The sequence below is a fragment of the Tursiops truncatus genome, chromosome 7 (genome assembly GCF_011762595.2).
Source record: "Tursiops truncatus isolate mTurTru1 chromosome 7, mTurTru1.mat.Y, whole genome shotgun sequence".
Classification (NCBI taxonomy): Eukaryota; Metazoa; Chordata; class Mammalia; order Artiodactyla; family Delphinidae; genus Tursiops; species Tursiops truncatus.
In genome coordinates this window covers 21,815,416-21,959,594 of record NC_047040.1, presented here as the reverse complement: position 1 = coordinate 21,959,594, position 144,179 = coordinate 21,815,416, and the positions used below count along the sequence as shown (strand labels likewise).

At 39.2% G+C, this 144,179-nt stretch overlaps 2 protein-coding genes and 1 long non-coding RNA gene across 11 annotated transcripts; 2 read left to right on the top strand and 1 right to left on the bottom strand.

Moving 5' to 3' along the window:
- Positions 1-9,671: 9,671 nt before the first annotated feature.
- Positions 9,672-40,579, top strand: ATIC (5-aminoimidazole-4-carboxamide ribonucleotide formyltransferase/IMP cyclohydrolase). Of its 2 annotated transcripts, XM_019938970.3 has the most exons (16): positions 9,672-9,811; positions 10,109-10,235; positions 11,393-11,469; positions 12,328-12,394; positions 15,997-16,085; positions 16,389-16,540; positions 16,873-17,029; positions 25,299-25,424; positions 26,265-26,372; positions 27,200-27,285; positions 28,294-28,383; positions 30,917-31,045; positions 36,502-36,594; positions 37,769-37,951; positions 39,867-40,022; positions 40,348-40,579. In XM_019938970.3, exons 1-16 carry the CDS (start codon positions 9,793-9,795, stop codon positions 40,465-40,467), a joined length of 1,779 nt encoding a protein of 592 aa, XP_019794529.2. In that variant the 5' UTR covers positions 9,672-9,792; the 3' UTR covers positions 40,468-40,579. The 2 variants fall into 2 exon arrangements, with proteins under 2 accessions (XP_019794529.2, XP_073663401.1); XM_073807300.1 differs by lacking the exon at positions 9,672-9,811 and having other exon boundaries at positions 11,296-11,469.
- A 9,678-nt stretch (positions 40,580-50,257) lies between these two features.
- On the bottom strand, positions 50,258-119,777 carry FN1 (fibronectin 1). Of its 8 annotated transcripts, none has more exons than XM_019938963.3 (46): positions 119,411-119,777; positions 118,380-118,508; positions 117,272-117,409; positions 115,783-115,914; positions 114,677-114,814; positions 112,061-112,219; positions 109,645-109,836; positions 108,455-108,634; positions 107,622-107,798; positions 106,438-106,590; positions 104,839-104,967; positions 103,674-103,817; positions 97,923-98,044; positions 95,342-95,522; positions 94,971-95,147; positions 94,013-94,141; positions 93,821-93,910; positions 92,797-92,991; positions 91,564-91,836; positions 89,979-90,245; positions 83,869-83,963; positions 82,275-82,443; positions 81,750-81,836; positions 79,277-79,468; positions 77,760-78,032; positions 76,462-76,644; positions 74,232-74,321; positions 71,885-72,154; positions 70,833-70,949; positions 69,997-70,161; positions 69,313-69,468; positions 68,518-68,631; positions 67,423-67,692; positions 66,070-66,257; positions 65,132-65,219; positions 64,101-64,277; positions 63,237-63,326; positions 62,815-62,994; positions 61,598-61,687; positions 60,174-60,640; positions 59,035-59,173; positions 56,662-56,826; positions 54,661-54,786; positions 54,031-54,137; positions 51,338-51,448; positions 50,258-51,017 (listed from the first exon to the last, which is right to left on the bottom strand). In XM_019938963.3, the coding sequence occupies exons 1-46, from the start codon at positions 119,559-119,561 to the stop codon at positions 50,946-50,948; spliced, it is 7,437 nt and encodes a 2,478-aa protein (XP_019794522.1). In that variant the 5' UTR covers positions 119,562-119,777; the 3' UTR covers positions 50,258-50,945. The 8 variants fall into 8 exon arrangements, with proteins under 8 accessions (XP_019794522.1, XP_033715693.1, XP_033715692.1 ...); XM_033859802.2 differs by having other exon boundaries at positions 60,174-60,280; XM_033859801.2 differs by lacking the exon at positions 67,423-67,692.
- An 8,086-nt stretch (positions 119,778-127,863) lies between these two features.
- Positions 127,864-134,325, top strand: LOC141279059 (uncharacterized). Its single transcript, XR_012332809.1, has 3 exons — positions 127,864-128,156; positions 132,676-132,774; positions 133,994-134,325. It is a non-coding gene; the product is annotated as an uncharacterized lncRNA (long non-coding RNA).
- Positions 134,326-144,179: the final 9,854 nt, after the last annotated feature.

The following is a 144,179-nucleotide window of genomic DNA, read 5'->3' as shown; positions in this document are numbered from 1 at the left end:
CAGTTAGGACATATTCAAAGTACTTAAAGAAAAAAAAGTTGCCAAGCAAGAATCCTACATGTAGGAAAACTACCATCTGAAAATGAAGACAGAAAGAAAGATATTCCCAGATAAACAGACTGAAAAAATTTGCTGCTAGCAGACCCACCTTGCAAAAAATACGAAATGAATTTCTTTAGACAGAAAGGAAGTAACATCAGAGTGTAATCCGAATGCACATGAAAAAACAAAGAGTACCAGTAAAAGCAATTATGTAGTAACTACAAAAGATAGTATAATTTAATTTGTCTTCTCCTAATTGACTTTTTTTTTAAATAGCATAAAATAATTCCTAAAAAATTGAATTTGGGGGCTGATAGCATATAAAGATATAGTATATTTAACAATAACAAGACAAAGAAGTGAGGAAGAAGGAAGCTATAGTGAGGAAAGGAAGTGAAATCAGACAGTGACTCAAATCCACAAAAAGAAATAAAAGTACTGGAAATGGCTAATAAGATTGTTAACATAAAAACTTGGTAAATATATTTTTTCTTAATTTCTTCAAAGGTCATATGATTACATAAAACCATGATTATTACACTGCATTGTTGGATTTGTAACAAGAAAAGGAACTATAATGGAGCAAGTCTTCTATATCTCATTGGAATTAACTTAGTATAAATCTGAAGTAATTTCTGATAAATTAAGAGGTGCGTCATAATCCCTAGAGCAAGCACTGAGGAAAATGACTTTAAAATATAACTAAAAGTCAATAAAGGAATTAAAATTGTACATTAGAAAATATCCACTTAATCCAAAAGAACACAGTAATGAAAGAGCAGAGGAACAAAACAAGACATGAGACATAGAAAACAAATATCAAAATGGCAGACATAAATTCAAACATATCAATAATAACATTAAATGTGAATGGGCTAAACAATCCAATTCAAAAGGCAGAGATTGTCAGGTCTGTGCTGATTTGGGCAGTAAGCTATGATTCACCTAAGAATATTTTTCACTTGGCTCCAATGCCATTAGTAAGTAGAATTCACGTTGGTATACCAGTTTTAATAATATCTTGTTAGGAGTTAATCCAGGAAAATTCCAAGGAATTTTACCCAGAAAATTTTGCCCACAAAATTAGTATTGATTTAGAGTTTTTAAAATATCTTTTTTTTAATTTATTTTTATTTTTGGCTGCATTGGGTCTTCGTTGCTGCATGAAGGCTTTCTCTAGTTGCAGCGAGCGGGGGGCTACTCTTTCTTGCAGTGTGCAGGCTTCTCGTTGTGGCTTCTCTTGTTGCAGAGCATGGCCCCTAGGTGCACAGGCTTCAGTAGCTGTGGCAAGGGGGCTCAGTAGCTCACAGGCTCAGTAGTTGTGGCACACAGGCTTAGTTGCTCCATGGCATGTGGGATCTTCCTGGACCGGGGTCAAACCTGTGTCCCCTGCATTGGCAGGCGGATTCTTAACCACTGAGCCACCAGGGAAGCCCAAGATATCTTTTTTATACTTAGAGTCAAGGACCTCAAAGACCAGGACATTGAATGGGTCATTGATGGGGATATTGATGTCACCAAGATAATCATAGGAGTTGAGGTAGAAAGACTGTAAGCCTGGTGCCAAGATCTCTGTGAATGAGTGATGGTGTCTATGAATTTGAGATGACAAAGATTAAGCATAGAGGGTCATAGAGCCCCATCTTTTAAACTCGATGGTTAATGCCTATTGTTTACTATTTATTTTATTAGGCATTCAGGTAAAGACAGAAAAATAAAACATAGTCCCTGTCTATCAAATGTAATGAGGTAGACAGTTTTACAAAGAAATTAATGCAGTATAATGTTAAAGGTGTTATAATTAAAGTAAGCTCCAGGATCAGAGAAGAAAGAATTAAACTACGTGGGAAAGGGAGTGATCAAGAAAGCCTTTAGAAGAAAAAAATAACATAAAAACTATTTGTTTTATCTTGGGATTAATTCATTATTGATATCTTATTTTTGAAAACATAGGATAGCAGCAGTTCAGGTACTGAGAAAACTGTATAAAATCTACAAAAACTGATGGTGACTATTTAGCCAAGGGTAAAATATCATGGAGGCTGAGGTTAAGTGGTAATCTTCAGCCCCAGTTCTGACAAATGTGTGACACCAGTAATCAAAGATAAGTGGCAGAGGAACTCAGTAGTTGGATGGGATGACCAGAAAGACCCAGGGCATTAGCAGACACCTGAAAATCCAGGCAGTTATATCTGGGAGGAATAAGATAGGAAGACTGACAAGGAAAAGGCCAATTCCAACTGTGGACTGGTCTACTCAGCAGGTGATTGGAAAAGGAACTTCGATCATCAAAACTAAATAAAAACTAGAGGACTTTTTTGTAAATCTTAGCCCAGAATGTCCATTATCTAAAAAGGCACTGCATAGTAGCTGGAGCCCTGTTTTTGCTGTTGATTCTTGTCTGAATCAATTCTTAGTATCAATATTGAAAATAATAATTTGACTTCAATTTTAAATTCCTTAAATATCTAGAGGAGCTAAAGTAACTGCCAAAATGAAAAAAGATACCTGAAAATGTTAAATGTAATACGAATTTATGAACATAATCGATTATAACTGCCTTTAAGAAATTCCTACCTAATATATTACTAGAATTGGTATTTCTTATAGAGTTACATATTATTCAGTTATTATCAAAATGATAAAACTTCATTTGGACCATACAATTTACTGTCCAAATAGGCATGCTTTTGAAAGTAAAAGTTGGTGGTATTAACAAGTACCCTAGGAGAAGAGACATAAACTGGCACAGTCCTGGGCATCCCAATGACCTTCCCCACACTCCACTTTAACTTCCCACTCCCATGGTAACACTCTGAATATTGTCAATACCCAAGACTGCTCCACCCTATAACTCCACTCTCTAAAACAGTGCTTCCATCCTTCCAGGTTTCCATGACCCCTAACTGTTCTTCATCTTCACATGCTACAGCCTTCCTCTTGGCTTTTACTTCTCTCCCTACCCAGCTTATATTTCATGGCCCATCAAGTCAGTCACACTTACCAAAATGCCAAAGTCCATTGACTCCTGTTCTTTTCTCATCCTCCTGTCAAAACCCCAATCCTGGATGAAATGAACCATCTGCCTTCTTTGTGTCTGTATGAGGACTACCAAGCTGCTAGAGGAAAATCACGTATTTCAACAATCTCTATAAATTCACCATCATCAACATCGGACGCATTTCAGTATTGCCTGGCATTCTTCCTCCTGCCTGGCTTCTGCTACCACCACTCCACTGAAGCTGATCTTACCAACACCACGATTGACCTTGACTATGACAACAATGCTAATCGCAACAGTCACTTTTAGGTCTTCATGTTGCTTTCCAACAATAGTTAAAATATTTGACAGCTTTTTTTACTTTCTGTCCTTGGCTTTCATGACATCTTAAGCTTTGTCCTGAACACTTTGTCCAAAGTCCTCTTTTCACTCAGCAATCCCCTTCCCCAAATTTCCTCATCCAGGGAAATTTCACTACCATTGATACGCTGAGGGGCCAGACTGACATCTCCAAGCCAGACTTCTCTTTGTCATTTCCATTAACTTTGTCAGAAACCTCCAATGTAATATGTCCTAAACAGAGTTCCTTATCTCCCACCCTCTCCCACCACAACCACCCCCCCACTGTCACCTGTCCTTTTATCAGTGTCCCCATCTCAGTTAATGGCAGTTACTCAAAAGAGAAAACTGTAGTTATCTAAGATTCTTTCTTCTCTCATTTGCCACATCCTGTCATTCACTGATGCTATTGATTCTACCTCCTAAACATTACTTGAGTCTATTCACTTTTCTCCATCACTATTGTCACTACCTTAATCTAAATTACTATCAATTTCTCTTTGTCATTGCCTACATCCCCTCCAGTTTCCTTCCAAACTATTTTCCACACAGCAAACAGAAGGTTTTTTTTTAAATTCAAATCTGTTGAGTTGATTCCTTACTTAAAACTCTTCAGTTGCTTATTATCATTACCCTTAGAAATAAGACTAAAATTCACTATTCCAATAGACCCATTCCAATACCCCAGCTATACCTCTGCCCCTTACTTTCTACATTTGAGATATACAAGGCTTCTTCCACTTTTGTCCGTAGATGGTAATCTTCCCTTCTTGACCTTTGCACATACTGGTTTCTCCTCTCTTGAATACAGTCTCTACTCCCCTATCTCTTCTTCTAGCAAACACTTACTTATTTAAAAGGTATTAGTTCATCGACAGATGAATAGATAAAGAAGATGTGGCACATATATACAATGGAATATTACTCAGCCATAAAAAGAAATGTAACTGAGTTATTTGTGGTGAGGTGGATGGACCTAGAGTCAATCATACAGAGTGAAGTAAGTCAGAAAGAGAAAAACAAATACCATATGCTAACACATATATATGGAATCTCAAAAAAAAAAATGGTACTGATGAACCTAGAGGCAGGTCAGGAATAAAGACGTAGACATAGAGAATGGACTTAAGGACACGAGGGGAGGGGGAAGCTGGGGCAAAGTGAGAGTAGCATCGACATATATACACTACCAAATGTAGAATAGTTAGCTAGTGGGAAACAGCCGTATAGCACAGGGAGTCTCTCTAGGGAACTCCTTGCTTTCACCTTCACTCTTGCACAACTAGAGTGAACATGTTAAAACACAAGCTAGACCTCACTCCTGCTCAAAGCTCTCCAGCAGCTTCCCGTCTCGTTGTAAAAGCCAAAGTCTTTACAGTGGCCCAGAAAGCCCTGTACAATCTGACTGCTGACATTGCTCCTTCTTTCTTAGTATTGCTCCCTCTGTTGCAGCCACACTGCCCTCCCTGCCATTCCTTAAACCTGACAGGCCCACCCTTATGCAGGGCCGCTGCACTTGCTATTCTCTCTGCCTGGAATAGTCTCTGCCAAATACCTTATGACTTCCTACCCCTCCCCCATCATCAGTTCTTTAGTCAAATGTACCTTCTCAGTATGAAATTCTCTGATGAGCCTACTTAAAATTGCAGGTCTCTTCTGTCCTACCCTCTTCCCTGCTTTATTTTTTCCCGCAGGGATGAAGTGTCTCCGTATCCAACACACTGTACATTTTATGCATTTCTGTTGTTTATTGACTATCATCTCCTCCTCTGAGATATGAACTCTGTGATGGCAGAGATTTCTTTTTTTTAATCTGTTTGGTCCACCTTTGCATCCTCCTTGCATAGTAAGCCACCAGTAAATATTTTTTGAATGAATTTGTGAGTGAATGACTATCATCTTCAATAAGTATTCACCAGATGAACACTTGCCGTAATACCAATTTTGTATTACTCTATCAGCCATTGTATTAATTATACGAAGGCTAAATGGTTAAAATCCACATGCGCTCTAGGGCATTAAGTGTTTGCTTATTTTCTTTCTTTGGCCTTCTGACTTAAGCTATTTGCTGGGCCTAAGTAAGCCAGTTTATCATCTTTCAGACTTCAACTGCTACTTCAGTGGCATTAAATTTCCAAATCTATTTATCTTTAGCCTCAGATCCATTCCTGATTTGCATTTGTATTCCCAAAAACTTACTGTATATTTTCATTTTGTTATTTATACTTCAAAATCAACATCTAGATATGTTACCAAATTGGTCAACTAGACACATGCCAGGGTCCTAGCCCCAAGCCAAGACCCCTTGTCTCGGCCAGGGAAGTTGTTTTTCCAATTCACGCAGCCAACAGCAAATGCTGAGACTGGAACAGTACAAGCTTTTATTCAATAGCCAAAGAATAGAGAAGCAGGAACCTAGTTCACAAATCAACTTCTCAACCCAATTCGGGCGGAGACACCAAATATGTAGGAAGATTGAGGTAAAAGCAAGGGAATTGGAAAAAAAATGGGAGGAATATTCATGAGTTATCCAAGAACAGGGGTGTGGTTTGGAATGATGCAACACTCCTTTTCAGTCTTTGTATGGGCTTTTGGGGTTGTTGTCATGGCAATGGTGGATGTGTCACTTAGCATACTAATATGTTACAATGATCGTATAATGAGGCTCAAGGTCTACTGGAAGTCAAATCTTCCACCATCTGCGGTGTAGATGGTTCTAACTAGTTCTTGTTTTTCTTCTCTTTTCAGCTTCCTCCTGAAACTTAGAATATAATTGAATATAATTATATAAGAATATATGAATAATTGGTTTCCATTCGAGGGAGGGGCTGCGGTAGGATCTGGCGCAACAGCCTTGGTAACAGAAATGCAGATTTACCCAAATGCTCACGTTGACCTCAAATAAAAATAGACACACACCCAAACTGTTCTTTCTCTCTCTCTCTCTCTCTCTCTCTTTTAATGTTAGTGATTTGCTTCACCAGCAACTCAGATGGCCAAGCTAGAAACAGTGGAGCCTCCCTTATTTCTTTCTACTTCATGTTTCCCTTATGCAGTTCATCTCCATGTGCTGTAGGTTTTACCCCTGATTTTCTCTCCAATCAATCTCTCCTTTTCCATGCTTTCAGGTCTTTGATTAGGGTTTGAGTGATTTCTTAAGTGGTTTTTCTGATTACAGCTCTTCTAATTCATTCTTTGTATGTTTGCCAGCTTTACATTTCAGAACACCCCTAGTGAAACCGTGCAACTCAGATTGGGACTTGAACCCACGGTCTTTTAACTGAGATCACACACCTGGTCTCAGGACTTAATGAAGCTCAGGTTCTTGATGTCTTGTCCCAGAAGGAATTCAGTGAGACACAAAGTAATAGGTAAGAAGTAGATTTGTTTAGAGAGAAACACACTCCATAGACAGAGTGTGGGCCATGTCAGAAGGCAAGAGATGGCACCAGGGCATGGGGGTTGTCAGCTTTTATAGGGGTGGGTAATTTCACAGGCTGAGTGGGAGGAGTATTCCATCTGTTTTGGGAAAAGAGTGGGGATTTCTAGGAATTAGGCCACTGCCCACTTTTTGACCTTTATGGTCTGCCTTGGAACTGTCATGGCGCCTATGGGTGTGTCATTTTGCTTCCTGACGTGTTACAATGAGCTCAAGCTCTAGCCATCTAGACTGAGGCTCAAGGTCTAGCCATCTTGGATCTATTTGGTTCTAATCAGTTTATGTCATGTCCTCAAGTTATGTCATTCTTTTAAAGGTTGTGCCCTGCCCCCGCTTCCCTCCTGTTTCACTAGAACCTTCAAGGAAAATGTTCAAATTCATTAATATGTCATAAGATAGTTTAACCTCTAGATTAGAGAGAAATTTTATTTATAATCCTTAATGCATTAATCCGATTATCCAAGCTCCTGGGAATCACTTTATATGGCAGACTATATCCATGTGAGTGGTAAACCCTTACAGCAAGTTGGCCCCAAATGAGCAGCCTTACTAATCCTTAGAGTCTAGTAGGAGTTCACAGATTTGGGAGTAGAATGGAGGCTTTTTGGAGGAAATGATAAGTTTACACAAAGAATAAACAACATAGAAGAAAAACAGATAATAGCACACTTGAGAAATTGAAATTACTTATAAACATATCAAATGTTTTTAGATATATAAAGATGATTTCAGATTCTTTAAGCTTCCTTTGGGAGGGGTGTGAAGTAAGAAGAGAAGAAATGAAAATATAATCATTATAGTGCACGCATGTTCTTTTCTGTCTGTCTGGAACAGGAATGCTAGTGATAGACCCTTAGAAGGTGAGTCCACATCTTTATGAAAATATCTGTGGTTTCATTTCTGACACACTAGCTTGCTTGTGACTAGCATTTTTAAGGAGGGCATACTATGAAGTCCAGAGAGATACACACTTAGTCAACTATATCAAGGGAATGAACCAAGAAGGAAATATGCTTCTTTGTTACCCTTATTAGTCACTTTATAGTTTCACTATAAAGTCACTTTGTACTTTCAATAAATTAATTTGCATCTTACAATCTAAAGCTTACAGAACAAATATTATGCCTTTATTACACACAAGGCAACTAAGGTCCTCAAAGATGTAGTGATGTGGTCAGGATCACAAAGCTAGTAAATTCATTTACTCCTCTTGCCATTAACATATGAGATAGTTATCAAGTCTGAACTTTAATACTATGGCAGGATTAGTTAGAACTAATCTTAGCAAACATCATTAAATGAAGAGTTGTGTCTTGGTCTGGAACCCACAGTTCATTCTTTTTTAGTATATATGGCAGCATTCCAAAGGACCTCTACAAAAATCAGTTTAATCCCATGTTTTCTCTTTCTATTAGTATTTTCTAGTTGTACCTAACTATGTTGCTACACTTACATTCCATCATGAGCTCCTTGAGAACAGTGATTAATTGATATTCATCTTTGTCTTTCTGACACTGTATTTCTGCCATTCAGGCAGACAGGGATCAATAAATATTTATTACATTGAATACTTGAAATTCACATGCAGGAAAAATGCCCAGTGCCTAAGTGCTGTTTATTTTCCTCTTATCACTAAATCTCTGCATTATTTTCTGCTTTTTGTATCCTATAAAAACCTACAGTGACTGGCCAGGGAAATTTCCTTTATTACAAGCTATGAACTTTTTGTCTTTTTAAATTAAAAGTTGGCAAACACACTCTGAAGACACCATTAGAATCTTAATATATTTCTCTTAGAAATGTGAGAAATATTCAGGGTAAAGTGTTCATGTATTCAGAGGTTATAAAATACAGCCCTTGATTCTAGCCAATAGGTATTCACTTTGGGGAGTAAAGAAGAGACTGGAAGAATCGGGGAAGAGGAAAAACAGAAATAAATAGCATGTGGGTAAGAGAAGACTTTTTTTTTCTGCAGCTGTGAGCCCAAGACAGAGTATAAAAGATAGGCAGCACTATTATTTTGTAATATAATTCTAACAAGGAACATTTTTAGAAGATTTCTTTAGACAGCAACATGTGTATATTTTGTGGCAAAGATGTTATTTCCAAAAAGAAGTGAATGTGTTCAGTTTTGCTTTCCCTATTTTTCATGGATTAAGAAAAGAACCCGGAATTCCCTGGCGGTCCAGCGGTTACGACTCGGTGCTTTCACTGTGGGAAGCCGAGTTCTGGGGAACTAAGATCCCTCAAGCCTCAAGGCACGGCCAAAATAAAAAATGGCATTCCCCTCGCTCCCACCCCAACCATTATCATTCCTCTCATCCAGGCTTGAGTTAAATATTTACCGATTTGCCAGAAGACACCACCTTTCATAAGCAGATTTCAGGCTATTGTATAAGATGGAATCTCAAATGAATGTCAATTTCACTTCATTTTGCCTCTGGGAACTGTGGAGTCACTTAATCTTTAGGCCTTCGTTTTACTTTTTTTAATATATTGAAACGGGAGGAAAGCAGATGATTGCCAAGATGCTTTCCAGCTTTGCTGCTCTAAGAACTTTTCCTTGTGTTTTTCTTGATTCCTCCGTCAGGGCTTCTGACGCTTTTATCAGCCTCCGGGACAGGCTGCCCTGGGCAACAGGAGTTAGCTCCCGAGGCTTGGGGCGACCACATTTTGAGGGCAGGGACAAATCACTCTCGGAGTGTGAGACTGTAGGCGGTGATCCCTTCCAGTTCTGGATTTAGGAAGCCAGCTGCACCGCACCCCACCCCGCATTCCCTTACAACCCTGAGGCTCCAATTTCGCGTCTGAAATTGAACAGGGGGCGGGTTGGGTCACGTGACGGATCAGACGCCCACCGGGTCCGCCCCGCCTCCTTCCGGCGTAAATTCTGGCCGCACCGCCCCTCCTTCCGCACGTGGCGTCTCCGCTTTTGTGCCCCGCGCTCCCAGGGGCCTTGCCGCCTGCAGCCATGGCACCCGGCCAGCTCGGTGAGCCCCTTGGCGCCCTGGAGGTGCCGCGCCATCGGCATCCGTGCTCCGCGGCACCCTCACCCCGGCAATGGCGGCGGCCGGGCGGGAGCTGCGGGAGCCCGGCAGGGTGGGAGGTGGCGCTGCGGTCTGCTAGGCCCCGGCCCGCGGAAGTGCGGTTCGCTGGCGGCAGGCCCGGCCCCGGGTCAAGGTCTGGGTAGTGAGGGCCTTGAGATTCCCGACTGCCCACCCGCCCCCTCCCCGGCCTTGAGGAATGTAATGTGTACAGCGAGTGATGAGAAATATTTTCTGTTTCAGCCTTATTGAGTGTCTCTGACAAAACCGGCCTTGTGGAATTTGCCAGGAACCTAGCTTCTGTGGGTTTGCATCTGATCGCTTCTGGAGGGACTGCAAAAGCTCTCAGAGATGCTGGTCTGGCAGTCAGGTAAGGCACAACTTGCTTTCTAAGTTAAGTCCAATCAGAACCTAGTGTGATGACGTTGACCAGAATGTAATGTATTCCAAGCACTGAGTAAAATAACGTTATTTACTCCTCCTAGCCAGGCTGTGAGATTGGTAAACTACTTAACGACCTTTGTGGAAGAGGGAGATGAGGCCCAGAGAAATTTAGTAACTTCTGTTCATATTTACAGAGTAAGGAGTTGGGACCCCCAGAGTCCTCATTTCAGAGCCCTCCTCAGCCACAACAGATTAATTTAGGTGGACTGTCTGTTGGGCAAGAAGGAAGTTGTGATTTGCAGGATGCATATGATCTGTTTTGACTGGCTCGTTAGTGAAACCGTTGACATCATTAAAATTCAACTCTGAAGATTCAGTCTCTCTTCCCTTAGCATTTCTGGTAACCATGTTCAACATGTTGATGTGTTTCCTTCCAGTGTTTTTATAAGCATATTTTTTTAAATTTCATGGCTCATACAGAAGATAGATGGTCTTGCTTGTTGCTTTTTTCACATATTGTGGGTTTTTAAAAATTTGCTTGTAAATTCAGGCAGAGAGGGTTCAGGTCAGTTTGGTGATATGGATTGATATTGAAATGCTGTCTTTTATGTGTCCCTTTGTCATGTTTTGTGATTATCTTTTTCCAGCTTTTTCTTTTCATGTATTGAGTAAAAACTTTTTAAATTTACATAGCTCAGTCCTTTGTTCAATGTTTTGAAAGCATTCCTCACATACTTAATTTTGGTACTTTTATTAAAGAGCTCAAACTTTTGATTCGGAATCTGTATTTGCATAGTGTTAACCAGTTATTCTAATACCAACACCACTTTACTAAACAATCTTTTATTGCCCCACTCATTTACTTTGCTGTCTTTATGCTTAAAGTTTAATCGTAAAAATAAATCCTTGCTTTCTCTTTAGTCTGTTTCTGAGATAAGAATATTAATACTTTGTTGTATATTGCCAAATTACTTGTGAGTTGGATTTATTTCTTAATATTTCATTAGTATGGCTTATGATTTATTTTCTGAATTCTGAAAATCCAGGCTCTGAAAAAATGTTGGAAGATGCTTTGGAATGGTGTAAAATGTAAAATGACAACTCAGCAGAAGCACCAGCAATATTCTGTTTATATGTTTTCAGAGACGTCTCTGAGGTAACTGGATTTCCTGAAATGTTAGGGGGGCGTGTGAAAACCTTGCATCCTGCAGTCCATGCTGGTAAGTGGTTTATACCTTCAGTATTTTTTTTTTTTTTTTTTTTTGCGGTACGCGGGCCTCTCACTGTTGTGGCCTCTCCTGTTGCGGAGCACAGGCTCCGGACGCGCAGGCCCAGCGGCCATGGCTCACGGGCCCAGCCGCTCCACGCATGTGGGATCTTCCCGGACTGGGGCACGAACCCACGTCCCCTGCATCGGCAGGTGGACTCTCAACCACTGTGCCACCAGGGAAGCCCCGATACTTTCAGTTTAAAACAATCAGTTACTTTGTAGAACAAGCAAAGGAATAAGGAAAAAGGCAGGTCATAGCTTAAAAAAAAATTATCTGTGAGGTTATGCTGGTTTTGTCACATGTGCTGCTAAAGTTCATAATACATTAGAACCTGTTTAAAATCTGGTTTGCTTTATTGCTTGATGGATTCCTCTGCTTGCTATTAGTCCTAGCCTGATAAATAAGTTAGAGTATGATATTTCCTGCTGGAGTTAATGAAAATACTTAGATTTTAGAGTGTGAAAAAACTTTTATGATGATTCCAAACTTAGAATAAAGCATCACAGTGTAACTGACTTTCAAAGGAATTCTTTCAAAATGCTTCAGTATTTATGGGAGTACATGGAGTGATGGAACTGACAACAGTTATATGAAAATTCCTTTTATGTTTTGTTGCTCAAGAGAAAGGGAATCAGGAACTGATGCAAACAGTTTTTAAGTATATCCACTAATCTGAGATTTGTACTGTCTGGTATTCTTAATTAGGCAATGCTGGGGGCTTTAACTTGATTGATGGGATTGTGTTGGAAAGAAGTACCTTATTCTGACTTGTTTTTTGAACCTAATACTCTAACTTTGTTAAATTAGGCATCTTGGCTCGTAATATCCCAGAAGATAATGCTGACATGGCCAGACTTGATTTCAGTCTTATAAGGTAAAAATTCAAAGTTGAACTTTTAATACATTAGGGATCAAAGACAAAGAAGCCAAATCTGGTGTCTCTTTTTAAAGATCAAGGTTAGCATTAGGTTTAGTTTCCTGATCACTTACTATAAACATTTATTGAGGACATTTGTGACATTGTATGTGGGTAAATAAGCATTTTGATTTTGCCAAATTTATATTACTAAAATAAATAATTATGCTTAAACAACCTTTGCTTTTTTAGGAAGTTGTGATCTAAATTGTCATACATATAAGTAACTTAGTTATTTGCATAATGATATTCAGTCTTTCTTTTTAATACATATGTATAATGGCTTTATTCAGCTTAATTCATGTACCATACAATTCCCCAGTTTAAAGTAGATAATTCAGTAGTTTAGTAATTTAGTATATTTAGAGTTGTACAATTATTACCACAGTTAATGTCAGAATATATTCATCACCCCACCTCCCACCCTGACCCTCCCCCCCAAAACAACTCTACCCATTAACTTTCATTCTTCATTTCCTCCAACAACCTAGGCAACCACCAGTGTATTTTCTATTCTGGATTTACACAAACATTGCATATCAGTGTAATTGTATAATACATGGTCCTCTGTGACTAGCTTCTTAGCATGTTTTCGGTGTTCATCCATGTTACAGCATATATCAATCCACTTTTTTATTGCTGCAAAGTAATTTATCGTATGGATATGCTCCCATTTACCAGTTCATCCGTTGATGGACATTTGGATTGTTTGCACTTTTGGATGTTGTGAATAATGCAGCTATGGACATTCACGTACAAATTTTTGTGTGCACATATATTTTCATTTCTCTTGGGTATAGACCTGGGAATGGAATTTCTTGGTCATCTGGTAACTGTTTAAACTTTTGAGGAGCTGCCAGACTATTTTCCAAAGTGCTTCATCAGTGTACATTCCCACCGGCAGTGTACAGAAGTTCTCACTTCTACATACTCAGCAACATTTGTTATTGATTTTTTTTGATTCTAACCATCCTATGATGTGGTATCTCATTGTGATTATGATTTGCATGTCCTAATGAGGTTGAGCATCTTTTCACGAGCATAAGCCATTTGTATACCTTTGGAGAAATGTCTGTTCAGATGCCCATTTTAATTGAGTTACTTATTTTTTATTATTGAGTTGTAAGAATTCATTTTATCCCATTCTGTGGATTGTTTTCACTTTCTTAATGGTATCCTTTGACCATCATAAAAGTTTTAAATTTTGGTAATATCCAACTTACCTATACTTTTTCTTTTGTTGCCTGTGCCTTTGGTGTTATTTCTAAGAAACCATTTCATAATTCAAAATAATGAAGATTCATGCCTATGTTTTCTTTTAAGAGTTTCTTAGTTTCAGCTTTTATGCTTAGGTCTTTGATTCCTTTTAAGCTACTTTTTTTATATGTGGGTGTGAGGTAGCGGTCCAGCTTTATTTAGTATGTGGCTATCCAGTTGTCTCAGCATCAATTGTGGGAGAGACTATTCTTTCCCCATGGAATGATCTTGGTACACTTGATCTATACCTCCTTTATGCCAGCACCACGCCATTATCTTTGCGGTAAATTGTGAAAGTGATAAGTGTGAGTCTTTTAGCTTTGTTCTTCTTTTTCAAGATTGTTTTGGGTAGTCAGGGTCCCTTGCATTTCCATATGAATTTTAGGGTCAGCTTGCCCATTTCTGCAAAAAGGGGCATTGGAATTTTTGTAGGAATTATCTTGAATCTGTAGATCAATTTGGGGAATATTGCCATCCTAACAATATTAAGTCTTCCAGTCCATAAACATGGCATCTCTTTCTAAAGATTTATTTATTTATTTATTTATTTATTTTATTTATTTATTTATTTGTTTATTTTTATTTTTTTGCTGTACGTGGGCCTCTCACTGTTGTGGCCTCTCCCGCTGCGGAGCACAGGCTCTGGACGTGCAGGCTCAGCGGCCATGGCTCACAGGCCCAGCCACTCCGTGGCATGTGGGATCTTCCCGGACCGGGGCACGAACCCGCGTCCCCTGCATCGGCAGGCAGACTCTCAACCACTGCGCCACCAGGGAAGCCCCTAAAGATTTTTTAAAAATTTCTTTCAACATTGTTTTGTACTTTTTAAGATACAAGTCATATTCTTTTTTTAAATTTATTCATAAATTTGTTTGTTTGTTTTTGTTTTTGACGCTATTGTACGTAGAACTGTTTTCTTAATTTTACTTTTGGATTGTTCCTCGCTAGTGTGTATAAGTTCAATTGATTATATCCTACAACTCTGCTGAACTTATTTACTGATTAGTGCTAATGATTTTTCTGTGTGAATTCCTTAGGATTTTCTAGATACAAGATCATGTCACCTGCTAATAGAGATAGCATCACTTTTTTCCAATCTTGGTGCCTTTTATTTCATTTTCTTTGCTAATTGACCAGGCTAGAACCTCCAGTACAGGGTTGAGTAGAAATGGTGAGAGTGGACATCCTTGTCTTGTTCCAGATCTTAAGGTAGACCTTTCAGTCTTTCACCTTGAAGTATGATGTTAGCTGTGGGTTGTTGTTTTTAAATATCCTGTATCGTGTTGAGCAAGTTCTATTCTTAATTTTTGACTGTTTTCCTCATGAATGAGTTCAGTTTTATCAGATGCTTTCTGTGCATCTATTGAGATAATCAGGTGGTTTTTGTCCTTTATTTTATTGACATAGCTATTACAATAATTGACTTTTAGATATTAAACCAACCTTACAGTCGTGGGATAAACCATACTTTGCTGTGGTGTGTACTTCTTTTTATATTTTACTGGATTCAATTTGGTAGTATGTTAAGGACTTTTTGGTCCGTATGCATAAGATACTGTTCTGGTTGTTTTTTTATGTGTGTGTGACATTTTGTCTGGTTTTAGTATCAGGCATTGGGAAGTGTTGCCCACCACCCCCCCTTCTGTTTTTCTTTTTTTGTTAGTTTTTACCAGTTGTGCTTATTTCACTGGGGAACCTGCCCACATATCTCCTCACATTGCAGCCCTAGGGGTGGATCTCTGTTTCACTGGTGGTGAATTTTAGATCAGGTCTGTCCTTTAAATTACTCTTTTGTCCTTTTACCATTATTGTGTATGACCTTTCTGAAGACAAAACAAATATTTCCCCTTTAGAATGACCTATCATTTTTCATCATTTTACACAATCCACTGGAAATAGAGTGTAAAATCCAATGTCGTAGATAATGGTGATCACATTCCAAATTGAGGATATTATCGGTAGCTTTGTATTTTATTTCAGTTAAAATTTTGTTTTTAAATTTTGATGGCTTGCTAGGACAGTGGGAAGCTAAGGTGACCCAAGCAGCAACATTGCAATATGATTTGGAGGGAATAATGTGTATTGAGAGCATTTGCTGACTACAGCCCCTTCTGTATACCTATGCTCTTGCAAATGTGGGAGGTCCTGATGTTTCAGAGTAACTTTAGAACTTTAAAACGTCAGGCTCACAGTTGATATTTTAGGTCTTAAGGGGTTTGGTCATGTTAACAGCTACTGACTGAGGTGTGTAAACCACGGAAGTTTGAGTTTTTAGTGACAGCTGAATTCCTCTTTGTTTTTAGAGTTGTCATTTGTAATCTGTATCCCTTTGCAAAGACGGTGGCTTCTCCGGCTGTAACTGTTGAAGTGGCGGTTGAGCAAATTGATATTGGTAAGTCAGAAAAACCATATTTGAAGACTGCTGGAGGAGACACTTCTTTACACTGTAAACAAGATGACTCTTGGACGTTCCCTATTGAGGGCCTAGCAGATAGTCGCCCCCCCAGATTGTGTTCTGGGATGACCGATTCATCGATATTTTCTGAGCTCTTTCTCTGTTTAGAGATTCATCTGGCTTATTTTTCTCTTATTTTTAAGGCAAGCATTATAGTAGAAAGTACCTATGCGTACAGTGACTTGATTTGAAAGAGGTGAAACTGATAAGAAAATGCAAATCGTCTTTTGTTCTTCAAAGGGGGAGTAACCCTGCTGAGAGCGGCAGCCAAAAACCACACTCGAGTGACAGTAGTGTGTGAACCAGAGGACTACGCGGCTGTGTCCTCAGAGATGCAGGGCTCCGACAGCAAAGACACATCTTTGGAGACAAGACGCCAGTTAGCCTTGAAGGTGCGGACATGCTTTTATCTAGTTCAGTGCTTGCAAGACCAACAGTACTCAGTTCTCACCAGATTACATCACCCTCCAGGGTTCTGCTTGGAGCTGCTGTCCTTTTGCTGTAAATGCAAAGACCAACTATCAGAGAGGTAGTCTGTCAAAAGATTGAAAGAGAAATGGAAAGGGAATAATTCTTTGTGCTATTTATTATTATTTGGTGTCTTTCCTGCACAGGCATGTGTGCGGGCTGTGGGTTGTAGTTTGATATATACTACTTATAACCATTTTTACCTCACTTTCAGAAATACTGCAGCTATTTTCACAAATCTTAACTCTTATTCTAGGCTTTCACTCATACGGCACGATATGATGAAGCAATTTCAGATTACTTCAGGAAAGAGTATAGTAAAGGAATATCTCAGATGCCCTTGAGGTATGGAATGAACCCTCATCAAACTCCTGCCCAGTTATATACCCTGAAGCCCAAGCTCCCAATCACAGGTAAAAGCTGAGCGTTAACCTGGCACAGTTTGCCGTGTCTGGATGTGTGTGTCTTTCTCTCTATTGTATCAGGTGTGATTCACTTTTTAGAAGATAAAGTAAATTACATAGTACCTCTTATAGTTGCCTGAAGTTTGAGCTGTCAGTGGGATTTGTGAACAAAAAATATTGAGATAATCAAGGGTTCTGGAGAGAAGTCAAGTTGAAGATACAGATTCGAATGTCTGGTGTGTAGATGGTTTTGAAGATGTAGTACAGGATGGGGTGGCTGAATTTTGGAGAAGATGGTCAAGACCAAACCTTGACGTGGCAGTGGAGAACCATCAGAGAACCTATAGAGTTTCAACCAGTCAGAATGCTGCTGAGAGCAGTAGCTATTTGATTTGGGAATGTTACAAACACAGTTTCCTTGGAATGATGGATCTGGAAGCCCAGTTACAATGGGCCAAAATAGGAATGTGAGGTTAGGAAAGAAGAATGATAAAGATAATTCTTTGAACAGAGAAATTAGTCAGGGCTTAAGGATTTGTAGAGTTATAAGAGGGATTTTACAGTTTTTGCTTCTGTTTTGTTGTTAAGGTGGACCATTTAATGAGCAAGCACGTCCTACTCCCTGGTAGAAGGGAAGAGTGGGTCCAGTGGGCAGAGGAGAGACTTGTAGGTGTGAAGACTTCGGAGGGTTGAAGTTGGTGGGGGGCTGCCCTGGGTGAGAGCACGGACAGCTTCCTTCAGGCACTGAGAAGGCAAGCTCAGAGCACACATTGGTAGATTGGTGCTGTTTACTCCCTGTTACCAGCGGAGAGAGGGGAGGAGAGAGAAGCGGTGCAGGAAGTTTAAGGAGCATTTAAAATACTCTTTTCTTTGCTCTTGACAGTCGGTAAATTCTATTACTACTTTGCCTCAGGTATATTTTGAATCTTTTCTAATGCTGCCCAAGCCCGTGTGCTCAGCCCTAGAGTTGTGTGTGTGTGTGTGTGTGTGTGTGAGAGAGAGTGATGTTGATGACTGGTTTTCTTGTGATTGGAAACGAGAAGAGTTCTGTTTTGTTTCAACTGTTTAATAAATTAAACAACTTTAAACATTTCTCTATAGCATTTTCTCTTGTGTCTAAAGAGTTGTGAGTGTCTTTGGAAATTTGATAATTTGAAGGGGTTATTCTAACTAACTGAAATGTTTCAGAAGCCAAGTTTTCTCCCACTTACCACAATTAGTCTAAAGTATAAAAAAAGGGAGATGGGGGAGTTTTATAAAAGATGTCTCATTTAATTTTTGCATGTTGTATGTCTTATAGGATATTTTACTTTTGTTGTTTACTGTTTATTGCCTATTTTGTTTCTTCTATGCCTCTTGCATAAGCTCCATGAGAACAGTAATTTTTTTGGCCACACCGCACGGCATGTGGGATCTTGGTTCTCCAACCAGGGATTGAACCCATGCCCCTGCAGTGGAAGTGCAGAGGCTTAACCACTGGACCATCAGGGAGGTCCCCTAAAAGAGCAGTTTCAGATTTACAGAAACATTTCCCAGAAGTACAAAGAATTCTCATATGTCCACCTTCCCCCAGTTTCCCCTGTTAACAACTTTGCATTAGTGTGGTACGTTTGTTACAATTAATCAATATTGGTTCATTATCATTAACTAAGATCGATAGTTTAGATTCAGAATATGTTGTACATTCTACAGGTGTGGGCAAATGTATAATGTATTCGCTGTGAAATTTTCCTACATAATAGTTTTACCACCCTAAAAACTCCTCCCCTTCCGCCCCCCTAACCCCTAGCAACCACTGTCTCTATACGTTTGCTGTGTTCCAGTATCATATAGTTGGAAACATACAGTATGTAGCCTTTTCAGACTGATTCTTTAACTTAGCAATATGCATAAGTTTCCTCCTGTGTCTTCTGGTAGCTTATTACCTCTTATTGCTGAATAATATTTCCTTGTGTGTGGCTGTACCGCAGTTTATCCATTCACCTTTTGAAGACATCAAGAATGTCAGGATGCTGTTTGGCAGTTTATGAATAAAGCTGTTATAAACACTTGTGTACATGTTTTTGTGTAGACACAAGTTTTCAACTCATTTGGGTAAATACCTAATATTTTCTATTGTATAATTCTGTTGTGCATTTTGTTTCCTTTCTAACTCCACCCGTAAGCTCCATGATGACAGTAACTTGGGTTTTTTTTGTTTTTTTTTTTTAAATTCAAAGAGCATTTTATTGTTTGGAAGAAGTATAGAGAAACAGATTAATGTTTGAATTTTTTTTTAATTTTTTTATACAGCAGGTTCTTATTAGTTATCCATTTTATACATATTAGTGTATATATGTCAATCCCAGTCTCCCATTTCATCCCCTGCAGCTCGCTTTTCCCTCTTGGTGTCCATACATTTGTTCTCTACATCTGTGTCTCTATTTCTGTCCTGAAAACCAGTTCATCTGTACCATTTTTCTAGGTTCCACATACATGCGTTAATATACGATATTTGTTTTTCTCTTTCTGACTTACTTCACTCTGTGTGACAGTCTCTAGATCGATCCAGGTCTCTACAGATGACCCAATTTCATTCCTTTTTATGGCTGAGTAATAATTGTATATATGTACCACATCTTCTTTATCCATTCATCTGGGCATTTAGGTTCCTTCCATGACCTGACTATTGTAAATAGTGCTGCAGTGAACATTGGGGTGCATGTGTCTTTTTGAATTGTGGTTTTCTTTAGGTATATGTCCAGTAGTGGGATTACTGGGTCATATGGTAATTCTATTTTCAGTTTTTTAAGGAAAGTCCATACTGTTCTCCATAGTGGCTGTATCAGTTTACATTCCCACCAACAGTGCAAGAGGGTTCCCTTTTCTCCACACCCTCTCCAGCATTTGTTGTTCGTAGATTTTCTGATGATGCCCATTCTAACTGGTGTGAGGTGATACTTCATTGTAGTTTTGATTTGCATTTCTCTAATAATTAGTGATGTTGAGCAGCTTTTCCTGTGCTTCTTGTCCATCTGTATGTCTTCTTTGGAGAAATGTCTATTTAGGTCTTCTGCCCATTTTTGGATAGGGTTGTTTGTTTTTTTATTATTGAGCTGCATGAGCTGTTTATATATTTTGGAGATTAATCCTTTGTCCGTTGATTCGTTTGCAAATATTTTCTCCCATTCTGAGGGTTGTCTTTTCGTCTTGTTTATGGTTTCCTTTGCTGTGCAAAAGCTTTGAAGTTTCATTAGGTCCCATTTGTTTATTTTTATTTCCATTACTCTAGGAGGTGGATCAAAAAAGATCTTGCTGTGATTTATGTCAAAGAGTGTTCTTCCTATGTTTTCCTCTAAGAGTTTAATAGTGTCTGGTCTTACATTTAGGTCTCGAATCCATTTTGAGTTTATTTTTGTGTATGGTGTTAGGGAGTGTTCTAATTTCATTCTTTTACATGTAGCTGTCCAGTTTTCCCAGCAACACTTATTGAAGAGACTGTCTTTTCTCCATTATATATCCTTGCCTTCTTTGTCTTAGATTAGTTGACCATAGGTGCGTGGGTTTATGGCTGGGCTTTCTATCCTGTTCCATTGGTCTATATTTCTGTTTTTGTGCCAGTACCGTATTGTCTTGATTACTGTAGCTTTGTAGTATAGTCCAAAGTCAGGGAGTCTGATTCCTCCAGCTCTGTTTTTTTCCTTCAGGAATGCTTTGGCTATTTGGGGTTTTTTTGTGTCTCCATACAAATTTTAAGATTTGTTTGTTCTAGTTCTGTAAAAAATGCCAGTGGTAGTTTGGTAGGGATTGCACTGAATCTGTAGATTGCTTTGGGTAGTATAGTCATTTTCACAATATTGATTCTTCCAGTCCAAGAACATGGTATATCTCTCCATCTGTTGGTATCATCTTTAATTTCTTTCATCAGTGTCTTATAGTTTTCTGCATACAGGTCTTTTGTCTCCCTAGGTAGGTTTATTCCTAGGTATTTTATTCTTTTTGTTGCAGTGGTAAATGGGAGTGTTTCCTTAATTTCTCTTTCAGATTTTTCATCATTAGTGTGTAGGAATGCAAGAGATTTCTGTGCATTAATTTTATATCCTGCCACTTTACCACATTCATTGATTAGCTCTAGTAGTTTTCTGGTGGCATCTTTAGGATTCTCTATACGTAGTTTTATGTTATCTGGAAACCGTGACAGTTTTACTACTTCTTTTCCAATCTGTGTGCCTTTTATTTCTTTTTCTTTTGTGATTGCCGTGGCTAGGACTTCCAAAACTATGTTGAATAATAGTGGCGAGAGTGGATATCCTTGTCTTGTTCCTGATCTTAGAGGAAATGCTTTCAGTTTTTCACCATTGAGAATGATGTCTGCTGTGGGTTTGTCATATATGGCTTTTATTATGTTGAGGTAGGTTCCCTCTATGCCCACTTTCTGGAGAGTTTTTATTATAAATGGGTGTTGAAATTTGTCAAAAGCTCTTTCTGCAGCTGTTGAGATGATCATATGGTTTTTATTCTTCAATTTGTTAATATGGTGTATCACATTGATTGATGTGCGTATATTGAAGAAATGCATCCCTGGGATAAATCCCACTTGATCATGGTGTAGGATCCTTTTAATGTGTTGTTGGATTCTGTTTGCTAGTATTTTGCTGAGGATTTTTGCATCTATATTCATCAATGTTATTTGGTCTGTAGTTTTCTTTTTCTGTAGTATCTTTGTCTGGTTTTGGTATCAGGGTGATGATGGATGGTGGTGAGTTTGGGAGTGTCCCTTCTTCCACAATTTTTTGGAAGAGTTTGAGAAGGATGGGTGTTAGCTCTTCTCTAAATGTTTGATAGAATTCACCTGTGAAGCCATCTGGTCTTGGACTTTTGTTTGTTGGAAGAGTTTTAATCACAGTTTCAATTTCATTGCTTGTGATTGGTCTGTTCCTATTTTCTATTTCTTCCTGGCTCAGTCTTGGAAGGTTATATCTTTCTAAGAATTTGTCCATTTCTTCCAGATTGTCCATTTTATTGGCATAGAGTTGCTTCTGGTAGTCTCTTAGCATGCTTTGTATTTCTGCAGTATCTGTTGTCACTTCTTTTTCATTTCTAATTTTATTGATTTGCGTCCTCTCCCTCTTTTTCTTGATGAGTCTGGCTAATGGTTTATCAATTTTGTTTATCTTCTCAAAGAGCCAGCGTTTTTTGTTTTATGTCAAATTACCTTATTTATAGCATTCACTGGTATGTTTGTAGAATACAGATTTTTTAAAATGCAAAAAAACCCAAAAAGAACCAGCATTTAGTTTTATTGATCTTTGCTCTTGTTTTCTTTGTTTCTATTTCATTTATTTCTTCTCCGATCTTTATGATTTCTTTCCTTCTACTAACTTTGGGTTTTATTTGTTCTTCTTTCTCTAGTTCCTTTAGGTGTTAGGTACATTGTTTGAGATTTTTCTTGTTTCTTGAAGTAGGCTTGTATTGCTCTAAACTTCCCTCTTAGAAATGCTTTTGCTGCATCCCATAGGTTTTGGATCGTTCGTGTTTTCGTTGTAATTTGTCTCTAGGTATTCTTTGATTTCCTCTTTGATTTCTTCAGTGATCTCTTGGCTATTTAGTAATGTATTGTTTAGCCTCCATGTGTTTGTGTTTTTTACGTTTTTTCCCCCTGTAATTGATTTCTAATCTCATAGCGTTATGGTCAGAAAAGATGCTTGATGTGTTTTCAATTTTCTTAAATTTACTGAGTCTTGATTTGTGACCCAAGATGTGATCTATCCTGGAGAATGTTCCGTGTGCACTTGAGAAAAAAGTGTATTCTGTTGTTTTTGGATGGAATGTGCTGTAAACATCAATTAAGTCCATCTTGTTTAATGTGTCATTAAAGCTTGCATTTCCTTATTTATTTTCATTTTGGATGATCTGTCCATTGGTGAAAGTGGGTGTTAAGGTCCCCTACTATTATTGTGTTACTGTCAGTTTCCCTTTTTATGGCTGTTAGCATTTGCCTTATGTATTGAGGTGCTCCTATGTTGGATGCATAAATATTTACAGTTGTTATATCTTCTTCTTGGATCGATCCCTTGATCATTCTGTAGTGTCCTTCTTTGTCTCTTGTAATAGTCTTTATTTTAAAGTCTATTTTGTCTGATATGAGAGTTGCTACTCCATCTTTCTTTTGATTTCCATTTGTGTGGAGTATCTTTTTCCATCCCCTCACTTTCAGTCTGTATGTGTCCCTAGGTCTGAAGTGGATCTCTTGTAGACAGCATATATGTGGGTCTTGTTTTTGTATCCATTCAGCGAGCCTGTGTCTTTTGGTTGGAGCATTTAATCCATTCACATTTAAGGTAATTATCGATATGTATGTTCCTATGACCTTTTTCTTAATTGTTTGAGTTTGTTTTTATAGGTCCTTTTCTGTTTCCTGCTTAGAGAAGTTCCTTTAGCACTTGTTGAAGAACTGGTTTGGTGGTGCTGAATTGTCTTAGCTTTTGCTTGTCTGTAAAGCTTTTGATTTCTCTGTCAAATCTGAATGAGATCCTTGCTGGGTAGAGTATTCTTGGTTGTAGGTTCTTCCCTTTCATCACTTTAAGTATATCATGCAACTGCCTTCTGGCTTGTAGAGTTTCTGCTGAGAAATCAGCTGTTAACCTTATGGGAGTTCCCTTGTATGTTATTTGTCTTTTTTCCCTGTTGCTTTCAATAATTTTTCTTTGTCTTTAATTTTTATCAATTTGATAACTGTGTGTCTCCGTGTGTTTCTCCTTGGGTTTATCCTGCCTGGGACTCTCTGCGCTTCCTGGACTTGGGTGGCTATTGCCTTTCCCATGTTAGGGAAGTTTTTGACTATAATCTCTTCAGGTAGTCTCTCGGGTCCTTTCTCTCTCTCTTCTCCTTCTGGAACCCCTATAATGCGAATTTTGTTGCGTTTAATGTTGTCCCAGAGGTCTCTTAGGCTGTCTTCATTTCTTTTCAATCTTCTTTCTTCATTCCGTGATAGTGAATTCCACCATTTGGTCTTTCAGGTCAGTTTTCTGTTCCTCTGCCTCAGTTATTCTGCTATTGATTCCTTCTAATGTATTTTTCATTTCAGTTATTGTATTGTTCATCTTTGTTTGTTTGTTCTTTAATTCTTCAGGGTCTTTGTTAAGCATTTCTTGCATCTTCTCGATCTTTGCCTCCATTCTTTTTCCAAGGTCCTGGATCATCTTCACGATCATTATTCTGAATTCTTTTTTCTGGAAGGTTGCCTATCTCCACTTAATTTAGTTGTTTTTCTGGGGTTTGATGTTGTTCCTTCATCTGGTACAAGTCCTCTGACTTTTCATTTTGTCTGTCTTTCTGTGAATGTGTTTTTCGTTCCACCGGCTGCAGAAGTGTAGTTCCTCTTGCTTCTGCTGTCTGCCCTCTTGGATGAGGCTATCTAAGCAGGTTGTCGATGACAGTAATTTGGGAGGGACTGTTTTATTCACTGATAGTATCCCAAGTTCCTAGAACAGTGCTTAACATTGTAGTAGGCACTCAATAGATGTTTGGCAAGGTTTTGCTTTTAAAAGTATGTGCTATCCAAAATAACACAAAGGAAGTGAAATTATAAAGTTGTTTTTAATTAGTGGCCCACTAGTTTTGTGCGTGCACTGAACTTCTTATAAATGTTTATTCACAAGATTTTGGCTTTTAAAAATCCTGCCACTGTTAAGAGAATAGGCAGTGAAAAAAGTTGTAGTCTCCTTTTTAACTGCATTTCAACTTTAGACTGAGTGTACCGAGTCTGGTATAAAAGAAGAGAAACCCAACACACGCTTTTCCCTCCATCTCTCCCACCCACTAAACTCTTGCTTTAGTTTGTAACATTATTTGTTAAACTGACAGGACTTACAATTTAAATTTTATACTATAAATTGTACAGTAAAGTTGCCACAGTTGTTTGATCTTATTTCTGTACTGAAGTGGATCCCTGATGATCACTAGTCTAGTCGTACTTTTTTCCTGTTCCTGAATTCTTTGTTGATTTATTTGTGGATTGGCTGGCTTTGGTCCACCAGTGGTGTGGGCACACGTATGTGTTCATGCACCTCTGTGGTGTGTGTGTGTTTGTTGAGATGGGCTCAGACTCGGGTGCTTTATTCAGTCTCAGCAAGTTCTTGTATGTTCATGTATATCTGTTTGCCTCTTCGTTATACTTTATTTGCAACATATTTGTGCAATCTTTATATATGTGTTTTTAAAATTTTTCTAGGAAATGTACACATATCTGATCTTATTGACCTGGCTTGTTAATGTGTATTTATATTTTTATATGTAGTTTTGAATGGAGCCCCTGGATTTATCAACTTGTGTGATGCTTTGAATGCCTGGCAGCTGGTGAAGGAACTCAAAGAAGCTTTAGGCATTCCAGCCGCTGCCTCTTTCAAACATGTCAGCCCGGCAGGTAAAGCACTGCCCTCTGGGATTCTCTGGAACTGTTCAAAATACACTTTTTAAAAAATTTTTGGAAGTTTGACAAGACTCAAAAGCGAATATAGATACTCTGTGAAGTCCGAAACCACTTTTGTTAATAACAGTATCAGTGTAGTAACTGGATAAAATCTGATAACAATACCATGCGCACATGTCTTTTACATATATATAATATGTAACACTATTATGAGATAGGAAGGTCAGATAATAGTTGTATTTGTAGTGGAAACATGTTTTAGAAAATAAAAGTGATGTTGCTGAATGCAGTATGACTAAACCAAACATTTTTCCACATGGTTGAGAAGTTAACTGAGTGGAGACACAAGTTGTTCTTACGGCACTCTAACTTTTTATGGCCATTGTATGAGAGACCTTTGTTCTTCTGTGTTTAAGTCAGCTGTACAGCTTAGTTATTTGTGTCACCTACTGACAATTCAACACATAATTAGTTCTCAGATAGTTTTTGGATATGAAAACAATGGGAGTGGCAGAGAAATAAACGGTGTGTGATATCAAGCAGGACAGAGAGTCAGCAATGAATTAAAGTAGCTTCATACACGCCTAGTGTTGGCAGACTCAAGACAGTGGCTCTGTTTTCAGAGGCTGGAGAAGAGATTCCCCCCGCCTCACCCTCCCCTGCAGTTATATTTTTGGCATTTAATTATCTGGCCAAACAGGTTTTTGTTTAATTTGGCCCAAGCACTAGAAATTATGCTGTATAGACTAGATGATGTTTAGAAAAATGTCCTGATTTAGGAATTAATAAGTAGTCACTTGAGATTTTTGGTTTATTTATGGTTTTCTATACCAGGCGCTGCTGTTGGAGTTCCACTCAGTGAAGATGAAGCTAAAGTCTGCATGGTGTATGATATGTACGAAACGCTCACACCCATATCCACTGCATATGCAAGAGCAAGAGGTCAGAAGAATAATAGCGCTTTTTCTGTTGTTTTTTTTTGAGAGGAAAAGCAATATTTTATCTTAAAGTAGTAATATCCTTTGTTTCGTTATAGGATTTCAAATTACCTTAATCTGTTTTTCATTAATACTTCAGAATGACTATATGAGAGCCTTGGAATAAATTTGTTTATAAAAGTGTGTGTTAGTTTTAGTATTTAATGTAATAAAGGGAAGCACAATTGGAATTTGGTGCGTGAAGTTTCAGATTAGGCTATTGAATGTATTTGTATTGCTAAATTTAAGTTGTATGGTTATTTAAGTACACTGAATTTTGTTAAAGTTATATTTTATATAATTCACAAGTATCTAATGCATGAGCTTAATAACCTGTGAATATTATTGTAAAATTAATGGGAGATGATTGAGACACTTTCTCATGGTTTACTTTCTACCACAGGGGTTGGCAAAGTGTGGCTCATTGGCTAAATCCAGCCCACCACCTAGCTTTGTAAATATAGTCTGGTTGGAATAGGGCCACATAGTATTGTCGGTGGCTGATTGCTAACCACAGTCTTGGAGGTGGAACAGGGTCACGTGGCCGCAAAGCTTAAAAAATATTTACTATCAGGCCCTTTACAGAAAAAGTTTGCTGAATGTTGCTCTAGGAGGTAAAATGAAAGAATATTTCTTATTGATTATTTCAGTTAAATGACTTATTAATCTATTGTTTAAATCTTAGTGAAGTTAGATTTTATATGATGACATTGGGGTTTGTTGAACATTACCTTTTTCTGTATAAGGATGGATAATCTGTTTTAAATACTGCGTTTTAATTTTTATTTACAGGGGCTGATAGGATGTCTTCCTTTGGTGATTTTGTTGCATTATCTGATATTTGTGATGTCCCTACTGCCAAAATTATCTCTAGAGAGGTTAGTGGACATTCTGCATCTTGTCCCATGCATAACTAAGTAGAGCTTAATTTGTTCATAGTGTTTATTGAAACCATAACCTGTAATATTGGTATTTGGCTATTGTGATCAATTTTTATGTATTTAATTCTTTAAAATTTTCTAGTAGTCATTGTCTTAATGCCAGAGTTACTGTTTCTGAAGAATAGAGGATGCTATCTTGGATGGTGACGTAATAGTGAACCTGGCTGTAAACTTTCATTCGGTCTGTAATGAAAGAGACTGTATAGTGAGGGGAATTATAAACTACTCTAAAAAACTAACCCCCATCAATTGAGTACCAAACAGGCATTCCGGAAAGGTGGGGGTGGGGCTGGGGAGATAGAGAAGAAGATGAAGGAGATCAGATGCCTCGGAGGGAAACAAACAGTTAGCAGTTAAGGCTAACAGGGCCTGTGACTTGACAATATTTAGTTGCTTTAGGGATCCTTACCATCACCCCTGCCATCCCCAGCTGCCGTGGAGCTGGTGTGCTGCGTTACAGGTTACAGCACGAGGCTTTGGGGCGTGATCTATGACTTTCGTATCTTTATGATGTGTTAAATGTGATTTCCTCTGACCTCTTTTCTTGCTGTTGAGGAGCCTGCCTTGCCTCGGGTCATTTAGCCAGGTTTTGGCAGAGCCAGAATTAGAAGAACATGCTCTTTCTAGTACAAAACCTCCCTGTGAACAGAAGAGTAAAAAATCATTTTTCTTCCTAAGATATGTGTATTACAGCGAATCACTCATATATTCTTGGTTAAAATTGAAACAGACAACCAGAAGGACAGCCAATGAGATAAGATCAGCTGTAGAAAGTTGAATTCTAACATAGACTTACCTTTTCCAAGTATAGTATTTGTATTATCTGGTGGAGGCAGAAACCAGAAACTGCTACTGCATTATTTACGACAGATAATTATCTCTAGATTGTTTAAGAGGTGTTCTCTAATTTTTTAAAATAGAAATTAATATTTAATACACATATAGGTATCTGATGGTATTATTGCCCCGGGATATGAAGATGAAGCTTTGAAATTACTTTCTAAGAAGAAAAATGGGAACTACTGTGTTCTTCAGGTTAGTGCAATTCATGTTTGAAACAGTAATTTGCTCTTCTCTTTTCTCTCTTTTTCCCCATATTTAATCTTTCCTTTATACTGGCACCCTTCTGATTTATCCTTCTTTACTATGGTTTTTTTATCCTTAACCCTGCAAATTTTTTCTTCCTATTAATTTTTTGGGTTTAAGATTAAGATAGCTTTCCCGCTCTTACTTTTCATTTCTTTAAAAATAATATATTTAATGTGGTTTCCTATTCAAAAGGTATTGAAGGTTATTTGATGAAGTCTCCTCATCCTTCCCTTCTGCCGCTCTGTTACCTTTTTTAAAAGTAATAGTCTCAATTTCTTGCTCACCTTCCCTGAAATATGTAGTCTGTACATACTCAGCAAATATTTGCGTTTGCATTTCTTCTTTTTCTCCCCACTGACACAAATGCACACTGCTTCATCATCTTGGAAGTTTGTCCTGTATCTGTGTATCTTATCTAGCCAGTCACCAGCCTTTAGCTATTACACATACCCTGCAGTGAAATAAGCTAGAGGGAAAGTCCTGAGAATAAAATTAGGACTGGGTTGCAGACTGTCTGTATTGGTGACTTTGATAGATGCTGCTCATTTTAAGGTTGTACAACCAATTTTATGTCTTAATGGGAATGTGTAAGGGTGCCTGTTTCCTAACACCTTTGCTAGCATCAAGTTTTTAAACATATTTATCTTAGCGGTTAGACAGATGAAAATGGCATCTCATTGCAGTTTTAGTTTCTCATTGTGTGTGGGTGAACATCTTTTCACATTTAAGTGTTTTTACTTCCCTTTTATGAACTGTCTGCCCGTGTTCTTTGCCTGTCTTTCTAATAGATTGTTGAGTTTTTTCCTTACTGATTTTTACAAGTTCTTATACATAGGGAAATTAGCCCACAGTCTGATCATAAATGGATAAAGCAAAAAGTTATTTGAATTGAAAGTTAAAATTCATAATACTGTTTTTCAGAAGGTATTAATGTAAAAAAAAATTTGTGGAATCCAAATTCCATATATTGAAAGTTATTATTCTTCGTTTTAAGAAACCAATAATTACCTGGTTCACCATAGACTCCATGTAAGCTTTTCAAGGAAAGAAAACAAAAATACCACATTAAATGTAATACTTTTTAAAAAGCTACTTGACAGAAGTAGCTTTTTTAAAAGGTACTTAATCATTCAGTTAGCTGCCACTGTATTTTCACTCTTAACTGTTTTTTGTTGTTGTTGTCATTAAGAGTAGTAAGTACTTCTGGCTATTAGCAGTTACTTGTAGCATCATGAAGAATGTTTTCCAAATGCTGAGCCTGACCCTGTTCACGACCTCTTTAGCACCGGACAGTATCATGTTTCAGGGTGTCAAAAGAACACCAGGGCTTCCTCAATATTCTGTTTATTTGAGAGGTTTTTTTATGACATCAGTTAATAGGCGGGCACATCTCAGTTTTAGAAATTTTATAATATAAAGGGAAAAGGACCATTTTAGAATTCAGGAAAATGCAGTTTAAGCAGAATTAGTATGAGGTCTTGCTTATAAGTTACAGATATCAGTGCTTTCTAAATCAAAGATCATGCAAAGGTTAAATGAAGAAATACTGTCAAATTTGGAAAAATGTCTAGGGAGAGAGTGGTCTTATGCAGGTTATTCCCATGTCTTATTATCATTTCAGTTAAAAATTTGGGAGAGGAAGAAAGCAATGAATGACATATTCCTTTTCAAAAAGCAAAGACACAGACTACAAATGCTGTTCTCTCTCTTTTAACTTTGTTTTGTTTTGTTTTAGTTTTGGCTGTGTTGGGTCTTCCTTGCTGCGTGCGTGCATTCTCTAGTTGCGGCGAGCGGGGGCTACTCTTTGTTGCCGTGCGTGGGCTTCTCATTGCGTTGGCTTTTCTTGTTGCAGAGCATGGCCTCTAGGCACGCGGGCTTCCATAGTTGTGGCTCGCGGGCTCTAGAGCGCAGGCTTAGTAGTTGTGGCGCACGGGCTTCGTTGCTCCGCGGCATGTGGAAACTTCCCGGACTAGGGCTTGAACCCTTGTCCCCTGCATTGGCAGGCGGATTCTTAACCACTGCGCCACCAGGGAAGCCCACTCTTTTAACTTTTAATCTAAGTCTTAATTAAGTATTTGTAATAGATTCTTAGAAAAAAATTAGAGGTTAGTTTTTGTGCCACTGCCTATTTGTTAGCATATCTGTTTTAGTTTTTTTTTTTTTTAAGGAAAAACCATATGTATAGTGCTTTCAGTTACTGAAACCAGAAATGCTCTGTTGGAACCATTGGTTCTAATGTTTGGTATAAGTTACAAAACCCTATAAGATTATAAAACCTATAAAAAATTTTGGAGCAAAATATTGGTGCCCGACCATTCTATTACACCCATCCTGAAATGATCTTGTACCTGCCTAAGTTAGAAAAAATGAATATAGCCTTGCTTATAATGAAATATCTTGAACATAAATTAAGTGAAAAATTTTGAGGGATGTAGACATATTTTTTACTCTTTTAACTCCTTAACTTTGTTTTATTTAGATGGACCAGTCTTACAGTCCAGATGAAAACGAAATTCGAACTCTCTTTGGTCTTCGTTTAAGCCAGAAGAGAAATAATAGTGTCATCGACAGGTCATTATTTAGCAACATTGTTACCAAGAATAAAGATGTAAGTCTGAAAATATCTGAACTGAATACTAGTAATTCAGTAGATCTGTTTTTTGTTTGTTTGTTTGTTTGTTTGCGGTACGTGGGTCTCTCACTGTGGCGGCCTCTCCCGTTGCGGAGCACAGGCTCTGGACATGCAGGCTCAGCCGCTCCACAGCATGTGGGATCCTCCCAGACCGGGGCAGGAACCCGTGTCCCCTGCATCGGCAGGCAGACTCTCAACCACTGTGCCACCAGGGAAGCCCAGTAGATCTGTTTTTAATATTTATATGCTTATGCATTTATTAAGGCCCATATTTAAAACTGGTCGATATGCAAAGAGCTAGCTCATCTCTGAGTTGTCAAGTAAGTTTGAGAACTCAAAAGATGAACAGAAGGCCATATTAGAAACTTCTGCATATGTATATATGTAGTTATCTGCCTTCAATTCTACATATATGGGATCATGTCTTTTATAAATCTGTTCTGTAACTTGCCTTTTTTTCTATGCACTGAGCTACAAATGTGTTTATATATCAAGAAAGATCGATCCACATCTTCATCTGAAAGGCCATGTGGCAATCCACGTACTATGATGGATATTTAAGTTGTCTCCATTTTCAGTGATGTGATGGGTGTTTTCACATAGTCACGATTTTGCTATTGTCCTGTTGTCATCTTTTAGAAGGACATATTCCTAGGATAAAAATGGTTTTCTTTTTGTATTTACATGTATTATATCAATTAATATGCACAGCTCCCTCTGGGTGGGGTGTGACTACTGTCAACTCTATTGTAAAGGTTACAAAATTCTGACAGAGAGGACAGTTAAGACATTTGCCCAAGGTTATGCTATAAGGAAGTGGATGAGCTAGTAGTACTTGTTTTTCTGAAATCCCTTAATTGGGCCTTCAGTTTTAAAGGATATTTTTGCTGGGTCTAATGTTGGCTGTACTTTCCTTTCAGTACTTCAGATGTGTAACTGACTTCTTTGTTTTCTGGTCTTACCTGCTGGTGTGGCTGGTGTTTTTGATTGCATGCTGGGCATTGGATATTGATGAAATAAAAATTCATATTTTAAGGCAAGGCAAGAAAAATTTAAACATGAAACTTTTTCTTTGGCCTCCTCCTTCCCCTCTAGCGTGCACTGTGCATCTGCATTATGTGTTAACCAGGCTTCCCCAGTGGCAGAAATACCTGCTCGACCATAAAGCTCAATTTTTCTTCTTCTGGTGCCAGCCACATAACTCCTTAGAAGATAACATTCCTTTCTCAATCCTGTGAGGGGTCACGATGAGCCACCACTCTGCCTTGTGTATGCAGACATCTTTGGTGAACTTTATGTACAGTGCCAATATATCAGTTCCCTTAAAGATAGTGATTGGTACAGAGCACACTGGTCAGACAACGTGGGGAGATTCTGGGCTGCACCTAGTGGAAGTTCTTAGCTTAAATACTTATGACCTTATTAATATTACTAGCTATTTTATTTCTATTCTGCCTATTTTACAAGATTATTGTTTCTTCCAAATATGTGACTGAGCGTTTGATAAAAATAACGATGACTAGGGGAGTTGAAATGATTGACCAAATACATCTTTCTATAAGATCAGTGATTATAATAGTGTAACTATAGATATGGGAAGAAGCAACAAGAGGGAACCATTTCCTGGACCATAATAGACTAGTAAATCAGGTGGTCCAGAGGCTTTTGGTTACTGCCAAGAGGGCCTAGTCCTGTAATGGCCCATCGAGTCCAGTAATGGCCCATCGAGTGGCTTATCAGCGAAATCCTTGCCTGAACTGAATGAGCATTCCTAGCACCATGGGACAAATTAGTCACAAAATGCCTCCCAAACTTTGGTTGAAATTAAGACCAAAAGGGAGGGGATCGTAAAATAAAGAATGTCGCCCACCATCCAGTTTTGCAAGAATCAAGTCTTTAGCCACTGCAGTCACTGAAAGGCATTCAGGGTGAGGTGCTTACTGTGCTCTGGGAAAACTGACAAAACTGGCCCTCAGATAGTTATATATTTTCAGGAGATTTTGTGAACCCAGTTTCTTGTATCTTCCCGTACTTAGGAAAGCACTTACAACCATTAATTAGGATGTCTGTTCCTCGAGAATAGCAGTAACCTTCTGCCGAGAAGTGTGATTGATTGCACGTGCCCCTTCATCGAAATCACGTATATACTGGCCACCCCCCTTACCTATTTGGAACAGTTCTCAGATCTTTCTGAGAGACTGTCTCCTGGGTTCCTCAGGTTGCCTCAAATAAAATTTTCCATATCTTTTGTAGGTTGACTATTGGATCAGTTTTTTGGTCTGCAATATGAAAGAACCATATAGATATTTTGAGGGTCTGGATGGTGTTTTTTTCCCTTCATAGAGTTGACTTAATGCGGGGCTTAGCTCATTTACCTCTTAGTTACTGCCTTGCAACTTGGAAAATGCCTTGAGGGGAAAAGCATCATCACATTCATTTCTTCCAGCTTCCTTTATCTCTGGGGTCTTTGCCTCTTGCCTCTCAGTACTTGATATTTTATGAGCTCTGTATTCAGGTTTTCTATTTGTTCTTAGAAAAGGATTAGTCTCTTAAGTCATTTTGTAACAAGTGGACGAGTTGGCTATTGTTTCCCGGTCTGAATCCTGCGACTTTAAGTAGAATGCTGAAAATAGGCTTTAAAATCTTTATCAGGATAGTTCTGTTAATAAACATATAGTGATTAAGACATGATCTTTGTTGGTTTACTGGTTATTCTTTCATTTTTATCTTTGAAACTTAATGGTGCCCTGAAGTGAAGGAACATGTAGGAATCATATATAGAAAGATCTTTCAGTCCTTTGGAATCCACTCCTTTGGTCAAGGCCCTGAGGTACTGGAGTAGCAATGTTTTTAAGCAGCTCACAGTAAAATGAGACTCTTTTTTTTTTTTTTTAACTTTATTAATCTGGCTGGTTAATGTATTTTTTAAAATACCAAAAGGGTACTGAGCTAGATTCCATGGTACCCATGCTGACAACTGTGTCTACCTATTGAGACTCTTACTTTTGTAAGTTTTCCTTGTAGTTTTATAGGTATTGGACTGATTAATTTAGTAGCACTTGATAGGTTTTGTGCCTCTGGCTGTGCTAGCTTGGATATTTTTTACAAGGGTTTGATTTTAATCTTTTATCTACATTCTTTTGTATTTGTTCATATGTATTTTTAATGGAAATTTGGAAACCTAACTAAGGATGAGAATGATGGTATTATCCTCCTTTATATTCCCCTCCCTTCTTTTAAAACAGGTTTTTATTAATATTCCAGCCTCAAAATCATCAGATTATACTATCAGGTCTAGAATGGTTTCAGTCCTGAGGAAGCCGGAGAAGTGTAATGAGTGTGTGTTAAGTATTAACAAACATGCTTGAATTTTTCTGTCTTCTCCCATTTTTCTTGAATAATGCTTCAATTTGTTTTAACTATATGTGCCATGTTTATTACACTGGATTCTCTCACTCCCACCCCTTGACATGTCTCATAGTCCTTGATCCTAACTCGGGATACTAGGGTTATATTTGAAGGTAGGCAGCTAAGAAGGCTGGCTTTTGTTTTTAATCTTTCTTAGAACCAAAGGAATAAAATGTATAGTTGGCAAAGAGCAAATACAGATAGAAAAGGATATACTATCAATGCATCAATAGTACCTTAGTATAATAAATTCTTAAAAAATTCTAACAGTGGTTTTTAAGCTTTTAATTTTGAGTTTAAAAAGTAAAAATTATAGATACACATGCAGTTTTAAGAGTTCCCATGTATCTTTTACTCCATTTCCCCTAATGGACAGTGTCTTGCAAAACTGTTAATACAGCATCACAACCTTGATAATTGACATTGATGCAGTCAAGACACAGAACATGCCCCTCACTGCAAGGAGGCTTCTGTTGCCTTTTATAGCCACACTCACTTCTCTCCTGCCTCTGCCTCCTCTGTAACCTCGGGCAACTACTAATCTGTTCCCCTTTCTGTAACTTTCATTCATTGTACATTCATGAACAGGTTTTTGTATGAACATAGTTTTCATTTCTCTGTTCTAAAGACACAGGAGTGTATTTGCTGGCTGGCATCATAGTTGCATATTTAGTTTAAGAAACTGCCAAACTGTTTTCCAAAGAGGCTGCATCATTTTATATGTTACACCAGCAACATACGCACGATCCCAGTTTCTCTGCATCCTTACCAGGTTTCGGTGTTGTCGCTTTCTTATTAGATAGGTGTGTAGCAATACCTCATAATTTTAATTTGCCTTCCCTAATGCCTAGTGATGGACATTTTTTCATGTGTTTATTTGCCATCTGTATATCCTTTTTCTTCAAATGTCTCTTCATGTCTTTTGCCCATTTTCTAATTATATTTTTATTCTTGTAGCTGAATTTTGAGAGGTCTTTATATATTGTGAATACTAGTTCTTTGTTGGATATGTGGTTTGCAAAATATTTTCTCATGGTCTGTAACTTGTCTTTTTATCCTCTTAATACAGGATCTTTTCTAAGAGCAGAAGCTTTAGTTTTGATGAAGTCTGACTTAACAGTTTTTCAGTTAGATAATTTATCAATTAGATGTACTTATATTTTTTGTCCGCTTAGCATACCAACATAGATCATTATTATTCTTTTCAATTTGTATTTGCTCTTTATATTAAAGATAGTGACATTTTTAGTTACAGTAGTTGTTTCATTCTGTTTCAACCTGTAGTACATAATACATTTTTGAATACTTTCTATGTAGAATATTCTAGGCAAACCAAAAAATGATCCTAATTTGGTTTTTCCTGAGCAGTCTTGGCTGTATGTGCATCACAGTTATTTGTAGAGTCTGTGAAAATTACTCTCAGTGTTTTTTTGTTTTGTTTCGTTTTGCGGTACGCGGGCCTCTCACTGTTGTGGCCTCTCCCATTGCGGAGCACAGGCTCCGGATGCGCAGGCTCAGCGGCCATGGCTCACAGGCCCAGCCGCTCTGTGGCATGTGGGTTCTTCCCGGACGGGGGCACAAACCCGTGTCCCCTGCATCGGCAGGCAGACTCTCAACCACTGCGCCACCAGGGAATGTTTTTTTTTTAACATAAATTTTATCACATCTCCAGTTATTCGGTGCTACTGTGATAGAGAAAATACTGTTTGTCAGTTTTGGAGTGGTTATGGTATTTCATATCTAGTGTGATACGTAAAGAGGCTTAAGCCAAAGTTTGTTGCAAAATGGCATCAATCTGAGTTTGTGACGTATTAGGCGTCGCACAGAGTTCCATGACAAATACGTTAAATATGATTCTTTCAGTAAAACATGATAGTGTCTCCTATGAACAGTTCATTTCACTCCCTCATTTGAGGGATAGAACTATATATTATAGGTCTGTTATAAGGGACACATAAGATGCTAAAAGTTAAATGAAGGTTTAAAAAAAAAAAAGCCCCATTTACCATTCTGTGTTTTTTTAGTTGCCGGAATCTGCGCTCAGAGACCTCACTGTGGCCACCATTGCTGTCAAGTATACTCAGTCTAACTCCGTGTGCTATGCCAGGGACGGGCAGGTAACCAAGCTGTCAGACTCACCTTGGGAGGACTGTTGTTTTGCAAGATGATGTTCAAAAATCCATCCGTCTTGGGAACTAGACTGCTTGAAAAGGAAAATTTGCCAAGTTTTTCTCTTCTCGGTTTGTCAGTATTTACTCAGTAATGAATACAAAGTATCTTTGGAACTAAGTGTTAAAATTGTTCTTATTGCTTCTTGCCTGGAACGAGTTGGCACGTTTTGGGTTAGGGGACAGTGGTTGCTAGGGAACTAGTTTTTTTGCTCCCCTCGTCCCTATCGGTAGCATTTCCATTGAAGAGGGAGTAGAACATACTGCCACCCACTAGCCCATCGTTTTGCAGCATAAAGGGTATTTTTATTTATACTTTTAATGTTATTTTACCAAGAATCTGTAGACTAAGAGTTAACATGATGAAAAATCTGGTTTACTGAGGCATAATTTATATACAGTAAAATTCACCCTTTTTAAGTGTAGAGTTTGACCAGTTTGCACAGTTTATGTAGTTGTTTGACCGTGACCACTACCACAGTCAAAATATTGAACATCTTTTACTATCTGATGTTAAGCTAGGTATTTAACTTTTCCTAGTTAAAAGCCATAGGATGCAGGACTGAGCTGGCTCATCACTGGGCCTCTCCTAGCTCTAGGATAAACCTGGTTTTGCTGTGGCTTCAGCACTGTTTCTTCTCATAGTGTCTTGAGCTCCTCTCTAGCCATTTGTTAAATTATTTGGCCCATAAGTAGGAGGGGAGGATGGATGTTAATTGGCATGTGACCTGGAAGACCCTTTCAAATTCGGAATTTAGGTGATTGCCTACTGTTGCAAGATTGCTAATCTGTAATACCAAAAACCTGGGAGACTGTGGCTACTTGTCTGATAAGTTCCAGCAAGACCACGCTTCACTACTGATGTCCAGGAGCTCTAGAAACTTCCAGATATTAATTAATAGCCATACCTCAAATTTCACTGAAGAGGTAAAACATATAAATAATAGTTAAAACATGTTACACTTAACCTTTTTAATGACTTTAAAATTATTGGTATTTCTCTTATTTCAGCCTGATTTTCTTTTCCCCCCACAAAATTGATGGATTTGGGGGAATATGCACAAAAGATCCATTGAGAAGCGTGTTGTTATTCATTTTAACGTCTGTGTTCTTCATTCTTCAGGTTATTGGCATTGGAGCTGGACAGCAGTCTCGGATACACTGCACACGCCTTGCCGGGGATAAGGCAAACTATTGGTGGCTTAGACATCACCCACAAGTGCTTTCCATGAAGTTTAAAACTGGAGTGAAGAGAGCAGAAATCTCCAACGCCATCGATCAGTATGTTACTGGAACCATCGGAGAGGTAAGGGCTGTCGTTGAGTGTGGGTGGAGTGTATTAGTATGTTTACCCTTTCTGTGTAGCAGACTATCTTCATCACTACAAAGATAAAAGATATTTTTCTTGAAGTTCTGTATTATCTAAATTTGCTAATCTAAACTTCTTCTGTCTCGTTTACCTTTCTTTGGCGTTCTTTATCCCTTTCTGACGCTACAGATCGTATGTCTTTTTAGATTATAACCACTGGTTTAGTTTTGTATGTTTGTACCTCCCCTGTTGATTGTAAGCTTTTTATTTTCCTATAAATTTATTCATTTTTGGCTGCATTGGGTCTTCATTGCTGCGCGTGGGCTTTTTCTAGTTGTGACAGGCAGGGGCTGCTCTTCATTGAGGTGTGCAGGCTTCTCATTGCAGTGGCTTCTCTTGTTGCAGTGTGTGGGCTCTAGGTGCACAGGCTTCAGTAGTTGTAGCACGCAGGCTCACTAGTTGTTGGTGCATGGGCTTAGTTGCTCCGTGGCATGTGGGATCTTCCTGGACCAGGGCTCGAACCCGTGTCCCCTGCATTGGCAGGCGGATTTGTAACCACTGCGCCACCAGGGAAGTCCCTATAAGCTTTTTTTTTTTTTAAAGATTTATTTGTTTGTTTGTTTATTTATTTGGCTGTGTCGGGTCTTAGTTGCAGCATGCAGGCTTCTCTCTAGCTGTGGCGCGTGGACTCTCTAGGTGTGGTGTGCGGGCTCTAGAGTGCGCAGGCTCAGTACTTGTGGCATGCGAGCTTAGTTGCCCCGTGGCATGTGGGTTCTTAGTTCCCTGACCAGGGATCGAAGCCGCGTCCCCTGCATTGGAAGGCGGATTCTTAACTACTGGACCACGAGGGAAGTCCCTGATTATAAGTTTTGATGACAGGGGCTGTTTTTCACCCATCTTGGGTGTCTGTCACAGTGCCATTCATGATGCTTACTATGTGATAGGTGTGTACTTAACATTGCACACAAATTACTTGATAGCAGGTAACAAATGTCCCTCTACATTTTCTACAAGCTCCATTAACAACTCAGTGTACTTGTGTTATATTTCATGTTCTTTAATGTTTTCTACTTTGAAGCAGGTATATGGGAGCATTAAAATTGCAAGTATTAGGTAGCCTGCTAAAAGAATAGGATTTAGCCCAGTTTCTGGAAATAGAAATGCTTAACAGGTACTGGATGCAAAACACAAAGAGAAGCTTGGTAATCAAAAACTCAGTGGTCTTCTGAGGGGGCGAGTCAACTCCACTGGGCTGTCCATTCAGGGATAGGAATCCATGACATGATCAACAGGTGTCGTTGCAGAGTGTGCTTTGTAACCAGGAAACGCTTCAAATAGCTTTTTTTAAAAATTACTTTAATATTTGCTTTTTCTGCTTGATTATTACACAACAAATTGTGCTGTAAGTCCTGGAAGAGAACTTATATATGTGAATAAGAATAAAAGTATGTTGTTTAAGCCTTTTGGTTTAAACCCTAAATAGAAGTACTTTTTAAAAATGAACACTGTTGCGTCATGTTCTGGTTGGTCTATTAGACTGACTCTGTACTTAAGACTAATTATTGTAGAAATGTACTTCTAGAAATTATCTGTTTCCTTGCTTGCTTTGATACAGGGATATAAAGCAGTAGATTTAACTTAGAGATTAAAGAACAAAATATATTTGGAATAAACTGGCTTGTAAATGGTACAGTCTTTATTTGGTACACTTAAGATTAATTTTCTTCCTTAATGAAATGTTATACAACATCAAAAAAAAGGTTCTAGAAATATGGACTTGGATATAAATGAGTCATTATTTATAATTAAGTCCTAGGAAAAATGCCCAAGTGTTTTTCTGGCATTCTGATTTGTATCAGATAGGACTGAAGATGGTGTAAAACCTGTCTTTCCCCTCTGCCCCCACTCATAGGGTGAAGATTTGATCAAGTGGAAGACACTGTTTGAGCAGGTCCCTGAGTTATTAACCGAGGCAGAGAAGAGGGAATGGGTTGACAAACTTAGTGAAGTTTCCATCAGCTCTGATGCCTTCTTTCCTTTCCGGGACAATGTAGACAGAGCTAAAAGGGTAAGTATGGAATTGGTGTGTGTATGGATTTGGTCATTATGCAGCAACCATTTCAGAGATGCTGCTTCTGATTTTTCAGTTCTGTGAGTTAGATTATATATCCAGGCTATGATGATGTGATGTATCAGTAACACCTAGAGTATTATTTTGACTTCTCCTTTTGTTGTATGGACAACCCAAATCCCGTTATTTTGCCTCTTGACCGAATAAGTCTGCAGCATGAATCGTTGTTAGCTTGCACTTGTTATTGGGTGTGAGGGGTTGGTTCTGGACGTGTTTTGGCATGAGGCTGTGTTTTGAGAGTCTGTCTCTGTCTCCCCCTCAGAGTGGCGTGGCCTACATCGCTGCCCCTTCCGGTTCCACTGCTGACAAAGTTGTGATCGAGGCTTGCGATGAGCTGGGAATAATCCTCGCTCACACGAATCTCCGGCTCTTCCATCACTGACTTCTTCACGCATTATTTTATACCCTGCCTATGTGTAGGTGAAAAATCACATATGGAATTTTGAAAATAACCTTTTTTAAAAAATAAAGCGTTAAATTTTAATAATCTTGGAGCCATAGTGTCTGGTAGTTGTATTTAATTTGTCTTAGTTATAGGCTCTTTAGTTTGACAAACATTACACATGGTTATTTGTAAGAAATACAGGAGCATCCCTGCCTCCTGGGGCTCAGCTCATCCCAAAATGTTACCTGTGTGAATATCTGTAAATCATTAGGTAAACCAAAGAAACTGAGCAGCCGCCATAGCAGGTGGCACAGGCATCTTAAAGTCCCACTAGTTTACTCATGGGGGATTCTGCTCGTGAGTTACCTCTAATCATAGTTCTAAAGAGTGTGGTTGACTACCTTCTAAACAAACAGCAGATTGTAACCCGTGGGCTAGAAACTTAGGGGGGATTAAAGCTTCTGTTGGCCCGACATTAGGATACTGCCAGTACTTCCTTTTTCCTGTGTTAAGTGAAATGTTTCCCATAATTTAAACCAGTCCTTGATGTCCCCTCTGGAGCTACCTAAAAAATGTATTCAATGTTTGGTGCTCAGAAATGGACCTGGTATTCTCCCAGGTTTACTACCAGAAGTAGGGCACAGTGGATGGCAGTGCCTTCCTACATCAGGACATAATTGTGCGTTTATGTGCCCTGCCCATGTGGTCCTGATTGTTCACATATTACACCGAAGGCCAACTGAAACCTTTTGTCATCTTTCACCTTAAAAGTTGAGTCATGCCCTCTTCCCATGTCCTTAACCCACTTGCCCTAAATTAAAAGATTTCTGACGGGTTTTTTTAAGGTTATCCTTCTAGTCGTTAATATATTGACTAATCTTCCGGCCCTTGTATAGTTAGTACCCTCCCACACTGAAGACAAGGCTGACTTGTGTGACCAACAAAATACTTTAGGAAAGATGTGTGACTGCTGAGGCTAGGCTGTAAAAGGCATTACAACTTCAGCCTTAGTTTCTTGGAGTTAGCCAGTGCCATGCTGTAGGTACCTTTAAGCAGCCCTGCTGAAGGAGAAACTATCTTGCCAACACTACCCGCCCACCATGTGCGTGACCTGCCTTGGAAGTGGAGCTCCAGTCTCAAGGCGACATCTTGCTGCCACCTCTTGAGAGACCTGAGCCAGAACTGCTCAAAGGAGCTTCTCATGAATTCCTGGTACACAGAAACAGATTATGTATTGCTTTAAGCCATAAAGTTTTGGGGTGCTTTGTTAGGTAGCAATAAACAGCTGATACATATTTTGGCTTATAACTTGTTAAGTGTGCATTCTATCTCCCCTTGACCAAAGGTTAACACTGAGGGTATAATCATTGGAAGAATTGTTTCTCCATTTAACACTACGGTTTGAATACGTTTACATAAATATTTTAAAGAATGGCACTACAAACTATCTCAATTAGATATAAATACTTATGTCCAGATTTATCAAAATAATTCATTCTCTAATCACTGTTTTACATTTGCAGAAAAGAGGACCGTGTGAGAGCTGAAATTCCACCCACCATTACTGCCCAGATATGCAGGCACAATATTAATTTTTAAAGACTCAAAATGCTTTTTTCTAAAAATATTTTAAAATTTTATTTATTTTATTTATTTATTTTTGGCTGCATTGGGTCCTAGTTGCTGCATGCGGGCTTTCTCTAGTTGTGGTGAGCGGAGGCTACTCTTTCTTGCGGTGTGCGGGCTTCTCATTGCAGTGACTTGTGGAGTATGAGCTCTACGTGCGTGGACTTCAGTAGTTGTGGCTCGTGGGCTCAGTAGTTGTGACTCGCAGGCTCTAGAGCGCAGGCTCAGTGGTTGTGGTGCATGGGATCAGTAGTTGTGGCTCGCAGGCTCTAGAGCACAGACTCAGTGGTTGTGGTGCATGGGCTTGGTAGTTGTGACTCACAGGCTCTAGAGCGTGGGCTCAGTAGTTGTGGTGCATGGGCTCAGTAGTTATGACTCGCAGGCTCTAGAGCGCAGGCTCAATAGTTGTGGTGTATGGGCTCAGTAGTTGTGGCTCGCAGGCTCTAGAACACAGGCTCAGTAGTTGTGGCACACGGGCTTAGTTGCCCCACAGCATGTGGGATCCTCCCAGACCAGGGCTCGAACCCGTGTCCCCTGCATTGGCAGGTGGATCCTTAACCACTGTGCCACCAGGGAATTCCCTCAAAATGCTCTTTAGAGTATTTCCTTTTAATACTTTCTGAGGTAATTTTTAAATTTTGGACCTCAGACATAAAGAATTGGAATAATCATAGTCCGTAGTTCATGACAGACTGGTCTATGTTTATATTTTTAGTAATGTAATAGTAATGTGACCTCATTCTCCCAAAACAGAAGCTAGAATCTGAGCAGTAACTTATTCTAAACATTTGGTGCCCCCAACTTCCCTACCCCATTCCATTTCAGGGTCTCCTCCAGGAAAATCTCATCCTGTATCCCATCTTCATCTTTGCATCTTTACGCATCTAAAAACTAGAGACCTTCACTTACCTATCCAAAGACTGAAGATTTTTCTCATATGTTTTCCTTTAGGCAATTGTAGTTTTCACTCTTACAGTTAGGTCTTTTATCTATTCCAGTGTTAAAGTGATGCATGGGTCAAGTTTCATTTCTTTCCATACATTTATCCAGTTGTTCTAACATCGTTTGTTCAGACAACTCTTCCTGTTGGATTGCCTTGTTGCCTCAACCATATTTGTGTGTCATTTCTGGACTCTCTTCTGTTCTACTGTTATGTTTGTCCTAATACCAACACCACACTGTCTAGATTATTGTAGCTTAATAGTAAATTTTGAAATTGGGTAGTGTGAGTCCTTCATAATAGTCTTTTTAAAGATTTCTTGGCTATTCCAGCTCCTTGGCATTTCTATGTAAATTCTAGAATCAACTAGTCCATTTTTGCAAAAAAGCCTCCTGAGATTTTAATTGGAATTGCATTGAATCTGTAGATCAGTTTGTGGAGAATTGATGTTGATCCCCTTTGAAGGTTGAGCCCCTCTGGTTTCCACCAGTTTTTGGTTGCCTTCAGGGGCTTTAAATAGATTTTTTAATATTTTCGTCAAGTGTTCCTAATTATCTGCAGGAGGAGTAGTCCAATATAATCTACTCTGCCATTAAGAAAATAAAAAAACACCAATAAATATCATAGGATGTTTTCTAATAATTGCTTTAGTTTCTTAAATAATTTTTTCATTTCTAAGTCAGTTCTAGCAAGGTATATTTTTCCCCCTAGGAATTTGACCATTTTTTTCTAAGTTTTAAAAATTGTTAGTATGTAGTCACAAGTAGTTTTCTCATTTCTTAAAAGGTTTTTATTATGGATATTTTGGGATAAACATAAGAAAAGTAAAATTCTATGTATCTATCATCCAACTATAATAGCTTATGACTACTTTAGTTTTATCTGTTTCTCCACTTCTCATTGCCTCAACACAGATTATTTTGAAGCAAAGTCTATAGATATTTCATATGTAAATATTTCAATCAGTTAATCTAAAAGTAACTTAAAAAAATTTTTAATGAATATTCTTACACTTTAAAATGCATGACTATGTCTATCAACTGAAAGGGCCAAGAAGTGTGACACCCCAGTGGCAATGAGCGTACCTAATGCTAAGATCTTGGTTTCTAATACCATTATCTAATAAAAGGATCCAGGACTCCTTGGAGAAATGGGTTACTCTAGACTGAGCAGAAAACCCATAACAAAACATCTGGATCCGTAAAGAGTGATTTGAATTGGGGGAGCATCTGGGGCCCAGGAAGAAAAGCATGAACCCTCACTCATTTGTAAATAGTCCACCAAGGGCACCCTGAACCCATCCTGTTGCCTCCAGAGGCACCTTCTTTCTGAAGCCCAGTCCCTCGTCCCTTCCTGAGAGCACAAGTCCCTGCAGGTCTTTAAGCTCCCAGTGCCTTCCATTCTTGGACACTCTTAAAGCTCACTTTTGCTAAACACTGTGACAGGCACAGATTTATTTTAAAAAATAAATTGTAATAAACCATGCCTATGGAAAGTGCTTAAAGCATCTACAGCTTGAAGAATCTTTTTTTTTTGGTCCATGCCACGCAGCTTGCCAGATATTAGTTCCCCGAGCAGGGACTGAACCCAGCTCTCGATAGTGAAAGCACCGAATCCTAACCACTGGACAACCAGGGAATTCCCACGAATAATTTTTAAATAAACATATATCACCACCCACCGGGTAAAGAAAAAGGATTTTGCCAGCAGCTCCCCTGCCATGTCCCCCCATACCTGTTCTTGATTATGGCCCCCTCTTTCCTTCTAGGAAACCACGTTTGGGCTGTTCATGATCATCTCTCCCTTGTTTTGCCACTCACCAGTTTGTTGATCTTGGGCACATGCCTTAACCTCTTGGAATTTGTTTTCTCATCTATAAGATGGAGATGCATTTGCTCCCAAGGAGGCTGAATAGCTCCTGGTTAAAAGCACACAACCCAGGGCCAGTTTGTCAGGTTCAAGTTCTAGGTCTGCTACTAACAAACTGTGTGATGGTAGGTGATTCACTTAGCCTTTCCTCACTTTCTACTTATAAACCGATGTTGCAGTACCTACCTCTTCACTTTGCTCTGAGGAGTAAATGAAACAAAATATTTAACACCACCTCAGACATGATAAATACTGCTCATAAAAAAAAATGCTACTTATTATTTTCATAATGCTTTTGTGTATATGGGGCATGGAAGGTAGTGGAAGATGATACTAATGTGTGGAAGTTGGATTTTGCCTTAGTTTTTGAATAGGTAGCCAGAAAGTTTGAGTTCCTTCAATCTTTTTTTTTTTTTTTTTTTTTTTTTGGGCTGTGCCGGGTCTTAGTTGAGGCTGCATGTGGGATCTGGTTCCCTGATGAGAGATCAAACCCAGGCCCCCAGGCCCCCTGCATTGAGAGCTCGCGGTCTTACCCACTGGACCACCAGGGAAGTCTCTCTTCAATCTTTCATCTACTCTGTTTTCCCAAACCGCTTCTAACTGCTACCGAATTGGTCGACTAGACCCGTCCCAGGGTCCTAGCCCAGGCCGGGACCCCTTGTCTCGGCCAGGGAGGTTCTTTTTCCTATTTTTTCCATTTTTGCCAATAGCAAAACCGATGTTGCGACTGGAACAGCACAAACTTTATTTAATGGTCAAAGAATGGAAAAGCAGGAACCTAGTTCACAAATCAACTTCCTAACCCAGTTAGAGCAGAGACACCAAATATATAGGAGGGTCAGGGTAAAAGGGAGGGAATTGGAAAGAGGGGAAGGAATATCCACAGTTATCTGAGAATAGGGGTGTGGTTTGGACCTGCAGACTGATGCAACACTCCTTTTCAGTCTTTGTATGGGCTTTTACAGTTGCTGTCACGCGCTGGTGGGTGTGTCACTTAGCATGCTAATGTATTACAAGGAGCATAGAATGAGGCTCAAAGTGTACTGGAAATCAGATCTTCCACCATCTTGGGTCTAGTTGATTCTAACCAGTTCTTGTTTTTTTCTCTGCAGTTTCCTCCTGAAACTTAGATAAGAGTAACTGGTTTCCATTCGAGGGAGGGGCAGGGGTGTGATGCTGGGGCAACAGCCTTGGTAACATTACCAGGAAGCAAAAGGATATTGAGGTCTTTTGTAACTAAAGTGCCATTTTTTTCAGTTGAAATAAAATACACATATAAAAGGCAAGTCAGTGATTTTTTAGTATATTCACAAAGTTGTAGAGCCGTCACCACTGTTTAGTTCCAGAACATTTCCATCACCCCAAAAAGAAGCCACATTCTGATTAGCAGTTATTCTCTATTCTTCTCTCCCTCTGGTAACCATTAATCTACTTTCTGTCTCTATTAGTTTGCCTATTCTGGACATTGTGTATAAATGGAACCATACATTATGTGACCTTTTGTACCTGACTTCTTTCACTTAGTGTGTTTTCAAGGTTCATGGTGTAGCATGTATGAATACTTGATTCCTTTTTATGATCAAATAATATTCCATTGTATGAACAGACCACATGTTGTTTATTCATTCATCAGCTGATGGACATTTGGGTTGTTTCCACTTTTTGGCTGTTAACGAAAAATGGTGCTGTGAACATTTGTGTACAAGTTTTTATGTGAGCATATGTTTCCAGTTCTCTTGGGTATATACCTAGGAGTGGAATTGTTGGGTCATATGGTAACTCAATGGTTAACTTTTTGTGGAACCACCAAACTGTTTTCCACAGCAGCTGCACTATTTTACTTTTCCACCAGCAGTGTATGAAAGGGTTCCAGTTTCTCCACCAAAGTGGCATGTTCAGTGCTTGACTCGGCATCTTACAACTAATGCTGAATTTTACGGATCAGCAGGTTTCACTGTACGGTCCTGACCGGCAACCTCCTGGCAGAGGCAAGGTTTCCTTCTGGAATGAAATGGTGGTTTCTGAGGTACCGTGATGCAAAGAGCTCCCTGGGAGCATCCTGGGCCTGCAGTGTATTTTCCTTAAGGGCAGTCTGCTGGGGGATGGGCTGCCTGCAGGATGGGTGATCCAGCCCTAGCCAGCACTGGGTGCTGACAATCACCCCATGCTGGCCACCTCCAAGCAAAGCTAATAACTTCAAGCCTTTGGAGGCTCCACACAGGAGCCATTAATAGGATAAATCTGGCTCCTCAGATCGTTAGAACTTTTACGTCTCTAAAGAGGAATTTAAGGAAATGTAAAACATGCTTTAATATCTCATACCTTCATACCTAACTCTGCTGAGGAATGTTAAGAAAGGAATTTCCCGTTTGGGGCTTTCAGCTGAAGCATCATTTCTCTTGCTCTTTTATTACTTACAGTATTTTCTTCTCTTCCGTTGTAATTTATATAGATTTTTGTTTGCAATTCAAATTGAATCTCTTATTTTAACGAGACTATGAAATGGGATGATGTGGCAATGATAAATAACTTGCATCTCAAATATGACTGCCATATATACTCTAAAACTTTCTTAGTCTGAAAAATCCAGGGCAGGGCAAGGTGCTGCCCTGCTTTGTGCTGCATCTGCCTTTGTGGTAATCTTTAAATGTCCCCAAACGTGAGAAGTCCCAAGAGTGATCTTCTTTTTAATGGTTGAAATGTATCTCCTGAAAATGGGATTTTTTAATTGGAGCCTGCCACTTTCCCTGTCGCAGTAATGGGAACTTACTGAATAGGAAGCAATTTCAGCACTTAAATGTGCTGATGTGTGTTTCTTAATCACTTTAATGAGTTTCATACAACTAGAAATGGAATAGAATTTTCAATGGAAATATAATTAAATGGAAAAGTCATTTCCTATACTTGTAATTTCCACCTGAGCATTTCTTTATTCACCTCCGCAGAACGTGTGCCTTACAGGCTTATAGTGATAGTATACTGACTAACTTGCATAATTCAGAACGTGTGCCTTACAGGCTTATAGTGATAGTATACTGACTAACTTGCATAATTCACTCTGGTCATTAGAGCTGAAAACAACAAAAATACTCAACAATAAATTTTATTACAAATCACGTCCAGCAAGACAAGGTATAGCTTCAAAATTATGATTTTTCTTTTTAAACTCATATATTTACTACTTTTATCTGACTTTGCTTGAATTGCCAGTTTCTTGCCTGAATCCAGATTGGTCTTTTAATTATGCCTTTTCAGTCTGGCCTGCTTAAGACAATTCTCAGGAACAACAGTAACATGAGTCAGTAAAAACTGTAAAAGATCTTTGGAAATCCTTGTGTTTGAATGATTTTGCTGAGAAATAGTAAAAAAGAAAGTTTTACCGTTTTGCCTTGTGTTGCCAAAACATAAAAGACCATTGAAATTTAATTTGTTCTGATTATCTACATGTAGTTACTGACTCACTATTGAAAGAGTTTCATTTGTAAATTTAATATATTGCTTTTGAGAATCTAGCAGACATTCTGGAAAAAGTGGTGCTTTTTAAAGTCTTAAATGTGGAACTTGCAGATTTTACATTTCAGTGTGCAAGTTTTTGATGGGCTCACTGTCCATTTAATTAATATAGTCCAACTGGATTTACTTAAACTCACGTTGGGGAAAATCGTTTTAGGTTTGTCTCTAGATAAGTGGTTTGAAGCAAAGTCAGTCTCAACCCAAAGGTGTTCTTTCATTATGTTTTTAAATGTAAAGACCTTTCAATAGGATGGAGCTGAGGTGCAGACTTTCACAAGTTCAGTACCTGGGCTTCCTCTTCACATTAAAGATGGAGGCAGGAGCCCGCTTTCTCTTTGGTGTGTGTCTGCAGTGGGGCTTCCCCTTACACCGTGTGTGAATTTGTATTGGGTCATATTCTCTCTCCATGAACAATGATGACCCATGTATGTGGAACAGTCATTTAATATTCTTCCTGTGATCCTATTTTCCACATGTACAGAGCAGCTCTCTTGGTAACTACTGGCTTGACAAAGCTGAAAGTTTAGTGATGTTAACAGAAGTCCGGGCTGTGAGTCTGTGTCCTGCTAAGGAAAACTCCTCTGAGCTGGAGTCCCGTCAAATTAGACTGTGGAACCTCTCCCGGGGTGGGATAGGGACGGTGGGAGGGAGACGCAAGAGCAAGGGGATATGGGGATATATGTATATGTATGGCTGATTCACTTTGTTATACAGCAGAAACTAATACACCATTGTAAAGCAATTATACTCCAATAAAAATGTTAAAAAAAAAAACACCTCTCCCTAATGAGATGCTAAATGGCAAGGAATTTTATAAACTAAATCCATTCCAACATGAGTTTTGTTTTTTGTTTTTTTTTTAAAAACCAATGAACCCTGAGGAAATCTCTCTCTGTATTTAGTCTTAATATTTATTGCCAGGTATTTATTTATATTCTGTTACAGTGGGGTATAAAAAAGTGTTTTCCATGCCTTGTATATTATGAATGACTAATCTTTTACTAATTAATAATTGACTGTTTCCAGTGCTGCTATTCTACTATTTTGGATATGCCAGATTTAATCTCAAAGTTTTAGATTTGTTGGTTCCCCGAAGTTAAATTGAAAAATAAAAGGGCCTTTGTAGACCGGGACTGCACACAGTTTGTTCATCTGGGGCACTCCAGGGTCAGCTGGCATTTAAACAAGTTGGATTGACGTTATTATACTGCAGCGTTTCCTTAAGACAGAACCCCTCTATGCCATGCGATTTAAGTAGTTTTTTGGTGGTTTTTTGTTTTGTTTTGTTTTGTTTGGCTTTACTGTGCAGCATGCAGGATCTTAGTTCCCCGACCAGGGATCAAACCTGCTCTCCGTGAAGTGGAAGCGAGGAGTCCTAACCACTGGACCGCCAGGGGATTCCCGATTTAAGTAGTTTTAACATCTCAGTCATCTTTTTATTTTCCTTGCAGGTAATCGCTTCGAATAGATGTTTATTTAATGAAGGACGGAAAGGAAGTGGGAGGGAGGAAAGAATTATAATGGTTAGAAAAGAACAATGAAAAGGTTGTTTCGATTATACTTCTGAAGAGCTAGCTAGCAAGTTAAGTATCTGAATCCACCTAAATCTGGTAAAGCGGAAAATATAAAGTTATCTCCATTACTGAAGAGATAAAATGACAAGACTGAATCTGGGTTTGGGGAGTGACAGACTTAGAAAAGCTTGTACATAAGTCACCAAAATTTAGAGAGCCGTGCCCATCATGGTTTTTCAAATGTTTGCTGAATAGCAAAGAAAAAACATTCAGGAAGATTCTTATTTCCCCCCAAATTTCTGTATGTAAAAAAGAAGCCATGATGTTCAAGTTGTGGAATGTAAATCTTTTATTAAACAGTTGTCTTTCCACAGTAGTAAAGCTTTGGCATGTACAGTATAAAAAATAATCACCAACCATAATTAGACCAAATTCCTCTTATTAACTGCATACTAAGTGTCTTCAATACAATTTTTTCCATATAAAAATACAGGGAAAAGTTGATAAATAACAGGTAAGAGAAAGATTTCTAGGCAATACTAGAATCATTTGGAAATAGTGAGTACTGTGGATATTTCAAATATCACAGCAACAGGGACATGCTCTTCCTACAGTATTGTGGGCCAGATAGTTAAGTGGAAGCAGAAGTGTTTGGGTAACTTCCCTATTGAAAATTTTGGTAATATCATTTCAAGACATTTTGTATCTTGGTTGGTGCATGTGCTTCCCTATTGATCCCAATCCAAATCACAAGTTAGAAACATTTCATTTAAAATACTGAGCAGTATTGAATACTTTGGAGAGCTGGCAACATACTGCCCCATTTATGAGAAAAGTCTAAAAACACTCCCAGGGTGATGGTTGGAGAAGCTGTGAATTGAGCTGAAGCTGGAGAAGTTACTCCAGAGCAGAGGGCTTAAGAAAGAAACAAGCTAAGCTGGGGTCTGCTAGCATCACTCCAGTTTGGATGGACCTTGACAGAGATCCGTGCTTGTTTCTCTGGGTTGGAAATATTACTCTCGGGAATCTTCTCTGTCAGCCTGTACATCTAAAGGCATGAAGCACTCAATTGGGCAGTTGACATTCTGTTAAAAAAGAAGAAGAAAAATTAACAGCAATGCTGTAAAGGCTACAGAGGAAAAAAGGGGAGGGTGGCTACTCTGATAATTACTTATGCATAGGAAAATATGTCTAGCTTTAAGAGCTTAACTATATATTGGGCAGTGGGAGATGCTCAAGAGAACCCAAATTATGTTACAGGATACAATATTCTTTCTACTCTTAAGTCTTTTAAAAGTTTTGTAAAATTGGTTCATTCAGAAGAAAGGTACCTACAGAAAGAGGCTCCCTGCTATGTGCCTAATTGCATTTAGGGGAGAAACACGCAGGGTGCAAATGCACTTACAGTATTTGTTCTCTGATGGTATCTCTGCGAATACTGGTTGTAGGAGTGGCCAGTTGAGCCTTCGTGACCAGGTTCAGCCCCTGGTCTGCGGCAGTTGTCACAGCGCCAGCCCTGAGAGAGCAGAGGCATGAAGTCGGATGGGGTTTATGACAACACAAGAACATCGCAACTTAGAGCTTGTGTCGAAGAATTTCACCTCTTACGAGTCGGCAAAATATACGCAGTTAGTCACAGAGGAAGCTTTGAGGATGATTTCATGCACTTATAGCTTGCAGAATACATGTTGGCTGATAACGCATGTTTTATAGCTGCCTCTATTGATGCTTTTCCTTTTTCCTGAAATGTCTTACAAACCCCACCCATCTGCTAAGGCTGATTCCAGTCCTGACTTCCTTAATAAGATTTCCACACTACATGATGGAGGAGGTTTTCCTGGAATCCTAGAGCTTTTAAAAGGAACGTGAGATCACATGGACAGACACCCTCATTTTATAGGTAAGGGAAAGGAGACCCAGAGGAATGACTGACTGGGGGGCGGGGAAGTCACACAGTGACCTGTGAGTGGAGTGGGACTGCCACCCAGCTGGGTGACTCCTGGTCATGTCCTTTCTACTGAGAGATCCTGGGACTTTCCAGTCATGTGAGCCTTCTTTTGCCTAAATTAACCTGAGTTGGGCTTTTCTCTTATAGCCAGAAGAACCCAAAGTAATACAATCACTTTCTTTCTTATATTGTCAGTGAAATATTTCAGACATTTTGTCCATTTAAAAGCATATTCCCCATAATACCTACGACAGTACGGGTAAATACCTACTTTTATTTATAAGAATCAGTGAATCTTGCTTTCATATAAACACGTAACAGTTCCCACTCCTGTCTAAAGTGTTTCATTTCGCACTTCGCTTTAGAACAGAACAGGTGTCACACGTTAAAGGTTTCATGTACGTAAATCATGAGGCAGAGAGGCTGAAGTGAGACCAAAACCGACTTCTCAACAAATTCACTTTCCATCACACTTTTCTACACTGAGCACATGACCAGAGATGACTGAGTTCTGTGATCACGGTCTTTATATGTGTTAAAGAGAGACAGAGAGAGAGAGACTTTCCCCACCCAACCACAAGTGGTGGAATAAGCTCAGAGTAGCTTCCAGGGGCTGCCCTCAGCCAGACCCCTGAAGACCCTTCTCTGCTGCCAGTTTAATCTTCCTAAAAACCGTCTTCCATCATGTTCCCTTTCTCTTGGGCACCTGCAACTGGCTAATGCCAAAGGCATCAACCAGTGAGCCTTACCCGGGAGTAGGGAGCATGCTCTTCAAGGACCAGAATTTGAAAAGCTGTTGGGGAGGGTATGTTTTCATTGAAAACAAAGGAATGTTATGTTTCATTGCTTTCATTTGAGTTATAAGGCATTTTATTTTGTAATTTCAAAGATTAGAGGAAAGCACAGCACTTTTCTGTTATATTGAAGTAGGACACAGATTAGAAATGGTTGAGAAGTACTGGCATGAATAATGGACTTCCGAGGCCCTCCATAAGTGGCCCCCACTTCTTCCCATTTAATGTCTTCCCACTAGACAGCAGGCAGAGGGTTGTTTCACTGGAGCCCACATGTGCCAGCTCCTTCCCATTCCAAGGGGCTGTGCTCGCCCTGCTCTCTCTGCTTCCCCCATCCCTCAACCAGATTGTAACCATCCTAAACCCCAGCCAGCGGACTATGCTGGTGGCGCAGTGGTTAAGAATCCACCTGCCAATGCAGGGGACATGGGTTCGAGCCCTGGTCTGGGAAGTCCCACATGCCACGGAGCAACTAAGCCCCTGTGCCACAACTACTGAGCCTGCACTCTAGAGCCCACAAGCCACAACTACTGAGCCCAAGTGCCACAACTACTGAAGCTTGTGCACCTAGAGCCCGTGCTCTGCAACAAGAGAAGCCACTGCAGTGAGAAGCCGCACCGCAATGAAGAGTAGCCCCCGCTCGCCACAACTAGAGAAAGCCCACATGCAGCAACGAAGACCCAACGCAGCCAAAAATAAATAAATAAATAATTTTTACAAAAAGAAAACCCCAAAACCCAGCCAGTTCATTCTTCTCTTTTCCACCAAACCTTTCCTGCTGACATCAGCCTACATGGGAACTGGGTTTGTCAGATCCACTCAGAACCTGACTTAATTAGCTGGACTTTCAGTGTATGCTAATTTAATGTCTCCAGCTATACCATTAAGAGCCAGGACCATTTCTCACTCCCTCTGTGTGTCCCATATTCCTGAGCATAGCACTAGACCTATGGCAGGAATCTATTTGGGGATTGAGAGAGGGTACAAAGAAGTGGTATTTTCTTAGATCTGGGTATTCAAAATATTTAACAGCAGTATCACAGGGGCACCTGCCCAACAGAATGGAGCAAGAAGCCCAGTGCTACCCAGCGTTTAACACTTCAGTTGCTGAAGAACGGAGGCAGTCTGAGAATAGTAGGTATGGGGGAGGGGGCTAAGGCTGCCACAAAGGGGGAGAACTGGAAAGGGGTAGTCAGTAGCGTTATGTTCCAACAGGAGCTGAAGTATTTCCCCATTTCATAAGGTGCACTACCACACCTGTGTGCACAGCCCACAGGAAGCATAACTCTTAATCGTCCGTACAGGAACCTCCCCCCGTTGTCTAAATTGCACAGAGCCTGGCCTATCTGGTCTTACCCGCTGGCCTCCAAAGCACGTGCAGGAGCAAATGGCACCAAGATATTCTTTCTGCCACTGTTCTCCCACGTGGTATGTCTTCCCATCGTCGTAACACGTTGCCTCATCTACGTGGACACACAAATCATAAGCGCGTGTAAGACTGAGAACAATAATACAGACTTGACCCCTCTACGGGGGTGGGTTTGTTTCTCTCCTAAATTTGTCATCACAGCCCACGTGCCACGTGTTAATGGGAATCATCCGTAAGAGAGGTACTGCTGTATAGGTCTTAGGGCAGCATTTCCAAAGACTAGATCTAATAAACTGGAAACGGTTCAGTGCAAAGATAGAGATCATATTTTAAAAGTTGAATCTAAAGACCCGTAAGGCTTTCTTGTTACATTTCACTGCAGATTATGGTCAAAATACTCAGGTCGGAAAAGTGCTAAAGTGCCCTATAACAACATTAAATTATGGCTCGTTTTTGAAGCTTGTCTCTGCTGTCCCAAATCAAAAGATTAACAAACCCACCGTTCACTCCTCAAGAAGACCTAAAGTCTCCAATCACTTCTGGGGATGAGAGTTACAGCTCAGTAATGAAGGTGGGAGCGCTCAAAAAGGCACTAAAAGTGATTTGTGGCAACGTACGGGGATCGCACTTGAATTCTCCTTTTCCATTTCCAAGACACGTGCAGCTCATCATCTGGCCACTTTCTCCCTGACGATCCCACTTCTCTCCAATCTTGTAGTTCACACCATTATCATGGCACCATTCTGGGGGGTGGGGAAGATCAGAGGCAAGGAGTTATTGGCGTGTTCTGACTCACAAGATGGTGAGCGTACTGGGACATGTCACCAGATTTTCAAAGCCAGGTATCTGGAAGGAGTGGCAAGGAAAGATGAAGGTCATGATCCCTCTGACAAACCACTTTTTTGGTTGGATTTGAAAATATTATCTTTACCACTTAACATTTTCTCAGATATTTTAAGATCCAGTCTATTCCATCATAATCGTTTCACAAGAATAGTCAATGACCTTCATTTGAATTCTCCCTATTAAGGTTTAAAATTGGGAAGGCTAAAAATAGTTAATAGATGAAAAGTCACTTTTGGATTTGCAGAGATCCTGGATACAAAGTTCAATTAACCAAAAAGCAAAGATCAGCTGGTTTCTACACACTACGACCTGTTTCTTGTAAATGCGGAAAGTGAAAGAATAAACCTATGTATCAAAACAAAAACAAAATGATAAATCAATGGTTATCATTCCTACAAATAAGACTGGTTCTAAGGAATATCTAAGATTCACAGTTATATATCTTTAACTACCATACATAAAAGATGACTTTTTAATCTTCAAAGTTTATACTAAAACAAAACAAACTTTGGAAGTTTATATAATACACACAACTTCTGTTTTGTCAACAAGTCAGTCATTCCTAAAACTTTAAAAAAGTTAGTCAATCATTATGACATCTAAGTGAAGAACATGTAAGTTGAGCGGAAGAATCACATAAATCAACTTACAGCTCTGCTCCCACAGTTGCGCCTAAGTACATACATAGGTAATAAATATACAGACTTAAAAATAGCTCAGTTTCAGAAATTTAAAACCCCTAATTGATGCCAAATGTTAAAACTTCCAACTCCTAAACAGCATAGGACACTTCTTCCTATTTTCAGATGGTCAAGCACAGTAGTCTGCATTGAAAAAATTAGGTGTGTTTATATTTCAGTCTGAATTAAACCAATTCGTGTATACAAGTTAAGTAAAGTACTCTTAAGATCGTTTAAAAATCATTATGTCATATTTCACCCAGTACAATTCCTGGATATGTCTATAGGAGGCTTGTTAGAAGGCATAATGATTAACACCTATGAAAATGAACCAATTTTCAATAATAATCACATCCTCTAAAAACAAAGCAGAACCAAAGGATTTAAAAATTCTAATACTAAACCTCAAAGCATGATAAGTCATTCCTAGGGTTATTTTAACTAAAAAATAATTTTAAATAATAAAATCCTTTTATACTTTGAAAATCAAATATTTTTCAATTGAAGTTGATTCTTAATTATCTACAAATGGATTATCTGTACTCTCCACATTACTTGGCAAGATTCAAGCTACCCAATGTGTGTATGTGTGATATGAGTGTGTATGTGAGATATGAAAGAGTATGTGTGTGTGGGTGTGAGTGTGTATATATACTATGATATATGTATATTTGGTTTGTGTTGAAAGAGGTAGAATATTTGTAAGTATAAATGTTCACCTCTGAGCTCACTCAACACTACAGATTAAAAGAGACTTGAGGTTCCGTTGTGTCTCTGATACCCTTCATTAGACCTGGCTCCAAAGAGTTTGACTTTATTCATTTCACAAAAAAATTTTTTAAATCGTATCACCGTCGCAAATTTATTTTTAATTAATAGTCATATTGAAATACAACCCTTGAGATGAAGCAATACTCAACAAGTAAAATTTCCCATCATTTTTATATGATGCAAAATGTTACTTTGAGTCAAGCAGTCTCTACTCGTTTGCTTCATGTTTGGAAGAGGTCGCATCTGCCAAACATGCTTCCTCCTTTGGCGCATTGTGAGAGTGCATGGAACTGCAAGAGGTGGACAAAGCAAGCTACTCACTAGATGAATCACATCTGAAATGACCACTGCCAAAGCCTAAGCACTGGCATGAGAGTTTAAAGCCAGATTCAGACAATCGCTCCCACTCCTCTCCAATGGCATAATGGGAAACCGTGTAGGGGTCGAAGCACGAGTCATCCGTGGGTTGGTTTAGGCCTTGGTCAACTACATGAAGAAAAGGAGAAAAAGGCAAAAAAAAAAAGAAAAAGACATCTTATTATGGTTTTGGACCATAAGAAGAGAACTGAATTATTGTATATAATGACTTATTCGAAAACAAAAATCCCGGTAGCACTAAAAAGCACTCATCTGTTCTATCAGTGCATCAACTGCTCTAATAAACAATGCTTAGATTTTGCTAGTGAACACTTGCCACAAGCCTCTTAAAAGGAGCCCATCTTTCACTTTTGCCCTCAGTTCTAAAAAAAAAATCATTTCTAGTAAATCTAGTCTATATAACATGGAACAGATCATGAGGCAATTAAGAATTTCAGTGGTATGCGAAGGCTGGAAATTCCTCTCCATCAGTACCTGAGTGACCCTAAGCTAGTTATTTAACATTTCTCTGCCTTATTTCCCTCCTCTGTAATGTGGGGATAAAAATAAAAATATCTCTACCTACTCAGGATCTTGTGAAGATTACATGAGATCATGAATTCAAAGCACTGGCCTATTACCAACACTTAGAAAGTGCTCGCCAAATAAAGAATAATTATTAGAGGGCATCTTTTGCTTTTAATGCAAAAGGTGTCACAGTTTTATATACCATTAAAATGTGATCGCATTTATTTTATTGCATTTTTTTTGTATAATAGTGCAAAAAGCCTAGATTTTGTACAGTCTTTTCATAATGGTCAGACTGCTTTACTCTATCAATAAAACCAACTGTTCCAAATAAGAGAAAGCAATGGGATATCGATGGCTTAGAAATTAAGTAATGGAATCTCTTCATGTTGCTTAGATCTGGTCTTTATGTTTTGGGAAAGCTTATTTTAAAATAATCTATGCAAACAAAGCATGCTTCAAATTATTCTCTAAAAATCAAGTTAACTTCTGTGACTTTGAATCCCACTGTGTATATTTTTTTTCACAGTGCAAAAATCAAAAGCTCAAAAGCAATAGATATTTGAAGTGTCTAATATTTTGAAAGGCATCACAGTGGAAGAAAATAGAGTTTTGTTGAAACTAAGATGTCTGAAATGTCTCAAAGCTGGGAGAACCTGGCTAGAATGCAGAATATTGCTGCTGGGAATAAGGAGTCGGAAAGAAAAATGGAAGGAACTTAAACTGCTATGAGGGGTTTCAATAACCTTCCTAAAGATAGCCAGGAGTTAAAATTCCACCTGACCAAATTCCATCTGGAGATGGAATCTTTTTTTAAAAAATGATGTGGAAAAAGCACAAAGACTTTTGTGCTCTTGAAAATTCCTTTCACATGGCATTCTACTAGCAAAACCACACGAAGCAAAAAGTGTGCATTACCATGGATATATAACACAATAAGCACAAGATAATACCACCCCCCCCCCAAAATAAACTGCTTAATTCACGGGCTTTTATACATGTGAAAGAACACAGTCACCTATCGAATGAGGAAGAAGCCTGAGGTTAAGTAACTGGCCCGAGCAATAAAGCCTGTCACTTGGCAGACAGAACTCAGCGCTCTCTGCTGATGGGGAATGGAGAACCCTCCAGTTGGAAAATTTGAGACTCATGATTTTGATTATTCCCTATCTCATGTTTCTTGGTGACTCTGCAGCTTCCTGGAGTTTGAAAAGCTGGGTGATACACTACTGGTTTAACAGAACTTTCCAGGTGCTACAAAGCGTCAATGACCATTTAACCTCATTGTGGTTTTAGGCCTATATAATCATGAAATAACATGGGAATAAGGGAGCTCTTTGGACAGAAATGGGCTATGTTGGTAGCATTTTACATCAGGATCAAAACCCAGCAGGCATTGATGTCGGCAGATAAGGAATTTCCTTTACAGGTAATCACTTTCAGTACTTAAAACTTAGGAGGACAGCAACCTGGTAAGATGAAGAGGGTCTGGGAACAGAGATCAGGAGACTTGTGTCCTATATCAACCCAGATACTCCCTAACTGGGACTCCCAGTGTTGGACCAAACAATATTTGAAGTCCTTTCCAGGTCTATCATCATATCACTGTTTGAGACTCTATTTATGTATGTGTTTTACAAGATACTACGATACTCTGAGGAGAAAATAATTGAATTTAAAGTTGCTCAGTTACTTCATGGAATTATTTCCTAAAGTCAAAAGACAACAGCAAGAAAGGAACAGTCACTTGAAGAAGCATCTCTGGGGTAGTCCAGAACTTTTGCCCAAATAACCCCGATGTTCACATACCAGAATTGCCCACGGTAACTACTTGCTCCCGAACCTTGTGCCTCTTCTGGTCTTTTATTGCCTCCACTATGATGTTGTAGGTGGCCCCTCTGGTAAGACCCGTCAAGGTGGCACTAGCAGAAGTTCCAGGAACTCGGAACTGCAATTATTAGCACATCCAAAGTAGGGGAGAAAGCATTATAGTGAGGAATTGATATGACTTTCCCTATTCTCTTCTCAGTAACTCTTACTGTGTAAACACAGCAAAGGGAGACAAAGATGAAGAGTGTAAAGGTCCCAACCAGAGAAGGAGAGAAATGGAGCTTGAGTGAGGGGCTATCGTTTCTACATGACAGATTTTCCTGCCAAAAATCTACCCTACGTGCTCCACAGTTACCAGGAACCCTCACTAATTCTAGAGACAGCCTCCTCTTCATCCTGCTGTAGTTGCAGTCTGGGCAAGCCCACTGGCAGCCGTGGCCATGCTGCCCCCTTCACATAAAACGTGGATGCTGTGCTATGTGGGATACACATTCATCCCACACAAGTGGCATCTGACCCCAACATGGGGTCCTTCAAACCCTTTGCCAAATCCTCAAACTCATGTTTCTAAGCTCATAAATCCTCCACAGTGTAGTCAGTTTTTAAAAGTCTGCCACTTTCTAAAAATAAGAAAACAGTGAACATTGATATCAGCAAGACACATTAAAGCACAGAAGTTTTAGTCAGAGAATCAATCACTTATAGGCACAGCTTCAGCCAAATTCTTTCTCCTTTGACATATTGTAGATAATGGGATTCTTCAAGGACAAACCGTAATGATGGCATTTTAGCCCTTCCTGGACAAAAGCAAATTCAGGCAGAATCTCTCTCTCTCTCTTTTCTAAGATCATTCTTTGTCTATATTACCATGGAACGTCAAATGATCGATAATAATAGAAATGATTTTATTCTCTACTAAACGAAAGCTAATGACACTCTTTGGAACATCCCCTAAAGCACAGCCGTACTGAGATTAAAAAAGAAAATCAGGACTTAAGCAGGCCACCTTTCTAAGAGGTTCTAGAAGTACGCCACTGGACATCAGAGCTCTGGTCACTTCAGTAGCCTAGCTTAGTTTTTTCCCAGGCTGCCCAGAAGTAAAGAGAAACATGAATTACCTGCAAGGGTTCTTCATCAATGCCAACTGGATGACATGAAATGATATACTCAGAGCTTTCCTGGAATGGGGTCCATGAGATTGTTGTCTGAGAGAGAGCTTCTTGTCCTGTAGAAGCATTTGGATTGAGTCCCAGAACGTGAGGGTAGAGATGATGGTCTACGTCTCCCCTGGGGACAGGACCAATTTGGATCTCCTCATTTACATTCGGTGGATACGGTCTTGGCCTATGCCTTACGGGGCTGGCCATTGTGGGCGGTGTGGTTCGCCTAAAACCATGCTCCTCAAAGATCATTTGTTGCCCAAGACTGGGCTGCTGACCAGAAGTGCCAGGAAGCTGAATACCGTTTCCAGTGTCATACCCAGGGTTGGTGATGAAAGGGGTCTTTTGAACTGTGGAGGGAACATCCAGGATCTCTGGTCCATGAAGATTGGGGTGTGGAAGGGTTACCAGTTGGGGAAGCTCATCTAGCCAAGAGAGGTTAGAGCCAAAAAAAGCAAAGCGTGTTAAGCTCCCGGAAGTAGCCTCGGGAGCCGTTATCAGTTCAGGCAACAATGACTATTTTTCAATCAGATCAAAGCTCCTGGAAAATTAGCAGTTCTTAGGTCACAAAACACTTTTTTTCCAGAAAGAAATCTTTATGATTTTTCTCAAAGTTTTCTTTATAGTTTGGAACGAAAAAAGTGTTAGTATGAATTTATCATACACACAAAGCTTTGAACCGCTGAGCCCCATAGAAGCTGCCTCTGCTCAAATTAAGCCTAACGGAACTGAAATATGCAGCCTTTTTTCTCTGTTTCACTTGAGAATCATGTTATGAGGACTAGAATCCAGACTAATTATATCAGCGTCTGAAGTATGAGAATTCCAGAGGTTTGGTGCAGTAGTTTTTCACAGTTTGAAATGCTAAGAACAGATTAAAATACACACATAAAATTTATTTTAAAATTCTCCTATCAGCATAAATAAAGCATTTTCTTCAAATTAAACTGAAATTGGATAAAAAAGTAAGACATTAGTTCGAAGTTTTAGAAACCAAATAATAAATAAAGACAAATGAGAAAGATTTTTCCCTCCCCTCCCCCTTCTTATAAAAACATTTTTAACTTCAAAAGAATGTATAGAAGAACAGCAACGATCGCAGCTTGGTTTTTACATTTTAATATCCGGTTTGAAGTTTTTAAAGATGAATCAAAGGCTTTTATATTGACTGGCTAGGAAAAAAATAAAACAGTTCTGCAGATGGTTAGCTTATTCCTGCTATCAAAGAGCACAGCATACATGCTATGCTGTTAGAGGGAAAAAAAAAGTTTCATGAGAAATGCATCGAAACCTGGAGCACTTTTGCCCTGCAAAATGAATCACTCATAATTAGTTTTGTTTTGGCCATCTCCCTGTTAACCACCGAGGAAGGTGCTCTTTACCTGTCTTTTTCCTCCCGATCAGAGGCTCACTCTTCTGATTGTTCTTGAGGGCAATGACTTGGATTGTGTACTCGATTCCTGGTTCCAGACCTGATGGAAGGACAGATCATCACATTATGTCTGTGGGCTCAGCTAGTCAAATGAAAGTTGATCTCACCAGGAGATACTACTGGGAAGCAAGCTTCCTCTCTCCAGCTGGCCACTGGCCTCTTGAAAGGCAAAACTGACTTCGTTTTGCTTCTGCAAACACTCAAATACTCTGTATACAATAGCCACTTAGCAAATTAATTATCTTCCTGTCAAGTCGGACACCTGAATAAGCACTTTACTTTTCCTGGGTATTCGGTTCACATGGGGTCTCATCTGCCCTTCTGAATTCAAGAAAATCTATCAGCGTTGCACACTGCCAGCGAAATACACACTTGGGAGAGATCAGTGCAGACTGTATACATGAATCTACTTAGGCCTAACAAACAGATGGCTCTCAGTGGCAGGATCAATGAAAAAGTTAGACTACAAAAAAGTGCTCTGCAGGAAAGAGTGACCACTCTTTGTGTGGTCCCTGTAGGAAGTATCCAATTCAACGCCTTCCATATCTGATTCTATTTTCCTGTCTCCAAGGTTTCTAAAGAAGCAGTGTCTCCTTCTGGTACCTGTGTGTTCTATAGGATTTTTAAGTCTAGATAGCCTATATACACAGTTTACCGTACAATCTCTTGGACAAAAACAATACCAGAGGCCTATGATCTCTTATTCCCCATCCCAAGCACTCTCTCCAGTATGGATGACTGGGAAACACTTTGCCTCAAGACCTATCCTGTGAAACCGGATAATGAGGGCCATCGCAGGTGGCACTCTGGCAAATCCTGCAGACTTATCATTCTTTAGGTTGCTGAGTGAGAGAACAGTATCAAAATTTGCTAGTTTGCTTTGAAAAATGTCTTTTTCTAGGAAGAACTGATAGCTGTCCGGCAACTATACAGAAGATAAAAAGATTCTAGCTATGCCATTATGACAGTATTGAAATTATTGCTTTGTTGTGAATTCTGAGATGTATCAAGCTTGACAGCTCCTCCATAGAGAATGCTTTTTGAAGTTGTCAGAAATGGGGCTTCTTGTTCTCATGGTACAGCACCAAAGACACAGTTGGAGTCTGCTAAGCACTTTGTGTGTCCTAGAGAGTAAAGAGGAAAACGGCAGCATGGAAGCAGCAATACCAGTAATGGTAGCTTCTGTGACACCAGGGCGGGGCCGAGGGACCACTTCTCTGGGAGGGGACCCGGGCTTCTCATACTTGATGATGTAACCAGTAATCCTGGCACGAGGTGGCTGCCATGATAACAGCAGAGAGTTGGGTGTGGTGGCCAGGAAATGCAGGTTGGATGGTGCATCAATGGCTAAAAGAAAACAAAGTTACATCTCTTTAAGGAAATGAATAGCCAAGAAAATTATTCCCACATTCTTTTCCCAGCCCTTAAAAACAGACTTGAGAGAATCTAAGAGTTCTGTAAACAGTAAAAATGATTCACTGTGATCTGGAATACAGAAGTATCAGCCTCATTTTTGTTGCTCAAGTTCACGTGACTGATCACACAAACATATAAGTCAGTGGCATTTCTTCAGTAGAAAGTGTAGTTACCAGTAGAGGCGTCGATGACCACAGGGGAGCTCCGGGCATTGTCATTCAAGGTGTACAAGTGGATCTTGTAGTCAGTGCCGGGTTGTAAACCTGGGATTGGTGAAGAGATGATTTTTATCTGATCTTCATTTATTAGGAAAATTTTCAAACTCATCTGCAATTTTCATGGTTCCTCCTATCATTGCCTGTTTATACAGACCAAGGAAGTGGTTCACATTTCAACAATAAATTAGAGCATGGTATGGGTGTTAACTGCTCATGAGAAGGACATCTCAAAAGAAAGGCACAGATGCACAAAAAGACACTGGCTAAAATAAATTTTAAAATCCCAAAATGCTCTTAGAAGTGACTATCTTGGTGATAGGGGTGAGCACCTGCTGACTGTGTTTTATCAGATGGTCACTGGTTGGGAACTGGAATCAGAATTTTCAATCTCAAAAAGACCTAAATTGACCCAGATATTGAACGTTATCTGACAACTTTGATCTCTATGAAGTAGTGTTGTTTGCTTTTTCAAATTTAACTCTGCTTTATAATCTACGTGAATGTTAAGAAGTAGACACTATCACTGAGTTTCTTTTGGCTCTCAAGCATTATGTATATATATATTTTTTCCCATAAGAGAGGGTTCATTGATGAAAGATCTCTGATGAATGGGACTTATGCCATTCCTCTGGCAAACATCAGACAAAACCAGGCGTTCACAGGACAAAATGTTTTGATCATGGGATGAAAATACGTTGTAAAAAATAGAGCTGGGTTATCATAAAACACTGAAGATAAATTTAATCAGTGTAAGTGGTAGAAAGACTAATAAGCTAATTTATGTTGTGAATGGCAGTTATCAAATGTGAGCTCCCGGACCTGTGATGGTGTAGCTTCTGACATCTGGCTTGATGGTTCTCTGAATCGGAGTCTGGCCGTTGGCTGGGATGGCATCGACTTGGAAGCCGGTGATCGTCTCAGTCTTGGTTCTCCAGCTAATGGTGATGGTGGTCTCAGTAGCATCTGTCACACGGGCCCTTCTTGGAGGGCTGACATCTGCACAGGATGACAGCCAGAGATTAGTGCCTGGCTGGCTCATATAGGTAAGGTTTCGATATTTTAAAACGTTTCCTTATTCTATACAAATACATCAATTTCTACACATGACTAATAATGTATAGATTTTCTCCTGTGGCGTCGAGAGAAAAAGCAGACAGTAATTAGGAAACATGAAAATATTCACCTCGTGTACTATTTTTTTTAAGAACTGAAAAGCCTTACAAGTACTGTCAGTGGTTCCCAAGGCTGGCTTTCTATATCTACAAATACCTCAGTGAGTGTTAAAATTATTGTTATTATAATATAAAATATGTGTAATAATATAAGGAAGGTATATATATAATAATGTATTGCTAGTATTTTCTCATTCTTATATAGATTCATATTTTTTTCTCAACAGGTGCAACGCCATCCCTATTTCATAGATGAGAAGACTTTGACACTTTACGTGATTTCTGAGAAAGAATAACTGTGGGTTATTGTTATGGCAGGAAACTAGAACCCGGGCCCAGTACTGTCCAACCCTTACTGCACTGTCAGATACAACAGAAGCCAACGCGTCCTCCTCAAACTTAACTCTATGAAAACAAATTCTAACCAGTAGAACATAACTTGGTGTTAGTCGTAGTTTACTGCACCGACTCTAGCACATCATGAAGTGATTGCACGTACGCGCCAGTAGACCACTTTCTGGAGAGGCACAGGAGGCAACAGTAGTAACTGGGAAAGCAAATCTATTTCCAAACTGGGAATCATTCCATTGTTCACTTAGTGATCTAGAAAGCATTTGCCATTCTTTAATTTTTGTTTATCCAGAACGTTTTTTGACACTAAAAAGTTTGATTACTCACTCTCCAGAGTCGTGACGACTCCCTGAGCTGGTCTGCTTGTCAAAGTGTCCTTTAGAGCATAGACACTCACTTCGTATTTAGTGGCCACCTAGAAAGAAGGGCGCAGTGAGCTTTAGCAATGTGATCTTCCGAAGCCCAGGAATTTTCACTCCAGCGTTAGAAAAAATGCAATGGTTAGAAAAGAAAAAGTAAGCTAGCAAAACCCGCAGAACTGTAAGTTCCTATATTAATTTCCTTCCTACACTGACAAGATATTTAATTACATGAATTAAAAAATGCACCTGGGGTTGAGCCCAAGTAAGCCATAACTTACATATTTATGCTAAGCTGATACAAAATGAGGAAAATGGTATTAACCTGTTTTTCTCTTTGATGATCTGACAGGTGCAAATCATGAATTTTTCTGATCATAGAGAGGCAAAGAGAATAGTCTATCTCTGAACCCTCTTTCTGTAGTTTCTCCTGGAATTGGCCTTATGTTAAGAAGGAGAACAATTTCCTAGGTTCCTGGCTAGCTTTCTGTATGCACATCTAGAAGGATTAAAAATGACTTAAGGAAGGTAGTATCAGGCTGGGTTGGTAAAAACTGGAGAATATTCCTTGCAAAGGTAACAGGGCTGAGAAAAAGCATAACTAAAGTAGATTTATGCATTCAGCCTATGGATATATAAATTGCCCCCCCTTCACACACAATACAACATTTTAAAATAAACAGAATACACTTAAAGAGCTATGCAACATCCAATGCTGCTCATAAAATTCTGTCCCTGATAGCTTAGGTCAACACAAAGTAATTCTACTTGATACAAAATTATGATAAATTTAATTTGACGGCAGAGGCAAAGAACACAGATTTATTATATTATATTTCCACCACCTTCAACTGTGTAAGAAATGACCTACTTCTTTAGTCCAATGAGGAAAAGGACACTTCTTACCATGAGTCCTGATACAACCACAGATGAGCTATCGGGTGCAAGGTTGATTTCCTTCATTGGTCCGGTCTTCTCCTTAGGGGTCACTCGCACTCGATATCCAGTGAGCTGAACATTGGGTGCCGTCCACTGGGCGGCCAGGCTGGTTGGTGAAACCTGAGTGAACTTCAGGTTCGTTGGTGCAGGAATGGCTGTCAGGATGGTCATTGGTTAGAGGTTATTTTACAGTAAATGGGGAAAGGGGGAAAATAAAGTGAATTCCGAGAAGTAGATAGGTTGTACTTGTTTGGTTGGGTGGGTACCCTAGTCAAGCAAAGATTCAGTACAAGAAAGGACAAAAGGGGGTGCAAAATGAAGAAAACGTTTGCTGAAAAATATGTGTTTTTTATCCAGCAGTGCTCAGAATCACTGGAAGCACTTGGGTAAATGCCAAAACTCTGAGACTTAAGGTTTTAGCAGTTGGTTTTTTTGCTTTCCCTTAATAAATTAAAGTCAAATTGGCTTATTGGCCACTAGGATTGATCTTTCCATTTCTATGGAAAGATGAGCAGTAGCCCCTTTCTGACAGAAATTATCTTTGTATGGAAAACCATCTCACAGAGTATTTCATCCCTCCAAAGACAGAATTATGATTTTATTCTCTTTGTTTGGACCTCATGGAGGATATCACTGCTAAATTTGAAGTATTCTCTGTGGTGCAGCAGCAGAAGAAAATTGGCTCACAACAGAAGCAGAAAAGAGAAGCAAAGAGCAATAATATAGATTGTCACCTCCAGGGTTTATGCTGTCACGAGGAGACATCTTTAGCATTCCACTCTGCTTTAGAAATAAAGCATGAGAGTTTAAAGAAGGTGGAAAGCATTTGCCCTATCAACTGTTTCCTATGTGTCTGATTCTCAATCCTTTTAGCAAATTATACACCTAGCACATTATCTCTAACCAGAGAAGGAAGGTCTTACCCACGTGTTCTCAGAATCCTGCTGCTATGAAATGGCTCAGTTTGGGTTCCTTAGGATGCCAAATTTCTTTCCTTTATATACAATGAGCATAAGTAACCACAGAGAGTCAAGGCTTAGGAAATAATCCACAATTTTCATGTTCTCTTCAAATGTCTCGCTTTATAACCTTGTTTGTAAACCAAGCTACTCCAAAATTTCCTTTCATTAGACTTTATGTAAACGTCACCTACATTTTATTGCTTCTTACTATTCTTCTTTAAAGAGGGTCTTTCCTAATAGGTGGATTTTGGGGGTACCCACTTGCACAGGAATCGATAGCCTGATAAAGTAGAATGCATTCAGCAGGGCATAAAGCCGCTGCTCCCATGAGCACCCAGCAGTGCAATTAACGATATACCTGTGGACTGGGTTCCAATCAGGGGCTGGCTCTCCATATCATCGTGCAAGGCAACCACACTGACTGTGTACTCAGAACCCGGCCTGAGGCCTTGCAGCTCTGCAGTCTCTTCTTCACCATCAGGTGCAGGGAATAGCTCATGGATTCCATCCTCAGGGCTCGAGTAGGTCACCCTGTACCTGGAAACTTGCCCCTGTGGGCTTTCCCAAGCAATTTTGATGGAATCGACATCCACATCAGTGAATGCCAGTCCTTTAGGGCGATCAATGTCTGTTAGGCAAATTAATGGTAAGAGGTTATGTGAAAAGCAAGTTGCGAAATAAGCATTTTTATAACATGCAAAGCAGTTCTGCAGATACCATTTTTCTTTGATGAATTAAATTCCAATTAACCCACTATTAAATGGAAAATTACTTGATCCTTGCTTAAGGTTTTTTGGTTCAGAAAATATTTAATGTCGCATCACTTATTAAAACATAGGTGTACATGAGATGCGGAGATACCCTGCAAAATGTCCCCAAATGAGGATTTATTTATATTCATTTTAAGATAGTCTACCAAGATTTGTTTTTGCAATGTGATGTTAGTCTCACAGACCTGGATTTTTTATACCTTGGAAATGGCAAAGTTGATTTTCAATGTTAGATTCAGATTGTTATATTCTTTCTTTAACTCTCCCCCTCCCTCCCCATTGAATATTGTAATGTATGTATATTTAATATAAATATAATATTTACATTAAATGTTGGTCCAGCCACAGTCTGGTGCAGCCACAAATGCTCGAAACATAATAGTTTCATGAGGCACACTTCAATCAACTTTACCATCCAGTTGTAGAAAAGAAGGTGCTAGCAAAATATTTTGTAGATTTGCTATAGGCTAATAAGATTTTGCTGAGGCGATTTGAGCAGGAGAAATTCAAAGCACAGCAACTAACTATGGTAGTTCCACAACTTCTCTCCCTATATGTTCATTCCTTGGCACTGAGAAGGAAAAATGTTTGCAAAGAGCTCAGCTCAAGATACAAACTAGGTATCCAGACACCTAAGCACAAAATTTGACTTTGAACATGGAAAACAGGCACTGGTTACATACTGGTTACTGCTGTCTGAACCAGAGGCTGACTCTCTCCATTTCGATTCTGAGCGTAGACACTAACCACGTACTCCACTGTGGGCTGCAAGCCTTCAATTGTCATTTCTGTTTGATCTGCAAAGGGAGTGAAAAGAAAAGGCAGCATCTATGTCATTCACTATGACAACCAAGTGACTTTCAGAGTTCGGTAGTAAATGTGTGGTGGCCTGGAATTTTCATTTGCAGAATTAGCATGAAAATATGGAGGAGTCACACATGGATTTCCTCTTGGACAGACACGTTCATTGCTAATACAAATTACCATATTGGAGTGAAGCCACACTAAAGGATAAGCTCTAAAATTGAATATGATGCCACCAACAATGAATGATGCTGCTCTTGAGAAAACGAAAATTAACTGGACTTTAAAATATTGCCTTAGAATCCTAATTTCACAATTACTTTATATGAAAACAAAACCAAGAGCTAAAAGAATCTTTAAAAGTCAGTTAGGCCCATCTCTGTCTTCTTAGTGTGCATGATAAACAAAACCACAAAGATGAACCTACTAATTCAAGATGTCCACACCATCAAACACTGCTACACATGTAAAAACAGAAATGCACTCATCCTAAAAATTCTACCGTGGAGGGAGCTGTTAACAGCCTTGAGCCCCGAATTCACAAATGGGGAAACTCTGACACGTGATACGAAACTGTATAGTACTCAGAGCCAGGTAGTCATTTATTTAAAAAAGCACATTGTGCGGTCCTACTCTGTTTATCCTGATGTATGTGAGGTGCTGGCTATTCTTACCTGGACCTGCAGTCATTGTTTTCGATGGTCCTGGGCCATTTTTAGGAGTAGTGGTCACTCTGTAACCGGTAACGGGGGAACTTGAAGGCAGCCACCTGACACTAATGCTGTTGTCCTGGACATCAGTCACTTGCATCTGGGATGGTTTGTCAATTTCTACAAATAAAAACCAGGAGAAACCAATGAAGCCCCCGTCCATGGGGACAAGACTAGACAAGTCCTCATCTCCAGTTCTGATACAGATAGAATAATCTCTTACTACTATTAATGACCCCCAGGTGTTTCTTTTGCAGAAACACAGAGAATTTCGGGAGGTGGTACCTGCATCTTGATACTACTGCCTATTTTCAAGATGGCTGCTTCATTCACAAAGAAACTCCATTTCCTGTAGATGTTTGCCTCCTTACCTTATTAGCTCATCTCTTCATTCATTAACAAATATTTACTCAACATCCTCTGTCCCTGTCTCTATTATAGGCTCATGGAATACATCCATCAACAAAACAGACAAAAATCCTTGCCCTTGGGGTGCTTCCTTGTATATCTGGTTCAAAACTCTGTAGCTGTTGCTTCATCTTATTAAAAAAGAAAATCAATTCCACAATGAAGAAAATACTTTGGGAGAACATAGTAAAAGCTATCTGAGTAAATGAGCCTGTGTCATCCCAGAAGACGAGTCAGTACCTGTTCGGTAATCAATGGAAATGGGCTTGCTGCTTGCCGGGCTGTCCCCACGGCCAGTGACGGCATAAACGGTGATGGTGTAGTCTGCTCCAGGTTTAAGACCACTGATGGTAGCTGTAGACTTGCTCCCAGGCACAGTGAACTCCTGGACAGGGCTACTTCCTCCTGTTTGAAAAGGGATGAATTTAAAGTGTGAGGGGCTGAGAGACACTTAGGGATTGCTGAGTAACTGAATTAATGTATTGAGAGCAGCTTGTAAGTTACATATTTGCTTATTCCCTTTAAAAAAGTGCTATTAAATAGGGCCTGAACAGAAAGGTCAATTTATTTATGCAGGTAGTAAGCCTTGATGAGTGTGTAAAAATTGAGAGAAAATTGCAGTTCATGCTATTTTAACATTCCAGCTTTAACATGTGGTAGATTAAAATTAGAAAGGGAGAGAAGGTAGTCCTCAACCCAAGGTTGCATATATTGTGGTCTTTTTTCAAAATCTTAATGGAATACATTCATGTTAAATAAAATTTTGAAAATATAGGAAAGGAAAAGGAAGATAAATACAAATCACTTATTATCTCACCACTGATAATACACTTGTGAATTTAAAATCCTTCTTCCTCAGCTCTGTTGTTCCCCTCTAGTATTATACAAACAACTTTTCATCTTGATTTTGCCACCAGTTATGTCATACATATTTCCCACATACTCTTAGAAAGAAGTCAAGGCTCCAGCGAATGGACTTGTCAAAGCTTCTTTAATTATGTATCCATTGCTGGGCTTTCGTGTTACCCATGACAGAATACTCAATCAGACTGTGAAGTAGCACTTCACTAACGCACCTGTTTCTCCATAGGTGATCCTGTAATATCTCACTGTAACGGCCGGAGCATCCCAGCTGATCAACAGGCTAGTGGGGGTTGCAGCGATGACTTCCAGGTCCCTTGGAACATCAGAAACTAGAAAAACATGGGAAAGTTTTCACATCCGTAACTTTCAAAGGATGCCCAGATCCACCTTTTGCTCATTTTCCGGGTCACTGCCTTTAGGATTCCTTCATATAATAATGTAAGTACTACTCAAAATCAGCAAAATTAAAAATTATGAACAATGCAAGTAAGGGGTGAAGGAAACAATTCAAATCGTGGTGAGATGATTAGTTAAAGTGTATTGGAGAGTTTTCCCCTCAACTTCTTATTTTAAAGAATTTTAAAACCACGTAAAAGTGATAAAAATTATATAATGGACACCCATACTCCCTTCCCTTAGGGAAGTTGCCACATTTCCTTGTCTCTCTCTATTTTTCTGTTAATCCATTTGAGACTAAAGTACAGATATGATGATACTTCTCCCCTAAGTACTTAAGCATCTATCTTATAAGAACAAGTACATGATTATATTAAAATAATTTTTAAGAGAACTTTGAAACAGAGTGTTTTCTACATTTTGAATAAAACTTCAGTTCTTAGAAATGCATAAGTATCTAACTCCGGTGGGAAATTTCTTGAGATAAAGAAATTATCTTCTTTAATATATTCTCATAACCATGATCTATTTTTTTAAGAGACGATGACTCAGGGACTTCCCTTGTGGTCCAGTGGGTAAGACTGCACTCCCCATGCGGGGGACCCGGCTTCGACCCCTGGTAGGGGAACTAGATCCTGCATGCATGCCGCAACTGAGTCTGCATGCCGCAACTAAAAGATCCCACATGCCGCAATGAAGATCCCATGTGCCACAGCTAAGACCCAGCACAGTCAAAATAAATAAATAAATATTTTTTAAAAAAAAGAGAGAGAGATGATGACTCAGACAACACAAAGCTATGTCAGAGAAGCTATCACCTGCATAGGAAAGTCCTCTGAGTTTCTTTGCAGACCAGAAAACAAGTTACCTGTTGTTTGCTGGCCAACCAAGGAAGGACTTTCCTCTTTGCCATTAAGAGCGACAATGCTGACCACATAATCTGTGCCCGGATTGAGATTGGTGAGTGTGATGGAATTCCGAGAGGGGGGCACTCGATCCTCCCGAGGTCTTCCATTCATGTGCTCAGGATGATGGCGGATCTTGTAGCCGGTGATGGTAGCTCGAGGAGCAATCCAATGGACAGTGAAAGAGTTGGCAGTGATATCAGAAAAGTCAATGCCAGTTGGGGAATCGAGACCTGTTTTTGCCACCCAGGGGAGGAAGAGATAAAAAGGAAAAAAAAGACACCACCAACTTAGGAAGTGAGGAAGAATGTAAGGAAAAGTAACATCCATCCAGTGTTTCCATCCTTTTCCACTAACACAGTGAATTGCCATGAACCTCAGTTTATGATACACTGATTCTAAGCCACAGATAAATTCCAAAATCATAAACTGACGCTGTTCAAAATGTCCAAAATCATTCTTTTCTTTTTTCTTTTGCTAAGTAATCCAAGTGATTTCCGCATCACATTTGAAGACAGGTGTGTGAGATATTCTGGGAAATGATATTTTCAAAGGCTTCAGTGTTCAAGTATTCTATTTCTACCTTATAAGTGTACCTCTCAAAGTAAGGCAAGATCTGCCCACTCTCAGGTTAAGTGTTTGGCTCTTAAAGAAGCTTTCTACACTCAAGAGGGAACTGCTATGTCAACAGGGTGGTAAGAATGCCAAACAAAAAACTTTCTAAAATGAAAATAAGACGTCATCCTGGACAAATTACAATGCAAGTAATTCCTCATGAATTGAGAATTTTTAGTGCATTGCAGAAAAATTAACAAAAATTTAGAGTTGATCTCAATTCAAATCACTTAACCTCTCTGGGACTTCCAGCAATTTTCATTTTTGTTATAACATTTACTTACTCTATTCAATAATATACTCAAACCAAATTGAGATACCACAGCTTCTTTTTGGAAGCAAGTGGACTATAAGAAATAAATAAATGGCTATATTAAATTACACTTTTTTGAAAGGAAAAAATTAATAGAAGCACTCATATTTAAGAAGGGACATAATATTATGGGATTCTATTCACCTTCTTTTTATAGTAAATGAATATTTCATCAAGTAGAAAAAAGAGATAAACTCGTTGACTTAGTAAAGAGGGAAAATACTTAGATGACAATGACAGTGTTGGGTCAGCCATTAGACAGATCTGCCTAATGAGAAGGGATTTCACCACCTCTCAATAATAGAGATTATGAGATATTATTCTTGGGAGATTTTTTTAAAAAGATAGACAACAAAGTTTCTGGACTAATTTCAGTCCTCCCTGGAAGCAGAGAGTATAATCTTAGTGATTGGAAGTCAGTGTAATAGTTGAATAAGGTGTCTTAATTTCTTTTAATCTATCAATACTTTTTTAATTGAAGCAGAGTTGATTTACAGTGTTATCTTAATTTCTGCTGTACAGCAAAGTGACTCAGTTATACATATACATACATTCTCTTTTTTTATATTCTTTTCCATTATGGTTTTTCATAGGTTATTGAATATTCCCTGTGCTATACAGTAGGACCTTGTTGTTCATCCATCCTATATGTAATAGTTTGCATCTGCTAATCCCAAACTCCCAGTCCTTTCCTCCCCACCCTCCTCCCCCATGGCAACCACAAATCTGTTCTCTATGTCTGTTAAGTCTGTTTTTGTTTCGTAGATATGTTCATGTGTCATATTTTAGATTCCACATATGTAATATCATATGGTATTTGTCTTTCTTTTTCTGAGTTACTTCACTTAGTATGATATCTCTAGGTCCATCCATGTTGCTGCAAATGGCATTATTTTGTTCTTTTTTATGGCTGAGTAGTGTCCAGTGTGTGTGTGTGTGTGTGTATATATACACACACACACACACACACACACACACACACACACACGCCACATCTTCTTTATCCATTCATCTGCTGATGCACTTTTAGGTTGTTTCCATGTCTTGGATATTGTGAACAGTGCTGCTATGAGCATAGGAGTGCTCGTATCTTTTTGAATTATAGTTTTGACTGGATATATGCCCAGGAGTGGGATTTCTGGATCATATGGTAATTCTATTGTTAGTTTTCTGAGCAACCTCCATACTGTTTTCCACAGTGGCTGCACCAACTACATTCCCATAAGATGTCGTAATTTTTAAGACCAGTGATCAAAGGTGATGACGAGGTGAAAAGCACTCCCACAAAAATGGAGATGTATTTTCAGAAGTAGCACGGAATTTTGCTCTTTAAAATCGGTAGGTGAAAGCTACTCAATAAGCATGTTGCCCACATGACTCACCAGTTTTCTGTCTTCCTCTAAGAGGTACGCTCTCATGCTGCTCGTAAACACTGGAGACGCTGACTAAATACTCTGTTCCAGGCAGGAGATCTGAAGAGGCAAGTTGGAATTATTTTTAAAATGTGCTTGAAAGAATGAAAAACGAAAGCACCCTTAGGACTATTTCAACGGATAAAATATCCAAGAGTCCTGTCTTAGAGCCTATTTACACCTAAGTGAGTGTTGCTGCCTGCAGAGGGGCTGTCAGTAGGTGATGAGGAAGGGTCACCTTGCCCTGTAGCATCTCTAAGCCCCGCCCCCAGCTCCACCTGTGTGGGTATGACTCAGCTGCATCCCAAATAAGATGGAGTTGCTGCATGCAGCACAGTAATATTTCTATCATTCACTTAACGGCACGTCTGTTGAGGGTATGTGATAACGACTGTGGCACTGTGAATATCATTTACCTCTCACAATCACCCTAGCAGGTAGTTTGCTACCTTTTATTTTTTTTCTTTTTTAGTTTGCTACTTTTTAAAGCTGCTTTATTGCCAAACAATAAACTGAAAATATTTACAGTGTCTAATTTGACAGATTTTGACAAACGTATACGCTTGTGAAACCATCACCACATTCAAGATAATGAACATATCTATTACCTCCACAAGTTCGGTTTACAATTATCCCCAGTTCCTAATGACAAAACTAAGGCACAGAGAAGTTATTTTTTCGATATATTTGCCCAAGATCACACAGGAGTTGAGCCCTAAGCCAAGACCAGTGGTCTTAACAATTACCCCTTACTGAAAAAGGGTCATACTGATCGGGAGTGATGGGTTCTGTCCTATTAAGGTAAGAACAGAATACTTAAGAGTTGAATATATATATTCCTGGGTCTCCTCTTCTCTCATTCTGAGGTACCAGAAAAGGTACAGAGTAAGGTTTCTAACCATGGAACTCCTACTCAAAAGACCCCCATTCCCCTCTACACCACCTCCCCTTCTGCAGGGGCCCCTGAAGCACCAGACTAGGAGATGGGATGCTTGGACTCCCCTTTCCTCCTTCCTGCTTGGCCAGGGACAATTTACTTAGCCACTGGAGACCTCAGTTGCTTCATCTGTAAAACAAGATAATAATGGCTTCTCTGGAGGAGGGGGGGGAAATGGCTACCTTGAGATCTAGAATAGAATCTAGAATAAGATCTTAGAGCATATGAATAACATGTGACAGGTCTATGGCTAAGGTGGGGCAGACAGAGGTCCCGAAGCAGAGCCTTGTGTATTGGGTAATGCTGTAACTACTGATTCCAGAATGCTCCAGAACAGAATCATAGCCCCACTGAGAGGCAGACATGAGGATTTCTCGCCCTCAGCCACAGAATTGGAAACCAAGACTATGGTCGTGCTGAGCTGCCTTTCTTTGTATTTCACTCTCTAAAATACGTTTGAAAGATAGAGGATGTTTTCAGACCATCATCTGCTAATGTACCTAAATGTGAACTGTTTTTCCCTTATGTAGAAGCTTTGCTTTTTGTTCTTATGTGTGTATTTTACTATTACAGTGAAAATAATGAGAAGCAACATGTGAAACAGCACCATGTTGCAGCCTCCTTTTATTTTCTTTAATAAAAAATATCAATTTCAAAGGGTAGAAACTAGAAACAATTTCCATAAATTGTTGTTGTTTATTTTAGTTTCAGTTATTTTCTAAGTCCTCAGGCTTCAGAGAAATCCTACTAACAGATTCTTTTTGAAGTACAAATTACACTTCTGGCTCTTTCTTCAAATTAGAATCCAGATGTACCCTGAGTGACCAGTCACTGTTTCTAAGTCTTCAAATGCCAAATAGATTACCTGCTGACACTTAAATGAGAATAAGACAGATACCGTGACACTAGTTTCAATCCTCATTTTTTGTCTCGTTAAACACTAAGATTTAGTCATATAATTTCTCTGGGCCCACATTTATTTTTATGTGCTTATTTGGAAGCAGAACTTGTTTGAAGTCTTTGAACTTCACTGTTGGGGTTTTTCCACTCTGATTTTTAAAAAGTTGTAGATATCAAAGATATATTAAAATAACAACAAACATGACATCTTTCAAAATTTATAGAGCTGCACGTTAGATTTGGAGTCTAGCCTGTAGTTCTGTTGTAGCTGTCTTAATCTTTCTCGCTCCTACCTGAGGACACAGAATCTCCTCCTTATGTGCTAGCTTAGTATTTATTGAACAAATATACTTGACCGCTTACTTGTTAAGAACACTGCATTGTCTGAAGGAGAAACTGACAATTCTGCAACATCCTCCTCATTTTTCACAGGCGAGTAGCGCACCAGTAAGTTGGTCAATTCAATGGATGGAGGTGGGGCCCAGGTGACACGCATCGTGTCGGGACCAACATTGGTAAATCGCAGGTCAGTGGGAGGAGGGACAGCTGGTTTCAAATAAGAAGGAAGACTAAGTTAATGTCACTTAAAAATTAAAGCTAACAAGAATAGCTGGAAAGGTAAAACCAGTATTTCATGCATAAAGGAAACGAGTCATCATCATGCAAATAGTCTAATCTAAATCATAGTGAACTACCGTTAAAAATAAAACACTACACCCAGTACTGTTAGGCCCCTTTAACCTTTCTGCCATCAATATATTTTAAAGGGTCAATTCAATTCACTTTCAAATACATAAAATCCATGTACATGATTAATACAACTGATGATTATTTAATCCCAGGCTGAAGAGGCTTAGCTTGCTACACAGCAAAGAGAAACATAGCAATACGTTCCAAAGATACACATGCACACAGACAAAAACACAAGAGGGTCTTAAATTTCCCTCTGACAGGAATGACTACAGCTACTGCCATAGCTACAATTCCATTCAGTGAATTCTACTTACAAGTGAAAGGGGTTCATGCAAATTGGTTCTCAGCATGTTTCTTACCATGCAGGGCAGAGAACCTTTATAATGTTGCATGCTGGTCCCCAGACTGTGGTTAAAGAGGAGTTTCTTTACCTCACCATGGCAATGAAATCTAGAATGTTCCAAAGTCTCTTTTTCTCCTACCGCAAAAAAAAACCTCCTTCCACTCTACCCTAAATTTCAATCGTTTTTTAGACAGTCACAAAGAAGGAACATGGTAGAGTTTATCAAATAATAGAAAGAAGGGTCTAATGTTACATTTTGGAAGTACATTTCTTCTTATTAAATGGTGCTCATGATACAATTTGGTATTAATGTTAGATTTTTAAAAAATAATTCTAGGTCGGCAAATTCAATTAACTTTTTCCATTTTGTATTTGATAGATCAGATATCTATCTCTGGCTTTACACATCTTCACGGTTTAAATGAAAATGTACTTAAGACTATTGTATATATCTTCATCCAATAAGTTTGGCATATGCATTCCACTCCTTACCAATCGATCCACCCTCTCTTACTCTTTGGCAAATTGCTGGCTTTTCCCTTGAAACATCCACATTTAACCAGAGTGTCTGGTGGCAGCATGCAACACCATCCATGTCTCAAAAACAGAAGTTTTCAAAATTCACCGGTTTGTTGTGTCAGTGTAGTAGGGGCACTCTCTCCGCCATTAATGAGAGTGATAACGCTGATGTCATAGTCAATGCCAGGCTCCAGCCCTGTAACTGTGTAGTATCCTACTGAGGAGTCCACAAAATCTTCAAAAATAGGGATACCTTCTCCTGCTGCAACTACTGTGATGCGGTACCCAATAATGGTGGAAGAGTTTAGCGGGGTCCACCTCAGGCCGATGCTTGAATCGGTTATATCAACAAAGCTTAGGTCAGTGAGCTGGGGCACCTCTATTGAGTTACAAAGCAAAGGAGGGCAAAGGAAAACAGAGGCAAAAAAGAGGAAAAAATAAAGCAGTGTACATCAGGTTACTAGTGGTAAAACTGATAGTGTTAAAGCAATGATGGTAATATGCAGTCTGCTCCATATTATCTGAAAAGACTTTTTAAGCACCATGAATCGTTTCCCTGGGAGAATAAAACAGGTTACAATATTACTTCAGGGATTTTTGTTTGTTTTTTGAAAATCCCCCAAACAGTAAAATTTAAATCTCTCAGGTTCTAAAAATTATAGTCCTGTTTAGGATGTCGAAACCATTCTTAGAACCTAGACGTAATACCTGTAGTAAGTATCAGCAAAGTTTAAAAAAAATCCAAAACTATTTTAGTAGGAAAATAAAACTTTCATGAAGAGGGTTAAAAAAAATTGATTGATGAGTTTTTCTTTTTTTTCCCAGTAGAAAAACTCATGACAACATCACGGTCATAATGCTAATGCATTATGAATGTATGGTATAAAATGTGCCACTCCAAAGCACATTCAGGGGAAAGACAGGCCTGAGTCCAAGGCTACTGTTAATATTTTATTCATTTCATAATCAAAATTATTTAAGAAGCATTAGTAAAAGCATTCCACCAAATAATGCAAAGAACACAATCTGTCCAATGCTTTCATCTGTCACGATTCAATTTTGGACAAACAACAAACCTATCCCTAAATAGGTCTTTTCAATGTTGTCATTCAATCCACAAGAAAGAACACCCTAAAGGTGTGGCCTTTCTTTTTTTTCAATTTTAAAAAAAGAATTTGAAACGGCACGATGAAGAAATGAATGTGTCAACCAAGAGCTATTTCAGTGCTCACATACGGAGACTGTAAGATCAGGCACAAATGTACGGATGGGATGCATTTACCATATTACTTTTCGCCTGTCAGTACTGAGTACAGACACATGACATCATTTTAGTAATAGTTCCACGTGAGCGGACAGTACAGAGTTAATGCCATGGTTGCCACTCCATTGCATACCCATCGAGGCAAAGAGCATCCCAGTGAAGCAGAGAGTCAAGCAGTGTTAACAGCAAGCATTTGTCCAAATAGTTGCTTTGACTTCATGGTTCTAGAGAGTGTGGTTCGGAGGTCAGAATTAAATCCCAAACATATTTGACACATTCAACCAACTGAGGATTAAGATGCCAATCCCCACTCTTACTGAAACTGCCACTCTGAGGATAATAGCTTATTTTTCCATTACCTGGCATGATGGTATCAGAGATAGGGACACTTTCCTTGTCATCTTTGACAGTGTAAACACTGACATTGTACTCCAGGCCAGGACTCAGGTTTTCAAAAGTGCAGGAACTCTGATCGGCATGGACCACTTCTTCCAAAGAATAGCCCTGCTGGCCATTTGTAGGGGTGGTGGTAATTCTATAGCCAGTAATGTCTGGAGAAAACAGAAAGGAGGAAGTTACTGCCCAGAACATTTGTGACCCAGAGCCTATTAAACTCAACTCCAACGATGTACCCTCGAAAGGGAATGGGGAGAGGACTCAGCATTTATGTATTGAAGGCTCTACCTATTGTCATTCGGGGCTTACAACAACCCTTTGAGGGAGGTATTAATATCCTCAGTTTAAGAAAATCTTGGAAAGGGGAAATGATTACCAAAAGCTTTTCTGTCTCTAAATCCCATGGTCCTTCTACCACTCTACCCTGTTTTTCTTAATGGATCATTTGCAGGACAGCTGAAGACTTCTATTTTACCTGCTGGGATGGAATGGCTCTCACCCTATGGGATTTACAGGAAGGGAATAGGAAAGGAGAAAAAGTAAAAAGCAAAAGCGGCTCTACTTATCCTAGAAAAAGTGTATTAACTGCTGAAGACTTCAGGAATCATAGAATTGGGGCAGTGAGAGGGTTGAGGGGAGGAGAAAGACATTCAAATTAAAATAGCGATGAACTGAAATCCATGGGGAAAGACTAAAAGTAAAGCGAGGAAGTATATTTAAGTTAAACTTACTAAAGGGAGAGAAAATGATGGTACATTTTATAATTAGGAATAGGGTGGCCACTAAAGTGGTCTATACAAGGAAATCCAAGTGGATGGGAAACCAATGTTTGGGTCATTACACTGGCTAGTGACCATTCAGATGGACAGGCTAAGCCATCCATTAAGACTAAATATTAATGATCTAGCTTCTGACAGGCATGAAACTTGCCAACCTAAAAGTTTCAAATTTAGAGTGATTCAGCTGGAAATAGTGTAGTTTTGGCTTAAATGATGTTTCCACAGATAATGAAAACTTCACTAAAGTCACTTTACTTCAGAGGGGAATTAAAAAGGATATTTTAAGCTAGCTTTATTGCGTGTGACTGCACATATTGATCTGACTTATAAATAAATTGCCTTAGCTGTGTGCCCAAGCAAAGGGAAGAACTGTTTAAAAGATTAGAGTACAAATAGAAAGAGTGAAATAATAAACTAAATATAGCCATTAATGAAAAAGCATAGGAGTTATAGGTACCATCAACATTAGTTGGCATTTCTGTTTTTGTTTAATTTTGAAAGTTGTTTAATTTAGAATTTCCTCAGTAATGAGTATCCTGATATCTCAATAGTGATTCCCCCAATATACCCCATATTAAATATTTTAGTTTACACTTCTCATTGAAAGAGACTTTCACATGGACTTGGCAAAGGTCAGGAATGCCTAAAATTTCGCTTTCCATTGCCCTGGTACATCATGGTACTTGAATATTGCCATAGGTATCTTTACACGTTTTAGGATACTGTAAATAATTTTTTTTTTAATATGTGTGAACGAGTTTAGACAGAAGCTGTTTTTTTTGTTTGTTTGTTTTTTTGCGGTACGCAGGTCTCTCACTGTTGTGGCCTCTCCCGTCGTGGAGCACAGGCTCTGGACGCACAGGCTCAGCAGCCATGGCTCACGGGCCCAGCCGCTCCGCGGCAGGTGGGACCTTCCAGGACCGGGGCACGATCCCTTGTCCCCTGCATTGACAGGCGGACTCTCAACCACTGCGCCACCAGGGAAGCCCTAGACAGAAGCTTTATGTAAAGCTTTAAAAACAGTCATGGAATGCCAGTTAGCCAAATTTCTCATTATTGAGTATAAGTAAAACAAACTAACAATTAAAAATCCAAATACTTGAAGTCTGGTGTAAGAGTGAGTCTGAGCACTTAAGTTACAATCCCAGTTCTGTAACATTTAAAATTTGAGACTATGGGTAAGTCGATTTTTTTCTGAGTCTCCGTTTTTTCACTCTGTAAAATGGAGGTCATTTCTACCCTGAGATTTTTGTGGTGCAACTCATGATAAAATATTTGTGAAATATCTAAGTTTATTGAGTAATATACTTAGAATCTGTGATAACCCACAAATGGAAAATTAGGAAGTATAACTTCAGCCATTTGTTTGGCGGTTCGGAATGCCACTGAGCAGAAAGGACTGACTGCTCAGAATGCTTTTCCTCAGCCCTCATGATTCCCTATAGCTCAATAAGGGTCTACCTTGCTCTCTTTCCTGTAATTTAAATAAACATGCAGTAGAACACCCTATATGTCACTCTATGATGTATGCCTGTATTTTTTTATGGAAAGCTAGGTACTTATAATTTTGACCCTTTCTCTGAGGGGAACACAGTTTCTAAACTTTGTCTTGGGAAGGCATTGCATATACTTGCCCTATGATACATCCCAGGCTTACCTGGGGTGGAACTCCTCTCCCAGGAGACAGTAAGCACGCCAGTGTCGGGGTTTGTTTCCAGGTGCAAGTTCTTTGGTGGAGACAGTGCTATGCAGAAAAAAATTTTTTTAATTAAAAGTTAAAGCTAGCACAAAGCACTTGAGCTGTGGAATACCTCTCTCTCTTTTCCTCCCTCCCTTCCACAATCAGTAAAAATAAAGAAGTTATTTATTTAAGTCCATGCTGGACAGCAATTCTCTGAGAGAATTTTTTTTTTACAATTTTTAATTTTGCAACACTACTGAAATTTGTTTCTGTCTTGCCAGTTCATAAACATTTTTGACATGGAAAGAACACTTCCGATGCCATAGACTATATGACATGAATTGAACTTGCTACTCCAAACTTAGAAGTAGCTAATAATACAAGTAGGGATGAAATCTTTCCCTTGGGTCATTGTCATAAGTAAAAAGTGATATTGCTATCAGCTACTTTAAAAAAGTGGAACAATTTAAAAAACAAAAAGAGGCAAAGAACTCCTCTTACGTGTCACCACTTTCTTCACAATTGGTGTATCTCTCTCTTGCCCATCTTTCAGGACTGAGATGGTGTAAATGTATTCCACGCCTGGAGTCAGGCCAGACACAACGATGCTTCCTGACTCTGAGGTCACTTCTCGTGGTGCTTCCCCTCCCTGGCTTGGTCGTACACCCAGCTAGGAAAAAAAAAGCAAAATAAACACCAAGGACAAATATTTCCAGAGTTGGGTTACTGCTGAGAGATTGTGGTTATGCTTTGCATAATGTGGACTCCTCAGGAACTGCACTCTGCTTGTAGTTGGGAATGAGTTGGGACCTTACTTTAGCTCTATTAAATAATGTAGCTGGAAATTCCCTGGAACTGGGGGCGGTGGGGGAGGGTGCCACTTAGGGGAAGTATCTTCCAAAACTAAGTTAAGGTAGCTTGTAATGGAAGGTTCCAGAGACACATCATTACATACTGTTTTGCTTGATAAATAATCTCCTGGTACAAACCAGAAGTACACAAGCGCTTTGGGCCACATGCCGTTCATTTCTTAATTTCTTTTTGCTGGAAGAAATCCTCTAGTTCTCTCTTTAATGAGTTATTAGCATTCAACTTAAATGTACCAGTCCCTGTAACATTTTGTACTTCAAAAACACTCCTTTTAAAGAAGGACAGCTTCAACTGCAGGCTGATATGTTACAAAAGAAGAATTAAGATGAATGTGCCCTTAATTTTCAATCCTTTCAGTATGTTATTTGAAAAGCCTAGGCAATATCGTGTCATCAGTGTTCAGCTCTAGAGACATCCTTAGTACTTTATAAGGCTCCTGAAAGTCAAAATGACACTATCAGGGAAATTTAAAAGGTATATTGACAATCTTCAAAAAGGGTTTCTTTATATTTAAGTAGCATAATCATCAATATGCCATTTGCGTATTTCGAAAAAGAAATGATCTTTGGTATATTTTTTTAAACAAACAATCATGGGGATTTAGTCTTGATTTTCAATTATAATAAATATTTCTCTCTCCACACTCTAAATGCCAAAAAAAGGAATTCTTTTAAACACATTCATTTGTATTCATCACTTCCCTAATACCATTACTTTAAAGAACATGTATCCAGATATCTATAGGGAAGACCTTAATCTTAATGTCTATTAAGAGATTCACCTAAGGGGCTTTGAACAAGTTGAGATGAAACTGATTGGATAAAAATGTGATTGTTGAGTGACACTGAGTTTAACTGGTCTCCTTAAATTGGTTTTTGTGAACTTGCTGATACCTATTTAGAACAACACAACAAGAGCAGTTTCCCTATATATCTTTAAATCTAACTCCCTGGGAGAAAGGATAGAGAAAACAAGGTAACAACTAACAGTTCCATACTAATGTTTTCCTCTTTGCAAAGCACTTTCACTGCCTCAGTCCATCTTTCCAGCAGTTCAGGGAAGCAGAAGTATTGTGATGCCCTGACAAAGTGGTCAGAGAGGTATGAACAGAAACAGGACGAAACCCAAGTCTCCTGACTCCTGAGCATCCTGTTTCAACTACATCCAGAAACACGAGGGCAACCCAGGGCTGGATTACAAGGGATTAGGAACATCTGCAATTTACCTTAAAACCAATCCTTGGAGCAGGTGTCCATGTAATCACAATGGTGGTTTCAGTCACTTCTGTGTGGTAAGGTGGGATGGAGCCCAGAGGCTGCACTGTGAAATGGAATCAAAGCATGTGTTCAAGCCTTAGAATCACAGAGAATGCAGATAACAAAAATTTTTTTTTTAATCTTTTGGCCGCACCTTGCGGCATGTGGGATCTTAGTTCCCCAACCAGAGATCGAACCCGCAACCCCTGCAGTGGAAGTGTGGAGTCTTAACCACTGGACCGCCAGGGAAGTCCCGATAACAAATATTTTTATCGAGAACCTCAGTTTTAGTCAGCTAATGGATCCAGAATGTGACATATGTGAAAATTTGGAGTAGGTCAATGCCTCTCAACCTTTCATGTGCCTCACAAATCATCTGAGACCTGGCTAAAATGCAGGTTCTGATTCTGTAGGTCCACATGGGGCTAGGTAGTTTGTATTTCTGTTACGCCAGTGTTGTCAGTCTGGGAATCACATTTAAGTAACAAGGAGCTGGATGACCACAGAGGACCCTTTCAACTCCTTGGATTCTGAAATTTGTGTCTTTTCATCATGTTTGGGATTTGAGTTTGATGACAATAACTTTCCCTATATCATCAGTATAGAGTCCCATATAAAAAGTAAACCTGGTCATCACAAACTGATTATCACTCCGCTTCTTAACCATTATTTTGAGAACAATGGTTAAATTATAGATGATTATCTAAAAATAGCTATATGCTGAATCACTCCATAATGATGGCCAATTGTTTTTGGTTGCAGAAAGAGATGCCATGTGAAAGGTAAATGAAATCTGCCACCATGGATGCACTTATAAATTCTAAAGATACTTTCCTTAAATATGTGATTATTCACTCAGAATAATCACACTGCAGAAATTTAGTATTCTGCCACTGGAATTAGGAATTATAATAAAAGTTTATTTCGAATCTCCTAGCATCCTGACATCACTGCTATTTCTTAGTGAAAATAATACTTTAAAAAAAACAAGAGGGACTTCCCTGGTGGTGCAGTAGTTAAAAATCTGCCTGCCAATGCAGGGCACAGGGGTTGGAGCTCTGGTCTGTGAAGATCCCACATGCCGCAGAGCAACCAAGCCTGTGCGCCACAACTACTGAGCCCGTGCGCCTAGAGCCCATGCTCCGCAACAAGAGAAGCCACCACAACGAGAAGCCCACACACCTCAACGAAGAGTAGCCCCTGCTCGTTGTGACTAGAGAAAGCCCATGTGCAGCAATGAAGACCCAACGCAGCCAAAAATAAATAAATTAATTAATTAATTTTAAAAAAATTAATTAAAAAAAGAACAAGAAAAAGAGGAAGAAAGAGTATGTGTACATAAATCTGAAATAGATATTTTCAACAATCTTACAAATCTTTTCATAAATTTAGAATCTCTAAAATATAATTGGCAGAACAACTAAATCTTGTAATAAGCATTTCAATAACTGGCTGCTATGGGAAAGGTGAGGTCTCAGAAGGCAAGACATTTGTGTCTGGTGAGTCAAATTCAGGGCTTTCAAGCGTGTGGATGGCCTTGGTCACATGTTTAGTGCCTTCATAATTCCTTCCTCTTTACGTCTCAACCAAATTTTTGTGCCCACTGGGGACAAAACACTAGTAAACGCATTTATACTAAATTATGAATGGCTGGTGAGACAAAGACTTATCTTCCAGACTTAGACAAATGAACATTAAGAGTCTTTAAGCCTACTCTGAGAAAGAGAAAAATAAATCTCGTATATTAACACATATATGTGGAATCTAGAAAAATGGTACAGATGACCCGGTTTGCAAGGCAGAAATAGAGACACAGACACAGAGAACAAACATGTGGACGCCAAGGGGGGAAAGAAGGGGGTGGGATGAATTGGGAGATTGGGATTGACATATACATGCTAATATGTATAAAATAGATAACTAATGAGAAACTGCTGTACAGCACGGAGAACTCTACTGCACTTCGCTGTAAAGTAGAAACTAACACAACATTGTAAAACAACTATACCCCAATAAAAAAAAAAAAAATAAAACATTTAAAAAAAAAAGTCTTTAAGTAGTACTCCATTACTACTCAGCTCCAGTCATGGGAAAATTCAGGCCCAGCACTGCAATTCTTCCAGTGTTTTCCAATCTGGATTTTAATGTGCAATTTTTAAAAAAGTATTTTTATTTATTTATTTTTTGCGGTACGCAGGCCTCTCACTGTTGTGGCCTCTCACATTGCGGAGCACAGGCTCCGGACGCGCAGGCTCAGCGGCCATGGCTCACGGGCCCAGCCACTCCGCGGCACGTGGGATCTTCACGGACCGGGGCATGAGCCCGTGTCCCCTGCATTGGCAGGCGGACTCCCAAACACTGTGCCACCAGGGAAGCCCCCCAAAAGTATTTTTAAAATACTGCTGTCTGAAAAAATAAAATACATGTGGGCATACTTTGTAATGGCTGCTTTACTGGCTGAACTGAAGTTCTACTGGTTTGGAAAGATGTTTCATGAGTGTGTTATCGTTTGGATGGTATTCTCAGTGGAATTAGGATGGGTGACCTGTGATGCCTCCCAGAGTCTCTGAAATCATACACCACTTGGCTGCCACTGACTTTGCCAAAATGCCATGGCCAGCCCTGGGTGACCATGTTAATGCCCACAAGAAACAATTCAGAGAGCAGTCCGCTTCTTTCACTGAACATCTGTGAAAGCCACAATTTTTTCACAAAAAACATTCTCCTCAACTGTCTTAGGCTTTAAGATTGGGTGTTTTCTATTGCTTGAGCCAGCCAGCTAGAACTTTCTCAAGCTTAAGATGATGCTCTCTGCCTGGGAAGACCATTACGGGAAACTCTCCAAACCACAAACCCACAAACTGATGGCAAACAAAGAATGTGACTGTAAGGATGAGCTATGGATTCTGGCAGGTCTTGTTAGGTGAAGGACAGCCTGGATGTTAAAAAAATAAATTTTTCCCTATTTATAAAGGAGTAAGCTGATTTTCCCCAGAAACAGCTCCTCCACCCCCTGCCATGTGCTTTTAACAAAAGTTATAAAACCCAGAAAAGTTATTCCCAGAATTCAGCTTGTTAACAGTAAAAAGCTACAGAAACGTAAAGCAATTTCAAAAATATGCAAGCCCTGCTGATGTTTACAGCCTCAGAGAGTACTTGAAGTTCAAATGAAGTCGTAGAACTCACCGCTTACAGAGGTTTATTTAAATCTAAGCTCGGTTGAGCTATTTTCTCAATCATCTATTCAACAAATATTTTTTGAGGGAGGGAGAGGGATGGACTGGGAGTTTGGGGTGGGTAGATGCAAACTATGACATTTAGAATGGATAAACAACAAGGTCCTAATGTATAACACAGGGAACTATATTCACTATCCTGTGATAAACCATATGGAAAAAAATTTTTTTTTAAGTATACAATGTGCAAGGCATGACATTGACCTTTATCTAATCTATCAGTTAACTCAAATAAAATTATATTTATCAATAAATGTATTGTGCAGATAATAAAATAACATGTCCAATATATCAGTCTCCAGAAGTACTTGAAATAGTCAATTTTGCCCCACCCACTCCATTTAATTATTTTTAGTATCATTAAAAATGCTTTTTCTTAGAGAGATGCAAATCAAACCTACAATGAGGTACCACCTTACACCAGTCAGAATGGCCATCATTAAAAAGTTTACAAATGATAAATGCTGGAGAGAGTGTGAAGAAAAGGGAACCCTCTTACACTATTGGTGGGAATGTAAATTGGTGCAGTCACTATGGAGAACAGTATGGAGGTTCCTCAAAAAACTAAAAATAGAGTGGCCATATGATTCAGCAATCCCACTCCTGGGCATATACCCAGACAAAACTATAACTCTAAAAGATACATGCACCCCTATGTTCATAGCAACACTATTTACAACAGACAAGACATGGAAACAACTTAAATGTCAATAGACAGATGAATGGATAAAGAAGTTGTGGTATATATACACAATGGAATACTACTCAGCCATAAAAAAGAATGAAATAATGCCATTTGCAGCAGCATGGATGGACCTAAAGATTATCATACTAAGTGAAGTAAGTCAGAAAGAGAAAGACAAATACCACATAATATCACTTATATGTGGAATCTAAAATATGACACAAATGAACATATCTATGAAACAAAAACAGACTCACAAATATAGAGAACAAACTTGTGGTTGCCAAGGGGGAGGGGAGGTAAGGGAGGGAAGAATTGGGATTCTGGGATTAGCAGATGCAAACTAGCATATATAGCATGGATAAACAACAAGTTCCTACTGTATAGCTCAGGGAACTATATTCAATATCCTGTGATAAACCATAATGGAGAAGAATATGAAAAAGAATATATATATATATATATGTATGACTGAATCACTTTGCTGTACAGCAGAAATTAACACAACATTGTAATTCAACTGTAGTTCAATAAAATAATAAATAAATAAAATGCTTTTTCTTTTATAGGCACTCTATCAAACAAAAGAAACTACATAAAATATGTCTCGTTAAAAAGTTAAAAAGTAAAATAGATAATATACAGAAGTATACATGGTCAGTAAAAGACTAAATCTACTGAAATTTCCATTCTAATGAAAAGAAGGTCATCTATGAGAAACAGACATTTACAAGAAATGCAAAGATACTGATTTCATGTTAATAGATTTTAGAGTATCTTAGTAACATGTAACATAAAAAAGCAAAATTTAAAGGTTAACTTAGAGATAAAAACAGATTTTACTTGCCTATGATTAGCAGTTACTTAAGAAAAAGCCTTTAGTAGCCAAACTTCATACACGAAATTTAAATGGAAATAAACTTTTAGTAAATTATGAATTCTTACAGGGATAATTTTATAGAGAATTTTCTTTGTGAAATAAATTCCATAGTAATGTAAAACCTAAACTTATATTCACTTTTTGAATGCTTTTTAACATCTACTTTTCAAATTAGTCAAAGAGTAAGATTTGTGGAAAGCTTTTAGGAAATTGCAAGCTAGTTCATAGTTGCAATATATGCTGAAAAAGTATTAAGTTAGGTCCTTCTGGAATTCAAAGTGAGTTAAAAATAAAAATTAATGCTTATCTAGAAATGACGGGTCTCATATTTCTTTGTAATGTAAATGAGTTGCATTTGATAGAAATAAGTTTATGAATACAGTCCTCTATAATAGTGATATAGATATGTAAGAGATTTAAGGCCACTTCCTGTAAAGTGTTGAGCAAAAGACAGACAGGACCAAATATTACTGTCAGTATTTTTCCTTCTGTGGAATTTCAAGAGTAATTAAAAAAAAAAAAAAGCTATTCTGTTCTGCAGAAGGTACTTTAATTTGCTGCAGTCAACACTTGTAAAGACATCATTTCCTTAGCTTCTTGTCCTGTTGGTTTCTATTCAACTGGTAGATGTTTCTGTTCTACATTTATTGTCATCATTCAATACCCGAAGTATTAGGATGTAGACAAAGGTGCTGATTTTTTTTCTTGCCTTAACTAGTATTTGGTAAATTCATTTAATACAGTAGCCTTCAATTTTCAAATAACTGGGTGTTTTAAACAATGTTACTCAAAGTGCTGGTCCCAGAGAAAATAAGGATCTTGGCAACATATGTCAGGTAATGCACTGCTTCCTTCATTAAGAAAATCTTGCTTCAAAAAAGTATCAACTGAACTAAACGGTGTGCTCCATCCTCTACATCCTGGCATAAGCTCCTTAGTCCATGCAACAAACAGTTCGCAGACCAGCAATGGGTTCATGGGTCACACTTTGAGTAGTACTGCTTTAAATCTTTTTTTTTAATTAAAAACATTATTTAATCTTGTACAAAGTTTTTTAAGTTAACTTTTTTTTTTTTTTTGGCTGTGCCGAGGGGCTTTCAGGATCCCCAGGGATTGAACCTGGGCCCTGGGCAGTGAAAGCGCAGAGAGTCCTAACCACTGGACAGCCAGCGAATTCCCTAAGTTAACTTTTTTAAAAAATGGATGAAGGAGAGAGAATGTAAATATAGATAAGAACCTATGATATCACTAAGAAAAGACATTTAACCTTTGACTTACGAGTGGTGAAGACTCCAGTGGCTCTGGGGCTCTGCTGGCTGCCTTTCACGGCCACAAGGGTTGCGGAGTACTCGGAGCCAGGCTGCAGATTCCTCAGTGGATACTGTGTGGACGAGGGACCTACGTTGTACTGCTTGGGCTGGCCTCCACGGGTCAGGCCCACGGTCAGTCGGTACCCGGCTATCCGGGCACGAGGTGGAGTCCAGGTCACTATGATGGTGGTGTCAGTTTCATTGATAAACTGGAGGTTGGTGGGAGCATCCAATTCTAGAAAAAAAGATGAAATGAAACACGTCGAGAAATATTTGCACCTCAAAATTATCATACTGAAATCCTAAAGCTTGACCGAATTTTCTAAGTTCTTTCTCCTCCAGGTTGAAACTAAGATCAAAACCTTGGAAATATTTAGCCATGAAGAGATTGAGCGCTACAGAGAACTTTGCAAAACTCTGTGTCAGTCATGAGAAATTGCTCACTGTTTTTGCTTGACTTTGATCCTGTGGGAAGGCTAATTTTATAGCATGGCTTTCCCATCATCCTCAGAAATTACACTAACATACAGAGATGGTATTAAAAAACAAAAACAAATACTTGTGAAGCCACAATTTGCTCTGCTCTGAGCCAAACAGGTTAAGAAAAAAGAGAAATAAGCCCACGAAAATGAGGGCAAGAGGAGAGCTCCACATGGAACAAAAGTGATATTCTCTGCATCTATTCAATGACTAGTCCTCTGCTGGAGTAATAAAAGTTATTTTCACATGATTCAGATTAGACAATGATTATAGCATATACTCAGAACCTCAGATTTATAGTAAGACCCTGGTGAGTTTGCACTATCAGAAAGAACCATAGAAATTGTGAGTTTCCTTCCTGAGTGTGTAACTGGCAGCCTCCCTACAATAATTTAAAACACTTTTCAGAGGGAGGAAATGTTTAAGAGGTAGTCAAGTATAATCACTGAAAACATGGGCTTTGGAGTCAAAAAGACATAGGTCTGTGTGGTTCCAGCTCAATCATTTCCCAGCTTTGTGACTTTACAAGTTGCAGAATTTTTTAGAAGCTTCACTTTCTTCATGTGTCCCCTAGGGATAATAATAAGACCTTCCTCATTAACTCAAAACGAGGATGAAATATGAGGATGAGGCTTGTAAGAACTGAGCGTATGACCTGGTGCCTAATACGCACTAAATGTTCTAGCAATTACTATTTGCAAATAATTCTACTATAGAAGGATAAAGATACTACATTTAAAGTTTGATCTAGGTATATTTAGTTACACAAAAATGTACTCAAATTTTCACTCCATGTCTCCATTAGCAAGGAAAATTAGGTTAAGTTCTCCTCTCTTAGTGCCATTCCTCCGGTATGTGTATTTGGGAAATGGGTTACCATTTAGCCTCTACGGAGCTTGTCTAAGTTTTGTTTTCAAGTTTAATGTGCTTTATGTCCAGTATACATTCCCTATCCCCTGAGTATTTTCCTATTTCTAACTGTGAACCTACAAGTGATGGCATGCTGCCCACCCAGCACAGGTTGGAAGTGAGGGTGGAGGGTCTGAGGTGGAGGTAAAGGACCCCAAACGTACTGGTCGCCTGTTGTGCCGTCAGAGGCTTGCTCTCCCTCCCGTGGTTCACGGCGAAGACTTTGAAGTGATAGGTGACCCCAGGGGACAGCCCAGTGACTTCTGCAAATGTGTTCCTGCTGGTGGGCAGCCTCTGCCCGTGTTCCCCGGGCAGGTTGACGGGGATCACGTCCACTCGGTAACCGGTCACCGCGCTCTCGGGGGGTGTCCACATGATGGTGATCTTTACGTCCGTCACCTCCACAAACTGCAGGTCTCTGGGAGGGGGAACTTTATCTAACAGACAAGAACCAACCAGTCATTTTCAATTCCTGCTAAGGATTGTTTTTAAAAAGCCAGTTTCCTGGGTTTTTAAGGTATAGGGCAATTCATAGAGCCTCTCATTCCAGAGCTAAGTTTTCTCTCTTAATCAGAGAATACGCTTTTTTGGGTTATATTTTTGTAGTTCAGTCACTGCTTACACGTGTCATTTAAAGCTTTTATGTAGGGCTTCCCTGGCGGTGCAGTGATTGAGAGTCCGCCTGCCGATGCAGGGGACACGGGTTCGTGCCCCGGTCCGGGAAGCTCCCACATGCCGCGGAGTGGCTGGGCCCGTGAGCCATGGCCGCTGAGCCTGTGCGTCCGGAGCCTGTGCTCCGCAACGGGAGAGGCCACAGCAGTGAGAGGCCCCCGTACCGGAAAAAAAAAAAAAAAGAGCTTTTATGTAAAATATGTTGGTAAGCAGATGAGTTTCCAACATATGAAGTATCTTATTGAGGGGTTTAAGATAAACATACCAAAAAAAAACCCAAAGCAAACTCTTGCAACAACTGAAAAAAAATGTGGTGGTTTTTATTTTACTAAATCATTTTATAATACTTAAGAGCAACAGATGAACTGCCCCTTAAGTTTCTGGGGAAAAATATGAAGACTTTATGCTGTCAGGTTTTAATCAGGAAGGCCAAGAGCCAGTTTTGGTAAGTTACTTTATAGTGAAGACATTTCAGCTAAATTTCATAAGTTCAAGGATATACTAATCCATGAGACAACTTGCATAAAAGAACTGTTGACAGAGACAAAGCAACCCTCCCACAGATGCAATTATTCTTTTATCTTACACGTCCCGTCGTCCCCAGCAGGCTCATGGAATGAACACAAGCCAAGGTTGGTTTTGTTCCTCCAGCAAAAAGGAGGTTAAAGATGTTACTTTCTTCAGCCTTAAGAAATAAGATACTACAGGAAGCATCGTCAGGTTACCTGAACGTGGGACGCCAGTGGTTTCTTGTTGGATGAAGACAGGAGTACTCTCTTGATTTTCTTCCACAGCGTAGATAGTGATGTTATACTGAACACCAGGCTGCAAGTCACTGAGAGTGACAGAGTTGGCAGTTTCAGGAAGGTTGAGTTCTGTGCTACTACCCTCTACTGATGGGGAGTAGACGATTCTGTATCCTGCAGATTCAGGAGAAAAAAGTACGATACACTGTTTGATGAACCAGAGGTTTCAAAGGGCCCCCTTTCCTAACAGCCCTTAGCATCTTGCTGGATTAGTTCAGAATGAGTGATTCTTTTTGACTTGCTCAATAGTGCTACTTCTTATAAGGACTATTCAGTCCAAAGATAAAATAAGAAGTCATGCAAAACTTTTTAATATTAAATATCATCCTTGAAGACACGAGATCCTTAATAAATGTCTATTAGAGAAGCCAGAGGGTGAAAATATTCATGTTAAACCGATTTCTTTTCTTCGAGCCCTGGATGAAGGAAGCAGTTAAGGAACCACTCTGAGCACAGAGTTGTCTAGCACGTCTGTGTCTTTTAGGAACATCAGAGACAGCTGAGTCACCTAATGAGCTAAGAAGGCAGCTTGGCTGCCTCTTTAAGAATAAGTCTTAGAGTGAGGTTTTCAGAAAAATTACCCCTCTTCTACCACAGGAATGCCTGGTGTAATAAGTCCATGAGCTGGCTTTAGAGGTTTATGTGTGTGATTGTGTGTGCGTGTGTTTTGTGTGTGAAGGAGGTCAATAAAACAGATTTAAGAGGAAATGATCCATAAGAAAGCAAGGCTGTAAGACAGTATCTCTCTCTCTCTCTCTCTCTCTCTCTCACACACACACACACACACACACACACAAACACACACACACACACATCTTCACCCTGGTCCAATAATTACATAGGAGATTTAAGTGATTTGCCTGCTCATAGATCAGAATTCTCTCCCTCACCTTTTATGGCATCAAGATTAACATGGGAGCCAAGAAGAGGCAGCTAAGCTGACCTGTGATGGGTGCCTGGGGTCTGCTCCAGCGAACGACAATCGAGGTGTCATCAACCTGGTCCACGGTAGGGTCAGGAGGGGCATCAGGTGCTGACAAAGAAAGGAAGAAATGAGAAAAACAGTCAGGAAATATTGCTATAGGTCTGTTTCACAGAAAAAAAAGTCTTTTCACACCACACAGTACACGTGTACCTGTTGTCTGTGAGGTAGACAGGATCAAACTCTGTTCTCCTTCTTCGGATATCTGATAGACGTTCACAATGTATTTTCGGCCAGGAAGCAGGTCAGGGATGTTCACAGAAGTGGCTGTGCTGGGAAGATCTTTGAAATAAAAGGGAAAGGTTACTATCAGAGTGTACCAATCCCTCTAATGACTCCATAACCTATGAGAAGGATATTTTTAAAACTACGTATTCATGGGGGGCGGGGGAGGTGGTGAGTGAAAACTAGAAGGAAATGTGCTATGGACAGTCAATAATTATCAATGCACTATGAGATAATTTTTCTTTTTTTCCCCCCTTTCCCCAAATATTTTCTCTAAGGATGTATAATTTTAATCCACCCCCAGATTTGTAAACATAGTCCTCTGTAGTTAGAAGTCCCCGTAGCGGTTATAGGTGGGGGATGATGCGGAGTGGGGTAGGAGGGATGTTCTTTTCCTTGATCTGGGTCCTAGTCACACAGTGTGTTCACTTTATAAAAATTCACTGAGCTCTATGTTTATGATCTGTGTACTTTTCAGTATGTATATTTATTTCTCCATGATAAAGTTTTTAAAAGTCCCCTAAACATGAGAATCTGAAAAGCATGAATGAGGGTATTGTGCCTCTCCCAAAGCTAACGTTTTCTCCACTGCAGTCCTCATGTTGGCAATTACTTCCAGGAAGAACACACTTTTGTTTTGTGGACCTGTGCCCAGGCTAACGCATAACACAGCTCCCATCAGGGACCGGGAAAGTGAGCGTGGCTCAGGAAAAACCCAGCTCGGTTCTAAAAAGGATCAGTTGTTCTCCAGACTCACACTGGAGGGCCGTTTGTGCAGTCTGAGCTGTCAACTACTTCCGAACTTCCCGGGCCACCCGCGTGGATGCCCCCAGCCCCATCCCAAGCAGGGTTTCCCAGCAGCTGGTCGTCAACACGTTGAGCTCACCCAGGTACTGCGGTTCATCTCCCTCTTCACTCAGCTCATACTCCACCCGGAATCCGGACACAGTGTCGGAAGCCGAGACCCAGGAGACCACGAAGCTGCTGGCTGTGATTTCAGTCACGGATTCGGAGGTGGCCACAACAGGAGAAAAGGGTGTTGTCTCTCCCGTCACGGTGTTGCCTAGAGTCATAGAAAGAGGGGAGAGAGCCTTCAGCCATGGAGGAAATTTACTAGCATCGCCTGTAGATTATCAGGTTTTAAAAAATGTGGGTGCCATCCATGGAATAATATGAATCGAGATGGAAGGCACTTCCTGCGGGGAGCCCAGGTCCGAGAAATGCGGACACAGATGGCCTGGTGGCTGGGGTACGTACTGGTCACCACTGGGCTTGTGCTGGTGGTGGTGAAGTCGAAGCGCGTCATCTCTCTTTGGCCATAGTGCTGGACGCTGATGAGCTGGCCCTCGTATACCACACCTGGCCTCAGGCCTTTAATGGTGTAGGAGTTTAAGTGGCCTGGAATGGTGGCTTCCTTCCAACGGTCTGGAGAATTTTTCTAAAAATTTAAGTTAAAAAAAAAAAAAATCACACAAGTGTTCACAAAGATGAACACTCAGAGATGATGTGGAGTATTCTTCAAAGAAGAATGAGGGGTCTATGCAGCTCCATTTTGGAGGAAAATCATGGAAAATTGGAATCGGAATAGAAACCTGTAGCAGAATTTGTTAACATTAATAATAATGATTATTAAAGCTAATATTTATTGATCGCTTACTACGTGCCATGCTCTGTGCTGCTTTCCTTGCATACTCTCATTTAATCTTCATCTCCCCCATCCTCCAAGTTACTGGTATTATCACCCTGATTTTGTAGGTGAAGAAACAGAATTATGTAACATGGCCAAGATTACACAGTGGGAGGTCCTGGGCACCTTCCTTTTTGCCAGATTAATTATTCAATTTAATATCAGCAACATAATATGTAGACCCCAAGTTTTGTCTTTCCCAACTTTTAAATTTCTATAATGAACAGAGATATATTCCTCTCTGCAGTGGGAAAAGGACATATATTCTATCTTTCACTTGGTGGGCTACAAACCAAGTTTCTTGCAGAGCAGTCAAAGGCATAACATTCCTTCATGACTCAGTGCCTGGGACAATCACATACAAGGTTTAACTGCTCTGGTTTTATGACTCATTCTTGGATATAAACCACCCCTCATAAGTGGTTAGCCAACTTTGGGCTAAAGAATGCGATCTGCAGAAGAATGCGATCTCAGTTTACTTAATCTTTGTCTCCAGTTTATACTTTCACATCCTGTCCAACTTCATTAATCTATCATGGCACAAAATTCTTTGCATTAAAATGTGTAGAAAAGAAACATCCTTACTTCAAACAAGTTAAGATCCTTTTAAGTGTAGATTCCAAACTAATATAAGTCTAAATACATTTTTAATACCCAGTGATTTAAAAAAATTATCCAATCAACCAGTTCCTCAATAATTCAAACACTCAAGTGTCCCTTTATATTTTTGAAATAAATGAAAGTGACCCTAGTACTCTTTAAATTTAAATATGTTGTGAAAACATTAAATTGGTCATTATAATTAGCTCAGATTCAACAATAAGCCTTTCATGCAATGTGAACTTTGTTGGTTTGCTATCAGAAGAAAATACTCAAGAATAAACTCTCAGGTGACATTAAGGAAAATCCTGAAATTGTTAAAAATTTCGAAGAAATTAATAACCTCCACTCTTTGAAGACTTTCCAACTTAATATACTTTGTATACCTATGTGTATCCCTTATTACTGTGGTCTCACATAATACTTCAGAGTTAAGTTTAAAGTAAATAAAACTGGTGATTATATGAAAAAATGAGAGACAATAAAGTGTTGGAGAGGAAATATATCGATTCCATTGATTAACATCATTAGACACACAGCTCTGCAAACAGCTACTCCATATACTGCGCACATTAACAAAAGAGGGTAAGAGAAGAAAAAGAATGACTTCAACAGCTTGAATTTTTCAAAAAGAATTTAATACAACTGCATGAGTTGGTCAGATATTTTGTTTTGTTTTGCTTTTAGTTCCTAGAAACCAATAGCTGTGATTAAAAGTGGGCATTTTTCTCCTGTGTTTAAAATAGTGTTTCTCAAATTATGAGTCATACATTTTGGAAAGATAGCAGGGTGGGTTTGAGAGGGTAAGAGAAACTAAAATTTAATAGACCAATATCCTCCTTAGTGTGATTTCTTTAATTTCTAGATGATTATTAGGAAATCACAAGGTCACTCATTAAATACACTAACTATCCCTCATCTGTACTTCCCTCTCATCATCTCTCTCCCTTCTATCAAAATAACTTCATAGGATAGAAAGTTAGGTTTAAGAAATGATCATGGAAATTCCCTGGCGGTCTATTGTTTAGGACTTGGCGCTTTCACTGCCATGTCCGGGGTTCAGTCCCTGGTCAGGGAACTACGATCCCGCAAGCTGTGTGGTGAAGCCAAAAAAAAAAAAAAAAAGAAAAAGAAAAAGAAAAGAAATGATCATTTAAAAAGTGAACCAAAAAAGAAAGATATTAAGTTAGCTTTTTTGTTTTTCAAATCATGGAAAATGATGCCAGTAATTTTTTTTTCCCTTTGATGGAGTTGCAAGACATTGAAAAACTTTATATTCTCTTTCCATACTAGATAAGAGTAATTTTAAGCCTTATCATTTTGAAGTCTTCGCAAAGAAGACCTTTCTAACATGGGGAGTTAGTTGGTTTAAAGTACCAAAAACAGCTAAATCAATATGTCAATTAGATTGGCCACATATTGTTTGGTCGCTAAACAAATACAAAGTGAATAGAGTTCATCAGATCTATTGGCTCAAAAGCTGGAAAACATTCTCAGAATCTGTTAATTTCAAGAGCCACAATATCCAAGGTTTCCAAGTAGGATACTCACAGGCTTCCATCTGAGAATGTACTTGGAAATGTGAGATGGTTCTGGTGCATTCCATTGGATGGGGTGAGAGTTGGGCTGACTGGGGGTCTCAGTGATTATTACTTGGACAGGACCAGTTGAACCTGAAAATGAAAATGTGAGATTTGGTGACCTTGAGTATTCCCTCACTTCAACTTAAAATTTAGTGCACATGGATGGCCATAATTAAAGACAGTTTTGCTTATCCGTAAATGGGAGCACAATACAAATTATCTGAGATTAATTTTTTTACACATTGACACTGGAAATCAATGAGACAAATCCTTATTTTTTAATTGAAGTATAGTTGATTTACAATGTTGTGTTAATTTCTGCTGTACAGCAAAGTGATTCAGTTATACATATATATACATTCTTTTTTATATTCTTGTCCACTATGGTTTATCACAGGACATTGAATACAGTTCCCTGTGCTATACAGTAGGACCTTGTTGTTTATGCATTCTATATATAATAGTTTGCATCTGCTAACCCTAAACTCCCACTCCATCCCTCCCCCACTCCCCTTCCCCTTGGCAACCACAAGTCTGTTCTCTGAGACAAATCCTCTTTTACTAGATAAATTATTGTCCTTCATGTGAGAAATGCAAATAGAACTTGTTTATAAGCAAATAAAATGATTTTTTTAAATGCCACTTAGTTTGCTTTCTTTTCCATTTTCAAAGAATTGTGAGAAAATTGTGGAACTACCCTAACACAAATAATGTAATACAGAATACAAATTTCATTTACTTATTACACTAAACTTCTTTGAGGAAATTCTAGTTTGTGGAGCCTTTCATCAAGAACAAATCTACCATCAAGAAGGAAAAAACATTCCAAAGGCCATATGACATGATGTAAAACAAACACATTTCTAAATGGGGTAGAATCTTAGACAAACAGACAAAGGTAATAATTAAAGACTCAGTTTTTATTTCTCATCCCATCAGTGTAAGCATCCTATCAGTTTGGAAAAAAGTTTTACTTTTATTTTTATTCAGGAAGTTTACTCTAAAATCATTCCATTGATTGGTCAAATTATTAAGAGATGAAACATATTTTTTCAAAAATACTTATCAACAAAATGACATTTTGTAGTATATACTAAATTCAATATTTCCACATCTTAATGTGTATAACTATTACCAACAAAATTTAAAGTGTGGTTTGTTTCTTTTGTTTTTCTAAAAAAGGCAGGGCTTCCCTTGTGGCGCAGTGGTTAAGAATCTGCCTGCCAATGCAGGAGACACAGGTTTGAGTCCTGGTCTGGGAAGATCCCACATGCCGCGGAGCAACTTAGCCCGTGTGCCACAACTACTGAGCCTGCGCTCTAGAGCCCGTGAGCCACAACTACTGAAGCTCGCGCGCCTAGAGCCTGTGCTCTGCGACAAAACAAGCCACTGCAATGAGAAGCCCGAGCACCGCAAATGAAGAGTGGTCCCCGCTCGCCACAGCTAGAGAAAGCCTGCGAGCAGCAACGAAGACCAAATGCAGCCATAAATAAATAAATAAAACAAATAATTTTTTTTTAAAAAAGGCAAAATAAGAGAAGTGGAATCAATTTCTTAATAGGGTAGACTCCATTTAGGATAATAATGAAATAGATGGAAAATTTACGCTTGCAGAACAGAACACTATCTTTTCCCTAAACGCTGTTTTTTAATGATGTCAATCAATGTTCAACTTAGAAATAAAAATAAAGTTCCTTGTAATAACCTTTCCAAGAATTTCTAACTGCCACTGTCAAACAGAGCAAAACTTTGCATGTTTAATAAAGCAGTTCAGCAGATCATAAGCAGTTTTAAATTTTCTGTAATGTCATAGAAAAAAATATTGATTTTCAAACTTAATTATTATCTTTTCTATTAAATTCTCTTTGAGAACAAAGTTTTTTCTAGCAGAACAAATATACAACTTGCATATCTGGGTAGACTCAAAAGTTCTAGAATAATATACTCACTTCCACACTGAGGATAATTCAAAGTTGGCTGAAGACTAACAAACATTCTTTGAATCTTAATTTCATCTAATGCACATATTTGTAAGCTATATGAAAACCAAAATTAATATATAAAATTCTCAATTTTTAATTCTAAAGTGGTATATATTTCACAGAACATGGCAGGGTGTTTGTTTTAATTAATTGGCAGAAGTCAGTTGCACGACCCTCTTTTTTTTTTTTTTTTTTTTTTGTGGTACTTGGACCTCTCACTGTTGCGGCCCCTCCCACTGCGGAGCACAGGCTCCGGACACGCAGGCCCAGCGGCCATGGCTCACGGGCTCAGCCGCTCCGCGGCATGTGGGATCCTCCCGGACCGGGGCACGAACCCACGTCCCCTGCATCAGCAGGTGGACTCTCAACCACTGCGCCACCAGGGAAGCCCACATGACCCTCTTTAAATCACCCCTTTTGAAGATCCTTATGAACGTACATAAGTTTTTAAAAATAAACACTGAGGCAAAATTTTAGAAATGTGATTATTTAAAGTACTCCCATACATACCAGTAAATATAGGAACATCACATCCTTAAATTACTTACAATAATTGGTATAACGTTGTTTAAATATTGATCCTTTAAAGAAACCCTACCATAGTTTCCTCATGTTGAGAGACACCTCATATGTATTTTGTTTAATTTAGCAACCATGATTTTGAGGGGAAACAGTTTATAATGCCGTGAATGTACAGCACCAAGAGTCATCCCTAATGCAAACCATGGACTTTGGGTGATAAAGTGTCAATGTAGGTTCTCGATTGTTACAAATGTACCACTCTGGTGGGGATGTTGAATTAGGGGAAGTTGTGCGTGTGTTGGGGCAGGGGGAACACGGGAAATCTCTGTACCTTCCTTTCAACCTTGCTGTGAATGTAAAACTGCTCTTAAAAAATAGTCTTTAAAAAAATTATGATGGTTAAATGTCTATCAAGATTAAGTTTTAGAAGGATAACACAAATGACTTTTACTGCCTACCGTTAAGCTTAATCTTGCTGCTATGTCCACAGGATGAGGAGAGTAAAGGAGAAGGGAGGGAAAAGAAACAGGAGCAGTGGTTTTTACTCAGTGATGGAGCAAAACAACAGAAGTTTTCTTTCTCAAATTTCAAGGGCTGGTTTGAAATCCTATGTTTTCAATTTCGGGCTTGTGCCATAGCTCACCTTTCAGGGAACCGCATTAAACAGTAATGGGATGTCTTGCATGTAGCACATTTTTGTCCAGAAAGAAAAGAAGCTGTCCATTATTTGTAAGGTCAATTAAATTCCAGCTATCACTCTACTCTGTTTTTGCTACATATGATTTGAAGACAAGAAATCTGAAAATTTTGACATCATTTACATTATTTAGATTTAAAATTTTGATAATCCTTTTGATATTGGTTAATTGGTAAAACTTTTTCAATTAACTGAGCAATGACTCACCGCTGGGAAAATTTTACTCCCTCTCTTATTCAATATGATCAGACTGACAATAAAATAGTTAAGTAGAGAGATATGATACAATGTCTATACTTTTAAAAACAGTTTGAAAGAAGGCCCAAATGAATAATTCCCAGTAATGGTGACCCCGGAGAAGTTAAACATTTATGAGTTTGCAACTCAGCCCTTTTTTCTTTATTTATTTTGCTGAGATCTGTGCTTTCCTGGTTGTTTATCGACAAACCAAAAGCCTCTTATCTTCTGTTAGTTTGAACATCTCTACTGAGTCCTCTGTTGGAGGAACAAACAGGGCAAGGCTCAGAGACAACCTACCGGTAATGTGTTGTTCCATTATCCTTCCCACACTCTGAAAGCCCCAGAAGCCAGGAAGGAACCATTGAGCAAACCAAACACACAGATAAGACCCAGACTGCGTACCGCGGCCAATCTCCTCTCCCCTAAATCTCCTCTATGCTCAATGCACTCTACTGTTCCCCTTTTTAAAGAGTAGGAACAAGGTCAACACATGAAACTCCAACACAGGAAGATTCCCTCCCATCTAGATTTCATCTCTGGCATGTCCACCTAAAGGCTTCCCGCAAGCTGCTACGTGAACAGGCTTACTTTAAAAGAGAGAGAGAAAAAAGTTCTCTCCAATTCACTAAGAAGGAAATCACCGGCTTCCCTGGTGGTGCAGTGGTTGAGAGTCTGCCTGCCGATGCAGGGGACACGGGTTCGTGCCCCGGTCCGGGAAGATCCCACATGCCGCAGAGCGGCTGGGCCTCTGAGCCATGGCCGCTGAGCCTGCGCGTCCGGAGCCTGTGCTCCGCAACAGGAGAGGCCACAACAGTGAGAGGCCCATGTACAGCAAAAAAAAAAAAAAAAAAAAAAAAGAAGGAAATCACTTTCAAGATTGCCACACCACACCAATAACAACCATAAACGCAGACATTAAGAGCATTTCTTTAGAAGTTTCTATCCTTTGGTTGCATCATTATAGAAAAAAACACCTCAGTTATATACTTTCTGAACTTACAGTAATTCTGCAATCAGATTTTTAAAAATTATTACACAAAAAAATTATTTTAAGTGATTACTACACACAAATCTACCATGAAATACAATTTAAGAGCCAGGTCAATCTGTGCTGAGAGCCCGTTAAAGCCAAATCATCTTCTGCAGCCTGGAAAGTGTCTAAAGATTGGGGAGAGGAAGGTTTCTTCATAGTTCGGAAAGGGTATATCTAGGTGGTTGGTTTCTAGGATCACAGATTGTTTGTTAGTGCTGGTAATCAGCTACCATCTGCCCATTTTACAGATGAGGAAATAATGAATGAAGCTTGACTTGTATCTCCTTAGCAGCATGTACAGAGCTGGGACCCATGTCTTGGCAAACACTGTCTTTGGCCAAGTTGTTTCATATCTTGTTCTCTATAGACAGTGAACCTCTTATCATGTTATAAAGTGACTCAGTTAACTGAATCTTGATTTCTGTCATAGGCAGATTCCAACGTCCTGAAGATCTCTCTTTTTGTTTCTGAATATAGGCCCCATGTCTTAAGTTAACAGAGATTCAGGAGGCTTTGACCTCAGTAATTGCTCAAATAACTGATGCCTAAAAATTAGAGTTTCATAATTCAACTCATCTTATTGTAATTAATCACTCAGTGAAAATTAAATTCAAAAATTTTTTCTAAAATGTATAACACCTTCAGCTAGGCATTATGTCCTGTGACCTGAAAAAAATCCAGCAATAAACATTTTCGAGTATTTGAACTGCATGGGCAGACAACTGACCAAGTTACTCAACTCTTGACCCAGGATACTTTGTTCCAGGCTCCAACTGATCAAACAGGTGAACATTTTGACAAAAAGAGGGCCTGGATGAAATGCTAAATGGACACATACCCTATGTTGTATTTCATGCAATTTCTCCATGCATCTTCTCTGTTAAGAACCATAACGTAAAACCCTGACCTTTGCTCCCAGCATCGCTCACCTCATGGTTTCTATTTTCATGTACAGATGAGAAATGAAATTAGCACCGTGTTTTAACCTAATGGAATGTTCTACAAAGTTAAGAAACAAGTTTCCATACAGGCACATTTTCACAGCCTTCTACTCCTTCTACTTGATTGGGGAGAAAGGAAAATCATTTTAGTAAAAAATTCGACTGATGATTAGGCAGTGATATGAGAAAAGGATGGGAAAGGGAGGGGACACCAAGTTAGCCATCAGTGTTAACAAACACTGATGCTGCCCTGTTTTCATAACCCAGTGGACAGTTCTCAATTTGCGGTAATAGAGCTACTTACCTGGATAGGTCTGTATGGGCTGGCAGCCCCACTCCCCAATGCCACGGCCATAGCAATAGCACTGGTACCTGACTCCATGCAAAAACTTCTCCCATGATTCTCCAATTTGATAAAAGGTACGGGATTCTGAATCCTGGCATTGATCTAAAATATATACAAGTAAAAGATAAGCAGCCTTGAAGACTTGAAGCTACAAATTTAAATTTGGTGTGCTAGAGCACATATTCTTAGTTTTAATAAAAACTTGCAACTGCCCTTCCAAATATATGCGGTTAAAAAATATTTTGTTCATATCTTTTACCTTACTAGACAGTTAATGGTCAAAAAGTACCCATTGGGAGAAGTAATTAGCTTTCTAAAAGAATATCATTTCTAAATAAAAATGTTAAGATTTAGATTTCAGTAGATATTGACATTCTGAATATTAATTTGAGGAAAATAAATTAGATATTATATTTTATCCATTTTAATGCAAATGATTTACCATTTGAATAGCAAGGATAAAATATAACTTTATACATTTCTTCAAAATGTGGAGGACTTAATTTTATATATAAATGAATTGAACTAAATTTCAACTAATGAACACGTACTGAGCAGCTTCTAAGAAACCCTCTCAGGCCTCTCTGCTTTGGCAATCTCAGGTCAAACAAACTCATCTGATCAGTTTGTTTTCTGGGTGAGCAACATGTCTCTTTGAGTAAAGGAATATTAATGGATTACATTAAAGCTGGTAACACAGCTCTTTTAAGGCTTAACCTTCACTACTTGCTTAGATCTATTAAAAAGGGCAGCCAAGAAAAATAAAGTATTTGGAGGGAGGTATTTACTGGCATAATCATTTGTCCACATTACTGCACAGTCCAGCAAAGGAAAGTTCTCTTTCACAACAATAATTATCTTTATGATTCAGAACCCCAAAACAAATTTGTTTCAATTAAAATAAACCTTCATGTGTTACCAAATTCAGCAAAAATAAATGAGCACCACTATCAAGATTATATATTGGTCCATGATTAGAGAAGAGACTTTGCCAAGCCCTCTGCAGGCCATGATCAAAGTCTACAGCCAGCTTCAATCAAGTAATATCAAATAACTCTCCTTATCTGAAACCTGCTAGCTACACTCAGTGTCCAAATCCAGCTAGAGACACGAGGCTACTTACCAATGGGATCGCACTTCCACCGGCCCCTGCCCTGACCGAAGCAGGTACAATTCAGCATGTGTCCCTCTTCGTGACGTTTGTGGAATGTGTCATTCACATTGTATGTGATGTCGTCGACGATGCACTGATCTGTTTAGAAACAGTGGGGTGGGTGGAGAAATTTTAAGTTTCTCTGACGAAATAAAAGAAGCTACGCTTTGCGAAGCATACACTTCCTTCCACGTAATTATCAACACCTCCCACTAAAGTAACTCTTCTATTGGCATAGAATAAACATTTTTTTCAAAGCTTAATCAGTACTACAATTTTTGCAAAAAAAAAAAATTCTCTTTCTTATAGACTTGTGAAGATTAGAAATCAAAGCATACACAACAAATTTTAACTTTCGGAAAAGTTCTTGCTGGGTTGATAATGACCTTTAGATCTCTGCTTGTTGCAATAAATAGAAGGGAGATTAAACATACTTATAGGATGCCTAGCATGATGTGATGGTCTCATCTCCGGATTAGCAGGGGTGGGGAGATATTTGGGATTTGGGAAATAAATACCATAAAAGGCATCTGGAAAGTTAATAAAAAACTAGGCCAAGTCTGTTGCTAACTCACTGAGATCCTGAGAAAATTACTTCCTTCTTTGGGACTCAGCTCCTTCCTCTGTAAAATGAGGAGTTGGTCTGTATGTCTTTCTAGTGTCCTTTTCAGCTCTGCAACATCATATGTAATTATTTTAGTCCTGGATTGTGTCACCCATTGGGCACCATAAAAGGAGAACAAGTTCAGGCCACTGTCAACACAGAGGCTACATGGACTATTTATTAGCTCCGAGTTCTACCTAAATCCTCCTTTTCAAATCAAAGAAATAGAAAAACTAAAATAAAAAGTTTTAATAGTTCAACACCCTTATATCCTATACCTGGGTCCAAAGGGGAAAAAAACTAAGTGAACAAAGAAATCGGTCTCTATGGCTTTGTCTCCTTAAATTTGGATCCAAACACAACTAACCTGGCAGAGGGGTGGTAAGCTTGGGGTCTTGGCCCCCATCTGTGCCCCTACCTGGATGCGCCATACTGACCCAGGAAAGGCCCCTTTAGACTCTACAGTCCATGACCCCAGAGAGATAGGCCAAGGCCTTCTCAAGCTCCCAGCTGAGAGCTGGTGAATGGTGACCCCCTCCTCGGAGCCCACATAGCTGGGAACAGGCTTAGAGGTGACTAATAAAGTATTAGGGACAGATGTTAAAAAACAAAAGAATAGCATGGTCTCTTTTCTTTACAAAAATTACCCCATCCTTTCTAGATAAGAATCCAACAGCACACCTACGAGCTAAAAGGATCAAGTGATTGTGTTCTAGCCTTTGAAGTCATACTTTTGGCTCAGCCTAAGTACTTACATCCTGGGAATGTTTCAGAATCTTAGAATTGCTCAGCCAGATTTTCTTAAGTGGCTGTCTAACATGCAAAACTTATCCAGCACAGTAGACTAGTGGAGTGGCATTGCATATTTCTTCTCCTGCTTTTGGTAAAGTACAAGTTTTCATGTAAAAGTCTGGCTCTCTGTATTCTTTGTCCTCTCAACTATTTTCATTAACAAGCGAGCATACCTCGGAGCTGGGAGTAGGCGACACATGTCCATTCTCCACGACCGTTCCCAACACATGTGCATCTCATCATGTGGCCCATATCATGCTGTTTGTCCCACTGGTCTCCAATGCGATACATGATCCCTTCATTGGTTGTACAGATTTCCTCGTGGGCTGTTTGGAAACAGATGAGAAACGTGTTACTGGATAAATGATCACAGGACTAAAACGTATGCAATATTATCAGTCCGGTTTGGTGATCCTAAGAGCTCTCACTTGGAAAGAAGTCTTGTGTGCCTCAAAATAATCAGCGCTGCTCTGTGGGTGTGTAGAGTTTTGAGTACCAAAGAGAGAAAACATAGTCCAAAGATGAGGTTTGTTGTAGGGAAAAATTACAGAATGGTTAGGAGATGTAAACCACAATAATGCCTACCCACTCAAAGGATTTGCAGTGTTCTAGAAGCCTGGATTTGACTATTGTCCCATCACTTTTTCTAGTCTCAGTTTATTCTAGATCAAAGGGAAACAATGTATATGGGTATAGAATTGTAAGCTAACGTGTGTTTTCCTTCTAAATCCAACATTCTCTTTTGCTGAAATGAGAGGAATAAAAGTTAGTGTAAGTAGTTTTCTTCTGATGTTTCATTGCCTCATATTCACACCTGACAGTGCATGGGTTCTTGTTTCTATAATCGGAAGATCAAATGTAGTCTAGCGACTCTTGAAATTTGAAAACAAATAAAGGGTATTGGTTCCCCTTTCTCCATTCACACAAACTAGAGCCTCCCTTTTAAAAAAAAGATCCCTACTGGTCAGAAAACAGAGATTTTGATATTTAATAAGTAATAGAGCTTATTCCAAAATGGCATGTAAATATGGAAGGTCTGTGACTAGAGCAGTCATTTAAATGTTTTGAGCTACTCAGTTGTGTGCTTTTTACAAAAGACAAACCTCTGAAAACATGCATATTTCCAGACTTTAAAAAAAGTATTTTTATCATATTTACATATTTTTGGACATTAAATTATATGAATGGGATTTAAAAATCATATAACTAATTATATAATTCCTATATATTTGATTATACATATATCACAAAGTTTTCTGCTATCTCAAAATTGTCTTAATGGGTGAAATAGGAGTAAACTGGACATTATTCTTCTGTCTTATTCCACAAATGATTGTCTACAAGGGCTTCATCTTACCAGCCATGGGGCAGAATCCAAACTTCTGGTCAGCGTCATAGTTCCGTGTGGTTCCACACCATTTCATGTTGTCCCTCCTGCCCTCGGATGTACAGTCGGTGTAGTTTTGGTTGTTGTACAGGAAGGGAAAGTGGCACAAGGCACCATTGGAATTTCCACCTCGAGTTTGAACCAAGACTGCCCAGAACAACCCGCAAACAGGAAGAAAAAGATTACAACTGAGCTTTCCAATGTACAGCGGGGAATTACTACAGAAAGGTTCTGAGAGCCAGGTTTCTGCAACTAATTCACAGAGAGTCTGTCTCAGAATAAAAGATGTCTGATAAGATAGTTCTAAGCCTCCTTAGTGTAGGGGGCTTATAAGTATATTATTCACCTTCACCTTTCAAACAGATTTAAATCCAATTTTCCCTCTCATTTTCCCAGACAAAAAAAGAAAAGAAAAAAGATTAAATGGTCACTTTGACCATTGACATAGCTTTAACCAAAAGAAAAGCAAAAGCACTCAGGCCTGCCTCCTGTATATTCTTCATCCCTGTGGGAGTGTCTACCGATTTTACCATATAAATATCTTTAATCACATAACAATCCCAGCGTGTCAAAAACAAATGCACTGGAGGGCTTTTCCCTTGGTGTCATTTCTCAAGATTACTGGGAAACTTGGAAGGATCTTTAGCTGCGAAGTTAGTTCCATGTCTCTTGGGTCCAGATTGCACAAGAGTGATACTTCTCAAATGTAGCCTCAAAATAAATGGCTAGCTTGCTGGCTAGTAAAAGTAGGGCATGAGAAATGGGGTTTTCTCATTGTTTTGTTTTTCCCTTGGGATACTCACCAGTATGGTCTGTACAGAAAGAATATTTCTGGTCTTGCTCATAATTGGAAGTTGTGCTGCACCAGAGATGTCCATCCTGTCGCCCTTCTGTGGTGCAGGAGTAGAAAGTCCTGCCGTTGTAGGTGAATGGTAGGACGCAAGGCTCCCCATTTGAATTGCCACCATAAGTCTGGGTTATAGCTACAATCAGAACCAAAAGGGTCTCAGTAAATACAGCAGCATTTATCTCCCACCAGTAGCTCCTTATTTATACTTAACTGAGACTGAGCATGTGTCCTCAGAAGGAAAAAAAAAAAAAAAAAAACTGAGTATGACCAGCTGTAAGTATTAACCAGATCATAATATTGTCAAAATGCCTTATTCATGAAGCCACGTTTTTTGAGGGTAGAGCAACACCCGAGTTCTCCTTCTGACATCCTTTGTTACCACCTCTGCTACCATGCCTCAGTTTCCCATTTGCAAAGCTATATTACTACAGGTTTAATTAAAGATGCTGCTCAAGGGATACTGGAGGTGTATATACAACTCTGTTGGTGCTATAAGAATTAATACATGAGGCTGTACTAGGGGAAAAGTCGTGTGCCAATTATTATTGCTATAATTACTACCACTTTTAGAGCGCGGAAGAGATGCATTAGGTTGTTGAAAGAAGTTTACGTCACAGAGTTTCAGAACTTTGAGATCTAGAGTACCAGATAGGGGTGGATTAGCTATTCAGAAAGTAACCTCTTGTAACAACATTTTAGACAAACAGAGACAGTACATAGCAGTTTAGTACTCACTACAGGAAAGAAAATACATAGATTAAAAAGATCGGGGGCTTCCCTGGTGGTGCAGTGGTTGAGAGTCCGCCTGCCGATGCAGGGGTCACGGGTTCGTGCCCCGGTCCGGGAAGATCCCACATGCCGCGGAGCGGCTGGGCCCGTGAGCCATGGCCGCTGAGCCTGCGCGTCCGGAGCCTGTGCTCCGCAACAAGAGAGGCCACAACAGTGAGAGGCCCGTGTACCGCAAAAAAAAAAAAAAAAAAAAAAAAAAAAAAAGATCGGAAGAAAATATATCAAACACCAAACCCTGGTTGTTATTACAGGGTGGTAAGATTACAAGCTTTTCTTGTTTGTTTTATTGTTTTCCATTTTTTGGTCAATGAATGTATTGCCTTTTAAAATCTGTTTTAAAAAGATGACACAGACCTGTCTCTTGGCAGCTGACTCCATTGCCCAGGCAAGTGCAAAGCATTTGCTTATTTCCTTGTGCCTTCAGCCACTGCATGCCCACGGAGTAAACCACACCACTGTCTGTGACACAGTGACCGTACGGAGCCGGCTGGGGGTGAGGCTGTGGCTGGTAAATGGCCGTTCGGACGTCTGTGAAGGAGCCAGATCCTAAGGGCACAAGAAAGGCAAGGCACAGAGCAGGTTTAGAGAAAACCACTTTCTGCAGTAGCTTTCTCGGATCTTCAAGGTCCCCTACAGATGACTCTGCAATCTGTGCTGTTACTGAGCTGGGACTGGAAACAAATGCCCGTCCCTTCCTGCATTGGCTTTTGCGCTCAGCCTAGGAAATAATCCACAAGAGTTTACCCAGGGGTTTCCATCTTCTAGCTTATCTGGAGCTACCGAGAGTATATTTCTAAATCACCAACTTTATTCTGCCACTCAACAGAGCAGATACCTTCAACAACTCCTTACTCACTCCAGCGAGCTCAAAGTTCACGCCTTCACGATCCTCCACACCTAACCCGCTTTCAGCTCGCTTCTGACCACTTCCGTCCTTGCTCTATCTCTTCCCTCACTGAGCTGCTCATCATTCCCTTCTGCACCCTGTGCTGTCCTCATGCTTTTCCCTTGGCCTGGAATGGTCTGTCTCACACTTCCTCTCTTAGCATCTCCCATTCGCCCAATCTATCTGGGCATCTCTCTTCCTGATACTGTTTTGAGAAGCCCCTGCCCCTCTGCAGCAGACCTATTGCCATTGGTGTAACTCTGAGCTCCTCAGAGGAGGCCCCGGGCAGCCATATTGGAGTCTCTATTCGCTGCCCCTCCTTCCACTGTTTGTTTCTCCTCAGGATTACTTGGGAATTCTGTTGTGGTGTTTTCTAAAACCAATCAATTCTCTTAATACTGCTTTCCTTTCAGAGTAAGACAACAGAATATGTTGATCTTTTCTTTAAACTTATAGAAATTTGTTCTCCCGAGGGCAAGGCCCAAGGAAGAGTGGAATCAGAACTGAAGCTAGAATGACTGATAGACTGAATTCAGCAGCTCCGTAAGCTAAACACTAAAACCCAAATACTTCACAGACCACAGTCCCAAAGTCACACATGTTGGGGGAACATGGCGTCTGTATTCATACACCCCACCTGGCAGAGTCACAGTGCAAAGGAGCATTAAGATCCTGTAGAAGGTTCCATTTGGTTTAACCCTATGTTGCTCAAACATTTTTGAACAATGGAGCCATTTCAGTATAATATTAGTAATATTAATAAAAACAGATAACAATTATTGAATGCTTACTGCATTTAACCCAACTACCCTTTGAATTTAAACTACTTCAGTAGACTGAGATTTGTAATTGTTTCTTTTTTTGGTTAGCAGCAATCTTACTGAAAATAATCAAATAACTCAAAGATATTATCAAATCTAATCTTCTTCACCTTCATAAGTGCTCACAGCAAGATGAAAACTCATCAAAAGGAAAAAAATCCAAACAAGTAATTAATAGTTTTAGCTAGATGACCAATTGGTAAAAGACTAAACAACAATGCTAGCACACTGTGTAGTGAAAACTTGATCAAAACAGAGCAAGAATAATAAAGAAGTACACACTCCTGATTCCCCTATTTCTTTCTTTAGATTCTTACAAAACAAGCTACAATGCAAAGATCTTGTTCTTGTACCAGAAATAATTAAAGCTTCTTTTATTTAAAAAATGCTTAGATATTGTGTCATTCCTTCCCATCTCTAGGCCCCCTCTGACTTTCTCAAATTGTGAATGCTAATACATGGAAACAATGATTGTGCATTATTTTATGGAACGCAACAAAGTTTGCTGGAGCATGGAAACCACACATCAAGGACTGTGTCTGCTACAAAAAAAAGCAGAATGTCAGGACAAGGAGATATATTCCACTCTGAAAAAGAACAAATGTACGTTTCCCCTTTTCCTAGCAGAAGAATCAAGTGATCATGTAACTCAACAAAAATCTCGCATTTCCATTAAAATGCACTTTAGATATTCACAATACATATAAATGTGTATGTATATGTGTGTATCCATATGCGTATACATCTATAGATCTATATATATTTATCTATCTATACCTTTATGTATAAATCATGTAGGTTAGCATTTTCTTAGACATCAGTTTTACCTCTTGGGGCTAAAATGGATTTTTTCCCCCTAAGATCCATTTTCATTTCATTTTTATTTAAGTTTAAAATTTGACATTAAACAAACTTTTAACAACTAAGAGTCTGCAAATGAACTCAGCTTACTAGCCAAAACACTGCAAATCATCCTTCAATGGCATGTCAAGGGAAAGATGGATTTGCAGAAATGCTTTATGCAAGGCGCCCCCATTTGGGTCCCACCGGCCCTGAGACTCACCGGCAGACGTGGTCTGCAGGGTTGTGTGCCTCTCACACTTCCACTCGCCACGGCCGTTGCCAGTGCAGATGCATTGGAGCAGGTTCCCCCGATTGTCCTTCTTGCGCCAGGTATCCCCAATTCTATAGGATGTCCTAGTGTCCTGATCGTTGCATCTGTCTGTGTCAGAAAGGAAACACTGAAACATGTAAATCAGGTCGAGCTTGGCAAGTGCTCAGTGCAAACCTAAAATAAGAATAGAGTTGTTTCTAATAACGACCTACTGTATAGCACAGGGAACTCTATTCAATATTCTGTAATAACCTATATGGGGAAAGAATCTGAAAAAGAGTGGATATATGTATATGTATGTTACTTTGCTGTATACCTGAAAGTAACACAACACTGTATAAGTCAACTGTACTCTAATAAAAATTTAAAAAAAAGAGTTGTTTCAAGTTTGGTGCTGTTTTTGGATGATACGTTTATATTCAGCTGTGGTGCCGCGGGTGTTAACTTCTGAAAGATGGGATTGCATTTGAAACAGTGTGAAGGGAGCTGTATGATGTAGTCTAGTTCCACTTCTCTGTCTGCCAAAACAATTTTTTTCATTCATTAAATCTTCATTCATTCATTCAATTCATTAAATTTGGTAAAAGTCAAATCTTTCATTCACTACATTGTTTTCACATTGTTCATTTGACCAAATTCATCCTCTGGCTTTCTGGTCTCCCCTCTCTTTCCTTCTCAGGCTCTCCGGGCTTTCTCATAGTCATTATTGTATACAGCCTGCCTTTCCATAGGGGACTCTCTTTAGAAAACTAGGAACAATAGGGAGGCAGGTAGGTCTCAAAGGGTCTCCCCCAACTGCTCCAAAGGAGCAGTTAAAAGATAGCAGCATCTCTTTCTTCATTTGTTATGTAAAACAATTCAGGGGACTACCAACCTCTTCTACCAACTAAACTATTCTCTCCCCTGGTCCCACCCCCCCTCCACAAACAAACATCTATTTAACATCAATAACAAAATGGCCTCTTTTGAATTGCTCGGTGTTAACTCTCTGACGGAAAAGTGGGATTATTAATATAAAATGATAATTTGTAACTAAATTACTACTCGTCTATGTGTTCAATTATCTGACAAATAGATTGTTTCAATTATAATCCAGCTATGCCCATATGCTACAATGTGAGTAGAGAGGATTTGATTTTTTTGTGAATCAGAAAATCATTGCACTGGGTTAGAGAAAAAATAATTAGTTAATGTAAGTTCACACAAATACACACCCACATTGATCTCCCACCACAGCAGAAGTCTAAATAAAGATATCATTGCTGGTTACACTTTTCCCCAAATTCCCAGCTAAAAGTGATGTCTTCCCCTGAACTTCCATTGCACTATTTCAGTATTTGTCTTGAAGCCCTTAATACTGTGCTTTGTAGAATGTGAATATGTATAAGCCTTTCTCATCACTCTGACCTACTTACTAAGTGCTCTTTGAAAGCTGGGTTAATGTCCAATTCATTTTTGCATCCCTATACCATCTTGTATAAAGTAGGGGCTTATACAATTTCATGGAATAAATGACTTTTCTTTGAGAAACTTTTCCCAACTTGCTATTAGAAGAGTTTTAAATAATAGATAAGAATTTAAGTCAAACATCTAATTTGTCTTAAGCTAAAACATTGCCTCCAAGGTCTTGGAAGTCTGAGAATCATAATAAAATTTTAAATGCAAAAGATTTAATGAACTGGAAGGTTCTGGGAACTATTTGGTTAGAATTGTTATCACTTTTCAGGAAAGACAATTTTTTGCTTGCAAAGAATTCAAATTTGGATGATGAACATGTTAATATGGCTAAGTGCTTTAAGCTGGATAAATAAAATATGTTCAAAATTATTTAGATTTGATTTTAAATGTATTTATAACATCGATAGCTAATGGCTGTTTTGCTTAGCAAACTCTATAATCACTATTGGTTTGAAATTTCACAAAAGGAGCTTTGAACCCCTAAGGCAACAAGTAAGGCTCCAGGGCAGTCTTAGAGCAGCAGAGATACCAGAGGGTAGCTTCTTCACAGCACTGGTAAACCTAAAGAGACACCGTCCTTAACCCTAGAATAAACACATAATTTTAACCTATGGGGTAAGTACCTTTTATTTTCATCAATTTTGTCAATGAATACGCCTTATTTAAATTTCAAACATAGAAGGAAACCAAAAACTTTAGAGCTTTAGCTCCTTTCTATGTCAAGAGCACCCACATGCCCAAAGATGCATTTGCCTGTTATTTTAACGATTTCTTTGCTACTTAGAAAATATCTCAGTGATACTTTAGATGAAACATTTGCAACTAATCTTCAGGTCCACAGCACATTTGGCATTTAAATGCATATTAAGGTTTTTTCCTCAGTAGCTGATAACCTAAGACCTTATTGAACTAAGTTTTTTTTTTTTTTTTTAATTTAGTCTTCTTTGAAGAAGCAAAGTAAGTTGCTTATGGAATTTTTCTTGACATCCAAATGTTACCACGTTGGTGGAAATGGATGTGTTCTAAGTGACATCACATGACAATTCTCTCTAGGAATCCAGAACACAACGCCTGGTCTCATCTTTAACATAAAGATCTAAAACATACTCCTGGAGGTACAGGTGATGCGTCCACTGCCTTCTCCCAGACAAGTACAATCCACCATCATCCAGCCTTGATAAGGCTTTTCCCAGGTCTCCCCGACAACGTAGGAAGTCCCAGCAGCGTGATCAAAACATTTCTCAGCTGTAGGGGAATTTGAAAGAAAAACAGACAAAAAAGGGGTTATTTTGAATTGGGCAGTTTCCCTGTAATTTAAATTGTACTGTGTAAGCAAAAATCCAGCCACATTTTTTTAAGTGGTACTCTGTTCAAAAAGAAAGGCACGCCCTGTAACTAAGCACATTGTGTAACCAAAGCGAAAGAAAGCTCGAGCCAAGTTGGCAGGCAGAAATTCTGTTCTCCTAATAAGTCCATGGACTGTATATTTTCCGCTAGTACCATTATTCACACCAGTATTTTGAGTGAAAAAGATCTATGTATGTATCCAGAGGGAGAGTAAATATGCAAAATTCCAACCTTAATTATGAAAGACCAATTATTAATGCCTAAATAAAATGACAAGAAAGCTATTTAAAATTTGGATTGCTGTAAAAACAGAGACAACACAAAGAAAAATAAAAGCCGCTGAATTAGAGCTCAATCAGAATAAAATTTATAGTCAAAAACTTTTAGATTTGTATCAATAGAATTCAGCTGAGGATTGACACAAAAAGAAACTCAGCAATTTTTATTTTGACAAAAAATGACCAAGGGGATGACACAGCACACACCATATCATGTTTTTGTCCAGTGCGTTCCAATAAAGAAATACGTCAAAAGTGTCATTTTTTTTTTCTTTTAAATAACTGTCATCTTGACCAAGGAGGAATCTGAAATCAGATCTTAGAGAAAACAAATGACTTCTCCCTAAATCTTTCAACTCTATCTTGTGTTTTTGAAACAAAATTAAGACATCTATACATGGTTGGTACTTTTTGATCTGATTCCTTTAAGAAGACTATGGATTAATAAGATTTCATTATTTGAAATAGAATTCTCAGTTTGTTATCTTTTTTATTGGAATTCATATATCTTGTCCAAGTAGATTTTGGCTCAACCCAATATTTTAACTGTGCCTCCCCACCCTTCATTCATCCCCAGGAGTCACACACCTATGGGTTTGCAGGTCCATTCTCCTTTCCCGTTACCGAGACACACACACTCCAACATGTAACCACCAGTCTCGTGTGGTCTCCTCCAGGTGTCACCAATCTTGTAGGACTGACCCCCTTCATGGCAGCGGTCTGTTCAAGATAAAAAGCCAATGTTAGAGAGAGTGGTCTAGAAAATATTTTTAAGAAAAGTCTCATGTTCCAACCAGGACAGGCACTTAGGTTAGCCAAAGTAAGAGAACAGCTTTCCCATCAGAGACAGGGGGAAAGCTAACAGGTCTGGTCACTTTGGGTCATTCAATTAAATGTCTTGTTTAAGCACAATGGGAAACCACAGAGAAAATTTGAATGGCAAAGAAAGGAGACATAAATCCTGGTTCCCCAGAGAGATCACAGGAAATTGGGTTCTAAAGCAGAAAAGAAAGGTTGCCAGGCATGGCCTCTCACATACACAGCGGGTTAAGTCTGAGACTAATTCAATGAAAAAAGCCACATCAGGTCTAGCATTCCAGCTTTCAGGATGTGGAGAGTCTGTATTTCACCCTAGAAATGTCATTTTCATGGAAAGAAAAAGATGTATATATAGCAAGTGTGGAAATCTGGGTACTTTTCTAGGCTATTTAACACAAGGGCACATGCAAAGGTTAAACTGTCCACTAGACTGTAAACGCTATGGGACACTGACTCTTAAGATTTACCAGTACACTTGGATAAAGCCTGACATTAAATATGGGAAAGGCTGATTGGGCTTCTTCACAAGAGGCTGATTTGTCTTTTCAACAGAGCCATCAAGTGACTTTATACAACGATGGATTAAAAAAAAACTAAATGCTATGTTAATAGAATCTATTGGTAACCCAATGAATCATACTGGAAAGTTTGACTTAGCTAAACTAGAATTGCTGAGAGTCAGTCCAGATCCCAGAGTACCCTGGAAACACTATCAGGCTAATCATTCCATATTATTCCTGGGAATAGAGAGATCTGCTTCCCGGGCATAAACTATTGGTTACAAAGAAATCAGACTGTTTCTGTGAGATCCAAGAGGTCTGGGCATTGCAAACAAGAAGAGCAGACCACACAATGGTTAATTCGCTCTTCGTGACCATCTTCCCAATCACTGCAGATCACCACATGGTCAGTCTGGCTTGAAGATGCCCAGATAACGTAAAATGGGCAACTCATCTAAGAATGCAATGGAACCCAAGAAATCCACGTGGTTATGTTATGTATGTACACATGTACACACACACACACACACACACACACTCATAAATGCACACAGACTAAACACTGACTCCACCTATGCTCAGAGCCATCTTCCAGAAGCACAGGAACCAGTCAGGTGGCCACAGATAACTGCCTGGTCACCTAGGGTAATCCCCAAATTAGGAATACCCAGTCATGGATAACAGAAGGTGACAGTGATGGTAACGGAAAAATTCATATTGTGCTATTTTAGCATCCCTTGACAGAAGGCCATTCTTACTTGCAATGGTGCAGCTTATTCTCCCTCGCCCAGCCCCAATGCAGGTGCAGTCCCAGATCATGGAGTCCTTAGGGCGCTCGTAAGTGTCGCCCACCCGGTAAGTGTTCCCGGTGTACTTGTCAAAGCAAGTCTCTTCAGCTGAGGGGAGAAGGAAAGTTCACATGAGCCTTACATATGTAAAAGCTTTTCTCTTTCACTACTCCCATCCAAAGGAAAACTCACTTTTCCATTCTATGAGTAGCAAGGGGCAAACGGAAAGTTTAAAAAAAATTGACGTGGGAGATCTCGATTTTACCCTAGGCTCTAATAAAGCCTCAGTTTTCAATCTTCGACAAGTTCTCTAATTTTCTGGAAATGAATAGCCATTGGAAAGGATTCTCAGGCCCTTAGGAAAAAGCCATAACGTATGACCTTAGGACCGGCTAGATTGTGAAGGAAGGGCTTTGGATTCACCTCTCTGGCTCAGAAAGTCAAACCAAGGTCCACATAAAAATAAACAATCTGAAGAGCCCCTCCTCCCGCCCCTCCCCAGGCACTGTCAGTTATTAATCCTACTATTTCCATTTTAGCCTCATCAGTGCTTCTCTGTAGGAGTTGCCATAATTTACAAGAAATATATCAAGGGTCATAAAGGAAGGACAACTTTGAAGTGGTTAATGATTTTATGTTGAACTGCAGGGGACAAATCACTTTACAATGTACTGCCCAAAGTGTTTTCTGTCCCATAATTTTACAGTTTAAGATTTGAAATTACTTTCTAATAAAATAAAATGTTATAATCATTTTTTTTTTTTTGGAGGAAGCAGGAACACACGACATTTTTCTTTTTTTTTTTTCATCAAAGGCTTTGGGAAAGTAAAACCCCAAAAAAAGACTCTGGGAACTACTTTGAGATACATTTGTTCTATTGTTTTAAAGGTAAAAGGAACATGTGAAAAGCAAATATAAGCAGTTATTAAACATTTTTCAAGAGGAAATGACAAATAATTCTATTGGGGAAATGGTGAATGTAATTTTATTACTAATGCTAACTTTAATTAACAGGCACTACTTCTCCATCTATGAGAAGATATTAAGTACAAGACAGGCTCCCCCTGCCCCCACTTACGTTCAGGCTTGCTCTCGCAGTTAAAGCCCCGGCTCCCTCCATAACAGGTGCAGATCAAGGCACTGCCCAGGTAGGTGCGCTCCCATTGTTGGTTTATCTGATAGTGTTTCCCATTGTCATAACAACCAGCTATAAAGAATTAAAGGGAAAAGTCACTAAATTTGCATCCTTCTTTTTTCCAAATGATGGAATTTTCTTGCACAACTAAACTGATGAGCCTAAGCAACAAATGTAGGGGAAAAAGTTAACCATCAGAGCACCAGGAGAATTAAAAGCAACTAGATATCTAAAGAGTTAACCGCAAATTTGCACACATAGATATTTGGTTATTCCTTTTGTTTTTCTTCCGACTTAGTTAAATGTTATACAATGATGTCATTTCCATCTGGCCAGGGGTCTGCATCAAAGGCGTGGAAACATTTTGAAAAGCAGATAACTGGGAACTACATTTTGAAACATGCAAGGAATTTCAGTGCTCTTTGGGGGTAATAAGTCAAGAAGGGCAACATTCAGCAGTTTCCTTTAGCCAAGGAAAAGGGAGGGTGTGTCTGAAAAACTGGAAGAGGATTTCTGACCCCTCTTCTTGGAGAAGCATCCTGGGGGCCTCAGGATGCAATCTGAACCAGTAACATCTCATTCAAAGTAGGAACAACACAGTTATTTAGCTACCGTCTCCTCACCCCCATGTTGAAAACGTTTAACCCCACAGTAATCCCACATGGAAAGTTTAAAGGCATACATCATTTTCTCTTTAAAGGCAAGTTTTCCTGAATTCATAGGACTTAGACCTGAGTTGGTAAGAGCACTGCGGGACCTCGCAGAGCCCCTGTTCTCCAAGGCATTATCTTATTCTAGGCCCTCAGAACCAGCCTGCTCAAAGCAAGTCTTTTGGTTCCCCAGCCGGTTTCTCTCATTAAGGAGTGCACACTCTCCACACGCGCGCGCGCGCGCAAAACTTCAGCCACAACTTCGGTTGGCTTTACGGGTCCCATCCCTGCAACAGCCTGTTTCAGCCCGAGGTCAGTACTCACGCTTGCTTTGGCTGACAGCCAACGGGGACTGGGGCTGAACGACCTGCTGAGCCTGTCTCTTGCTCTTCGAGGCTCCAGTGGAGGGCACCGCTGTCCCCAGGAACAGGACGGTCAGCAGCAGCAGCAACCGGGGCCCCGGATCCCCGAGCATCTTCAGACGGTGAGGCAACTCGCCACCAAGTTTGGTTCCCTTCGCAACCTGCGGGCGGAGTCCCTTTCAGTGCCGCCAAGAAGGTAAGGGCTGGAGGATGGGGAAAGGGAAGGGTAGAGGTACACAGGGGAAGGAGAGGACGAAAGAAGTTGTGGCTGCAGATCCCCTCTCCCCCGCTCGCGCCTAGCGCTCTCTCTCCTGCCCTGAAAAGCGCAGCCGGCGCGAGCGGCCGAGCCCAGAGGGCCGGGGTTTATATGGGACTGTCCCTTCCCGCCCCCCGCGAGGCCCTGGGCGCTGGGGAGGAGGGACCGGCTCGACTCCCCCCACCCTCCTCTCGCCGCCGCCGCCGCCGCCGACCGCGCGCGGATTGGCCCGGGCTCCGGGTGACGTCAGGGGGGCTGTGGGTTCTCCTCGAACAAAAGAGATGCTGATCGCCCGCCAGGATTGGGCAAGAGAACTTTTTTCTGTTTCCTTTGCGGTCATCAAACTTTTGGGGAGCAAAGGCGGAGGGATTGGGAAGCGGCTAGAAAGGGGTTGACTGGGAGGAAAGGGAGGGGCTGGAGTCGTGTGTAGCAAAGGGGTCGCAAGTCCACCCCCCCCAACCCCGCTTCCTTTTTCTATTTTATTGGGGTTGGCGGCGGGGAGTGGGGGTGGTTGAGGACATTGCGTCTCCTCTGGAAAAAAAGTCTCTGCTCACTGGAGTGCAGTTCGAGGGGGAGGGTAAAACCATAAAGTAGCCACCACCTTGCAGCTGTAGGAATGTAGACTTTGCCGTCCCAGGGCGCGGCTGGCCTTCACTCCGTTCCCTTTCTTTGGTTTACTGTGCACTGACTGGAGACTCTCTTTGCCTTCACAGTTTCCTGTTCAAGACTTCTCCCCTTCTAAACGCTGTGCCTGCCCGGTTCTGAGGACGTTTTAGCTGGGGGGCAGGAGGGAGAAACGATCCTTTTAATGAGCTTTTACTTAGTACCAGGAGTTCTGCGGGGCGCTTGACGGATCCGGGGGTAATTCAGAGAACGAGGTTTCTTTTGAAAGGACAGAGCAGCAGTTTGCTTTTTTCCAAATATGCAAGAAAGTCTTCTTTTCCCGGGGATGGGATGCCTGTTACCACTGAAAACTGAAAAGTTGGACCGACCTCGGAGAAAGATGGTGGTGTCCTTGCCCATGTTCACCGCGCCCGTTACACAAAGCAGAGATCCTTGAGTCCTTAAAAGCTGAGAAAAGACCGTTTCCAGTCTTTCCTTCCTACAGTCCCTTCCTTGATTTTATTTGGCATTTTCGTTTGGTGGACATCGGTCTCATCACAGAATTCCCCTCCCCCAGCCCCGTTGCCAGACTTTTTTTTTTTCCAAAATGTTACTTACTCCAAGAATATGGAAAGTTCCCATTTAAGATTTCCTTTTCTTTCCCTCTAAAGGCACAGGATAGAAAGGGAATCTGAGAAGTCTCTAGCATTTAGCAACTCATCACATCAGTCCTTTTTACAGACAAACACAAGTCATACGTGCTTTTTAAAGATCTTCAAAAGGAGTCCTCAACTTTCTTCGGTAACTCCTGAGAGATCTAAACTCAAAGCTTTGCCTCCTAGTTAGGTTCCTAGTGCAGACCTCCCGTTTGCTTTGAGAATCTATGAACGCTGCTAGCCAAATACGTTTGTTTCTGTGATTGCTTTTCTCCAAAAGTTCTGCCTTCAGCGACTGCCATGGGGTAATTTGAACTCTGGTCTATAAAATACCGACACATCAAAGACACAAAACTAACATTTGCTTTTATTAACACAGGGAATTAAAGGGGGGGAAAAAAACCACACAGCAGATATCAGTTTCCTACAAGCAGTGTAAAGTAACTTCTTGAGGCATCTTTGTGACCAATTTTGCAAGTTGAAAGAGTGCCACAGATTTCCCCAAATTTAGAGTCTTGTCTGGGTTAGAGGGTTTTTTCTGTTGTTCCCACCCCCCCCCCCCCCCCCGATTTCTCATCATCACTTGACAAAGCAGTTTTCTTTTTCAAATTAAAAGGGCCCCTTGTAAAATTCTTAGTATATTTCTAGGAAGCTGGGTGTTCCTTCCAGAGGGAACGGTACCTGGAAATCAGGATGTAAGCAAGGTAAACCTGAAGCTAATGCTTTCTTAAAATACGTAGATTCTGGGGGAAGGAAATAAATGGTTAGAAATGTATTTTGTCAACCAAAACCATGATAGTTTGATATATTTACTGTACTCAAAATACATTAGAATAATATACACAAGAGAGCTTGGAGGAAAAAAGCCCAAGTGACTTACATTTCAGAAGAAACTGATATTACAATCCATTGAAATATAATTTGCTTAAGGACATGGTATATTTCTAATGTCTCAGAAGCAAAAATATAACAATATACTGACTGAATTTTATAGAAATGCTTGAGAGTTCACCCTTTTACTTGAAAGTGACTCTTCTTTTTTCTTTGGAGACAGAAACATTTTCTTAGATAGCAAGGCTTATCACAGTATTCTTTCATTATCAAAGCCCCTTGTAATTGCGTAAGTCTATATCTCTAACTGGAGAGATAATTAAATCTCTCCACTCTGACCCTGTTCAAACTAGGTATGCCTCGTGTCCAAGATTCCCTTGCACTCCCTTAAGAAATCTGAAGACTATTTTGACAGGATGGGTTCTTCAGCAAATAGTGTCCTCCTGTTTGTAGGATATATCATTGGATTTCTTCTTCTCATCTCAATTTCGAGAAGGAAATGTGACAAAAGTAGATTCGTAGGTGCCTGGAGCTGGGGCTAGGCATGGGAATTAGCTGTCAATGGGCACAGGGAATCTTACTGGGGTGATGAAAATACATGTGCTAAAAGTAGATCGTCGTGGTGGCTGCTTAACTTGGTAAAGTTACTGAAAATCACCGAGTTGTACACTTAAAATGGGTGAATTTTATGGTATGTAAATTACACTCCAAAAAAGTTTTTAAAACATCGATTGAAACGTAGGATTTCTTTATTCTTCTTTTACTTGTATTGTACCATCTTCTGATTTTGTTTCAGTGACATGCACTCAAGTGGCTGCAGCATATGCAGGGTGCCCTCATTTCTTCATTTTTCTAAGAGGAAGTTTGCCTTTAAAACAGTAGTGGATTCTTTCTTCTACACCAGTAACCTCTGACAAAACCTACTATTTGTGTGACGCCACGCATGTGGTAGAGACAGAACAAATCTTTATTTACGACTGTGCCTTGTTTCTATTTGGACTTGCCATCGAGATAGAATTTTCTCAGAACCCAGGTAAACTTAAATGTTCAGGGCTTCCCTGGTGGTGCAGTGGTTGAGAGTCCGCCTGCCGCTGCAGGAGACGCGGGTTCGTGCCCCGGTCCGGGAAGATCCCACATGCCGCGGATCGGCTGGGCCCGTGAGCCATGGCCGCTGAGCCTGTGCGTCCGGAGCCTGCGCGTCCGGAGCCTGTGCTCCACAACGGGAGAGGACACAACAGTGAGAGGCCCCCGCGTACCGCACAAAAAAAAAAAAAAAAAAAAAGTTCAGTAACAAAAAGGAGCACATATATTTGTGAGTTTGGGGGTGTTATTTGGATGTTTTGTTACTGGAGAAGGTTAATGAGGAGCATGTGCAATTATGGAAATCTGAAGTGAATTGACTTCATTTGTTGAAATTATGGTTAAGCACAAAACAAATTTATCGGAGCCAGTCATTTAGAAAGGATTGAAATCAAAACAACTTAAGGGATAAGTTTGAAAAGCCAGTTTTGTTTCTAAGTGAAGAATGGCTTTTCTTTAAGAGGAATACACACATGAGAGACAATAACTGTCCTAGTCAAATCTCTTGCCTATTGAAAAACAAAAAATCTCATCCCTGATACAAAGTAACTTCTTGACCCCAAGGGTTACATTTAAATGAAGGTGGGCTGTTTTTCCTGAAAACCTTGGGCTTTTATCCTGTTCTTAATCTCTTTCAGTTCTGTTGGAGGCGAGGCCATTGATTAGGTGAACTTTGGAACTTTCTGCCTTAAGGGCCTGCAGTGTCTTTTACTATTTCATGGTCTTCTGTGGGTAGGTTGAATGGAGATAAATTACAGTAGTTTTGTTTCTTATCTTGATTTTATTTGGGGGGCATGAAATCCTTCCTATCTTCCCTTGAAAACAGCCGAGCTTGCAAAACCGCTACTCATTAAGCACAGGTGCTAGAAGGAAAAATAAACTGCCCCATGGACAGCCCTCATGGGTGGAATGTCTGGACAGTTGTCTAGAATTGACAGGGCCTTGCAACCAGGGGAAAAAAAAATCCTTGATAAGGGCTTTAAATTATGCCTTGAAAGCTAGCCAGTTTTCACTTAATCAGCATTTTGTTTATAGTTTAAGTTAGTTTATTATTTAATCAGCACTTTTAAAAGCCTTAATCGGTGTCCTTTGTTTTTTAACAGAAGTGCTTTTTCTCATTAGAGTGATGTAACTCCCAAAAGGCTTTGCAAAGGAGTCTTATTCTTCTAGTAAAGTGGAACAAACTACTGGGTAGCTGGACCGCTCACCCAGAACTCTATTATAGAACATTTCAGCTTTCCAAGATAGGTAGTAGTTTCTTAGAAAATTTTTATTTCTGTGTGCTGTTGCTCCTTTTTCCAATCTTGCTTTATTTTATGTAGGTGGCTTTAAAAGTTTATTTTGAAAGGCTGAAAATTTTTTTGAAAACTTAAAAGATTTTTGGGATTTAAATTATTTTCTATCTTTTTACATTCACATACTTTAAGCATCTTATATGCAGCTAACTTTGAAGGTTGCATCAGGTGCTTAAAAACAACCATAAACATTATCTCTTAAGTAAACTTTTATACTAACAATAGACTACTGTGATATAGGTGGCCAATAGACACTCTTTCTGTTGATTAATTCGTTATTAAAAATTAAGGACATATTCAACTGAATTATAGCAATAAAAGCATAATTACAACTATCCCTAAATTTAAGCCAAACTATTTTCTTGATAAATTTGATATAGTCTCTCATTAGCTGTAAAAATTTTACTGAGATGGAATGGATATTTCAAATCATTACTACGTTAAACATGAAAAATTAAGGCATGCATCAGCACCTGAACAAGGTCATAAAGGTTTCAGTACCTGTGGAGAAATACATCTAAACAGCTAGATTTTACTAAGTACTTTCTCTGAGCCAGACCCAGTACCAAGTACTTTATATTCAGTTTTTCATTCAACCATCAAGCACCCTCTGAGGGAAGTACTATTATCCTCTCACTCTTACAGATGAGGCTACAAGGCTTAGAAAAATAGCTAGAATGGAGCTTTCTGAATCACCAGCCTTGTAGAAATTGTAGTATCACTTAATGATCTCCCTCTGGAATAAAAATACGAGCAAAGCAATTGGCTAAAGGATTTTGTGAATGACTTTTTCAACATGAGACTAATGTATTCAGAAGATGTCACACAGAACTCTGCTAACTGACATGTTACCAGTTTTCCCCTGTTGTATCCAGGGCCATTCTTTTGCGAAACAATGTCCTTCAAACAACCTGTTTTGTTTTGGTACTTTGATTGCTACCTCTGACCCTGGACTAGACCACAAGCTTGATGGGGCAGAGTCTCTGTCTTGACACTTTTGAATGAAAGGAAAGAAGGACAGATGATAAACACTCAAATTTACAGTTAATGATTATTTATCCAGCCAGCCATATCACTAAGCGCTCTGCATATGTTATTTTAGTTTATGCTCAAAGCAACTGCCAGAAATAAATATCCATAGCCCCATTTTACTCTCTGAGACTCAGAAAGCTTAAAGATGGTCCTTAAGCTTTTTCAACGAAAGAGGGACAAAGCTGGAACTTAAAGTCTAGACACAAAATTCATGTTCCTTACCAAGACATACGAGGCTTCCCCCAAAGATTTTGCCCCATTTAAGTTATAAGAAATCTGAACAAATTCAATGGCGGTTACTTTTTTTCTTCCCCCAGGTCTTCATGCTGTGTTCTTCACTGCCTTGCTCTGCATCCGGGGCTGACCCCTTGGACTGTTTGGCAGACTCCTCTCCCTGCTGCAGGGGAGGAGCCCAAAGAGGCCAGGGTGCTTATTCCGAAGCCTGGCTTTAGGGCTACAGTTCTGGTGGCAGCTGCCTCTGTGTAAAACATGCATGCTCAGTGGGAGCCATATTGCCCTCAAGAGGGGAAAATTGGTTGTTGGTGGTGGGGGTGGGGGGGGGTGGGGGTGGGGGGTGGGGGTGGAAGCGGGGGAGGGGAGAGAAAAAAAAAAAAGCCTACCAACCCTACCTGATAAAATCTTATTCCTTAGTTGTTAATTTATCTCATCAGGTAGAATTTAAATTAGATTTAGTTCTTCTTGGAGGTGGGAATAATAACTAAAAAGAAATGGGGAGGAATAGTGTTCTGGATGAACAGCTCTTGCCAGGCGGTTTTCTGAAGCTCCAGTTCTGAAAAACTCCAGAACCGAGTTTTTCAACATAGGTACACGATATATCAAATTCAAAAGTATTTTCCTTTACTCATGAAAATCTTTGTCCTTTAATTGTCTCTTCTTTTTAAAATTTGGTTTTTAATTAGAGACTAATGAGAATTGTTTAAAGTTACAACTTAGAGAACTGATTTGAAAATTATGGCAAATTGTGATCCTGTTTGTTCCCAAATTATAAGAGACAATTTAAAAAATTTAAAAACATGGATATATTGTTTTCTTCCAATTTTTTTAAGCAGCTTCATTGAGGTATAGTTGACATATAATAAACTGCACAAACTTAAAGTATGCAATTTGATACACGTTGATATATATATATATATGTATATATACACACACACACACACTCAAGAACTGATCACCACTATTAAGAGAGTGAACAATATCCATTGCCCCCCAGAGTTTCTTTGCACCCTTTGGCAATCCCTCCCTCCTGATTTGCCTATCCCCAGGCAACCACTCATCTGTTTCCTGTCACTATGGGTTAGTTTGCACTTTCTAGAGCTTTATATAATTGGAACCACACAGTATATACTCATTTGTACTGACTTTCACTCAGAATAATTATTTTGAGATTCACCTACACTGTTGCTAGTATCAATAGTTCATTCTTTTCATTACTGAGTAGTATTCCATTGGCTATACCACAATACCTTTATCCATTCATCTGCTGATTTGAGTAGTTGCCAGTTTTTGGTGACTAGAAACAAAGCTACAATAAAAATTGTGTACAAGTCTTTGCATGGACATATACTTTCTTTTCTCTTGGGTAAATGTCTAGGAATGGAATAGTTGGATCATAAAATAGTAGATTTTTTTTAACATTTTTAAGAAAATGCAGAACGGTTTTCCTAAAAAGTTGTACCATTTTACTTCCCCACCAGCAATGTATGAGGAGTCCAGTTACTTAACATCCTGTCAGCACTTAGTTTGATCAGTGTTTTTAATTTTAGCCATATTGCTAGGTGTATAGTGACTTCTCTTTGTGGTTTTCATTTGCATTTACTTAGTGACTAGTGATGTTAGACATCTTTTCATGTGCATTTTGCCGTTTGTGTATCTCCTTTTGTGAAGTGGCTGTTCGAGTCTTTTCCTTGTTTTTTAGTTGGCTATTTGTTTTATATAGAGTTTTTTTGAAAATGCTATACATTCTATAGATACAAGTTGTTTATCAGATACTTGCTTTGAAAATATTTCTCCCAGTGTGTAGCTTGTCTTTTTTCCCCAATTGTGTCTTCTTTGAGGTGCAAAGTTTTCTATTTCTATTTTTGTTTTTGTTTTTTTGCGGTACGCGGCCTCTCACTGTTGCGGCCTCTCCCATTGCGGAGCACAGGCTCTGGATGCGCAGGCTCAGCGGCCATGGCTCACGGGCCCAGCCGCTCTGCGGCATGTGGGATCTTCCCGGACCGGGGCATGAACCCGTGTCCCCTGCATCGGCAGGCGGACTCTCAACCACTGCGCCACCAGGGAAGCCCCAAAGTTTTTTATTTTGATTAAGTACAGTTTATCAAATTTTTCTTATCTCATTTGTTTTGTGTCTCTCAAAGATCATCATCCCTTGTTGGCTGATATCCAGTGTCTTGAAGACCATGGTTTTATATACTTTTTCCAGAGGTTTCTCTCTCTCTCTCTCTCTCTCTCTCTCTCTCCCCCTCTCTTTGGTTGTTTCAAGTGAGACAGTAAGTTTGCTCCCTATTACTCTGTCTTAGCTGGAAGCAAGAATCCCTTTCAGTTTTCAGAGATTTTAAATATACTAACCAACAATTCGAAAAAATCCTATCCTCTGACACCTTACTTCAAATACAACTTGGAATTTCTGTATATATTTTAGACAGCTGGTTTTGTGTCTCTTATTTTGTGCCCAATAAAAGTATTACTTTTGACCATTTTTTGTTACATAACTTTTTGACTATTGTTGTAATATTTCCTTTTAGCTTATTATATCCTTTTCTACCTGTCTGCTCTTTGAGAACAAATTTTATTTCTCTTGGAACATGATGTCAAAGAATGAAGCTGGAGGAAAGTTTAAGCTTGAATCCTTAAGGGAAAGAAGACACCACAGGAAACAAAGGCTAGAACCACAGCTTCTCCAGGTGTTGAACTAAATGATTATTAAGTTAATTGGTAGGTAATTATGGGATCTATTATCATTTTACATAAGTAGTACCTAACTAAGGTGATATAAATTGTGTTCTGTGTGAAGTTGTTACTGATGATGATGGCTATCCCCACGTGCAAGTGAGAAAACCAACAGAAAGATGACGGTTATTAGTGACGATAGTAATGATTATAGGTCTCTGATTATTTTGACCCAATCTGATATTTTCTCCTCCTCATTTTTTTTTTTCTTTGTGGTACGCGGGCCTCTCACTGTTGTGGGCTCTCCTGTCGCAGAGCACAGGCTCCGGACGCGCAGGCTCAGCGGTCATGGCACACGGGCCCAGCCGCTCCACGGCATGTGGGATCTTCCCCGACCGGGGCACGAACCCGTGTCCCCTGCATCGGCAGGCGGACTCTCAACCACCGTGCCACCAGGGAAGCCCTCTCCTCCTCATTTTGATTACACTTATATTCTTTTCCACAGCGACTGGCATATTATTATAGCCCATTGAAAGAAATTTACACTGATTCTTTTCTCCCCAATAGCACTATATACTCTTTGATAGTAAGCACTGAATTTAGTCCTAGAAGGAAGACTTTTTTTTTCTGTCCTTTGAAGTTCTTTAAGGAGTATTGTGGAGACTGCTGGTTGTCCACCAAGATCCATGCTTTTCTTCCACAGTTAGTCCCATTGTGCATAACTAGACCACATTTTACAGGCCCCCTTGCTGTTAGGCATAGCAGTGGAAACAGTTCTCATCAGTGGAATGTGAGAAGTGATGTCTCCCTACTCTGTCTGGGACTTAATTCATTCAGCATGCCTGCTCCAGATTTTTTTATTCCTTCCCACCAGCTGAAATGCAGACATGGAAAGCACCCAGCTTTTACCAAGAAAATGATAAAAATGTCTTAGAAAAAGCCCGGGTCCTGAATCATCATGAAGAACACAGCTTCTCCACTGACCTAGACCTTTGACCCTGGGACTATTGCATGAGAAAGAAGTACACTCCTGGACTTCCCTGGTGGTGCAGTGGTTAAGAATCTGCCTGTCAATGCAGGGGACACGGGTTCGAGCCCTGGTCTGGGAAGATCCCACATGCTGTGGAGCAACAAAGCCCATGTGCCACAACTACTGAGCCTGCGTGCCACAACTACTGAAGCCCGTGAGCCTAGAGCCTGTGCTCCGCAACAAGAGAAGCCACCACAATGAGAATGCACTGCAAGGAAGAGTAGCCCCTGCTTGCGACAACTAGAGAAAGCTTGCGCACAGCAACGAGAAAGCCCGCACAGAGTAATGAAGACCCAACACAGCCAAAAATAAATAAATTAATCAATTAATTTAAAAAAAGAAAGAAATGCACTCCTTTATTCTTTAAGCCCCTGAGCTGTTGATCATCTTTGTGACAGCAGGCCTATCTGTCACATTAACCAATATACAGGACCTGTCACTGTCTTCCTTAGATGCCCAGTTGTTGAACTACTCTGTTCCTGGTGACTGCATGGGTTTTGTTTATCGGTTTTGCCCTGCTATTTGTAAGTCTGCTTCCATTTTTATTTCTTTTCCTGGCCCTCCATATACACACACAGAATTCAGCTTCTATGCTAAACTCTCCTGATATTCTCCATTTATTTAGAAATAATAAATTCAGGTTATCCATCAGATATTTTGAGCATCTGTTAAGAGCTCTGTTATGGGTAGAATTGTGTCCCCCCCACCAAATTCATATGTTGAAGTCCTAACCCCAAGTTCCTCAGAATGTGCCCTTACTTGAAGATAGAACCTTTACAGAGGCAACCAAGTTAAAACATGATCATTAGGGTGGGCCGTAATCCATTATGACTGGTGTCTTTGTAAAATGGGAAAATTCAGACAGACATGCACAGGAGAATGCCGTGTGGAAATAAAGGCAGCGATCAGGGTGATGTATGTACAATCCAAGGAATGCCAACGATTGCCATCAACCTACCAGAAGCTAGAGGAGGGGCATGGGACAGATGCTTCCCTCACAGCCATCAGAAGGAACCAACCCTGCTGACACCTTTATCTCAGACTTCTATCCTCCAGAACTGTGAGATGATACATATCTGTTGTTTAAGCCACCCAGTTAGTTGGGCTTTGTTACTGCAGCCCTAGCACACTAATGCATGCAGCTAGAGTATTAGTGCTAAGAAGAGTGTAGCAATGAGTTCAGATTAATATATGGAGCCCTAGAGCCATAACATAACATGACCAAAGGCACACTCCTAGTCAGATGAAGGGCTGTGATGTTGACTCTTCGGTCCATGCTCTTTCCTGCAGACGTTTCTGTGCCAAACATTGCACGTAGGAAACAAAGACAGGTAGACAGAGGTCTCACTCTTTTTTTTTTTTTTTTTGCATCTTTATTGGAGTATAATTGCTTTACAATGGTGTGTTAGTTTCTGCTTTATAACAAAGTGAATCAGTTATACACATACATATGTTCCCATATCTCTTCCCTCTTGCGTCTATGGAGGTGTCACTCTTAAAGAATGTAAAATTTAGTAGCAAATTGGCAGAGATGAAACAATCTGATTTACATACTATTGGCAAGTGTGTTCATTGCAAAAAGGTATACATGTGCACAGATTTTAGAAATGTAAATTGATGCATTGTTTTCAAAGGGCATTTTGGTAACCCTCAAAATGCACATTACTAAAACAAAGAAAACAAAGCATATGCATTTCCTCTACACTCTCCTGAAACCACACTGATATGATAGTTCAGAGAAAACAACAGTAAAAAACCACAAGAATGAAGAGAATAAGAAAGAAGACAGAAGATAAGAAATATCAACAAAACTCTGGAAGAAGGAAAGCAGACAGAGAAGTAATGACTGAGGTCACAGAAGAAGCCAATAAGAAGCAAGTTGATTCACATTCTAGAAACCTTAAAAAGCACAACAGTGGGAGGTACCGGGTACCTCTGACGGTGGGAAAGAAAAGTGGGGCTGAGAAGTGTTTGAAAGTCTCTATATAAGAAGCAACCAGACACCATCTTTAATCCCTCCCCTGTTCTACCCAGGCAAGGACTGCTCCACCCCTCCCTCACTTTGTCCAGGTAAGAGCCAGGAATTTTACTGTCTGGATAGATGGAACCAGACAAATCCTAAACATATTGTAGGAAGGTGTAGAGGTGAAGCACAGCTGAAAACAGGAGGATTGAGTGAAAGTCTACATGTTTAATCCCCATGTGGCAGATTGGAGAACTTCCTTCTGGATTTAGTTTCTTTGGAGAGAATGATCTGTAGTGTAATGAAATAGCTGGATCCCAAACCCAAGCACCTACACTGATGCCACTCAGTCAATAAGCTTCACCAGGTGCACAGAATTTCCAATCAGACCTTGAGATCGGTGCCTCAACCTCAGATATGAATGGACAGCCCACAATCATCAAGCAGTTGAGGAAAGCCTCTGTCTTGAAGAAAGATCAAAATGGACTTATAGAAAACAAAACAGAAAGATTTGAATAAGGGCAATAGAAAGAATAGAAGAAAACGAAAAACTAAAGCAAATTAAATCTGGCAAATCAGTGACTATAGAGAGAAAGAAGATACCGCAAGGGTACAACAAGAGTAGTCATCTATATGTGTGTGGGTATTCAGAGAGCAAGAAATAACTCTCAGAAATAAAAAAAAAAAAAAGAGAAGATTACAGGAAGAAATTCTGAATATTGATGTTATTAAAAATTATGGTAGAGGGGCTTCCCTGGTGGAGCAGTTGTTAAGAATCCGCCTGCCAATGCAGGGGACACGGGTTTGATCCCTGGTCTGGGAAGATCCCACATGCCGTGTAGCAGCTAAGCCTGTGCACCACAACTACTGAGCCCACATGCCACAACTACTGAAGCACGTGAACCTAGAGCTCGATTTCTAGATCAGAAATCAGAAAGGAGGACTAGCAGTTATTTCCAGAATGTGTTAATGATCTAATGTACATCTATGAAAAATGTACAAAATTATACCTCAGATATATTACATTAAGTAAAATTAAATGGACACTAGAAACAAAATGTGCATGCCTTTCAATGCATCAATTCTAAATTCCTCTATGTTTTAAGATAACCCTAACCCAGAGATCAGCAAACTTAGGAGCCAAATCTAGCCTGCGTTTTGTTTTGGGGTAGGCTGTGAGAAAGAACTGTTTTTAGATTTTTTTTTTTAATTGTTGAAACAAGTCAAAAGTATAATATTTTATGATAGAAAATTATATGAAATTCAACTTTCAGTGTTTATAAATTATTTTGTAATACCTCCATACCCATATTTTTCCATATTATCTATGGCTGCTTCCACTTTCGGCAGAGTTATGTACTGACAGAGACGATATGGATCACAAAACTGAAAATATTTACTGTTTGTCCCTTTAGGGAAAGGTCTGCTGACCCCTGGTATAGGGGTTTCAATTTCCATTGAAATTGTAGTCTGCTTGTTTCAGCTGTTTGGTTTTATCTTTCTGGAACTAAAGTATAAGCCCCCTAAGGGCAGGGATCATCCTTACATTTCTTTTGTATTCACCTTCCAAGCATGGAACACTGCATGGAACACATGACAGATGCTCAAACAATACCTGTTGGGAGGTTAGATGATGAAGTACCCACAAGCCAGAGGTGACAATTCCTGGGGTAAGTCAGTTCTCATGGTCACATAGAAGGGTTTGTTCAACCAGGGATTTTAGACCCTCAATTTGTTTTGATTTGTAAAGCTGTATTCTTTTTGGCCATTCTGCCAAATGACTTGTCCATTTTCATGATTCGTTTTTATGCTTTCTATTGGTTCAATATTGGACTTTTGCCTAAGCAGCAAACTTCAAAGAAAGCTCTCCTGTCAGAGTTGCTGATATGAAAGAAGACATTAAGGGTCAAATGACCACTTAGCGCATAAAACAATATGAGAGGAAATGTGGACACTATTTCGCGTTCACGACAAAAATGAGGATGCAGTGGAAAGTGAGATGGGAGAGCTTACTGCACTGTGCAAAAATCAAGTTACAAGCTGTCATTAACATTACAACACAAAAGAGCTCTTAGAAGGGCAATTATTATACGTAATTTATAGATACTTGCTTTAACTATTTTCATTTTTAGCTACACAGGAATATGATTAAGAATGTGTAGTACTACAGTCTAGTCAACTTTCCTTGTTATTCTAAGAAAAATATGATTTTGTATTGAAAAGTAACCCAACATTTTCTAACATCTCAGTGTATAATTACTGTCAGATGCTAAATATGTATAATCTGGTATAGGAAGCACTGATACAAATTAGGTTATTTATTACTTTTATTCTTGATTTGCCTTATGATTGCAGGAAAAGTATTTATTTTTATAACTTAATCATCCTCCTTTATAAAAACTGGATAAAATTCTAGCTGCCTATGTCATTAGCATATTGCAAACATGCATAAGTGGTCTACAGAGTGGCATTTATGACTTTTGGTTTCATGATATTTATCAATTAGCATTTTTATGTGATTACACTCTGGTCATATATTTGTGTGACCTTGCTATCTCTTTGTGCCTCAGTTTTCTTATTTGTAAAACAGAAATGTTGAATTAGATTACTCCTTGGGTGAAAACTTTTATGATTATAAAATAGCTCTTGCCAATTTACAATTTTTAAATGTCACTTAAAGATATCTGAATATAAAATAATAATGACAAAATTACACCTGCTAAGTATTCATGCACGCATTTTGCATATGTCAGAATATTAGAACATACATTTTGGCATGGAATACTATACATCCTCAACTTGCTTTTGTTTCTAAGTAAAAGAAAAGACAAAGAGCTGAAGTTTTACATCTTGCAAGAATAAAAATACTGTTTCTCCTCTCTGTTTAAGTAATCCAAGGATCTTTGTTACTCTACTTCATCATGTCCCACATTTGGAATCCCTGGAGGTGGGAAGTACAGCTCATAAAATAGCCATCTCTTCCCTGCCTGAGTTCTAAACAGATGAATGATGGGGGCAAAGATGAAGGAAGTGATTCAGTATGAGAGTCAGGTAAGTCTGCTAACTGTGCCCAGAATTAGGGAGTCTCATTTGCCTGTTATAGGTCCCGTTGGACTGGAGTGACCCACACAGGGCATGTGACAGCCCCAGCAAGGTCAACTGCATGGAAGAGCAGAGAAGCAATAAAGATTTCAATGGCCAGGCTCCATGCTTAGGGGAGAAAAATGGAACACAACCTTATCTGGTTCTTCTTACCAAATTTACAAATTCAGTAAGTCACTTCATTTCTCCAGAGGAGAGACAAAATGAGAAAACTGTCAAAGAGAGTTACCAGGACTGTGCTTGTGGAAAATCATTAGGTACAGAGTAAAGATGTCCCCTTTCTCTTTTTTTTTAAAACCCCACATTTGTTTATTTATTTATTTTTGGCTGTGTTGGGTCTTCGTTTCTGTGCGAGGGCTTTCTCTAGTTGTGGCAAGCGGGGGCCACTCTTCATCTCGGTGCGCGGGCCTCTCACTATCACAGCCTCTCTTGTTGCGGAGCACAGGCTCCAGACGCGCAGGCTCAGTAGTTGTGGCTCACGGGCCCAGTCGCTCCACGGCATGCGGGATCCTCCCAGACCAGGGCTCGAACCCATGTCCCCTGCATTAGCAGGCAGATTCTCAACCACTGTGCCACCAGGGAAGCCCCCCCTTTCTTAATCTAAAGTCATAATCATTACTAGCTATATTCTCTAGAAATAAACCTTTGTGAAATTTTTTAGATCTTAGAAAATGCCAAGATATGGCATGTAAAATAATTTGATACAACTTTTCAAGCAGATTTTTCTATAATGAAACCACTCTTGGTTATACATTTGCAGATGTTCTTTGCAAAGAAACGTATGCATGTGTTTAACATTTATCTTTGATATTAACTGTGTTAGTATTACTATTGCTTACTTTGACATTTGAGCTTTAACATTTCTATTTGGAAGAATTAAAAAAAACATGACCTCAAAGGAGCTTTAATTCATTGTCATAATATGAGTTCATGTGAGTGTTTTAGAAGACACTTCAGAAATGGATTTGAATGAATTTCAGTAATGAAATGCCTTCTGAGGCAAAGTTTAGGACCATGCCACTTGGAACGTAAAATCTTACTTGTGGAAATTGCTTCAGTGGAAATATATACTGATGTACAGTGTAGAAGGTAGTTTGATTCAATGAGTATGTTAGCAGAATTTTCACGGTGACCAGATAAAGACGTATAATTAAATAATAACTAGTAAGATAAGAACAGAATAACTACAATCTTAAGTACAGTTTGACTTTTACGGCAATAAACGGAAATTATAGGGAGGCAGATTTTATTTCAACACAAAGAGAAACTTTCTAATAGTAAAAGCTATCCAAGACTGAAATGGGCTGCAGTAATAAAACAAAGGCTGTTCAGTCACTTGATTATGGTACTTGTAGGAGACTCATTCATGGTTGTATTGTACTGGGTTTTATTGAACTTGATTTCCAAGTTCTCTTTCAGTTATATTCTATAAGAGCTAAGCCCTTTCAAAGTTTCTTTTTCTTTTATATTAGTTAATAAAATACACTAAAACTACTCAGCATATCTCTGCTTATAATAATAGAAAAGAATCAGAAACATTTAAAATAAGGAAGAAGGGGACCATGTGAAATAATTTCTTTACAAATTAAGGTATTGAGAACCATATCTATTTTCTAAAGGTATTTTAAAAGGATCCTTGTGTGTATGAAGGGTCTTATTCTATTAGTGTTCCTTTGCTTGTTCTGAAAATATTATTCCTGAAGCAATATTGTAAGTGATCTTGGTAAAATTACTTGGCTCATTCTAAAATTTATAAGAGGAAACTCAGTAAGAAAAAAAAAAAGCTGCCCATAGAATGGACAGTATTGATTTGGAAGCATGGTCCTAAGAATTTGAGGGTTTAGAAGCATGGATTCTAGTGAATTGGCCATAGTTTATAAATTAATCACAGCTTCTTTTTATCTGGATGGATGAAGCAACATTGAGTCACACAATGGTCAGGATGCATGACCATTAAGTTCTTCATTCCATCTTAGAGCTGGGCTTCACTAGAAACATATTTCCTGATTCGATAATAAACGCCACACGCAATGACAGCCAGGAGGAGCTGTTCGGTCTTTACTCTGTCTCAACACCCTCTGGGTGGAATCAAAACATTGCACCTACTTGCACTGAGTTCACTTTTGTGTCTTTTGGGCTACATATATAAGTGGTAAAGGAAAATACTTGTTTTGTAATGAAAACATGATTGCTGGATTCTTTATGCCGCTGAAGATTCCTCTGCCCATTTGTGTTCTCAAATGCTTTCAGGAGCTGTTTTGAAAGGATGGCTCGCTGAATTCTCAGCTCAGTCATCAGCTCTCCCCTCAGCATTCTGTTTCAGTGCGTGGGTGGGAACTTCTACACTCCTCGACCCTTTTACTTTGAAGAAAAAAAACGTTAAAAGTCTCAATCTATGGTGTAAACTGTAAAACATCTTTTCTCCCCAGTGGTCATGCCAAAACAAAACCCTGCATATCACTCTGCATAACTGGATCAGACAAACTTTACACATCAAAGAGCCATCATTGTAAACCTGAACATTGCATTGCTTATTTGTTAAGAGAGTATGTACCAAAAATTGTATAGGAAATAAAGACAAACTTTCTGACCTCAAACACTTTAGATCACATCTGAGAACAGACACTAGGTATAATATGGCTCATAATTGGTAACAGAAGCAGTTAGAAACAACTTGATTAAAGGTTGGAGACATTTTCTCTGGTATAGGACTCATAAAATGATCAACATATATATTAATACATTTTTTGGTGTGTGCATTTGGGGGAGTAAAGAACAAGGGAGTGAGTAAAGTTTGTGAACATTGGTTTTTGCTGTCTTCCTAAGATGTCAAGGCTGTAAGAACCTATCAACCAAATAATATTAAATGGAACACATCCAAATAATATTAGGCTGAACAAAATGAAATCATTGTAGAGCAAAAACAGTGAATATTGGCAACTTCATATGGGTCAATCAGTAAAAATCTGCATTCGTTTTCTATTTCTGTGTCGCAAACTGCCACAGATTTAACAGCTTAAAATTACACTTATTGGGCTTCCCTGGCGGCGCAGTGGTTGATAGTCCGCCTGCCGATGCAGGGGACACGGGTTCGTGCCCCGGTCCGGGAAGATCCCACATGCCGCAGAGCGGCTGGGCCCGTGAGCCATGGCCGCTGAGCCTGTGCGTCCAGAGCCTGTGCTCCGCAACGGGAGAGGCCACAACAGTGAGAGGCCCGTGTACAGCAAAAAAAAAAAAAAAAAAAGAAAAAAATACACTTATTTATTATCTCACAGTTCAATAGATCAGAAGTCTGGGTGGGCTCAACTGGACTCTCTGATTAGGATCTCACAAGCCCCAAATCACCATGGGGTGGGGATCTTTTCTGAACGTTCTGGAGGAGAATCTGCTTCCAAGTCCAGGCAGATTGTTGAAAGAATTCACTTCCTTTTGGTTGTTACCAGGGGTTGTTCTCAAAAACTAGAAGATGCTCCCGAGTCCTTGGATGTTACCCCCTTCATCTTCAAGCCAGCAATGGTGTGTTGGATCCTTGTGCTTCAAATCTTTCTGACTTCTTCTGCCACCAGCCTGAGAAAACTCTCTCTTTTAAGGACTCGTGTGATCAATTAGACCTGCCCAGATATCTTCTTTTTGATTAACTCAAAGTCAATTGATCAATAACCTTAATTACATCTGCAAAATCCCTTTTGCCATCTAAACATAACTAATCAGGTCTTGATAGCTCATCATATTAGAGTGGGAAATATGGGGGGTGGGGGCATTTTAGAATTCTGTCTACCACGTATATTAAACATGACCCCAAATGTCTTGGTTGGAAAATCCTCAATTGCCGAATTGTGTTATCCATGACCTGGGACATTTCAAATAATTTTAGGTACAAGATGCCCATGAAAGGATGGGGTGTATTTGCAAAACCTTAAAGGATTTTTCTATGCATTAAATGTAGTTAATGTTCTAATACACTTCAATTTTAATCTTAGTTTTATTTTAAATTATTAAATAATACCCATTATTTTATGAATTAGTATTAAAAATAGTTGGGAAATGTTATGATAAAATCAATCTTATTTTGCAATATATACATGTATCAAGTCATTACACTGTATGCCTTACACTTACACAGTGTTTATCTTTGTGCTTACTATGTGCCAGGCACTGTGTTGTGGATAAGTGGTATAGACGAAAAATGCTGTGAAAAGTTGTGCAGTGCCATGGCCAAAGGTGTGGTCTTGAGAATCAAACTGTTTAGGTTCAATGCCATGCTTAATCATGAATTTTATGACATTGGACAAAGTTTCTTAGCCTCTCTGTGCTTCTGCAAAACAAGCATTGTCTTCAATAGCCTACCTTATTGAGTGGATTAAATGAGATAATCCATGAAAAACATTTAGCACAGTGCCTGGTGCAAAGTAATTGCTCAATGAGTAACATTATTATTATTATTATTATTATTATTATTATTATTATTATTGGAGGAAAGGAAGATGGAAGAAAAAGGAAGCGGAAGGAAATTGAGCTAGGCCAAGTGATCAAAAGATTCATAGATGAAGCTTCACTTTGAATGAATTAAATTGAATTTTTATAATTGTTAAAGAGGGGAAGTCTATTCATTTTAAATTATTTCAAATTTGCCAATAAAAAGTTTTTATTTTGTAGAAATGAGAAACTGATTATATCTGCTTCTTTGGACAGTGACTGGGACTAGAGACAATCCATATATTCTGCCTGTTGGCAAATACCACGTCTGTGTAAATTTCATTTTCTTCAAAGATATGTAAACAAGTGTCTAGTCCATTCAGGCTGTTATAACAAAATACCACAGCCTGGATGACTTATAAACAAAAGAATTTATTTCTCACAGTTCTGGAGGCTGCAAGTCAAGATCAGGTGGCAGCGTGGTTGGATTCTGTTGAAGGCCCCCTTCTGGAATGCAGACTGCTATCTCCTTGTTGTGTCCTTACATGGTAGAAGGGGCTAGGGAGCTCCCTCAGGTTTCATTTATAAGGGCATTAATGACCTAATCACCTCTCAAAGGCCCCATACCATCACATTTGGCATTGGTATGTCAACATATGAATTTTGGGGGAACATAAACATTCAGACCACAGCAACAAGCAAACAAACCAACAAGGTACACTGGACCGCTAGGCCACCATGCTACACTGGAGAAGCAGGATTATTCCTGATACATGAGGCCCACCCCGGGGAACTTGGTAAACTGAGTTTGAATATTCAGCTTGACTAGGAAGGAACCCTGTGTATGCTTTTTCACCATCATTGGATTGACCCAAGTGCCTTAGTCATTCTTTTCCAAAACAGTCCAAGATAAGATGACCAACAACAAATGATTAAGGCTCAACCTTCAGTCAAAAGAAAGGGAAAACATCACAGTCATTGAGATCAAGAAAGCCTGGGTGTATAGCCACCCAGTCAGTCCATTCTGCAAACAACTTTCCATTTATATATTTCCTATCCAAGAGCTGACTAATCCAAGACTGGTCCTAGATGGTCAATCCACAGATCAATTTAGCATCAGCCAATTAACCAATCAATGATCACCTTTTTTTTCTAATATGACCTTGTAATGAAATAAAGCACCTGGATTTTCCTCTAAAGAACCATTCCTTCTCCACTTTCAGCCCATGGTCTTCAGGCATGCCTGACTTCAAGGGTAGGATTTTGACTTGGGTCTGGGTAATGAGAGCATGGACATATTCTAGCCTTTGCTATTGGTTCTTGGACTCACAATCCAAACTAGGCCAATGAAAATCTTTCCTAAGAATTTTTATAGAATTAACTAATAATTGTGCTTCCTTTTGGGATTACTAAAGTGGTAGAACATAGGTGTGAAGCTGCTGGCGGATTACTTCCTCTGTAGGGGAAGAGGCTGCCTGGGAATGAGAACAACCCAAAGAAAAAGAACTCAGAAATGCTTCAACTCAGCCCTGAAGATGTCATTTGGGCACCTATAAACAGCCGTGCAGTAACATCATCTCTCTGGACTTCTAAGTTAATGAGCCCAATATATTATTTATATTTTGTTTAAGCACATTTAGATTTTCATTTCTGTCACTATCAACAAAAAGAGTTCTAACACAGATTTAATATTGCCATATTAACCATCCAGATTGATTATTTAATTTTAGTACCAATTACAGAACCCTGGTGGAGAGACTCTCTACCTCCTGGTCCAATCAACTGTGTTTAGCATCAGACAGGCTCACAGTGCATAAACATGCCTGTCATTGGGGCTCACCCTGGTGGGTGGGTAAGGAGAGGTAGTGCTCACAAAGAAGGGCAGAGGTACATGCCAAAAAGGCATTTGGTTTAATCACTAAGGACATTTTGGAAAACAGTAATTATAAAGGGAATTTGCTCTAATTATGATAAACTACCACAATTAAAATGTGTGTAACTTTTATAATCAGAATGAGAACATTTATTAAAGAAAGAAACAAAATTGCTCTTTTGTTAAATTCACTGGCTGCTAGGAGTTTTTATTCTTTGAATAATTTTAGGTAATATTTAATAATGGAAATGCATGAAACAAAAATGTTTCCTCCAAGTCATTTTAAATAAGGAGAACAGTGCTCAGATGGTACATGGAAAGCCAAACCACTGTAGTCATTCTTCCTTTTTATGTCTCATAGTCTCACACTCCTTAGTCAAATTCCTACAACCAGTTATAAGATCTATTCTCAGTCTCTAACTACCCCTTCTTCCTAAGGCACAACTCGCTCCAAGAAATCATCTAATCTATTGCTAAGTAGAACTGAGAGAATATTTAGAACAGCTTTCTTTTGGGATCATGTTTCCAAGAAATCAGGAATAGCGAAATACACAAAAGGGGGGAAACTTAATTTTATCAAAATTCCCTCAATCACTTGATCTTGCTGTACTTAAGTTTCAGCTCAGTCTGTGTCTAGTAGAGTCCTCTGCTTATTAGACTTTATTCCTAAGTAGATCTTTTTCCTTAGAAGCGAGTGGTCAATAATTATAGGGTGGGAGAGACATTGGAAGTTATCTGGTCCAACCCCATCATTTTACAGAAGAAGGAACTCGGGCTCAGAAAATGGAGTCCAAAAAGTAAAGCTAAGAGGGAAGAACACTCCAGGAAGGAAAAACAACTTGAACAAAAGCAGTGATTTAAGAAAAGATATGCCCAGGGACAAAATTTCGACAATGATTTGACGTGGCTTCGGATGCTTGAGAAATTGGCTGTAAACCTGAAAGATAAATCACTAGGCCCAACTTATAGGAGATTTGAATGCCAATGTTGAGTCTTTTTTTTTTTTAAAACTTTATAAAACAAACAAAAGTATCTGATAACAAACCCCTTGAACCCATCTTCCATGATGACCAACTCATGGCCAGCCTTGTTCCATTTATGCCTCCACTCCCTCCCTCCTTTCCAAGCCCCCAGATTATTTTAAGGCAAAGCTAGGTCATAATATCAATTTATCTATAAGGATTTCAGTATATATTTCTAAAAAAAAAGGTTTTTAACTATTTTAATATTTTTAACTTGGGGCTCAACACGTTCAGGATTGAGCTTTTTAGGAAGGTGATTCTGGCAATTACCCGTAGGATGGGACAGGATGGGAGAGTTCAGCACAAACACTTAGTATTCGCCACAGTCACTGTCACATACGCTACGTGAAAATTATTCCTCCTTTCAAATTTAAAATAGCTGTATGGTTTCCTGTACTGATGTTTAGGGTGGAAATAATTTATACATTCTAGGCCAACGGACCTACTTCCCTTTTGGATGGTTCGTCATCTTGACATTTCAGTTTCATGCTCTGTAGTTCTTTTATTCATTAAGGTGTACGGCAATAATGTAAGTGTGAGTTTTTATATTTCTACTTATATATTAAATATTCATCTTTTAATTTATTATATTGCTTATAAGGACATTCTGAGTACTAGCTTGATGTTTATGGGGGAAAACAGCTTTCTTAGCTCTAAAAAATCACCTTCTGAGTTCCCCTTCTCTGTGAGTAGCAAAATATACCGCATAAATTATTCAGGTGGTATGAAAATAAATACATTTCAAGTGGCCATTTAAGAGATCATTTCTCTGAGTACTGAGTCCCCTTTCATACAGACACTGCAAAACCATGAAAGACTGAAATATTTTCTGAATGAAAAATGTTTCAAGATGATGCAACACACAGGGCATTGCGAATAGAAAAAAAATAAGGCCTGTCTGGACATATTGAATATTTAGAGTGGGAAATACCCATTTCAGGGTACATTTTTCTTTAACCTCATCATCTCAAAGTAGAACAACAATATTAGGGAAGAGGTAAGAGTGTACGTCTGGCCTGTTGAATACGCTGTCTTCCACGCTGCTGAAAGATTTATGGAGCACAGTAGAGGTCTTCAGATCCTGAATCCATACAATACATCTTCCGCCTTTAATTTATGCTTTAAAGACTTACACAAAATGGAAAGACCAAATAACTCACTTTCCAGTTAAAACACTCACATTTTCCATTTGGCATATTGCTATGAATAACACGTCTACATTACATAATAGTAAATTTTTCATACCAAGTCTCATCTTGATCAATTTATAATCAGAAATGTCACATGACGTATTGAAAAGAAATCAGAATTACACATGGCTGCTATATTTGCTTCCTTGTATTTCTTATCAGAAGTGTTTCTCTTTTGCCAGTTACCTCTGTAAATTTTGAGGAATCATTACAGAAAAACCCACGTGGAAAGCCAGCAACTTCACAAAATTGTAAAAATTCTTTGTTTAACCATCACAATAGTAAAGCATCTTTTAACCCTTTCCTTATCTTTTTGGATGTATTTTTTTTCTTTCTTTCTCTCCTTTTTTTTCTTTTTCCTACCTCCCTTCCTTCTATCCTTTCCTTTCTTCTTTTTTCCAAAGAAATTTTTCCAATCACATTTATTTGTTTTTTTTTAAATTTCAGCTTTATTGAGGTATAATTAACAAAATTTTAAGATATTTAAAGTGTGCATCATGGTGATTTGATATCTGTATATATTGTGAAAGAATTCCCCCCGTCTAGTTAATTAACACATTTTGGCATGTGTTTCCAAATCAAAATACAAAGTTGATAGATGAGAGATAATCAAGAATTTTCATAACCAAATCTCTCCTAATGCTTGAGATTTCCAACAGACCAGCAGGAAGTGATATGAGCATGTGGGGACTGTGAAAATGGGTCAGGCCAATACATCATCCTACCAGAAAGTCTGTCTTTGACTGTGGCAGTCATGCATGTTTTCTGAAAAAAGAATTCTAGTTGCCCTACAGGATTTCAGTCTCACAGAGATGTGCCCACAGCTTTCTCAAACGTCTTCTAATTAACACAGGAGAAAGGCAGGAAACCTGAGTTCTCACTACTTAGCTCCCACAGGAGGGTTGGGCCGCCTTAGGCATGCTGTTGATTTTCTTGCTTTCACTTTTTAAAAATTTCCAAATAAGAAAAGATTTTAATTATAAAAATAGTTTTAAAAGAACACATGCATATAAGATAGTAATTGCTATTATTTGTATTAACTAAATCTGGAAAATCAAGATTGCTAACCATCATTCAGCCCCAGAAATGTATTGAATGTCCATTCAATAAATTGTTCTTGCTGCTGGGGATCTAGTAGTGAACCAGACTGAGTCCCTGCTCCACTGGGCCTTGAGTGGGAGACGTTGATGAGAGTAGTTTTAAGTGTCACAAATATTTCAAAAGGTGGAGTAGAGGGCTCTGTGCGACTGAATGATAGGGTGTGCTAGCCAAATGTTGGCAGTCAGGGGAGGCCTCCTAGAAGAACAGAAGTAAAAGTTGAGTCTCAAAGGCTGAGCTGAGTGAAGAGTTGGTGAATAGTATTCCAGGTGATGGAAACATCATGGATAAAAGCCCTGAAGTGGAGGAGAGGCTGATGCATTTGTGGAATTGGAAGGGGATCAGCATGGCTGGAGTAGAGCAGAGCTTCCTGC

Coding starts and splice junctions, on each gene's coding strand:
- FN1 (XM_019938963.3), bottom strand. CDS start 119,561: ATGCTCGGGGATCCGGGGCCCCGGTTGCTGCTGCTGCTGACCGTCCTG. Junction 117,410..118,379: donor CTGCGAGAGCAAGCCTGAAC/GTAAGTGGGGGC, acceptor TTCTCCCCTCAG/CTGAAGAGACTTGCTTTGAC. Junction 98,045..103,673: donor GCCCATACAGACCTATCCAG/GTAAGTAGCTCT, acceptor TTTCATTTTCAG/GTTCAACTGGTCCTGTCCAA.
- ATIC (XM_019938970.3), top strand. Junction 17,030..25,298: donor GCCCAAGCTCCCAATCACAG/GTAAAAGCTGAG, acceptor TTTTATATGTAG/TTTTGAATGGAGCCCCTGGA. Junction 31,046..36,501: donor TTGTTACCAAGAATAAAGAT/GTAAGTCTGAAA, acceptor GTGTTTTTTTAG/TTGCCGGAATCTGCGCTCAG.